The sequence below is a fragment of the Salvelinus fontinalis genome, chromosome 15 (genome assembly GCF_029448725.1).
Source record: "Salvelinus fontinalis isolate EN_2023a chromosome 15, ASM2944872v1, whole genome shotgun sequence".
Lineage (NCBI taxonomy): Eukaryota > Metazoa > Chordata > Actinopteri > Salmoniformes > Salmonidae > Salvelinus > Salvelinus fontinalis.
This window is the reverse complement of record NC_074679.1, coordinates 33,355,651-33,469,868: the sequence shown is the minus strand read 5'-3', so window position 1 is coordinate 33,469,868 and position 114,218 is coordinate 33,355,651. Positions and strand designations below refer to the sequence as shown.

The 114,218-nt window shown below is 42.9% G+C and overlaps 2 protein-coding genes across 9 annotated transcripts in view; one reads left to right on the top strand and one right to left on the bottom strand.

Annotated features, from left to right (window-relative positions):
• meis2a (Meis homeobox 2a) overlaps nt 1-9,242 on the top strand; it is a 94,578-nt gene extending 85,336 nt beyond the window's left edge. For 5 of the 7 annotated variants that reach the window (XM_055863507.1, XM_055863506.1, XM_055863508.1 and 2 more), the window contains 4 exons: nt 513-571; nt 3,351-3,461; nt 4,006-4,104; nt 7,472-7,563. In XM_055863507.1, the coding sequence (XP_055719482.1) occupies nt 513-571; nt 3,351-3,461; nt 4,006-4,064 (229 nt within the window). In that variant the 3' untranslated portion in view covers nt 4,065-4,104; nt 7,472-7,563. Of the gene's footprint in view, nt 1-512; nt 572-3,350; nt 3,462-4,005; nt 4,105-7,471 lie in introns of all 7 variants that reach the window. The other 2 variants (XM_055863510.1, XM_055863511.1) reach the window with 2 other exon arrangements.
• A 17,667-nt stretch (nt 9,243-26,909) lies between these two features.
• On the bottom strand, nt 26,910-99,863 carry cdin1 (CDAN1 interacting nuclease 1). Of its 2 annotated transcripts, none has more exons than XM_055863504.1 (12): nt 99,832-99,863; nt 99,412-99,530; nt 86,174-86,219; nt 85,122-85,186; nt 84,340-84,400; nt 80,739-80,811; nt 72,287-72,366; nt 71,989-72,038; nt 69,949-70,016; nt 68,027-68,092; nt 67,476-67,581; nt 26,910-28,272 (listed from the first exon to the last, which is right to left on the bottom strand). In XM_055863504.1, the coding sequence occupies exons 2-12, from the start codon at nt 99,510-99,512 to the stop codon at nt 28,116-28,118; spliced, it is 873 nt and encodes a 290-aa protein (XP_055719479.1). In that variant the 5' UTR covers nt 99,513-99,530; nt 99,832-99,863; the 3' UTR covers nt 26,910-28,115. The 2 variants fall into 2 exon arrangements, with proteins under 2 accessions (XP_055719479.1, XP_055719478.1); XM_055863503.1 differs by having other exon boundaries at nt 99,792-99,846.
• Between the last annotated feature and the right edge of the window lie 14,355 nt (nt 99,864-114,218).

The window sequence follows — 114,218 nt, the reverse complement described above, 5'->3', positions numbered from 1 at the left end:
AATGAAAGGAACCGATTGTATGTTGCCCCTTGCGAACTTGCACATTATTTTGAATTTCTAATGAACAATAACACGCTAGGAATAACATGTTTAAAGGGTCTATGTGAGTGTGTGCGCGCGTGTGTGTGTATGAGACAGAGATGTGACATACTGAGCGGTCTAGCTCCTCAGTTGCACCGCCGCCTCACCACAGCACACACACTTAATGCCTGTGGAATGGCTCCTCGGTCTCCATAGCAACCAAATGTAATCAAAAGCTTTATTAAACAAGGGGAATAGATCATAAGGACATTAAAAGAAAACCTTGTCGGGTTCCCAAGTCTGCTCACAATTGCCCTTTTGTTACTGCCGTGTCTCTGTTGTGATTAGCCAGTGGCTAATGTTGTTACTAAGTCATACAAAACAGTGTTGGTTTGGTTGCGTTAAAAAAAAAAATGAATACTGCTACTTGTATCGTGTGAACGCTGTGTGATTGAAAGGGTTTTTCTCTTTTCTTCTCTCTTCTCTCCCAGGTTCATTAATGCCAGGAGAAGAATAGTACAGCCCATGATTGACCAGTCAAATCGAGCAGGTAAGAAAGTCAACTCTACATATCTTTTCCACTTTTTCCAGAAACACCAGCTCTTCCAGTTAATGTACTGGCATACACACCGTGCCTACTAGCCTGGATTTGTAAGGGAGAATCCCCAGCCCCCCTACTACCACCACACACACACACACACACACACACACACACACACACACACACACACACACACACACACACACACACACACACACACACACACACACACACACACACACACACACACACACACACACACACACACACACACACACACACACACACACACACACACAGACACACACACACCACACCCTATCTTCTTATTTTCTTAATAGGGAAGTGTGTGGTGGTGGCGCTATCTGTTAGTTGATTGCCAGTAATTGGCGATATCCTAATCTAACACTGAGAGGTGCTTTAGCAACACATTCTCTCTCTGTGAATTGCTAATTGGGCACAAGAGAAGCTCCAGGAATGCTTGGAGCATTTTGGTATCTACTTTGTGTTTTTTAACTCACTCAATTCCCAAGTGTCAGTCCTCTGGCTGTTGCTGCTCGGTATTCACTTAGCCCAGATTTGAAATATCAAGGGTCCTATATGTGATTGTATTGAACGTCATCATTTCAATTTAGTAATTGTGGGGATTAATTCATTCTGGTCATGAAAAACTACCTAACAGATGAAAATGAGTTTAATATGATCCATTGATCTCTGATTTCTGTCTGGACGCCCTACGTCGGGAGAGATTATGGATCCCCCATTAGCTGCCAAGGCGCAGCTACTCTTCCTGGGGTCCGGCAAAATTAAGGCAGTTTATACAATTTTGAAAACATTACAATGCGTGCATTACAGTTTTCACAACACACTAAGTGTGTGCCCTCAGGCCCATACTCCACTACCACATATCTACAACGCAAAATCTATTTCCATTCCTCTGAAAAGGATTAAGGAAGGGTTCATATTGCAAATTGATCAGGCATTGATTTTCCATATCTACAATGGTCAGACGACAAAAAGCAGTGAAAGATTAAGTCATAAACATGCCACTCTAGAATCGAGCAAATAATCCAGACAGGAATTTATGTAGCCACCCTACGCCATATCGACTGTAACATTACTAAGGAAAAACGCCACATAATTTGTCTTTGAGGGAGAAAAGCTTTTTGTTGATTAGCTCGCTCCAAATCTAGAGAGAGCCCCACAAATTGGGGAGGAGATTGTGCAAATTAAGTTAACCAATTATTGAAATGAGACGCGCCTTTCCAAATCTCAGTACAATTATTGTGGTTTGTTGGGAATATTTGAGAGAGAGGAGAGAAGAGAGAGACAGAGAGCGTGTGTTTAGAGTGTGGCAATCAGTAATCTCTCTGAAGACAGCATGACTAAAAGCTTCCCCTAATCTTCAATTTGACAGATTACTCCAGATTAGGCTGTTTAGTCCAGGAATATGCTGTTTGCTACAGACTCCACAATAGTCTTACTGAATAGGGCTAATGATATGACACTATGACCTAATTTGATTACTACTGTGGACAGTATTATGTCATAATAATATTATGATATGAATCTCATTTGTAAATAATCATCATAATCAGTCCTTTCACCTTCTGTAATTTGGATATTTTAAGTCATTTAAATTTGCAGGGATAAATAATGACAGTTGCAGGGGGATAAATAGGGATATTTGTGCAAATTGTGTCCCATATTGTGTCCCTGTCCAATGATGTCCCATATTGTGTTCCTGTCCAGTGATGTCCCATATTGTGTCCCTGTCCAGTGATGTCCCATATTGTGTCCCTGTCCAGTGATGTTCTATATTGTGTCCCTGTCCAGTGATGTCCCATATTGTGTTCCTGTCCAATGATGTCCCATATTGTGTCCCTGTCCAGTATTGTTCCATATTGTGTCCCTGTCCAGTGATGTCCCATATTGTGTCCCTGTCCAGTATTGTTCCATATTGTGTCCCTGTCCAATGATGTCCCATATTGTGTCCCTGTCCAGTGATGTCCCATATTGTGTCCCTGTCCAGTGATGTCCCATATTGTGTTCCTGTCCAATGATGTCCCATATTGTGTCCCTGTCCAGTGATGTCCCATATTGTGTTCCTGTCCAATGATGTCCCATATTGTGTCCCATATTGTGTCCCATATTGTGTCCCTGTCCAGTGATGTCCCATATTGTGTTCCTGTCCAATGATGTCCCATATTGTGTCCCTGTCCAGTGATGTCCCATATTGTGTTCCTGTCCAATGATGTCCCATATTGTGTCCCTGTCCAGTGATGTTCTATATTGTGTCCCATATTGTGTCCCATATTGTGTCCCTGTCCAGTGATGTCCCATATTGTGTTCCTGTCCAATGATGTCCCATATTGTGTCCCTGTCCAGTGATGTCCCATATTGTGTCCCTGTCCAGTGATGTCCCATATTGTGTCCCTGTCCAGTGATGTCCCATATTGTGTCCCTGTCCATAACATCCCTGTTGCTTGGGGAATGGCTGGTGATGGTCTTGACAGAACACTCTGATCTCGTCAAACTGCATGCTTTCTTTTCTCTGTTAGAGAACAATGCTTCATCTCTTCTGTTCTCTACTGCTAAAGTGTGTGTGTGTGTGTGTCTCTGGTGTGTGTGTGTACTCACACTGTATGTGTTTGCATGTCATGCATCAGTCATCGGGGACACAATGTGTTGCAGTATGTTTGGGCCAGAGCTGGGACAATAAGCTGATTGTGTGGTGTGTCTTCTCTTTCTTTCCCTTCCTTTGTGTCCACGTTTTGACTACAATCAGGTTTTCTTCTTGATCCTTCAGTGAGTCAAGGAGCAGCGTACAGTCCGGAGGGCCAGCCCATGGGCAGCTTCGTGCTGGATGGCCAACAGCACATGGGGATCCGGCCAGCTGGTAAGCCCTCCTCCTCCTATCCTGCAAACTGTATACCAGTCACTGGACTGTGTATGTGTACAGGCACCAATGCAACCCATTTTACTTTGTGACTACTGTAGACTGACAGGGACACCCACCAACAACTCTAGCCATGAAAATATCACCCCAGCACTGACTATTGTACTGTACATGACAGACTCATCAACCCAAAACTAACCAATGTCACAACACTACTGATGATATCACTGCACCCTAGTAAAGTCATTCCACTCCACCCTCCAACTCCCCTGGGTATCACCCTTTGCCTGCTGCCTGCCTTGCTTGTCTCTCTTTTCACCCATCTGACTTTGTAACAAATGCAGAGATTTGTGGGGACTTAAACTATCTAACGGTTTTAGACTCTTTACTACGGAACCTTCTCTTCCTCCATTCTCTCCGCTGTTTTCTCTCCAGACTTAACCAATCATTACTTCTACCGGGGTGTCTGTCTGCTCTGACCCATCTGTGATTCGACCTTTGACCTTCTGCTGATCTTTTCTCTGGCGTGTTTCCCCTCTTCTAGGGCCTATGAGTGGAATGGGGATGAATATGGGCATGGATGGGCAATGGCACTACATGTAACCTCCATCTTGTAAAGTAAAACGCAAAGAAAAAGGGGGAAGTAAGTACAACTGGGCTCTTTTTTCCTTGGATGTATTTTCAAACCTCTGGGCTTGTGGTTTGTACCCACAATCCCCCTTACTCCACCACAATCCCTCTCCCATCCGCACCCTAATTTTACAACAACCTCCCCCACAGCAACCCCCACGACAACCAGTGAGTGTGATTGGTGTAGCATGGTGCTTTAAGGGGAGAAAGGGGGGTAAGCAAGGGGGGTTAGCTAGCTACTGAAGGATGAATGGAAGGACTGGGAATAGTCGCCATGTCGTGAGGCTTTCTCCTGTCGGTCCTTGGGAGAGAGGGGGGGACTTGTGGCGCCAGCCAAGACAACAGGAAAACATTCACCCCCAACAACAACCCTGGCCTAGCATGGCATGTACCGATGCCACACATTTATTTATCACAACAGGGCCATCGCTCTCCCCATCTCCGACAGCCAATGCAAATGTTGGACATTTAAGGAAAAAATAACATCTCCAGAGGCAGGGTCTGGCGGGGAGAAATTAAGCAGGCTCCAGTGAAGCAATAAAGAAGGAGACGTGAAACTGTCCTCCGAGTGACATAAATCTGTCTGGGGAACGATTGATGCCCAAATTATCTTATATGCAAAGACGGAGCGCAGCAGTACATTACGGTCCCCGGGTGAGATATACGGGCCGTGGGTGACATGGCCTATCCTTCAATGTGGGGTGGGGGTGGCGAGTAGGGGGGTGATGGGGGGAGGGCGTGTGTTTGGATGTTTTCTACTCGAGGGGGCATTGACTAGCCCCGACATGAGACACACACAGATCCATTTAAAGGACCAGAGACATTAAAGAATGGCTGTGTTATAAAGGAAGGAATCTCTCACTCGCTCACACACACACACACACACACACACACACACACACACACACACACACACACACACACACACACACACACACACACACACACACACACACACACACACACACACACACACACACACACACACACACACACACACACACACACACACTCTAAATGGCTGCCGTCTGATTAAGCCTGGCCATTCTGCCTCCCGCTAGCACCACATCGCTGACATTTGAGAAATCAAGACATATCACATCCCAAAGGCAGCAGTGCAGAAGAGATTTTATTGAACACCCAAACTCCTTTGCCCAATGAGGCACAATATAATAACACTTACCTTGATTAAAAGAACCCTTTATATGTAAATTGGGCCTGGATTTTCCATAGGGTCACCATAGCCAATTCTATCGACAGAGCCCATTTCACCCCTCTTTTTTTCCTCCCTCTCTCATCTCCTCTTCTCCTGTCTTTGTTAATGGCATCAGGATAAAAACCCTTCAGGAAGCAATGTTCCCTAAAACAGGCAGATAGAGACAACATTTGCTCAGCTTGGCTAATTCTTAATATAGGCTATATAATTTTTGGACTATTTAATTACATAACATATTTTATGCTTCATGACCAATAACATTAATAGCTTAATACAGAGGAATATTATCCTCTCTTGATATGATTAAGCTGCCACACAATATGGTATATTTGGTACTTAATTATCGCAAGCCATTGAGCAGGCCTGCTCTGCCAGAACAGGACAGAACAGAACAGGTAGAGAGAGAGAAAGAGGGAGAAAGAGGGAGAGAGGGAGAGAGACTGGTCACCATTATTGTCTTCAGATGGTTGTACCACTCCTGTTAATAAAGGGGGGCCCACAGATCTACTTAACAGAATGACTGCAGCTTACAAGACTGGAGATTACCAGCTTACAGTGTCAAAAACATCTGTTGGGCCTTTTAACAGGAGCCGCTCCAGGTTATATAGAGGTGAGAGCACCCCTCACATACCCCTCGCCTCACACCCCAGCCCGGCCCAGCCCAGCCCAACACAGCATGCCCAGATTGATTTACCTATTTTATGACCCCGATAGTGAGGTTTTAAGAGAGCGTTCTGACAAACATGTGCATTTCCAATGAACTGATGTGTATCGCGAGTATTAGAAAATGGCTGCCCGGCTTTCAGCCAATGAGATTGGTCATTAATCTCTGCCTCTGCTGTCCTTTTTCCTCTCCCTTCCCTCCCCACCTTCTCCCCCTCCCCTCACCAGGCCCTCTTGTGTAATTTCTTAATTGCGGTGTATTAAGGTGGAGGAATGTGGAGAGTGAGCATGCCTGGTGACCTTGCTGCTACCCCTCCCCCACCCCTTCTCCTCAGCAGGGTTAATTCCCCAGGGGTTCACATTACATAGCAGGCCGGGTTGGTCCAGGACCCACTGGCTCGAGCTCCAGAAGTACCCAACCTCAGGCTCAGGCCTGCGCTTCCCTGTCTGTTCCCTCCCGAGCGTCCAGGCCTCTGGACCAGGCCTGTTCCCATACTCCAGTCCCAGGCCCCAGGGCCCCCCTCCACCACCACTACTTCCCCTCTGGTCTGTTGACAACAAACCCCCCCCTGAATACCCAAACAGAGGCAACACTGAGCAGGTTCTGTCTCCACCACCCAGGCACAGTGTGAGGGAATGCCAACAGGCTGGGGTCTCCACACACATCAACACAGGGTCCTACTCTCCATACCAAGGGGTATCGCATCAGCATATTCCTTCCTCCCTCCCTCTTTCCTCCTCCTCCTCCCTCCCTCTGTCTTTCGCTCTACATTTCTCTCTCTCCCTCCTTTTATCTCTCTGTGCCTCCATCTCTTGCTGTCTCTGTGCTTTAGCAGTTGTTGTCATTATACTCCTAAACCCACACTCCCTCTATTTCAAGAGCAGCACTTTGTTTTGTTTAAAAGTGCCTCTTATTGGAGGGGAAAACGCAAAGCCTTGAACGCTATTCTTAGACTGGCATGTTGTGATAGTTAACTGAGCTCTAAATTATTTAATAACTTCTTTAAGGGGTTTTAAATCAAATATGTTCCCAGTAGCGCGTCCCCCTGAGAAAATGCCTCTTATTCGATTTGTCACTACATTCAGCGGGGGAATTGACTGTTCTGCCTGTAAAAGTATTAGTGCTGCTAACATCAATACGGCTGCTAGCTTCTCCATACGTAATCCAAAACGACAGTGTCTGGATGGTTGGAGATCACTTTCCAACCTGCGAACTGACCATGATTCTATTGACATTGTGAAGGACTCTCCATCACCTAAAATAGAGTGATACAATCGCTTGTTTAGCTCCTTGAACACAAATCTCTGAAGTAGCTTTTGGGATATGTGTAATCCTAAATGTAGCTAGTATGCTTTTTAAAACTTTATTTCTACACCGCAAGATGAGCTCACTTTACACAAAGTATAAATGAATGTATTGTTTTATGTCAAAGTCACGCTAATGGAATTTAGTATTAAGAAATGGTGAGTGCTTGTTTCTAAACCTCTCACTCTCTCTCAGGTCTGCAAGGCATGCCAGGGGAGTACGTACCTCAGACTGGCCCTATGGGCATGAGCATGGCCCCACCAAGTTACAACCCTACTCATCAGATGACCCCTCACCCCTCCCAGCTTCGACATGGACACCCCCTCCATCCCTACCTGCCCGGCCCCCACCACCCTCATCACCCCGCCATGCTGATGCACGGAGGACCCCCCTCTCACCCAGGAATCACCATGTCTGCAGAGAGCCCCCCCCCCTGCTGACCCCCATTGACCCCAGCGCTGGAGGACAAGGCTTGGACATCCATGCCCAATAGTATAAGCAAACTTTACTACCACAACATCAACAACAACAGTAGCTTCTAAGAGAAGAAAACAAACATCAACAACCCTAAAACAAAGATATCTTCAGACAATTTTTCTGAATAAAAGCAAAACCCTTTTGACCATTATTAGACAGTAAAAACAGAATTCCAGATGAGCTGTGATGATTCTTCTTCTTTTCTTTTTTTAAACTTTTCAATATTGTTACTTTCATCCAAATGGAGGACCAAGCTGACAAGAACACTTTGTAAAGTCTTGGGCTTTTGTTAAAGATCAACAGAAGATGTTTTGAGGACAGACACGTACGTGCGCAAACACGGACACACGCACACACTTAAGACACACGCATTCGCACACACACAGTGCACACTCTCTCCAGTGACACGTTCAACTCATTTTTCAAAACGGAATCACTCTGGAAGATTGAGAGAAAAAAGAAAAAGACAAAAAGACTCCAAGAGTTATAACTACTGTAGTATAAAAAGTATAGCAACTAAGTTAAAATGTTTGCATTTTTTGTTGATCACTCAATTTCCTGAGCTAGTTCTAGAATAAAAGGTGAACCCTTTCTCTCACACTGTGTGTGCTCCTTCCTGGAGGAGAAACTGTCTCGGCGGCGCAGCAGCCCTATTAAAAAGAAAAGATGGAACATCTCAACAACGGACGCCCACTTGCTCCCAACCACAGCGACAGGCAGAATAGGCCCTGTCCCCCATAAAGAACAGGGCATGATGGGAAAAGGCTGCTAAATGACACCTGATCTCTCCAGAAGATTCAGTTTGAACATGTTTAATGCCCCTCTTTTTTTGGTTCATGAATGAATGTTACCCTGTAGGTATATACAAAAAAAGTTCTTAGTTTGAATTGCCCAAGCACTGGATTGTGTTGGTTTTATACATTTTTATTTGACTATTATTTTATTTTTTTGTATCCTGGACTCTCATTGACAGAGCCTATTGAAGGAAACGTAATAGTGGAAAAGCAGCATCCTACTCTGCTTCTTTGCCTCTGGATCAACATACTTGCCATATGGACAATACTGACACAATGGTGAATTCTTTGGCACTGGGAGAAGCAATTGATGGTAGATGCACCCAAAAACCTAAAACTTCAAAAAAGAAGAAAAAAAAGAACTTAAATTATGAACTCAAAGCTTTGGGAAAAAGCTAAGAGAATATTGTAACAAACTTCGTACAGAGTTCAGTCTATTAATTGTTTCATGTTAGATATTCTATGTGTTTACCTCAATTGAAAAAGAATGTTTTTGCTAGTTTCAGATCTGCTGTGGCATTGATATTGTATGTCCATGAATTCCTTCCTTTTTCAGCACGTGTTCCTCACTAGATGATAAAATGCCGTCTCCCTTAAGCTTTGTCAAAAATACCTTAAATACTTGTATGAGGACTGTGACGTAATGTTTAAAAGGTGTTCAGTCACAAATGCTGTAATAAATATTTCATTTTTGATTTTTGTTAGATTTTTGTGTGCTGTGTGTTAAACATAACTTTAAGAGTAGGCTAATAGTAATTACGTAGTAGTGGGTTTACTTTTTATTATAGGTTGTATATTATTATTATTATTATTATTGCAAAGTTGTCATGGTGCTGACAGAAAATGTTTAACAATGTTTGGCTAAATAGCTAGGCAATATTAAGGTAATCCTACTAAGCTCAATTGTGCATTCAAAGACAGAGCATTTCCGCACCCTTTGGTTTCCTAACCTGTCAAGGCTTATAGTTGCAAAACACCCAAGGGAGTTGCGCCACTTTAGTCGAATGAAGCATAATGTCATTTTATGAATTTCACAATGCAACCTGTTGCAACCAAACAAATTAATAAGTTAATATTCATTTTAAATGTGTGTTTAAATTATATTTGCAATGGTTTGTTTTCTTTTCCCTTTTTTCAGTGGAAATTAGGAGGCGCAAAGACTTGTGGAGATGATTTGCATGCCTTTATGGTAGAGTTTTAAACAGATCATCGATTTAGATCAAGTTTAACATATGCCTATTTACAGTCACCTGAGTGTTATCACAGACAAATAATTGCATTAGCTCCAAACAATAGAACATTCATTTGTCCCTTCCCTTGTGCTGCAGCCGTTTCCAACTGAGAACAGATCCTCAGTAAACTATATGTGCTGCAAGTGGATATTTCCGCCGCTTTACAGCGACCCCTGGCGGCATAATCCGATTTGCTCACGGGTTCACTCACACTCTTTTGAGATCTCTTTGCCAGTGTTTGCCCGCGGCCATAGAAGTCATAGCCTTAAACTAGAAATGACAATCTCCCTGTCTCGCAGGAAGAAATCTTTCTGCACTTCAGATAGCGGCTTTAACTCCAACAGTGTTGTAATGGACTGGGCTTATTTTTACACTCCTGTCCATTAGGCTATTGTAAAACATAGTGGATTGTGTTATTCTTTTCCACACAGCGAAAGCAGTTGATAATAGGCATATAATACAAAATAATAATACATATGTTTTTAATTACAGGAAATATATTTAATACGTTCTGTCATATTTGAATGTCCCACTGTCACTACACCATACACGTGGTGTTTTATCATTCGAATAGTCTACAGTAGGAGAGAACCGTTAGGGCTGCAGGGCTTCCCTTTTATTTACCGCTCACCCGTTATTGTAGCCTAGGTGACTTCAAGACTATATAGGATATTGGGTTGTTGCGCCAGAACAAGCACAGGGCTGGTGGAAAAGGGAAATGTTGCTGTTAATTATGTTCACTTCCATTGCAACTTACAAACTTCGAAATGCCTTATGATCTTAAACATTAAGCAAAAACACAAATTAGTTCATGATTATCGATATTTTGTATCAGTTTTCCAATCCGCTGAATAATCATCGCTTGATATTAATGTATTTAATTTCTAATCATTCAACATCCTCGGGAGAAAAAAATAATTATAATCAAAAATGGTTTTGATAAGGTATATTATTATTTTGTTTTCAAATTGTTTGGTCAATCTATTTTATTCCACCAATTGTGCAACATCCAAGAGTTTCAGTTGAAAACGTGAAAATAAAAAAGCATTTACAAATGGAAGATTGCATTGGTAATAGAATACAAATAATTTCATGAGTATTTCAATATTACAGGAATAAAATATGCAGGCCTATATGTTGAAACATAAACCAAATAAAATAATGAAGTAAACATGCAAAAATATTCTACACATCAATGTTTAAAAACTGCGTAAAATTAAGATACAAAACACTTTTCTGGGCCTTCCTTCGACAGGTTGGGGAAACTGTTTATTTTTCCTCCACGTTCACAACGCATTTGATGATGTATCATTTGAATTGTTTAAAAGCTTATAGGATGTTTTATCATCCTCTATGTGGATAAAACGGAAGAAGCACCCCGTTTTGTGTGGAGATGATCTGATATAAAAGAGAGAAAACGCCTGGATTATTGTGGATGGTGGTAGTGGCTGTGGCGGTGGCGTGGGGTGGAGGAGGGATTTTAATATTAATAGTTTTTTTCTCCCTTTTTCCCTTTCTCCCTTTTCGAGGAGACAGAAGGTAGATTGCCTCTGCTGCTTCCCTTTGCCGATTCGGTGTGACAGGAATGATGGATGATCCAGCCGAGCTAAACAACTCCGCCCCTTCATCTCCTCCCTGTCAAAACTAGTTCGGGTACTGCTGCAGGAATAAAATAAGGAATAGTCCCGCTGCAATGCTTTCTCTGCACAACACACCACCACCCGGCCTCCATTGCACCTTCCATCTCCTCTCCCATTCTCAGACGATGATATTAAATGTCCACAATACCCTGCAGAACACGACGCCGTGGCTGGGTGCAGCCTATGTGTACATACGCAACATGTTAATAAAGCCCTAACCTTATGATAATATGGGCTCTTCTTCACCTGGAAAAGCACAGTAGGTTATTCGATCTGCAACACTGGCTCAGGCTTTGGGGGGGGGGGGGGGGCAGAGTTTGAGGCGCTTTGGAGTGAGTCAAGAAAAAGACAAATAATTAGGTATTTTAGAATCACAGTTGTGTGTCAAGTTAAACCCTCATTGCTCGAAGTTTGTAGCTTTCTTCTTTCGAAATGCTGCATTTGAAGTGGTGGGGCTTCGCGCGTCCTTCACTTTGCATCTGGCCTCCCAAAAATGCCTTTATTTAGTTTTTATTTAGGGCGGGTTTCTATCGCTCTGTTTTCGTTTTTTTGTTGCCCTCCTTTTTGGACATTTCAGCAGTTTTCTCTATTTTTGCCATAAGGTGTTTCTATGACTACGTTGTGTATGTGAGCGGGCCAGAGGCGGGGGTCCCCGGGAGAAAAGGCCGCATTTCGGTGATCATTTATCAATGTCAACCGCATAATGATTCTCCCTGCAGTCCCCTATTGATGAGGATAATTACATTAGCTCGGACTGACTGATCAATAAAGCAGGGGGAAAATGGTTTATTATAGCACACCAAAAAGGATTGTGGAGTCTAGGGGAGGTTTGTTGTTTTGTTTGATAAAACTGGGTTAGAGGGGAATAGGGAAGGATCTCGAGTTGGAGGAGGATTGGAAACAAACTTCACTTTGACAGAGGGAGCGTTTGAGATGTAGAGACGATATTGTTTGATTGCTTTGCTGTTCCTTGACTAGACTATGTGGAGATATTTTAATCGGCTCTGCTATTGGTTCGTTCCATGAGGATGGAAAAATGTCGATTTATCAATAATTGTCTCAAAAAATGAGATGCATACATTTTCAGTGGGTCTATTTCTCATACTAAACATTTCCCAACTGAATATAACATAGCACACATAGGTCGATCATTTTATTTGGATGAAAAACAGAAGCCTTCAGTGGCCTCAGAAATGCAGTTTTACAGCGTAGTGCAGGTTAGTGTATGTTAACTTTAATATGGACCAACCCACATTTCACACAGTGTTAGGATATGAAGGAAGAAAGGGATGTGTTTAAATACTCGTGTGTTTATCAGCATACATACAATGCATCTCTCTAGTCTCTCTCTCTCTGTGTGTGTGTGTGTGTGTGTGTGTGTGTGTGTGTGTGTGTGTGTGTGTGTGTGTGTGTGTGTGTGTGTGTGTGTGTGTGTGTGTGTGTGTGTTATAAAATTGTCAACAACTTATCCCCTGCAGGAATGTTGCTGACTCTTTCTCCTAATTCTCCGTAGTGCTCTGCCAACTTCCATTTACCCTTGATGAACGCGTCTACTGAAGACAGCTCCATAGGCTACAACCTATTTATCATTAATTATATTTTCACACAACTACTGTATCCGAATAGAAGCGTTTCTTTTTATTCAAACATTGCCTGCAGCAACCAAAAGAAAACTGCCCGCACATTTACTGGCCATTTTTACTTGAAAGAAATAGAGCTATAGCCCAAAGCTCAAATACAGCAATGTAGGCCAAACAATAATAACACTAACCTATAATACAATTGAAATAAAACATTTATTAAAACGTTGATCATAATACCTCATGATAATGACATGGCTAATAATAGGCCTACTAGTTTTGTTAATAATAGGCCTTTCTTTAGAAATGTGCTTAAAACCATTAAATTACTCTACAATAAATAAATAAATGTCACAAATCGTGCATTGAAATTCAGAAGCATGATTGTGATTGACCAGATGGACTAGTGAGATGCGTCAGACAGTCAAGTCTTCACCACTGCCACAACATCACAACCTGCATCCCACTGCACGCAGCCTAAATAGTAAATACTTACATATAAGGCCATTAATAATCTATGGGCGAGTGGAAACATGCATTCAAATTATGTTGTGGAAAAGGAGAGGAAACTAACGATGGGAATTCTGTTTCAGGGGGAAATCACATTAATAACTAGCAGGCTAATGTTGAGGACTTTTTGCGGTTGGTCGCTTTTTTGAATTAGAGACGATTTTTTTACACTCCAGTGGTGCTTGTCTATTTAAAAACGAATGACATATTTTGCCCTCCCCCTCTTCCTCCTCTCCCCTAAAACTCAATGATGTAAAATGTATAATTAGTTAAATCACGTAGCTAAAGGGGGAAGAATTGGCAATCGGAACTGCAGTGCAATGGTCAGTCGGTGCGTTGGGAAAATAGAAGGGACTTGCACGTGTGAGTGGAGAATAAATAAAGCGCAATAAAATGAAATAGCTGGGAGTTTCAAGCCGCTAGGTGCAGCTCGAGCCTTTATATTTGAATGAGTTAAGATTTAATTAAGGCAGCCTCGGGCAGGACGATCTGATATTTCCTCATTAGGTTGCCTTCCGTAATGCTGAGTGTTACATGGGCTTAAAGGTTTTCAACATTTGAACAGTTTTCCACTGAAATAATCGTGGTTCATAGCTCGAGGACTTCAAGATTCTGCAAATAAATCTTGCCTCATTCGGCGGAACTAACAGGCGGAAAAATATTGATAATTCGTCGTTGTGTACCTAACATGGATTTATGTATAATTATTACACCTATTTGAACAAAAACAAGGTTAAAAATATATTGCGGGGAGTTTAGGGCAGCAAAGTGAGACATTTCACGACAACTGTAAACAACAGAAGGGCTCTGGCAATGGAATGGCGCTTGTAGAGGAAGGAGAGACGGAGATACGGGGAGAGAGGGAGTGAGAACAGAGACAAGCAGCAAGAGAGAGAAAGAGAGAGATTCTTTCCCCCATCTTTACCGAGTACAAGCGGACCCCTGGGCACTGTGCAACATCATGGCGACCCCTTCTGGAAGAGAGAATAATGTGTTCATACTGCACTGAGCTGCGTTTCTCCTTCCTCTCCATACACGCATGTTATTATAATGTTTCCAATTAGGTTATCTTGATTCATTTAAATAATGTGTATCGAAAATTTGACAACATTTTGGAAAGTTATTTCCTCCAATGCTTGTGTATAGCTTATAAGCCTATTGAGAGTGCATACTTTGCTATAGCCTAGAATATTTTTGAAATCAGGTGCTTGCTTTCATATTTAGCATTTACTAGGAAAGTCAAATACCGTAGCCTACATATCAATCACATACCTCCCCGTGATTGATGATTGATCATTAATTTGCAAAGCATTTCGATGCATTTTTGTTGCACAATCCTTATCACATAGTATTTCTTGGTGGCCATGACGTTTTATGAAAACGTAAACAAAATTGTCCAAAACAATGGTCAATAGGCCTATAGGTTTATCTGAAGTCTCAGCGTCCACAGCCACGATGATCCTGTTTATATAGATGACCCCTAAAGACTCTTAACATCTATTTACTCACAGGTATAGACCTCCTTATGCGAGGCTTCTCATTCCACTGTGTAGTAGGCCAACCCTTTCCTTCGTGTATTCTAGTGAGGTTTCAAACACCATAACCAAACCAGGCAAGGAGCCATCTCTACTCAGGACTGTCAGGCTCAAGAGTAAACAGCATGGCTAAAGTCACACAGCAGTGAACCAGAAGCACCCTGCGCCGAGTAGCTAACGCGACTACCATTAATCTTAGCCCACTTTAAGATTATGACTGAAAGAATGGAATCAGTAACCATTATCTTCTCGGATGGCAGTACAAACCGCTCCTTATTTTCCAAAACATAGTAATGATGTACCCGAACAAGGCGAAAGATAAAGGGGGAGAGAGAAACCAGATAGGAAGAGGTAGAGTCGATGCCACTTGAACGTGGACATGCCCAATCTGATTTATACATTTCCTCTCCCATTGAGGAACATGTTGAAGAGGGAAATGTTAAAGGATATAGAGGGAATATATTGATTTCATTACTTTGTTAAATACACAGTATTGCAAGGGAAATAATAACACGTTTTTTAAATTATTATTAACCATATTATTATTCGTTATTATTATTTTCAAATATAGCAACATTTTAGGGTAAAGATGAATTGAATACGGTTATTGTGCACTTGGCTACTGAATGCATTTATTAAAGCCACTGAAATTTGTTTGAAAATATAAACAATTCTAAAGATAAACAGTGTAAACGCATATTACAATATTATTTTGGGTCTACTTTCATATCCAACATTTCTGCCTGCTCACTCGGAGGAAAAAAACGGTTATACTCAGAAAATGTAAAATCAGCAGTGAACTCCATAACGAGATTAAGCACACATTTTCGAGACAAATCTGGTCAAATTAGGAATGGCCATTTAGTTAACGACCGCACACAACCCCGGAAAATATTTAAGAAGATAATGCTTAAATAATCGAATGTCCAGTAAAAGGAATGCATATTTAAAAAACACTGAGCAGAAAATGTAAGATAGGCCAAAATTAGAAAGAAATTAAGATAACATTGAAATAGATGCATATAACACACTATATAAATTAGCCTCAATGTCTTAGAACTTCTTGCAGCTAAGCAATCTTAATGAGATTTGATTTAATATGTTTTATCATTTCGTTAAAATAAATGCTATGTCAATCAATTTATTTATTGACATTTCCCACCCTAAATCAAAATGTCGACGCTGTCATTCGACTTGGGTGAGCTGGTCGCTAATTTAGGACATCCACGTTCGTGCGTGTGAGACATGTCCACTCAAAACAATCCGTGATTGAATCGAAAATGCATTATGCCAGGGCAAGCATCCCCCCAGCCTGCCGGACTTTCTAATCTCAACGGAAATACTGTTACTTTGGGAGGTGGAAGAAGATACCAGCAGTAACCAGCAAAACCTCGGTGTATTTAAAAAAAATCCTGGCCTGCCCATTTCCATGAATTGAATCGACTTCTTTATAAATGTGCCATTATACTTCAGTCATTAATGATGAGCAGTTTATTTAGGCCAAATCCATTCAGCAGCAGGTTCTCTCAACTCAGTAGCCTACAAAGCACCTGAATAAAAAAATCAGATAGGGCATTTTTCCTGTTATGACTAGTACTGTTAGGTCTAATTACATCCTGTATGTATCTAGTCACTGAAACACTGTTGTAGAGGTGTGTTATCCTGCATGGCTAATGCTGCATAGACCAACAAAAAAAAACGAAATCTGCAACATCCATCCTGTGTGTGTGTGCGTGCGTGCGTGCGTGCGTGGACCCGAGTAGAGTGGGGTCCGAGGGAGGCAGGGAGGCCGAGGGCACAGATAGCAGGAGCCTGTTAGCAGTCGGAAGCTCCAGCGCTGAAAAGCAATGGCTGGTGTCAATAACTTTTTTTTAGCCCATCACCACAGCTGGTGGCAATAAATAGCAACGGGGGATGTCCAAACTCTGACTTAAGGCTATTTGGGTCTCCAGCCACTCCACAGGGGCGCAGCGGTTTGAACACACAGTCTTCCACAATGATAAAAAGCTGGATGAATGGCAAACAAGTCCGGCTTGTTTCTCAACAAGAGTATCAACTGCTGTCAATATCCAGATAGCCTTTCTTTGCCAATAATATGAGCTATCTTATCTGTGTCTAGGTAGAGCAATACCCGGGGGACTGGGCCATTGTGATAAAGAGTGGCTGGGCCAATAGAAAGCCTGTTGTCTGACTGTGGGGGAGGAAACGGAGGATGCCACTGGAGACAGGAAGTCTTCAGAAAGTGAAAAGCACTTTATTGCAGCACACCTGAATGGCCCGGCTAGGGTTTCTCTCTAACCCACTGGGAACAGACCATTACAACTCCTTTACAACAGGGCCATGGGGTTTAAGTGAGCTGTGACATCTGAATAAGATGCATCACATCTCATTATTCGTCCATTGTTTACGCTATCTGCATATGCAAACAAAACAAGATGTAGACAACAGTAATGGTGATTATTTTTAAGCGCAGCAACAAGTCTTTTTAGGCCCATAAACCTCCAACGCAATGTGACATCATTGCATCTTTAAAAATGAATGGCACAATTGATCCCTGTGCAAGGTGACCTCCCATAAGTCAACTGTAGTAGATACAGGATGTGTTGGTGTGGTGTTTTTTTACCTGTCACGGGGAACTCAAGGATATGGTGGCGAGGTTGGATCCAGCCCCAGAGTGGTGGTGGAGTGTTTTGGGTGAAAATGAGTTGTAAAAGTGACAAACTGCCCCCATTTCTCAGACGGAGAGCACAGGAGCCGACACGACGCTCGCAGCCAAACAGTTAATTGTTCGCTACAGCCAGACCCAACAAAATGCTCATAAAACATCACAAAAAGACAAGTCCAACCCCTCACCCCTCCCTCCATGTCTCCACTCCTCCGGCTAGCCTCCTGTCTAGCTCCATCGCTCCTCCATCCCTCCACCCTTGCCCTTCCACAATTTTCCAGCACAAAAATATTATGTTGCCACTGGCAACAATTTAATAAAATAACCAATCACATCTGCCTTTTCAAACAGTTCCAAAACGAAGCAGGGGCAGTACATAATGTCTCATCTCAGTGTTAGGATCTCAGGCCAGGATTTATCACACACTGATAAATGATCACTGGGCTGGTTTTGACAAAAGCTAGGCTATGTATTTATGAATGAGGGTGAGTGGGGTGAGTGGGGTGGTGCAGTACGCAGAGAGGCAGGCCCTGCTATCAACAGTATTAGCGGGTTCTGATTGGGCTCTGTCTCGGGTCCGAGGCTCGGCTCCCTGCTATCGTCACTAATCACAGCCTGTGGTTGAGACAGCCCATAATACTACTACCCCCCCCCCCCCCCATCTCCATGGCCACCATCGGCATCAGCATCACTCCCCCACCCCTCCGCCAGCTTCTAAGTATATTTATTTCATAATAACAAGCCAGTGACAGCTCTCATCAGGCTCTGGCGCTCACAATCGGAGGGCTAGTGGGAGGGTCTGCCCGCGTTTGTTTTTCCTGTATCAGATTCCACCGTCACCTCTTCACCCCCCCCCCCCCTCCACCTCCCAGAATCCCATTTTCCTACCTCAATTTTTTTTACATTTAAAATGTCAGAAAGACCTATAGCCCCCCACCCCCTAGTCGTCTTCCCTTCCCCCATGCATTGGTGTGGGCCGGTAGATGTCACCGGGTCTGGGCTGGACCCACACTGGGAAGGAGAGATGACACACTATCTGGGTCACCTCTGTCAGAGTCCAAATGCCACTCAGGGGGTCTGACCTTTCAGATGGGCAATGCTACTGCTGCAGCCTCCATGCAGGCTTTCTCTCTCTACCCCCCTTACCCTCTTTTCTCCACCACCACAGTAAACCAACCTTCACTCCTTCCACCTCTCCAATCAAAGGTCTCTTTCTCTCCTTCTCCTCCTCTTTATTCCTCCACGTCAATACAATTTACAGCAAAAGGAACAAATCAAAGCCGACAAACAAATACAGCCACTGTAAATATGGCGATGTACGGCTTATCAGCTTCAGCCTGAAAGAAACATCATGGCCCTTAACGATGCATACAGACACACAGTGTATGACACCGCACAAGGAGGAACTCCAAATATGTGCCTTGGATTTATTTGAAGTCATGGCTACACCTCAAGCTCACTGTTTTTACAAATGGTCACTCGAGTTAAAACTCAATACCTCACTTAGCAAGAAGCCCCAGTCAACACCTTTCAACGTTCTAACATAGTATCCCTATCCCAGATATTTGGGTTTCCACTAACTGGCAGTCACTTTTAACAGGAAGTGACTTGTGTTACCAGAAGGGCTTAAACCGATACTCCATGCGGCTCATTTAAGGCCATCACAGAAATGGGGATATTTTAGTGGCCAAACGTTGGCTAGTGTTGAGGTGCATGTGATCTCCTATCACATCTGGTCTCTCCCAAAGCTGAGGACTGTGTCCCTACTTGTCCCACATTGTCAGTGAGTCATTCTACCCCCTTTCATCCACTTGACCTGGATGTGTAACAGTTGTCCAGCTTCCCTTCAAACACACATGGAACCCCCTACCCTGTCAATAAGGCCTCTGCCAAACTGGCAATCAAACTGTCAATCTTGAAATCTCACTTTTCCCATGAGTCATTCTTGTTCTATGAATAATAAACTTTGATTAGTGGCACTGTTAACAAACAAAAATGTGAAATTTAAAAACTATTCCACTGGAGGCCTGTATAGAGAGTACCGATTCCCCTTGATGTTACTTGATTCATCTCCAAAACGTGCTTTTATTCTGGACCTGGCTTGGGCCAATCTGAAAGCTTATTTATTTCCAGCAATGGATCTCTTCCTGGTGGGGAGAGGCTGAGCAGGCAGGGAAACTCCCATGGAAGAGCATCTCGAAGCCTGGGGCAGATAGAGGCCAGAGCTCCTTCACCATAAATAACCAAGGACCGCTGAGGAAGTCTGTTTGGTGGTCCGAATGTCTGCTCTGCTGGAAGGATGGAACATAGGACTCTCTCTCTCTTTTTCGCCTGCTCCCTCTTTCTGTCTCAGCAGTCTATCTGGCAGCTTGGTTGGAGAGAGATAAAACAGCGGGAACGGCGGGGAGATTGGGCCAAGACGAGACGCAGCTCAGAGCGGATTGTAGACTTCCTTTGGCCTGTGGGCCCAAACTAAACAGACTGGGCAGCGGTGAGGGAAACCACACTGATCTGACACATGGGATTCTCAGTACAGGTTAATAAGGCTTGGAATTTGTGTTTTAATATCCAATAAAAAGTTAGCTTTTCACTATATACAGTAATGCAGAGCTAATGCAGAATTTGATATAATGTAAGGATCACTGCAGCCACCAAGTTGAAACCTTTTACAAAAAAGTCCCTGAACCTCGACTCTTTAGTTTTATAGATCACCAGTGTCAATGGATTGTATTTATAAACTGGATTGTATTGACATAGAGGCTTGTAATTACTTGTTTCAAAGTTCTTTACATTGTAAGAGGGGGGAACTCATCTCATCCACCAACAATACTACTTACCAAGAGACTTTATCTAGACTTTTTGGTAGCTGTTTAGTCACAACCACAAACCAATGCTGGCACTAAGAACGCACTCAACGAGCTGTGTAAGTCCATAAACAAACAAGAAAATTCTCACCCAGCAGGGCGCTCCTAGTGGCCAGGGATTTTAATACAGGGAAATTGAAATCCGTATTATCTCATTTCTACCAGCATGTCACCAGTGCAACTAGAGGCTAAAAAAACTACATCACCTTTACTCCACACACAGAAACACATACAAAGCTCTACCTCACCCTCAATTTGACAAATCTGATCATAACTCTATCCTTCTGATTCCTGCTTACAAGAAAAAAATAAAACAGGAAGTACCAGTGATGCGCCCAAAACAGAAGTGGTCCAATGAAGTGGATGCTAAGCTACAGGACTGTTTCGCACAGATTGTAATATGTTCCAGGATTCCTCTGATGGCATTGAGGAGTTGACCACATGCATCGACGACGTCGTCCTCACAGTGACTGTACATACAGTTGAAGTCGGAAGTTTACGTACACCTAAGCCAAATACATTTAAACTCAGTTTTTCACAATTCCCAGTAACAAATCCTTGTTTTAGGTCAGTTATGATTACCACTTGATTTTAAGAATGTGAAATGTCAAAATAATAGTAGAGAGAATGATTTATTTCAGCTTTGATTTCTTTCATCACATTCCCAGTGGGTCAGAAGTTTACATACACTCAATTAGTATTTGGTAGCATTGCCTTTAAATTGTTTAACTTGGGTCAAACATTTCGGGTAGCCTTCCACAAGCTTCCCACAGTAAGTTGGGTGAATTTTGTCCCATTCCTCCTGACAGAGCTGGTGTAATTGATTCAGGTTTGTAGGCCTCCTTGCTCGCACACACTTTTTCAGTTCTGCCCACAAATGTTCTATAGGATTGAGGGCAGGGCTTTGTGACGGCGACTCCAATACCTTGACTTTGTTGTCCTTAAGCCATTTTGCCACAACTTTGGAAGTATGCTTGGGGTCATTGTCCATTTGGAAGACCCATTTCCGACAAAGCTTTAACTTCCTGACTGATATCTTGAGATGTTGCTTCAATATATCCACATATTTTTCCATCCTCATGATACCATCTATTTTGTGAAGAGCACCAGTCCCTCCTGCAGCAAAGCACCCCCACAACATGATGCTGCTACTCCTGTGCTTCATGGTTGGGATGGTGTTCTTTGGGTTGCAAGCCTCCCCCTTTTTCAAACATAACGATGGTCATTATGGCCAAACAGTTATATTTTTGTTTCATCAGACCAGAGGACATTTATCCAAAAAGTACGATCTTTGTCCCAATGTGCAGCTGCAAACCGTAGGTTTTGGAGCAGTGGCTTCTTCCTTGCTGAGCAGCTTTTCAGGTTATGTTGATATAGGACTCGTTTTACTGTGGATATAGATACTTTTGTACCTGCCCCTAGGTGGTGAGGGTAGGCAACAATACATCCGCCACCCTAACCCTCAACAAGGGGGCTCCTCAGGGCTGCGTGCTTAGTCCCCTCCTGTACTCCCTGTTTACCCACAACTGCATGGCCACACACGACTCAAACACCATTATTACGTTTGCTTATGACACAGCTGTGGTAGGCCTGATCACTGACAATGATGAGGCAGCCTATAGAACCCCACAGCGGAGGTTCCATAATACCCATGAAACCTAGCGGTCAAACGGGGAAATGGTTCCAATAATTTTTCCCATAGGTACATTTGTAAACGCTTAAAATAAGGACTGTATTTCATGTAGGCTTACCCTGGCGTGATGTTCTGATAACCAAGTGAATCTCTCTCGGACAAGGTGACTTTTATCAATATCGCCCGGGCTGTAGTGGAGCGGGTTGAGAGCTTCAAGTTTCTCGGTGTCCACTTCATTAAGGATCTATCATGGTCCACACACAAAAAAGCCTCTTCCCCCTCAGGAGGCTGAAAATATTTGCCATGGGCCCTCAGATCCTCAAAAATTTCTACTGCTGCACCATTGAGAGCATCTTGACTGGCTGCATCACCGCTTGGTATGGCAACTGCTTGGAATCTGACCTCAAGGAGCTACAGAGGGTAGTGCATATGGCCCAGTACATCACCGGGGCCGAGCTCCCTGCCATCCAGGACCTCTATACCAGGCGGTGCCCTAAAAATTACCAAAGACTCCAGCCACCCAAGTCATAGACTGTTCTCTCTGCTACCGCACGGAAAGAGGTACCAATGCACCAAGTATGGAAACAACAGGAGCCTGAACAGCTTCTACCCCCAAGCCATAAGACTGCTAAATAGTTAGTTAAATAGTTAACCAAATAGCTACCCGGACTATCTGCATTGACCCTTTTTGCACAAATATTTTTTGACTCATCACATATGCTGCTGCTACTGCTATAATAAGTTGCATGGACTCGCTCTGTGTTCATTAATAGAGTTTAACATGATTTTTGAATGACTACCTAATCTATGTACCCCACACATACAGATAATTCTAAGGTCCCTCAGTCGAGCAGTGAATTTTAAACACAGATTCAACCACAAAGACCAGGAAGGATTTTCAATGTCTCGCAAAGGGCACCTATTGTTAGATGAGTAAAACACTTTAAAAGCAGACATTGAATATCCCTTTGAGCATGGTGAAGTTAGTAATTACACTGGATGATGTATCAATACACCCAGTCACTACAAAGATACAGACGTCCTTCCTAACTCAGTCGCCGGACAGGAAGGAAACCGCACAGGGATTTAATCGAGGCCAATGGCGACTTTAAAACAGTTACATAGTTTAATGGTTGTGATAGGAGAAAACTGAGGATGAATCAACAACATTGTAGTTACTCCACAATACTAACCTAAATGACAGAGTGAAAAGGAAGCCTGTACAGAATAAAAATATTCCAAAACACTCCTCCTGTTTGCAACAAGGCACTTAAGTAATATTGCAAATAATGTGGCAAAGAAACAAACTTTTTGTCCTGAAAACAAAACTTTATTTTTGGGGCAAATCCAACACAACACATCACTGTTCAAAAACCTTAGTACCTTAGTTCATATTTTCAAGCATGGTGGTTGCTGCATCATGTTATGGGTATACTTGTCATCGGCAAGTACTAAGGTTTTTTAAGATAAAAAGAAACGGAATACAGCTAAGCACAGGCAAAATTGTAGAGGAAAACCATGTTCAGTCTGCTTTCCAACAGATACTGGGAGACAAATTGACCTTTCACTAGGACAATAATCTAAAACACAAGGCCAAATATTGCTTACCAAGACGACGTTGAAGGTTCCTGAATGGCCTAGTTGCAGTTTTGACTTAAATCAGCTTGAACATCTATGCAATGACCAACAAATAACTTGACAAGAATAAAAATAATATGCAAATATTGTACAATCCAGGTGTACAAAGCTCTTAGAGATTTACCCAGAGAACCTCACAGCTATAATCGCTGCCAAAGGGGATTTGAACATGTATTGACTCAGGGGGTTGAATACTTATGTAATGAAGATGTATTAGTGCTTTATTTTCAGGATTTTTTTAATTAAATTTTTTAGAAATGTTAGAATTCTTCTTCCACTTTGGCATTAGAGTACTTTTTGTAGATCATTGACAAAAAATGACAATTAAATCAATTTTAATCCCACCTTGTAACAACTAAAAGTGGAAAAAGTCAAGGGTGTGAATACTTTCTGAAGACACTGTCCTCAGTTACCTTGTACTCCTGTACATGAACTCGGTACTGGTACCCTGCGTACATAGCCAAGTTATCCTTACTCGTGTATTTATTATTATGTGTTATTACTTTTCTATAATTTCTCCATTTTCTTTCTCTCTGCATTGTTGGGAAAGGCTTGTAAGTAAGCATTTCACTGTTAGTCTACACATGTTTACAAAGCATGTGACAAATAAAATTTGATTTGAACAAGACAGTTCTCGCTCCTCCATCCAGGCTTATAGAATGGAGCCAGGTGGTGTGATTCTGTTTCTCCAGGTTATCTGAGAACCAGGATCACATTACCAACAGAGCAGAGCACAGGGAGTCCTGGTCCCCCTTGGCCCCAGGAAGCCCTCCACTCCAGACCATCCATTTTTGGGGAGGTTTCACTGTCCCATTGTTGTGACAAGAACAATGAATCTAAAAAGAGACAGCAGTCAAGGAAAACACAAAATAAAGAATTGAACTTTCACAAAATCACCTGATGGAACCTTTTTCTAAATTTGCACTCACATCATGGAAATCTCTCTGGGTCGACCCAGAGCCTTAGAAGCAGGTTTTAAAAAGCCCTATTTGGTTTAGCATTGTGTGCAAAAACAAAATTATTGGGGTTGACCCCGGCTCCCCTTTTGTGTGACAGCCATCTTGGAAAACAATGGCAGGAAGGCTTGAAACCTGAGAGGAACTGAATCTGCCATTTAAAAAAATATATATATAAATATATTACTATTCTTTGCTCGCTGAAATGTTCCCTCTGTTTAGAAAAACCTTGTTTTTGTGTCCGAGAGAAGCCGTAAAGTGATGTCTAAGCATTCCACGGCCCCGGCAATAAGGCTGTGTTTAACTGGACACTTGGGGACAGTTGTTTTGTACCGGGGCTGGAGCAGGGGGCTTGCTGCTGGGGGCCTGACTGAGGAAGCCATGGCCGCCCAGCAAAACAGCCACGAACCTCCCGGCCTCCTCATGGTGGGACCTAGCCCTAAATGGAAGCCGGCTAAAGGTTAGAGGTTTAAGGCTAACAAATCATGCAACACTTTACTGGTATTTAAGCCCCCCCCTTTTGCCTCAACACACATAGCTGGATACACAGACATACACTATACTACCATGCTGTAGCCCCTGCAAGGCTATGTACGAGCATGCACACATACACACACAAGTATAGGAGTACAGGAGTGGGTGACTGCCCCACTGCTATACTGGGTGTGTGTATGTGTGCATAGTATAGTATATGTGCATGGTGCTTGTACATCTGCATTGCTTGCTGTTTGGGGTTTTAGGCTGGGTTTCTATTTAGCACTTTGTGTCATCGGCTGATGTAAAAAGGGCTTTATAAATACATTGGATTGAAATTTGATTGATATCTGTGTCGAGGATGTCCCCTAGTACTCTTCCCGAGTGGTTTGTGGTGTTTGATTTTAACTCTGTGTGTTTGGTATTAAAATCTCCCATGATGATGGTATGGCCGTTGTCTGTCAGAGCAGTGACCAATTTTTCAGAGGGTGTTGTTGAGGGTGGACAATATATAGTGGGTATCAGGTCAGGACTGGTCTGGGGGTGATTAGAAGGGGAGAAGAGAAAGAGAGCTTGATCTCAAGCTTACCCTGCTCCTCTGGGGCCTCATCTATAACCATTGTGTAGATTTTACACAAAATATCTGCTTGTGCCATTTCTGAAAAGACTGTGCACACACAAAAATAGAGATTTATAAACTTGGCGCACACCATACATACGCATATTTCCAGCTATAAATCAAACCTGTCGTAAAACTGTGCGTGCGTGAACAAGCAACAGCCTGAAAAACATCCACGATTCACCGTTAATGGTGACAGTAACGCCCTTATTTGCTGTATACTATGGAAGTATTGGAATTAGGCCAAGACAGTAGGCTATCTAAAGGAAATAGCATTGGCGAACTTGATCAAATATCTTTGGAGGTGTTGGCAGAATGTTTTCTTTTGCAGTGACATTTGCTGTACTCTATCTGACCGTTTCTGAAAGACAACAACAATAGCAAGTTGTTGTGGACCTGCACTGTAAACAGATTGAATTCATTTTGCATTTACTTTTTTCCTAACCTAAATATCCTGCACCGCCTGCGAATTCTAGTGATTTTGTTTTTACTACAGTAGGCTATACTTACAGTGGTAGCTTACACACATCCATGTAAAATATCTACCGTCTGTTCACCTGTTAAATTCTACTGTATGTTAGAAACCGCGTTTCCTTTCAGAGAGCGAAAGTTTTAAATTATAATAGCATATCTAATAGGCCCAATTAATGAGAGATGACCATGGTAATTTCTTGTATGGCTACTTAGGGAATATTTTCTCATCATGGCCATAAAAAGTGAAGAATTTATGATATATGTATTATGTTTCTAAATGAAATATTGTCTTCTTGAGAAATTTGACATTGACAATATACAGATGTAGCCTACAAACGTCAATGGAAAAGGTGAACCGTCTGTTCTACCGTTAAACTACGCTTCGGACCGGATAGGGCAAAATACTTGAAATAGCTTATCCATTTACTAGGCTGCTGTGAATTGGGTCCAATTAAATGAGCGATGGGACAAATGGTAGCCTATCCTAACAGTGTCACCGCCTAAGGAGCTTCTACAAAGTATTGACTCAGGGGTGTGAATACTTACGTAAATTAGATATTTATTTCATTTGTAATACATTTGCCAAAAAAAATTTAAAACCTTTTCACTTTGCCATTTATGAGTATTTTGTGTAGATGGGTGGGGAAAAAACATTTTATACATTTTTCATTTAGGCTGTAACAACAAAATGTGGAATAAGTCAAGGGATATAAATGCTTTCTGAAAGCCCTGTATATGCCTTTAAAAACATCATTCAACTTCCCGCTGCTCACGCCACTGCTCCAGGCTCAGCTGTGTGTCTTCCATTAAGAGCTGCTCATAAAAGGTACTATCTAAGGATGGAAAGATGAGCAACAGACAACTGCTGGGGAGACCACATGGACATCAGGTATGTACATAGAAGTCTACACTACGCTGCTGTGGCTAAGACCATCTGTGAACTTGTGTCTCGCACAGGACATATCGTACTGTGCTTTGTGCGAGTCCCTGTTCGTAAACTTGGATAATAACATTTCATAATTCATTTTAAATAATTACAGTGATGAGTGCATTCCATATGGTTGCAATTACAAACAGGACTGAACCCAAAGTCCATAAGTCAATAGCTAAATATTTAAGACAGATAGACATAAAAGACACAGATACAAATGTTTAGATTTATAAACCTGTTTGATCAGGACAATGTTTTCCTATTAACGTGACATATCATAACAAAGACAACATCCTCAATACCAGAGGGCATGAGGTCAGAGAAAAGTCCCAAGCCAATCAGAAGGGATCTGTTTGCCCCCTACAGAGTGACAGAGGGCAGTGAGTGACGTAGAAGGTAGATAGACATCCTCCCTCACCCCCATTTCCACCAAACCCCACCTCCCTTATCTGCCTATGGAGAGCAGAGGAACGAGTGACGAGGGCCAGGGCCCACTGTGTGATAAGGGCATGTCCTGTTCTCTTCCAGGGGCCACGGTGGGGGCCACAGGCTGACCAGCACCAGGACAAACTCCCAGCCTTGTTTTTGCACCAAGGTATGAGCCTGACCCTGGCTGGTTGGCTGACAAAGAGAGAGAATGGGAGAGGAGGGGATGGAGGGAGGTTCACCTAGAGTTCAGAGCAGATATTTGCCAGTAGTCTCGCGCCGCAGGAAAGCTAAATTGCTTCCGGATCCACGTATCCACCTCTGCGATACCCTTCCTTAACCCCACCACTCCCCCTGCCCTCTCCTCTCCCTCCCCTTGCTCAGGCCAGTGTCAGCCAGTCAGTGAGTCAGTCGTGGTGGGGCTGGTCCCGTGGCAGAGGGTCACAATGTCAGACGGGAAGCAGTCTTTGAGCAGTATGCCTCTGTCTCTCTGGCTGTCCAGCTCACCAATGAAACCATGCCAGTAGATGACCAGTCCTGGACCAAACCTATGGAGTGGGAGAAGACAGAAAGACATTAACGTTGATGTCATCAAACTGTCGAGCAAGGCATTCATCAACAGAACAGAGACAACATAGTGAGATACTGAAGAAGCTTCCAGATAGTTTCCCACATGCTTATGGCTGTTTACTTTGGATTTTGGTAGGATGACAGTGACAGTGAATTAGAGAGTGAGCGAGAGAGAAGGAGAGAAAGAAAGATTGATTGAGATATACAGAGGAGATAAGCTCTTTGAGGTGCACTCCTTTGATCCCTGTCCAGGAAACTTGTGCTGAATCAAACAAAAAGCTGCCGGTGCGATAAGATCCCACTGACACAGTGATATACACTCCGGATCACCGTACAATGGCACTGAAATAACAATAATCATAGTAGCAACAAAGCCCCAGCCAGCCCTAGAAACCTCTCTGTCATCAGAAGGCTCCTATACGGTGCACAGTGCCCAGAGAGAGTTCAACTAAGAGGCTAAGTGAACTGCCCCACTAAAACAGTGCATCGGTCTGTGATAGCTAGGCTAACTAGCTAAGCTAGTCCAGCAGCGTCCAGCTGTTTCATTCACATGCTTCACTCTCCAGGCCGACAGACAGACAGCCTCTTTGCCTAGGCTCACAGTGCTGTTCCAAAGCACAACGAATAATGACTCGCCAAGCAGCCGAGGAAAAGTCAAGTTCAGACAATATTCAAATGTACATTCCCCCCAACCCACCTCTTTCTGTCTAGCTCGTCGCAGCTTTGTGTTTTATTGGCCCCATCACATATCCTGAGCCCCATTGAAAAGGCTCGGAAGCAATTAAAATGGCAGTGTGGCTGGAGAAGCATTGCACTATTTCACTGCTTCTCCCTGACATGTGATAAATCATCTTCCAAGCTATTTATTACACCCCAAAGATCTGCCAGTGGCCTCCTATGTGTAGTGCAGATCATACCTATTCTTTGAACTCTAGCTGCCATGCATAAAGTCATGTCACAGTTGAACTTTCAGGTTCGGGAGAGCAGCCCCCTTTGCGCACTTAAACAGATTGGGAGCGAACAGTGAAGTAAGGCAATCTGGTTCCTGACACTCTATCCTCAGACAGTAAAGGGTGTTTTGGGGTCTCTGAAGACGTCTCTGAAGAGACAGACAGGAAGCTGCCCAAAGGGGCTGCAGAGAGTGAACCAGGAAGTTCAGCCCAAAGGCAGAGTTCATAAAACCTTCATAACCTTGGAAGGTTCTACGATCAATCATCAAATCACAGCCTATTAAAAGTAACAACCCCAGCCAACACCACAGAAGGATAGGAACACTAATGCTCAGAATAGTAGCGACTAAGTTATGTGCTTGGTGATACTGCATAGGTGTGATTATAAATAATCGTCTCGTTGACCTCTGACCTGTGTGTGACAAGACATCGTCGCAATGTAAATAACCACAACAGAGCTCTCCAGTGTGAACATTTTACACGAACATGTGCCTAAATATTTTTGCCGTGCGACCTGGACTTCACATTTTCTTTGTGGTCCTAAATTTCTTTACGTGCTCCTACATTTTTCAACTTAGGCACACACGTGCTCCTTGTAAAAAAGGTCAGCGTAAAGCCCTGCACAACCTGCAGAGGTAGTCAGGTGTCATGACATCAGCCTTTACATCACACTATAGTTACATTTACACTTTCAAGGAATGCATGTAAGATGTATTCCTGGTCAACCAACTGACACACATAAAGCATGTACACACATGTACATAGACACATACATGTACACACATGTAGGCCTACACACCCCCTCTTCCTGTACCAGACCCTAAAAGCAGTACACTCCTGCACCCCCGTCCTGCATTCCCTGTTTTACAGTGTGTGATTTACGGCCCTGTATCTGTGAGCAAACCAACGGGCCAAAGCTAACAGCCCCAGAGAAAGCCGACAGATGTAAACGGCAAGTTCACCGCAAAGTCACACACATAGCTCAGCCTATTCACTCTACACTCTGTCTGCACAGGGCAGGCTCAGACCTCCTTTCCCCCTCATATTCCAACCAGCCACGGCACGGGCAGCACCACAACTCTCTTTATGGAATTGTTATGGAATCAAAACCTAAACATTTACATTAGATTACTCTGAAGAAGGGGTTACGCTCCTCTTTCCTGTACTGTATGTACTCATCACTTGGGGAGGGGGCCAGGGAGAAGAGGAGAGGGGGGAACGGTTCATAGAGAGGGGAGAGGCAACCTTCTGAAAAGGTTAAAACTGTACGTCAACAGATAACGCGTACAGCGGTGTACGATATATCACAGCCATGGTTTGTCAGGGGAGGCCAGGCACAAATTGAAACAAGCTAAATTATAAGCACAGGGGAAAAAAATGGGTTTTTGACTCCTACTCAGAATTAATAAGAGTCAATACTAGTGGAAGACGTTAAAGTAAAATCCCAGAGCAAGGCCTAGCTTTAGGAGAATAATACTGGTGCTGACGGAGGATAGGTGGTGAGGTAAGCAAAGGGTCAAGGGTCGTAACATGGGTTCGAGGTTAAGCAAGTAAGGTTGTAGACCACAAACGATGGGGCCCAGGTATTTTCAATGGACAAAGTAAAAAGAAACAGAAACTCTTATAAAACTCAACGTATAAACTTCCTCTAAAGGAGTATGGTAATGAATTATAAACTTCCTCTAAAGGAGTATGGTAATGAATTATAAATCTCCTCTAAAGGAGCATGGTAATGAATTATAAATCTCCTCTAAAGGAGTATGGTAATGAATTATAAACCTCCTCTAAAGGAGTATGGTAATGAATTATAAACATCCTCTAAAGGAGTATGGTAATGAATTATAAATCTCCTCTAAAGGAGCATGGTAATGAATTATAAATCTCCTCTAAAGGAGTATGGTAATGAATTATAAACCTCCTCTAAAAGGAGTATGGTAATGAATTATAAATCTCCTCTAAAGGAGTATGGTAATGAATTATAAACATCCTCTAAAGGAGTATGGTAATGAATTATAAACCTCCTCTAAAGGAGCATGGTAATGAATTATAAACCTCCTCTAAAGGAGCATGGTAATGAATTATAAACCTCCTCTGAAGGAGCATGGTAATGAATTATAAACCTCCTCTGAAGGAGCATGGTAATGAATTATAAACCTCCTCTAAAGGAGCATGGTAATGAATTATAAATCTCATCTAAAGGAGTATGGTAATGAATTATAAACTTCCTCTGAAGGAATATGGTAATTAATTATAAACCTCCTCTGAAGGAGCATGGTAATGAATTATAAACCTCCTCTATAGGAGCATGGTAATGAATTATAAGCCTCCTCTAAAGGAGCATGGTAATGAATTATAAACCTCCTCTAAAGGAGTATGGTAATGAATTATAAGCCTCCTCTAAAGGAGCATGGTAATGAATTATAAACCTCCTCTAAAGGAGCATGGTAATGAACTATAAATCTCATCTAAAGGAGTATGGTAATGAATTATAAACTTCCTCTGAAGGAATATGGTAATTAATTATAAACCTCCTCTGAAGGAGCATGGTAATGAATTATAAACCTCCTCTAAAGGAGTATGGTAATGAATTATAAGCCTCCTCTAAAGGAGCATGGTAATGAATTATAAGCCTCCTCTAAAGGAGCATGGTAATGAATTATAAGCCTCCTCTAAAGGAGCATGGTAATGAATTATAAACTTCCTCTAAAGGAGCATGGTAATGAATTATAAGCCTCCTCTAAAGGAGCATGGTGATGAATTATAAACTTCCTCTGAAGGAGCATGGTAATGAATTATAAGCCTCCTCTAAAGGAGTATGGTAATGAATTATAAGCCTCCTCTAAAGGAGTATGGTAATGAATTATAAACCTCCTCTGAAGGAGCATGGTAATGAATTATAAGCCTCCTCTAAAGGAGTATGGTAATGAATTATAAGCCTCCTCTAAAGGAGTATGGTAATGAATTATAAACCGATTCGAGGCTCCAGTTTCTGTAATTGTGGCTTATTATGGGGGCTGCCTCTCTCCTTAACCTAGCGGGTGCGTATTATCCGCCGCTCAGGGGAAAGTCGGCGATCTACCAATAAACACCTAACTGCATAACGAGTTTGTGAAATTGTTTGTGAAATGTAGCTAATTTCAGCGAGTGGGGACACTTGGCTTGACAAGTCAGGATGGGCGGAGATTGGGACTGCCAGGCGCACTGTCTGTCGTTAGCGCTAACGAGCGGGTGGTGTTGGTTCTCTCTGAAAGCAGGTGCCATGCTGCTTAGAACGGCAGCTTAATGAGAGCACAGCACTTAGGAACAAAAAAAATGCAAATAGAGGTGTACAGAGAGTAGTATTAGTGCTGCTGCTGCCACACACACACACACTAGCATGTGCGCATATACAATTGTAGCGTAATTAATTGACTAATTGCAGTCCTCCACATGTCAGTTTCAACCTCTCCACAGTAGTTCTAATGGAAAGTTATAAAAATGTTTTATTTTATTTCTTAGTAGCCCCACAGTACACTCTGTGAATGTCCCTGGATGTCAGAGAGCAAGGCCTATATTTCAGCCTTTAACATTCCAAAAAGAAACAAAGATCAAGGTTCATTTGACGTGTCAAGAATAGTGAGGCGGTTCTCTGATAAATCTGCACAAGAAAACACGTTTATTCGACACTATTTGGCTTATAAATTACCACCGCAATGTAACTGAAGACAAAATTACACCGACTTTACCATACTTTCCCCTCATTCTACATTACCAACCAAACCGTTTCAACAAATGGCCCTGAAATGATTCAGATAGCATAAGTCCCTACATGACGGTGAACCTTACAGGGTTGAAGTCTCCACACAAAGACGTCTTTGTTGGCCGGTCCATACATCAGGTCGCAAGGTAAACTGGTAAAGGCCTAGCCAAACATGAGCTAAGTCAGCGGATTCTTCTCTTTTTCTCTCTCCCTTGAAATACAGGTCTGGAACCTGCTCAACCCCTTTAGGGAAGAAGTTGGAGAGTGACTAAGTAAAAGACAGAGAGAATGGGATGAATAGAGGTAGAGAAAGAGGGGGGAAAGAGAAGGGATGGGAGACAGACCGAGAGAGAGAGACAGAGAGAGAGTGTATGTGTGAGAGATGACCAAACCAGCTTTTACAGCCATGGTCAGTTGTTGCTGTGGGTGGCTGATTAATAGGTGTTTATTTATAGGGCTTGAATTGGGCGGTGGTGGTGGAGGGGGAACTCTAGGTCTGTAACCCAGCCGATATGGCCTCATTGAGAACCCTGCATTTGTCTGTACATACTGCCTGCACATTTCAATAGCCCAGTCTGGAGGCCTGCCTGCGTCAGTCAGCCCAATGATAACAGCACAGCGCTGATAATAAAGGCTCTTTCGCCAGCCTATCCACAAACAGGATATTTAAATGGCTGATTCGGCCCAAAGAGGTGGCCTCCAACGAAGCAGCCAGTAAATAAGCAACCCCCCCATGTGTTGCTGCCCGACTTTTCATAAATAACACAAGGTGAACAGAACAGTCAGCCAACCAACAGAACCCACATCACCACCTCTTCTCTCCTCCTCCTCCTCCCTCCTTCATGGTTCTGGAAACATTCAATTCTGCTCAGGTATGTCAAATAAAAATATCAGAGGGCCAGAGCCAACGATCAGCCTCCAAATCTCCGTAATTAAGGTGGAATAGAGGGCAATACACAGTTTTTATGCCTTTCTCCCCTCCTGTCGATGGGGTTTGGAAATGGGACGTGACGTCAGGGATTTTTGTTGTTGTTGGGATGCTTAAGTACAAACTGTAAAAAATGAATACAAAAAAACTCAAAGTAAGTGAAATGATAATGGACCTATATCTTTATTTATAATATTATCTTGATAACTAACAATCACCAAAATAAAAGCTAGACAGTCAGTGGAATTGAAAACAATCAATTTAATATGATTTATTTTGTTATTAAGTTTGAGCAAAAGAACACAGCTTTAGAATTGCATAGAATTTCAGGAAATTATCTTTAAAACAGCAACAGTTTCTCTCAGCTCCATGGCTAAATGTATAGAATTGCAGTACATTTACTTTAAAATTGCAAAAATGTATAATCTCGGCTCCATGGAGAACATCTGAGAATTGCAAAAAATTGGCCTGAAAATGCTCAAATTATTATATATAAGAAAAATGCAAACACACCAAGACTGGGGCGCCACACCCACCACCTAAGCCTCTTTTTGGTTCTTATTCCTCTATAACTGTTCGTGGTGGAGAGGGGGATGGAGGGAAGGGGAGTTTATGCCCACCGGCGTAGGATGCCAATAGGAGCGAGGGAGATTAGAGGCGATTATGGAGTTTTATCAGGAAACCTCTGTGACCCTGAGAGTAGGACTTGCCCTGGGCCCTCTGACCTTGCCGGTCATTGGTCAAGGCTCTGCTCATGTTGTATAGCCTGAAACACAAGAAACTGGCCAAGAAACAGTCGACCCAACCCCATAAGCAACCATGTACTGTTAAGCATGCTAATCATGACCTTAGAACCCCAAATCCCTTCCCATAATCCCATGCTCCGACAGCAAGGATCCCACTTCTGACAGCAAAAACAGTCATGACCTAATATTGCCCTACACAAATCTAGACCCACTATCTGCTTCAACTTTAGAACCCTTCTTTATCCTCTCACACCTCTACCACACTATCACCCTTCACAACCCTAACGCCTTCCTAAAAGGATCCCACTTCTGACACCAACTAGCGTCTTTTAATCTTATCACCCTCTACAACCCTATAAAGCCTATCAAGCAGCTGTACTGATAACCTGGTTAATACATGGAGGGTAGCGAGGCTCGTCTCCAGCCGAATCTGGATGTTATAATTGTATCAAACTACTAAAGCTCATTACCCTGCTCTGGTGTACTAATCACTTGGCCTCTATGGGTGAGAGTGGGACTGAGACATGTAATAAGCAGCAGGCCTGGCCTGTCTGTGATAACTGAGATGGAGGGCCAGATTTAGACTCATCTAATAAGGCTGACACGGTGCTAGCTGGGGAGAAGTGGACGATCATAATGATGATGATTCTATCAGGTTCATTAATGGATACAACAGGATATACGTCTGCCTGTGGATGAGAGCTTGAATGAACACTGTACGAAATATGTGCAAAACGAACACATATACAGTTGAAGTCGGAAGCTTACATACACTTAGGTCGGAGTCATTAAAACAAATTTTCAACCACTCCACAAATGTCTTGTTAACAAACAATAGTTTTGGGAAGTCGGTTAGGACATCTACTGTGTACATAACACAAGTAATTTTTCCAACAATTGTTTACAGACAGATTATTTCACTGTATCACAATTCCAGTGGGTCAGACGTTTACGTACACTAAGTTGACTGTGCATTTAAACAACTTGGAAAATTCCAGAAAATGATGTCATGGCTTTAGAAGCTTCGGAAAGTCTAATTTACATAATTTGAGTCAATTGGAGGTGTACCTGTGGATGTATTTCAAGGCCTACCTCCAAACTCAGTGCCTCTTTGCTTGACATCACAGGAAAATCAAAAGAAATCAGCCAAGACCCTAGAAAAAAAATTGTAGACCTCCACAAGTCTGGTTCATCCTTGGGAGCAATTTCCAAACGCCTGAAGATACCACGTTCATCTGTACAAAGATGCGCTCTGTCTCCTAGAGGTGAACGTACTTTGGTGCGTTAAGTGCAAATCAATCCCAGAACAACAGCAAAGGACCTTGTGAAGATGCTGGAGGAAACAGGTACAAATGTATCTATATCCACAGTAAAACGAGTCCTATATCGACATAACCTGAAAGGCCGCTCAGCAAGGACGAAACCACTGCTCCAAAACCACCATAAAAAAGCCAGACTACGGTTTGCAACTGCACATGGGGACAAAGATCCTACTTTTTGGAGAAATGTCGTCTGGTCTGATGAAACAAAAAGATAACTGTTTTGTCATAATGACCATCGTTATGTTTGGAGGAAAAAGGGGGAGGCTTGCAAGCCAAAGAACACCATCCCAACCGTGAAGCACGAGGGTGGCAGCATCATGTTGTGGGGGTGCTTTGTTGCAGGAAGGACTGGTGCACTTCACTGCACCTGACATCAGTCAGGAAGTTAACCTCTTTAAGCTATGGGGCACTATTTTTATGTTTGGAAAAATAACATTCCCAAGGTAAACGGACTATTTCTCAGGCCCAGATGCAAGAATATGCATATAATTGACAGATTAGGATAGAAAACACTCTAAAGTTTCCAAAACTGTCAAAATATTGTCTGTGAGTATAACAGAACTGATTTTGCAGGCGAAAACCTGAGGAAATCCAACCCGGAAGTGCCTTTTATTTGGAAAAATCCCTGTTCCATTGCCTGCCCATCCTCCATTTAAAGGGGTATCAACCAGATTCCTTTTCCAATGGCTTCCTCAGGATGTGACCAGGCCTTAGACATAGTTTCAAGCTTTTATTTTGAAAAATTAGCGAGATTTATCAAAACGCGTCAGGTGTCCTTTGATTAGTTCATACGCACGAGAGTTGTAGCTCGACATTTTCTTTCTCTGTAATATTGAATAGTTTACCGTCCGGTTGAAATATTATCGATTATGTATGTTAAAAACAACCTGAGGATTGAGTATAAAAAACGTTTGACATGTTTCTACGAACATTACGGATACTTTTTGGAATTTTCGTCTGCCCTTCAGGACCGGCACGAGCCTATGGTTTTCTGAACATAACGCACAAACCAAATGGAGGTTTTTGGTTATAAAAATAATCTTTATCGAACAAAAAGAACATTTCTTGTGTAACTGGGAGTCTCGCGAGTGCAAACATCCGAAGATCAAAGGTAAGCGATTAATTTTATTGCTTTTCTGACTTTCGTGACCAAGCTAATTTGCGGCTAGCTGTTCTTACTGTTTTGTCTAGTGATTGATAAACTCACAAACGCTTGGATTGCTTTCGGTGTAAAGCATATTTTCAAAATCTGACACGATAGGTGGATTAACAACAAGCTAAGCTGTGTTTTGGTATATTTCACTTGTGATTTCATGAAAATAAATATTTTTTGTTTTTTAAATTTATTTGGCGCTCTGCAATTCAGCGGTTGTTTACGAAAATGATTGCGTAAAAGGGATCCGTGCGCCAAGAGGTTAAAGCTTGGTTGCAAATGGGTCTTCCAAATAAACAATGACCCCAAGCATACTTCCAAAGTTGTGGCAAAATGGCTTAAGGACAACAAAGTCAAGGTATTGGAGTGGTCATCACAAAGCCCTGACCTCAATCGCATAGAAAATTTGTGGGCAGAACTGAAAAAGCATGTGCGAGCAAGGAGGCCTACAAACCTGAAATCAATTACACCAGCTCTGTTAGGAGGAATGGGACAAAATTCACCCAACTTATTGTGGGAAGCTTGTGGAACGCTACCCGAAACATTTGACCCAAGTTAAACAATTTAAAGGCAATGACACCAAATACTATTTTGAGTGTATGTGACAAAAGAAATACAAGCTGAAATAAATCACTCTACTATTATTCTGACATTTCACATTCTTAAAATAAAGTGGTGATCCTAACTAACCTAAGACAGGGAATTTTTACTAGGATTAAATATCAGGAATTGTGAAAAACTGAGTTTAAATGTATTTGGCTAAGGTGTATGTAAACTTATGACTTCAACTGTACCTACAGACACATATTCCGCAGTGGAAAACCACGCTACACTGTAGCTTCACTTTCCGGCCATTTGGTCTTTGTTAGGCACCAAACACAGTCAACCCTGAGAAGAACAAGTCTCAATGCATTGTTAATGCTTAGTGAGACCACTAACTCATCTTGTACCCAAGCAGAATCGCATATCAGGGTGACCTGTGTGTGTGCGTGTGTGTCGGGTTCCTTTCAGATCTGCTGCGTTATGGTCTGACGTGCTCTGACACACACTCCCCTGTTTTGGCTGCGGAGAAAAACCAAACAACCGGCGGTCTGGCCTTGGTCCTGTCTGCTTTGTGTTCGGAGCAGAGGGGCCGGCCCTAAAAACACTGTCATACAACAAGCTAACCTACCATGATGTCCTCATGAGAACATACCAGAGAGCGCACAGTACACAAGCTGGTGGTCTATGGCTACAGCACAGATCTTCATCCATCCACTGCGGATGCATTGAACTCTTCTTCCTCTTTCCATCTCTCGCTCTCACCCTCCATCTTTCAAGCTCTTCTTTCTCTCTGTCCCTCTCTTGCCCTTTCCAACTCTCTCACTTTTTACCTCGCTCTCTCCCCCTCTACCTCACTGGATCAAGTGTCATGTTATGGGGAGTTCACATGATCTTTCCCAGAGATGTGTTCCCCGTCACCCCGGAATGGCACTCTACATCACCAGAATGGACCAACCCCTTCCATTATGATATGCTGAGTAGGAATGTATGAGGAGATGATGTCTTTAGATTGCATTTTGTCTCTCATGTAACAAAGGAATAAAGAGTAGCACTTCCAACAACCAGGGATAGTTTTATCTTGTAACTCTGAGTCGTGTCGGAGTTGTTTTACTGAACACACACTTAAATCTTGTGTTGAGTGAAAGACCAGTATTTTACTAATTCACTAATTCTTCAAATCAAAGTTTATTGGTCGCGCACACAGTTTAGCAGATGTAGGGGGGTGCAGCAAAATGCTTACGTTACTAGCACCTAACAACGCAGTAAAATGTCAAATAGGAAATATAGTCAAGATGTTGACAAGGATATAAATACTGGTTTTTAATTGAAATAATAATTGTGTCTTTCAAACTTTGCTTTCGTCAAATAATCCTCCATTTGCAGCAATTACAGCCTTGCAGAACTTTGACATTCTAGTTGTCAATTTGTTGAGGTAATCTGAAGAGATTTCACCCCATGCTTCCTGAAGCACCTCCCACAAGTTAGAATGGCTTGATGGGCCCTTCTTACGTACCATACGGTCAAGCTGCTCCCACAACACCTCAATAGGGTTGAGATCCGGTGACTATAATGGAGTGGCCAGGACAGACAGAATTCCAGCTGACTGCTTCTTCCCTAAACAGTTATTGCATAGTTTGGAGCTGTGCTTTGGGTCATTGTCCTGTTGTAGGAGGAAATTGGCTCCAATTAAGCACCATCCACAGGGTATGGCATGGCATTGCAAAATGGAGTGACAGCCTTCCTTCTTCAAGATCCTTTTTACCATGTACAAATCTCCCACTTTACCACCACCAAAGCACCCATAGACCATCACATTGCCTCCACCATGCTTGACAGATGGCATCAAGCACTCCTCCAGCATCTTTTCATTTTTTCTGCCTCTCACAAATGTTCTTCTTTGTGATCCGAACACCTCAAACTTAGATTCGTCTGTCCATTACACTTTTTCCAATCTTCCTCTGTCGAGTGTAGGGGTTATTTTGCCCATCTTAATTTTTCTTTTTATTGGCCAGTCTGAGATATGGCTTTTTTTTGCAACTCTGCATAGAAGGCCACCATCCCAGAGTCACCTCTTCACTGTTGACGTTGAGACTGGTGTTTTGTGGGTACTATTTAATGAAGCTGCCAGTTGAAGACTTGTGAGGCATCTGTTTCTCAAACAGATGTCTCAGACACAAATATACTTGTCCTCTTGCTCAGTTGTGCACCGGGGCCTCCCACTCCTCTTTCTTTTCTGGTTAGAGCCAGTTTGCGCTGTTCTGTGAAGGGCGTAGTACACAGCGTTGTACGAGATCGTCAATTTCTTGGCAATTTCTTGCATGGAATAGCCTTCATTTCTCAGAACAAGAATAGACAGACGAGTTTCAGAAGAAAGTTTTGAGCCTGTAAATCAAGCTCACAAATGCTGAAGCTCAACTAGTCTAAAGAAGTCCAGTTTTATTGCTTCTTTAAGCAGGACAACAGTTTTCAGCTGTGCTAACATAATTGCAAAAGTGCATTCTAATGATCAATCAGCCTTTTAAATTCTAAACTTGGATTAGCTAACACAACGTGCCATTGGAACACAGGAGTGATGATTGCTGATAAATGGGCCTATGTACGCCTATGTAGATATTCCATTAAAATCAGACATTTCCAGCTACAATAGTAATTTACAACATTAACAATGTCTACCCTGTATTTCTGATCAATTTGATGTTATGTTAATAGACAGAAAATTTGCTTAACTTTCACAAACAAGGACATTTCTAAGTGACCACAAACTTTTTTTACGGTAGTGTGAGTGTATAATATACACTGCTCAAAAAAATAAAGGGAACACTTAAACAACACAATGTAACTCCAAGTCAATCACACTTCTGTGAAATCAAACTGTCCACTTAGGAAGCAACACTGATTGACAATAAATTTCACATGCTGTTGTGCAAATGGAATAGACAACAGGTGGAAATTATAGGCAATTAGCAAGAGACAGGAGACAGGAGACAGGCCAGTACATCAGGAGACATCAGCAGGCCACAAATGTGCATGTGTCTGCTCAAACGGTCAGAAACAGACTCCATGAGGGTGGTATGAGGGCCCGACGTCCACAGGTGGGGGTTGTGCTTACAGCCCAACACCGTGCAGGACATTTGGCATTTGCCAGAGAACACCAATATTGGCAAATTCGCCACTGGCGCCCTGTGCTCTTCACAGATGAAAGCAGGTTCACACTGAGCACATGTGACAGACGTGACAGAGTCTGGAGACGCCGTGGAGAACGTTCTGCTGCCTGCAACATCCTCCAGCATGACCGGTTTGGCGGTGGGTCAGTCATGGTGTGGGGTGGCATTTCTTTGTGGGGCCGCACAGCCCTCCACGTGCTCGCCAGAGATAGCCTGACTGCCATTAGGTACTGAGATGAGATCCTCAGACCCATTGTGAGACCAGATGCTGACACATGCACATTTGTGGCCTGCTGGAGGTCATTTTGCAGGGCTCTGGCAGTGCTACTCCTTGCACAAAGGCGGAGGTAGCGGTCCTGCTGCTGGGTTGTTGCCCTCCTACGGCCTCCTCCACGTCTCCTGATGTACTGGCCTGTCTCCTGGTAGCGCCTCCATGCTCTGGACACTACGCTGACAGACACAGCAAACCTTCTTGCCACAGCTCGCATTGATGTGCCATCCTGGATGAGCTGCACTACCTGAGCCACTTGTGTGGGTTGTAGACTCTGTCTCATGCTACCACTAGAGTGAGAGCACTGCCAGCATTCAAAAGTGACCAAAACATCAGCCAGGAAGCATAGGAACTGAGAAGTGGTCTGTGGTCACCACCTGCAGAATCACTCCTTTATTGGGGGTGTCTTGCTAATTGCCTATAATTTCCACCTTTTGTCTATTCCATTTGCACAACAGCATGTGCAATTTATTGTCAATCAGTGTTGCTTCCTAAGTGGACAGTTTGATTTCACAGAAGTGTGATTGACTTGGAGTTACATTGTGTTGTTTAAGTGTTCCCTTTATTTTTTTGAGCAGTATATATATATATATATATATATATATATATATATATATATATATATATATATATATATATATATATATATATACACACACACACATATACACAGTGGGGCAAAAAAGTATTTAGTCAGCCACCAATTGTGCAAGTTCTCCCACTTAAAAAAGATGAGGCCTGTAATTTTCATCATAGGTACACTTCAACTATGACAGACAAAATGAGAGAAAAAATCCAGAAAATCACATTGTAGGATTTTTAATGAATTTATTTGCAAATTATGGTGGAAAATAAGTATAAAATAAGTAATAAGTAGTTCAAGTAATAGAAATCTCAACATCAACAGTTCAGATGAGACTTTGTGAATCAGGCCTTCATGGTCGAATTGATGCAAAGAAACCACTACTAAAATGACGCAGAAGAAGATGGCAGACGTTTTACGTGCCCCCAGCCTATTGCGTTTTTCAAAAACGTATTTTGTACATAATGTTGCCGCTACCGTCTCACGTCCGAAAATAACTTATAGAAATCAGGACTGCAATTACTCACCACGGACTAGCAGAATCCTCTTCTTCCTTTCACGACTCTGACGAGCCCAATGCAAAGGATACGCTGCTTCCTCGGGAACAGGCCCTGATCCCCGTGATCTGCATGAAGAGGAGGCGGAGAAAGAGGGGCCGAAGGTCCGGATGCCTTCTGAGAATTCGCAGGCGATCAAATAAACCCCTACTTCCCTCCATTCTGCTAGCAAACGTACCATCTTTGGACAATAAAATCGACAAGTTACGCAGAAGATTAAAAACTACCAACGGGACATTAAAAACTTTAACATCTTATGCTTCACGGAGTCATGGCTGAACGACGACAACATCAACATACAGCTGGCTGGTTAGACGATGTACCGGCAGGATAGAACAGTGGTGTCTGGTAAGACAAGGGGCGGTGGTCTATATATTTTTGTAAACAACAGCTGGTGCAAGAACTATGAACTATTATAAAGTAGTCTGTGTCTGTAAAATAGGTATAAGATGTATAAATTGAAGGTAAAAGCAGAAGTGTTTATTAGTTTACTCCAATTGGGGGAGCGGTGGTAGGGTTGCGGGGAATAATAATAAAGGTATATTCTTTAAAAAAGTATGTATGTCTATATAGGTATGTGTATGTATATATGTATATATGTATGAATGCGTGTATGGATATATATATTTACCCCAAAAAATATGGGGGATTGGAAATGATGCAGACAATTACATTGGAAGCAACATTCTTTCCGCAATATTAAGCTGATCCACCCCCCCCAAAAAATAAAATAATAAAATAAATAAATTAAAAAAACAACAGCTGGTGCATGCTGTTCTATGCATGATATCTAAGGAAGTCTCGAGCTATTGCTCACCTGAGGTAGAGTTTCTCATGATATGCTGTAGACCACACTACCTACCAAGAGAGTTTTCATCTGTATTCTTTGTAGCTGTTTACATACCACCACAGTCAGAGGCTGGCACTAAGACAGCATTGAATGAGCTCTATTCCTTGATAAGCAAACAAGAAAACGCTCACCCAGAGGCAGTGCTCATAGTAGCCGGGGATTTTAATGCAGGGAAACTTAAATCCGTTTTACTAAATTCCTATCAGTATGTTAAATGTGCAACCAGAGGAAAAATAACTCTGGACCACCTATACTCCACACACAGAGACGCATACAAAGCTTTCCCTCGCCCTCCATTTGGCAGATCTGACCATAATTCTATCCTCCTGATTCCTGCTTACAAGTAAATATTAAAGCAGGAAGCACCAGTGACTAGATCAATAAAAAAAGTGGTCAGATGAAGCAGATGCTAAACTACAGGACTGTAGTCAGACAGACTGGAATATATTCCGGGATTCCTCAGATGGCATTGAGGACTACACCACATCAGTCATCGGCTTCATCATTAAGTGCATAGATGACATTGTCCCCACAGTGACCATATGTACATAACCCAACCAGAAGCCATGGATTACAGGCAGCATCCGCACTGAGCTAAAGCTGCCGCTTTCAAGGAGCGGGAACCCGGAAGCATATAAGAAATCCCGCTATGCCCTCCGACGAACCATCAAACAGGCAAAGCATCAATACAGGACTAAGATCGAATCGTACTACACCGGCTCTGACGCTCGTCGGATGTGGCAGGGCTTGCAAACCATTACAGACTACAAAGGGAAGCACAGCCGAGAGCTGCCCGGTGACACGAGCCTACCAGACAAGCTAAACTATGTTCGCGTCGAGGCAAATAACACTGAAACATGCATGAGAGCACTAGCTGTTCCGTAAGACTGTGTGATCACACTCTCCGTAGCTGATGTGAGTAAGACCTTTAAACATGTCAACACTCAAGGCCGCAGGGCCAGACAGATTACCAGGATGTGTACTGCGAGCATGCGCAGACCAACTGGCAGGTGTCTTCACCTACATTTTCAACCTCTCCCTGTCCGAGTCTGTAATACCAACATATTTTAAGCAGACCACCATAGTCCCTGTGTCCAAGAACACTAAGGTAACCTGCCTAAATGACTACCGACCCGTAACACTCACGTCTGTAGTCATGAAGTGCCTTGAAAGGCGGTCATGGCTCACATCAACACCATCATCCCAGAAACCCTAGACCCACTCCAATTTGCATATCGCCCAAACAGATCCACAGAAGATACAATCTCCATTGCACTCCACACTGCCCTTTCCCACCTGGACAAAACGAACACCTACGTGAGAATGCTATTCATTGACTACAGCTCAGCGTTCAACACCATAGTGCCCTCAAAGCTCATCAATAGGCTAAGGACCCTGGGACTAAACACCTCACTCTGCAACTGGATCCTGGACTTCCAGACGGGCCACCCCCCAGGTGGTAAGGGTAGGTAACAACACATCCGCCACGCTAATCCTCAACACAGGGGCCCCTCAGGGGTGCGTGCTCAGTCCCCTCTACTTCCTGTTCACATGACTGCACGGCCAGGCACGACTCCAACACCATCATTACATTTTCTGATGACACAACATTGACACAACAGCCTGATCACCGACAATTACGAAACAGCCTATAGGGAGGTCAGAGACCTGGCTGTGTGGTGCCAGGACAACAACCTCTCCCTCAACGTGATCAAGACAAAGGAGATGATTGTGGACTACAGGAAAAAGAGGACCGAGCACGCCCTCATTCTCATCGACGGGGCTGTAGTGGAGCAGGTTGAGAGCTTCAAGTTCCTTGGTGTCCACATCACCAACAAACTAACATGGTCCAAGCACACAAAGACAGTCGTGAAGAGGGCACAACAAAACCCATTCCTCCTCGGGAGACTGACAAGATTTGGCAAAAGGTTCTACAGCTGCACCATCGAGAGCATCCTGACTGGTTGCATCACTGCCTGGTATGGCAACTGCTCAGCCTCCGACCGCAAGGCATTACATAGGGTAGTGCGTACGGCCCAGTACATCACTGGGGCCAGGCTTTCCGCCATCCAGGACCTCTATACCAGATGGTGTTTGAGGAAGGCCCTAAAAATTGTCAAAGACTCCAGCCACCGTAGTCATAGACTGTTCTCTCTGCTACCACACGGCAAGCGGTACCAGAGCCCCAAGTCTAGGTCCATGAGGCTTCTAAACAGCTTCTACCCCCAAGCCATAAGACTCCTGAACATCTAGTCAAATGGCTACCCAGACTATTTGCAGTGTCCCCCCCCCCCCTCTTTACGCCACTGCTACTCTCAGTTGTCATCTATGCATAATAACTTTAATAACTCTACCTACATGTACATACTACCTCATATAACCGGTGCCCCCGCACATTGACTATGTATCGGTACCCCCCTGTATATAGTCTCGCTATTGTTATTTCACTGCTGCTCTTTAATTACTTGTTACTTTTATCTCTTATTCTTATCTGTATTTTTTTTTAACTGCATTGTTGGTTAGTGGCTCGTAAGTAAGCATTTCACTGTAAGGTCTACAACTGTTGTATTCGGCGCATGTGACTAATAAAATTTGATTTGATTTGATTTAAAGGACACCAATAATAAGAAGAGACTTTCTTGGGCCAAGATACACGAGCAATGGACATTAGACCGGTGGAAATCTGTCCTTTGGTCTGATGAGTCCAAATTTTAGATTTTTGGTTCCAACCGCCGTGTCTTTGTGAGACGCAGAGTAGGTGAACAGATGATCTCTGCATGTGTGGTTCCCACTGTGAAGCATTGAGGAGGTGGTGTGATGGTGTGGTGGTGCTTTGCTGGTGACACCGTCTGTGATTTATTTAGAATTCAAGGCACACTTAACCAGCATGGCTTCCACAGCATTCTACAGCAATACGTCATCCCATCTGGTTTGCGCTTAGTGGGACTATAATTTGTTTTTCAACAGGACAATAACCCAATACACCTTCAGGCTGTGTAAGGGCTATTTGACCAAGAAGGAGAGTGATGGAAGGCAGCATCAGATGATCTGGCCTCCACAATCACCCGACCTCAACCTAATTGAGATGGTTTGGGATGAGTTGGCTGCTTTTCCTTCACTCTGCGGTCCAACAACTGTTCAGCATGTGGGAACTCCTTCAAGACTGTTGGAAAAGCATTCCAGGTGAAGCTGGTTGAGAGAATGCCAAGAGTTTACAAAGCTGTCATCAAGGCAAAGGGTGGCTACTTTGAAGAATCTCAAATATAAAATATGTTTTGATTTGTTTAACACTTTTTTGGTTTCTACATGATACCATGTGTTAATTCATAGTTTTGACGTCTTCATTATTATTAGAAAATAGGAAAAATACTGAAAAACCCTTGAAATGAGTAGGTGTGTCCAAACGTTTGACTGGTACAGTATATATATATATACTATTTGACTGGTACAGTATATATATATATATATATACATACACACACACACACACATCAAGAAATGTCAGAATGAATCCAATTAAAAAGAAAAAATGTTTTTTCATTGTGTTCATACAAGGCCTATTAAGCGCCAAAACCAAACACTGGCCCTTGTGCTAATTGTGAGATGTATACAGTCCCCCCTCGGCTCTTTAATGAATCCCCATGTCTCTAAATCCTGCTCAGGGACAGGAAGTGTCCCGTGGTGCTGGGGGTGGGGGGGGTGCAGACGACAGTGTCAGGGGGATACACGTTCCTTTAACCAGTTATTGTGAACTCCCAGAAGCCCCGGCTAATAATTACCACCAGTCTCTGGGGAAACCCAGTCAAAGGGCGTCCATTTTGTGTCCGCACTGCTCCGGCATGGCACCAGGCCCAGGCCCTAATCCTGCCCTTAACCCTGCCTGCTAATGTGTTTTCAATTTGGGATGAGCCCCCTCTATAGCCACGGCCCTAATCAACAACAGTTTGGACTGTAACCCAATCTGGCCCTGCTGGGGCAGCCAGGCCACGCTGTGTGGGGTGCAAGGAGTATATACAAGTGTGTTTCAGAGGGTGTACAGGTCGTGTGTGTCTGAGGTCATATGACTGTGTGCGAACTTGCATGTGTGTGTGTCCTCTACCTCCCACTAATCTGCAGAGATAAACATCCAGCACACACACATAGCCTCCATGGTCTAGCCCTGGTCTGGTCTCAGAAGGCCTGACCTGACCTTATGTTGCTGATAGGCTTGTAGCACACTTTAGGAACTCAAAGACAAATCACACACATGGAATGGATCTATCCGACTCAGCCTCACCACGCCACTCACTCAGCTTACTCAGTTTGCTTTGGACGTTTGCATTTCCTGCCGGTGAAACAATATGCACAATACACAGAGCTTAAGCCCTCTGTCAGAGCAGGATCAAGGTAAGCGTGACACATATTCAATCCCCCTCTACTGCTTTAATGAAGGCTGAATCAATAGCAGGGCATACAGGGAGGTGTGAATGTTTGTTGTCTGGAGGCCCCGAGGCCTTTCCATCTCAGAGAAGGCCAACCCAAATTTAGAGTGCAGCCCTCCTAGATTCTCCCTGGGAGAAACCAGGCCTGGCTTTTGTCCAAGTCAGCACCTTTGGAAGTGCACAGTCGCGTTACCACTACTAAATCAACATGTCAGCACTCAGCCATCTGAACTTCTCCTTCCAGCCCCTATTGCTTCCAGCTACACACACACCTAATGAGCTGGTGCTGCGAGCAAGCCCCTTTCTACGACAAAAAAGAGAAGATAGAGAGAAAATAAAAAGTTGACTTTCTCTTCGACTGTTTCTTCGACAGATGTAGACTAGAGTGGTATCATCCCTCCACTGCTTGACAGTAAGCTTAGGAACGTGGTCTAGTCTGGAGTTAGCGGTTAGTATGACGGCTCTGTGCAGAATCTGGGACAAGCTCGGGTTGGGGTGCCTGGGTATTTAGAGCGGACGATGCAGGGCGAAATGTCCACAGAAAGTGGTCTGCTTACTCAGCACTTTGTTTACATTCCTGTAAGGTACTTGTAGCCCCAGGGAGAGGAGGCCAAGAAGGCTACACGTCGCTGGGTCTCTCCAGCGGCAGCACCTGGACATGTGGTTGGCGCACGCACACACACACACAACACAAAAAGTACTCCGATATCAGTGGCTTAGCTAAATCAACTATTTACCTTGAATGATAACATGATCCATATTATCTACAGTAACAAAAGTTGAAATATTACAAAGACGACATACTCCTAGAGTACATAACTTAATTACACTGAAGAAGAAAAGTAATAACGCAACATGTAAAGTGTTGGTCCGAAGTTTCATGAGCTGAGATAAAAGATCCCAGAAAATTTCCATACACAAAAATATTATTTCTCTAAACTTTTGTGCACACATTTGTTTACATTTTTGTTAGTGAGCATTTCTACTTTTCCAAGATAATCCATCCACCTGACAGGTGTGGCATATCAATAAACTGATTAAACAGCATGATCATTACAATCAAAAGCCTAAAATGTGCAGTTTTGTTACACAACACAATGCCACAGATGTCTCAAGTTGAGGGAGCTTGCAATTGGCATGCTGACTGCAGGAATGTACACCAGAGCTGTTGCCAGAAAAGTGGTTGTTCATTTCTCTATCATAAGCCGCCTCCAACATCATTTTAGAAAATTTAGCAGTACCTCCAACCGGCCTCACAACCACAGACTACATGTACGGCATCGTATGGGCAAGCGGCTTGCTGATGTCAACATTGTAAACAGAGTGCCCCATGGTGGTGGTGGGGTTATGGTATGGGCAGGCATAACCTACAGACAACAAACACAATTGCATTTTATCAATGGCAATTTGAATGCACAGAGATACTGTGACAACACCCTGAGGCCCATTTATTTTAAGGTATCTGTGACCAACAGATGCATATCTGTATTCCCAGTCATGTGGAATCCATAGATTAGGACCTGAATGTATGTATTCTAATTGACTGATTTCTTTACACGTATGAACTGTAACTTAGTTAAATCTTTCATGTTGCATGTTGCGTTTATAGTTTTGTTCAGTATAAATACATATATGTTCATGTCCACTTTGTAACCGGATGGTGGTCACTCCATGTGGGTTAACTTTGAGCCAGTTGGACTTGAGGTCATCAGTAGAGCAAGGAACTGCCAGGGACCTCACTATATGATATTATCACGATACTTAGGTACCAATACGATATGTATTGCATTTCTCACGATTCTATATGTATTAAGATATGATACTGTGATTTTACTACGATTTCATGTTCTAAACATGTTGCTCACCATATGTCTTCTGCAGAGGGACAAGAGAGAGACATGAGAAAACGCGCTTCGAACGGTCATTTTAACAAGTCTCGAAAACAAATTTGCTCCCCATTTAAAAAGCAGATGGAGAACAAGCTATGAAGGAAAAATACTGCCGTTTTGGTGCAGGTACAGCAAACTAGCACAAAAATAATATTGCGATATTGTCAAAACACTACATCATCAAAAATAATATCTCGATAAGATTGACTTTACCCCATCACTTGTCTTCAGTAGTGGTCATCAGTAAGCCTCCCAAAATGCAACACTATCCCAGAAGAGAGAGCAGGCCTGGGACTCGTCCAAGCACAACTCTCCATTAGCGATGGGCTACATGGGATACCGCCAGTGTTTTCTCTGATGATCTGGGGTGCAAATCAAATTTCATTGTAGTTTTAAACAATTTGCTAAGAAAACAAAACAAAGATCCCTGCTCAAGCCACTCCTGGGGTTTCTGTCTGTGCATCAGTGAGTGTGTGTGCGTCTGTCAGTGTGTGTGTGTGTGTGTGGGGATTTGCCCTTTTTATTATTCCCAGGCCTGTGTCCCTTCAAAGCGCCACAGAGAGAGAGACAGAGAGAGACAGAGAGAGACAGAGAGAGAGAGAGAGAGGAAAGGAGAGAAAGAAACTCCTCGACCTGGACCCAGCGAAACTAATTAGGCGAGGGATCAGGCTGGAAGTTAAACACACCACTATATGTAATGAAAGAACTGGAGAGAGAAAGAGGGGGGACATCCAGGGGTCAGGCAGACGCCAAAACAGTGGTCCTCGGGCAATCTGGTATTGATTTTCACTGGTTTGGGGATGAAGGGGGACAGGTGGAGGGAGGGACAGAGGAGGGCAGTGGAGAGTCTAGCGAGTTGTCAACCTGACAGTTTAACCCCTTTTGGAAAGAGGGAAAAACAAACAGGGGGATCTCCGGGGATGAGAGCGTTGATCTGTCGTAGCGATGACACCGCAAAGCAAATCCCCCCCACACACACATATAACGCTCACAGAGGGGGGCTAGTAGAGATATAGAGCAGCACATTCCCTGACAGGAAGAATAGAAAGCTCTCTGGCTAAGACCTGGCAACCCAAGCCTGCTGACAGTGGTGCATGTGTGGAAAGTCCCCCATTTCTATGGCAAAAAGACTAACATACCAATGCAGACCAAAAAGCAGTGGTATGGGCCAAAGTTGTCATCTTGAGGAAGTATCTACAGATATAGAGCTAAATACAGGCCTTGCATTGGAGCAGTGTTTAGACATTGACATATGTTGACGATAACTTACTAGCTGCAGCAAATGACAATTGTCAGTCCTGAGACAAAGATATTGCATCCTACATACTGCTCGGTGGTCACTGTATGCTATCACACACAGACCCACACCCATCTCCCTCCTCCGTCTGTCTCTCACCCTGTTAAGGCCACTGCCCCCGAATGGCTTCTCTCTCATGTCCCTAAACACTTGAAAACACTGGAGCCCCTTTGACTTTTCCCTTCAAATTGCCTCATCGGTCTGTCAGGATGCCAAAGGGGACTCCATTAGGCCAAACTAGCCCACAGACCCCACCCCTTCCACCGGCCGCAACGCGTGGTAGAGGCTGTCCACATCAAATTAGAGTGGCCCCTATTGTCCCCATTACCGCTTGGAAAGGCGCCATCATGACGGATGCTACGGGGTCCCTCACTTGTCACTAGTTGTCAGACGGATGGGGAGTTTGGATACACAAGGCTGACAGGTAATCTTAATGTCTTCAATTAGCCCAATTAAGCCTGTCATAAACAATTCAATAAGTGCTCAACCAACACAGATAAACGCAGAGCAGCACGTGCATGTGTGTGTGCGTGCGCCACACACACACACACACAGATCTGGGTGGTATTAATGACAAGTTTAATGCGTATATCAGCGAGAGAGAGGACTAATGGTTAGCTTGTCTTTTGTCTCACTGCCAGTGTGTCTGTATGCCCTATCCTTTTCCTGGTTCAGCTGTGCACTGCTAGCTCCTACCTGGTCACTTCAAATTGTACCATCTCCTTTCATTAGCACATAGCCGGGTGAGAATTTGAAGGGTCGTGACAACATTCATTTAAGAGGAGTGGGAGCAGATTGCCTGAAGCAGGTGCTATGAGGGGGATAAAACAAAAGCGGTGTGTGTGTGTGTGTGTGTGTGTGTGTGTGTGTGTGTGTGTGTGTGTGTGTGTGTGTGTGTGTCATGCGCTTGTGTATGCACAAGGGAGGCTTTTCTCATGGTCTTCACATACTGGGATTTCCTTAGCTGAGCTAAATGAGTAATGACAAAAAGGTGTTTTGTGAAAATAGAAAGAGAGAGAAACCCGCCCAGTGCACACTTGGAGCATTTACGAGGCTCGGGCAAAATCTAAATATTGTTTCTAGCATGACTAACCAGGCCAACACCTTTAGCCGTGGAGGACGTGTGATAGCTGACCCTGTTTATTTGGCCTGTCCTTCCTCCAGTACAGTATCTTATCACGACAACGTCAACACCATGTTTTTCCCTTCTAACTGTTCATCAATCATTTATTTGCACTTCCTATCAACTCTTTCCTATCTGTCACGTGACGTGTGGTGCACATTTAGTGAAGTGAGCAACAACGTTAGGTTTAGGACAATCAGCAGAGCCCACACAGTCCCAAGGTAAGGCCAACCTCACTATCTGAACAAGAAATCAGCAAAGACTGTGGTGAAGAAATGCACCAAATCAAACAAGAAATGGAAAATTCCTATACATTCCTTATACTCGTTAAAGGATGACTTTAATCGGCGTATAATTAAACGGGTCAGAAAATACAGTATTAGTTCTGGAGAATAAGAAGGAAGCTCAACCTAGAACGTGAAAATGAAAGCAGGTGAATGTATGATGAATAAATGGCTTTCCTTTCTTTAAGATCAGTGATGGACGTCCGTCTCAACCTTACTGACCTCTCACCTCCAGTGACGGTTGAAACGGCAGCACAAAAAGAGAGAAAGAGAGAGAGAGAGAGAGGAGGACCCGTCACCAGGAAGTTGTAATAGGAAATTGCTCTTGGCAACTATTTGTTCAAGAGCACCAGAATTATTTTTTTATGGCAACACAGTGAGCCCCCATTGGAAAACAGGGCAGGTCCCCCTAATGAGTAATCTATTTCAAAGCAGTCGTGTCTGGGCATGACAGTTTACTGAGAGGCTTGAAGAACTGGTAATTACCAGTGTTACGGGGCAATTAATGCATATTACACTGCGGCACTCATGGATGCGACTGTCAGCTCCCCAATAAAAATGAGCACTCTTCAGCTAAAGGGTGACATTAATTGGGCCTTTAATGACTATGCACAGGAACCAAGCCAAAGAGGAACAAAACAGGGGACTCGCTCTGACTTCAGGAGCGGGGTGGAAATTGGACAAAAAAATGAGATTAATTGCTGTTTAGAAAAGAAAAAAAAGAGGAGAGGGGAAGAGGGGGAGAAAAGGTTGGAATTATAGGGTGCGGAGTGCAACGGCTGGTCGTGGAGATGACAATTCAATTCATTATTTTATATCTTCTGTACATTGAGGAGGACGCTGTAGGCTCATTTAGTGCTTTGTGTGTCTTGGGTTTGGTCTGTGGTGAAGGGCAAGAACAGGCAATAAAGACATGAATATGGGTATCTCTGCTTTTAGAATCCTGCAGACACTATAGCAAAGATGGTGCACACTCCCAGAACCTATACGGAACTGATCTCTTTAAATCCATAGAAAACATGGAATAACAGGAAAAGGAGACCAGGGGGTTGGAATCTTTCTTAAATCTTGTCTGACTAAATAGATCAGGTGTGACCAGAGATATCAATGGTATTCTGAGTGAACCAAGGTGATGAGCATATATCCCAAAAGCAACAGTTATCTTCTTCTCAATATAGGCCTAATGTATAGCCTAAAGTGTGGCTTTCCAGTTAAAGCAGGCCATAAAAACATGAACCCTTTCATCAAAAGTAAATCTACCAAATTCTGGGCCCCCTCTCGAGAAATGTTTGTTTAGAAAGAGATCAAGCACACACAAATCACATTAACTAAATGAACGTTGTTGAAGCTTTGCACGTATTGTACGCCACCTGAATATGCAAGCCTCCAAATCACCAAAATATCAGCATGCAAAACATGCAGTCATTTGCATGCATTTTAGATTTTGTATTTCCTTGCCATTTAAATATGCGGTTAGAAATAGTATGGCTCTGCCTCTCGCGCTGTCAGGCTGCACACTCACACTGTCATTGGGCCTGATAGAACTTCCCTGCATCAAAGGGGCTCAGCGCTGGAGAGGAGAATGAGCAAATATTTGAATTGCAAAAACACATCATCTTCCGAAAGGGAGAAAATTCAAGACAACTTCCCAGAGTTAAAGACCTACATTTCCCCCCAGCCAACAAGCGAACCCTCAGCAAACTGGAGAAAAAAAGTATCCAGAAGATATTCAGCATAAGAACCCTCCTCGATAATTTAGCATATCCAAATTTGTGTAATGGGATGTGACACATTTTAGAGGGGCTTGAGGAGAGAATATAATATGAGTAGAGAACCATAAAACATTTTTAAGCTGCCCTTGTATTGAACGGAAATCCACCGTATAAATCCAGGGGTTTTCAAACTACTGGACACGGTTTTGATTAGACTGAAGTGTAATTACTTAAGGCATCTTCTGAAGGGAGAGAGTGAGTAGAGCAGCACCATAACATGTTGACTACAAAGACATTTTCCACAAAACCAACAAAGCCATTACCTTCTGCCTGGAGTACCATTCTCTAAAGCACTCAATACAGCTATTTCAAAACCTTCTAAAATCACTAAAAGTACCAAAGAAATACAATCACACTCCAGGACAGTCTTTGACAGCTTTACGACTTCTGCAGCAGTTGTGGAAAATAAAAGTGCAATAAATAACTTTCATGACAAATCAATATTACGAATCATAGCATATTTGAAAGTATGATTTCCTAAATCAACGCCAGAGTAAATACAACATTTAAGCCAAAAGTTACAAGTCTGGCCATGAACGACACTAACAGCAATAAATACCCATCTTGAGACGAGTGGGGAAAAATACCCCTGCTAAGAGAAAATACTGTTCTACAGAGTTTAAGAATAAGATTATTTATCATTGGGTACAAAATTATCATTTGCATTTAAATAGTGGAAAATCTGAACCTCTCAAATATCTCAAAAAGCAAATATCTATATGGGGTAGCCTACAGCTTTGGAGCCGTGGGGAAAAGGTGTGGAAAAAGCATTAGAATTTATAATTATGTCACATATCTGATAAAGAAATGCATTAGATGTAGCTTGTTGTGAGGTATGAATGATTAAGGTAATATTGGTCCACATCTGACAGGCCATTGTAGGGTGAGATAAATAGCCTATGGATCAGTCCAGTGTTTTAAATCCAACTAAACAAACAGGGCCTTCTCATGTTCAAATCACTCTTAATCACCCATTTAAAATACACAAGTCAACCGATAACCACATGTTCCTTTAAGTGATCACTACTTGTATGTCTTAAAACAGGCTGTTTGCGTAAACTCCACATTGCGCCACCCTCCCAACCCAACCCTCATGTCAAGCAGACTGTCTACATGTAGACAACCTGGAGACAGGCCTGAACAGAAATCAGACCTGGATGATTGATAGCTTTAGTGCACAGCGACCTCTGTCACAGGGGGCTTGCCCTAAATCAATGGGAGTGATAAGGCCCTGCTCCTACAATGGTCACCTTGGTATGTTCAGCATCAGGCCTTATCTGTGGAAGTCTGACTAATAACTAAAGACAAGCCACGACAAAACCACTAAACCCACATTGTCAAACACAATTTACAATGTATATTCCCTCTCCTCTTGTGCTGTTAAAACAGTAATTATGAGAGCCAAAGCGATAGAGGCCGCTGTGTAGTTAAAGGCTGAGCCGAGCCCGCTGGAGGGCATAGCAGGGAGTGCTCCCTCCGTGTTTAGCTATGGTGTGGAACGAGACCAGGGGTGATGTGGTGGCGAGCCAGCCAGGAGACTGACACGGACTGAGGACCGAGCCCTGAGGGACATCGTTGGTCCCCCTCCCACTCCAGTCCTGTCAGAGCAGTGTGGGAAGGGTGATACATGCAGGGAAGAGTTGGAGGTTGAAGTTGAGAAGAGGGCCGACAGGAAATAGCAGCATACACTTGGAGAAGATTACAGCGTTGAGCATGTTAAGACCTTTCAGTAGTTTTCCATTTGCTTGGCGTGTGTGTGTGTATATAAGAAATAGTGTGTGTGTGTGTGTGTATATAAGAAATAGTGTGTGTGTGTGTGTGTGTGTGTAAGAAATAGTGTGTGTGTGTATATAAGAAATAGTGTGTGTGTGTATATAAGAAATAGTGTGTGTGTGTGTATATAAGAAATAGTGTATGTGTGTGTGTATAAGAAATAGTGTATGTGTGTGTGTATAAGAAATAGTGTGTGTGTGTGTGTGTGTGTGTGTGTGTGTGTGTGTGTGTGTGTGTGTGTGTGTGTGTGTGTGTGTGTGTGTGTGTGTGTGTGTGTGTGTATAAGAAAGTGTGTGTGTGTGTATAAGAAATAGTGTGTGTGTGGTGTGTGTATGTGTGTGTGTGAGGAGGGGCGAGAGTATAACTTTCCACGCAGTGGCATCAAAATGGGGAGTGAGACCAAACATGACATCAAACGATGCAATTAGCTGACCCCTTTCTGCCGGAGTCAACGGTTTAAAAAGCCACGCTTCAAAAACGTTGATTAAAATATGTTTGCTTTCTCATTCAAAATGATATTTGACAAGGTTAGTAATATTTCAACTAACTACAAAAACATTCTCGTGGCCATGACAATTTTTTCCCCATCACTTTGCAAGGCCGCAGGTAACCTCAGGGCGAGTTTCCCATGAACTCTGCGCTACAATAGAAAAACGGAAGAGAGAAAATAAGAGCTGCTTAAAAGTTTTACACCAGCGTGTTTAGTTTCACCCAGGCAGCTGAGGCAAAATGTTTTGCGATCATTATTCAGAGAATTTTCCCCCTTTTCTAATTCAAACCACAACGATTACTCAAAACAGAGCTGGTAGTCTTTTCTCTGACCGCGACACCCTGCTTAGTGGGGACTCAGGAGGCTGTGGACTGTCAGCAACTCAGAGGATAGAGTTCCCCAAGCTGCTAAACCCCCTCATCACCAAATTAGGAGAGGTGTAGTGGACTGCCCTTTCCTATGCCAATGCAATCAAGAAACCTATTTTTCAAATGTGATTCAAATTAACAGTACAAGACAGTAAGAATTGAATAATACTCTCTGTGAAGTCAATGTTGTCATGGTTGACCTATGGTTTGTTCTTCATAACGAGATTATGACATTTTTGTCGACCCACACAGAAGGAAGAAAGTATTGAGCCGGTGAACTAAAAGCTAAACTATAAGTTTCTGAAACAGTATCTGAAAATTGAGTTCATGACAAAACTACAGTATGATAAAACTCACATTGACTGAGTGAGTGGGAGTTGCTGCTGGGATCAGAAATGGACGGGCCCAACTCTGTCTGAAGTTAATAGTTTTCACATTCATTCCAGTCTGAGGAGAAGAGAACGTGAACGGCCGGGCTGGACAGCGAGCCAGCCTTGGCTTAGCCGCAGCTGCGCTCAAATTGAAGTGGCACTTTTGATCAGAGTCCTTTCACCAGACAACTCTATTCTGCCCCCTCATTTCTAACCTCCCTGACACACAGACGGCCATAATAGAAATAAGACTGGTCACCTTAAAACATACAGCCGTCATTGAAGAGACAGACCCTGGGTTTAACATGGACCAAGATTCACAGCCCACACGCCAGCTGATAGAGATATCCCTCAAAATGAGAAATGGATTTCTTTGACGTCTCCGCAGCCGCCATTCCAAAGGGAGTGGCTCAAAGCCCCAAACTCGGACAGCGCTTGTGTTTCACTTGTGTAAAAAAAAAAAAATGTCTGCCTGTTCTCGGCATCGGTCCAAAGGAGAGGATGGGATATCTGCCTTGTCCGTTTCAACCTCCCGCATCTGATGAAACATTACAGTGGATCATACCATTCTGTTAACCCTTTCAAGCCCCGGCCACAAAGGTCTGCACTCTAGGCCTCATTTATGGCCCACAAAAAATAAAGAACATTACCAGGACATATCTGCAGTCAAGGACTTCTGGTTGGAGGGACCCATTTATCATAGGAGATTTAGATTAGTGCCCGACTGCCTTTCACCTAATCGTTTATATAATGTGCGAGGCTTCGGAGAGGCTAATCTGTTGACCTGATAGATATTGTACATTAGCCCTCCAGAATTGATGAGTGAAATCAGAATGTCAAAGCTTGGACGCTAGCTCCTCATGTGTCTTTGATTACACGCCACTCCCACCGATGGCTATGAGGGCAGGGATGTTAAAACTATCAGGCAATCAGGCCGGCGAGAGACGTGAAACTCAAACCAGAGACGGGAGAGGAGAGTGCTGGGAGCAGGGTCGGGGGGAAAACGTCAAGCCAGCGTAGAAATAAAGACAAGTACTAACGTGTATTACACGGGTTTATGTATTTATCTGAAAGCCCTGTTAATATCACTTTTAAGAAATAATACGGTAATATAACACAACCGCTTTTTATCAGTTTCTGAATATATTGCGTTATGGTACATCCATCAAACAATGTCAGGGTTACCGTTTAGATGTATTACTCAAGTGCAGAAAAGCTAAAAGAGCCTACGGTAGGTAAAGGAGGCAAAATAATGAAAAACTGCTCATCTTAACTGTATATTGACTCCTTTTTTGAAAAGCTTTACATTTGAACACTATTCTGATTAAAGGATACTGAACAATGGAGACAATATAACATGAACTTTAAAAAAATGATTGCAAAAATCTGAAATACATTTCTTCTCCTGACATTGTTGAATAGGTTGGAAATGAGGAGCGACTGGTGTTTGGTGACATTTATTTTCTCAGAGTTTTGTTTATAACCCTCCTATTAGTCAGAGAGGCTTCGCTAATTGTGATTTATTCAAGAAGACCTCTCGGCAACCGCAGGTTCCGTAAAAAAAAACACAAAAAAAATACCTTTTGGTTGACCCCGACTCGCCCTTTGAGTCTCAAAAGACTCTTTCCAGGTACAAATCAGCCAAGGACCTTCATGTGTGTGACTCTCTGAGGTCAGTACACACAGAGGTCACTGTAACAGAAAAGAGATCTAGGAAAACATCACAAGCTGAATTATTACACACTGTAGTGTGTGGGCGCACACGGCAGAGTGGTACGTACGACATTGTTCCACTTTGTACTAAATTTGTTCCAGATTAGGAAAAAGCTGTCGACAGCTTAATTTATCTGGTCCTTGATTACAACATCAAGATGTGGAACTGGGAAAACGTACGGCACGGGTGCCCAGAAAACCCAGAGAGGGGTGAAGGGAAATACACAGCAGAAAAAGTACAGGGTTGAGCAAGGTACAGTGGGTCTAGAAAGAGGAAGCAGTTATGTGGGTTATCTATAAAGAACTAAAATCACCAGCTCACAGCACCACACCACACTATGAGTGATGGGTCTAGGAAGACCATGAGTGACAACTGTGTTAGAGAGTTGCTATTTTAAAACAACAAAAAAGGAAAAACATCTGTTCTCTAGATTATCCCATTTATTCAACATGTGCATTTTTTGGGGACTCAAACTACTGTAAATACTTGCATTTAGTAGTCTGTCCTTATCAGATTAATATATAAGACCAAAGATGAATATATCAACAAATTATGTGAAAATTATGAACTTAATCATCACCACTTTATTACTATACTTTATACTGTAAAATCAGACTTACATGCAAGTGGCTATGAATATCAAAAATACCAGGGGGAAAAGTAATCCTCCCCAAAAAGATGTTAAACACTTGAAATGTCTTGAAGCTAGCACAACCAGAACTAAAATATGCATTCCTCTTCTCTCCATTTCAACCGGAGAGAGAGAAAGAGAAGGGGGAACCCTCTCCCTCTACACCTAATGCAATTCCTCAAATGTCACGGGAATGTTTCTAGATAGAAAAACAAAAGCCCAGATTGTTTCTGTTCAATTGGGCCCATTTTAGCTGTAAAGCCATGCCGTGGCAGAGAACGTGGAGCAGGCAGGGTATGGATCCCCTTCTTTCCGCCTCCTTCATTTCCTCTTGACAGCCATGAGGCTCATGGTCCAGTGCTCTCCTTAGCCCTCTGTGTACAATAGAGGGATATAGCTGATGACTTATGGGCCTTTTCTGCCCTCCTCTGCACGCTTAGCCCCACAATTAAGCCGTTTCAAAGTTTCTGACTTTGGGCTGCTATTAAAGCCCACTGTGGAGCTACATAAAATAAAACACTTATAGGGGTTTTATCTGAGGGCCCTTAGAAATACATTACATTATAACAACCCTCTCCTAACAGTATATGTGTGTATATAAAAATGTATTCAAGCCACCCTTGCCATTCCCTACAATGGCTTGAGTCAGCATGCTAGAATAGCACAGCCTTCATATGACAACACCCAGCCCACACACCCATAATTATCCTACTATCTTCAGCCATCTCTTTGTAGCTTTCTATACACGCAGACATTTCCGACAGCAACGTGTGCAATGTGTGTGTGGTGTGATATACAGTGGATTGAGTGGTCGTTCTGCTCGGCGTGCACACACCATTTTTCACAAGGCAATCTTTGTGTCAGGAAAATAACAGTGCACGTCTCCCGTCACGTCGGTTCTAACACGACCGGGCCCCAATGTCTTTGGGGGGTCAGGGGCCCGCGTCTGCTCAAAACCATTCCAGCCATCAGAATTCTCCTGTATAATTGGGTTTTACAAAAAGCCATTCTAATCCAGGCCCACTCCTCTCTGTGCTGCGCGCCCTAGACAGGATCTCACAGGGATGACAAATGCTGCTGACTTCTGCCCGAAATGAAACCCGGAAGGTCAACCATAGAAAAAAAAATATATATATACACTTTTTTTGTTTGTTAAATAACACACGTGGCTCTACAAGTCTTGATGACATAAATCTTGAAGGCTGACAAAACATATTTTTTGTTCATTTTCAGAGAGAGAGAGAAGCTCCGCAACCAAACAGAAATCTGTTGGTGAGGCATGAGGCTCGTTGCTCATGTTGCCTCTTCCATTTACTGAAGGCTTTCTTTTCTGTCTTAAACTAACTGTCACGCGGCAAGGCTGGGGATATCCCCCTAACGCTGGGGTGCCTCTTTGTGTCCCGCTCCTCGTTTCTACACACCGCCCGCCGTGTCAAAGCCACTCGCAGCCGCCCTCAACGTTAAACGACAAATTTGGATAATGCGCAGGCAGCCAGAGACAAACCCAGTCAAATAAATAGGTGACATGGAGGCTTAATGCCGAGCGGTTAAATCCCGAGGCTGCTGGAGACCTGAAGTGTTGAGGATTACACCCCAGACGCCTTAAACAATGCACCCAAATGTGCATCCTTAAAAGCATGAAATCCTTAAAGCATCAAGCCTACTTGTCATTTGCCATTAGTATTTCGGAGTTGCTCGTGTTATACAGGAGTCGATGTAGCTTTCCAGCTCGGTGTGATGTGTTACAGCTGTGGCCCGAAAGACACTCTCTCTGGAAGCCCCGGGGGACCTCCATTGTGGACTTGTTTTTCTAGCTGTGGTATATTCTCCAAGAGGATGTTGTAACAAAGGAAACAATAAAATGGAGCACGTTCCAACTCCACATGGGGTATCCACAACATTATGAATGGGAGGATAAGACGATGTCGGGAGGACTACGGACACTTCTCCCCAGAAAAGCTGATGTCAACACTTTCACAGTGAATGGGTCAAATTAACTCATCCACACCTGGACTTTGTATAAAAACATTGTCCTTAAAGAAGTAACACAAATCACTTCAGTATGTCCTCTTAACGTAGGACTATCGTCGCTGAAAATGACAGGAGTCCTTGTCAGAAAGGAACCACTACACTGTGAATCAACATCACTATCGCACAGTCCTGGAATGGCCCAACGATGCCTATTGTTCTCTTTGCACATGTTTCTCGTGGCGAGGTGAGGTGGCGAGGTGCAGTGTGGCACGACACAGGTCTTGTCCCTGTCACACTGTCACCCCAAAGGCACGGGGCCCTGTTCCTGAGGACGGCCCTGTAATGTCTGGCCTCATCGGATCAGCGCTGGCTGCGGCCCCCACTCAGGTGACAACCTCTATCTGCTCTGGCTCTATGATGGCCCCACTTTGCTTCTGCCACTGGGCCAAAAGCACACTCCCATTTACCCATAAACTGCCTACACACACACACACACACAACATCGTGCACCATACACAGCATTACACACATGTACACGCTCACACGGTACACTGTGTATTGTACACAGAAATGCACAAAGGATACTCTCCAAACCAAACATACCTTATACTGTATCTAATTCAGTGTCCAACCATAACACTTTCCTATAGAGACAAATACATAATCAACTGAACGCAACAAGGCTTGTCCACAAGAGAGCAAGTCATTACAATTTATTAATTAGACATTCCTGGCCTTGCTGCTTGAGGATGTACCACAAAATGATGGACATATCCATTAAAAATGAATACATTATAGCAATATCTTACATTAAAATTTTAATTTGATGTCAGAGCTATCAGATTGACCATGCTAAGACTATAACAGAATTACCATGCAATGTCTGCTGTAAAAACGGTAGCACACAGTTGTGTCTGAAATAATTGGAAAAAGTTCTGAAGTTAATCAAGATGTCCGATTGCAGCTGTGTCAACTAATATAAAATATAACATAAAACAGCTCTCTATCTGTTCGTTAGTCAAGGTGTCACGGAGCAGATTTACCACATTCTGTTCATTTATGGGCGAAAGATCTGTCATTCACAGTGAAAGCAAATCTAAGAAGCAGTAGGTCTGTTCTGTGTGTGCTATTTCTATGCTTTCCATTTTTCAGTTTCATTTTTTACTTTCGGTTTTGTACACCAGCTTCAAAACAGCTGAAAATACTATATTTGTGGTGATGGAAAATATATTTCTCAGTGGTTTAGATGATACAATGATTCTCTACACTATACTTGCTTGTTTTGTCAAATCAATTTAAATTAGGTGAACTATTAAAATTTTAGCAACCAGGAAACGGTGGAGACATTTCTGCATAGTGGATCTTTAACAATGAGCATTGACATGTGCTTTGAAAATGTGGAAACTATGCGTAATCTGTAGACATGTTATGGCAATAACAATATCATAATATGAAACAGTATCACATCATTAGAACAAAGAGGGCGGAAGAAAATATTACTGGGAGAGTGTGCGTTTCATCTACGTCAACAACATGCAAGTGGTCAACATGATGATGTATATGGCAAACCCAAAAGTCTTAACCCCTGTTTCATATGAGGGAGAAATGAGCCATATTGTCCCATTATAATGCCATAAATCATTTTTTGTGGAAGTCTGACAGCTTTTTATCAGATGTAACCTTTTCAAGCCTCCATTAGGAGCGATAACATTTTCAACTCTGACACATTTGCAGTTTACGAACTGCACAGCTGATTAACTTTGGGTAGAAGCGAGAGAGTGGGCCGGCGATCACGCTCATTTCCACAAAGGCCGTTCATCGTCCTGTATGGTGTGGTGGTGGTGGTGGAGGGGTGGTGGTGGGGGGGATGAAGTCAGAATCTAATTATTTAGTTCTACACTTGCCCTTTTAATCTGTACCAATATCATATCACAATGACTGAAAAAGGCTTTTGTTGTGGAAAATGAGATTTTGGGGGTTTGTTTAGCCGATGCATTATCATTTAGAGATAAAGTGAGATGTGTTGGTAAAACCAAGGCTACATTATGATTTACTTGAGTGTCTGGGAAATTATTGAAAAATGTGAACTTGGCGATCATGATTTCATTGTGGTCATTAAACAGACAGGCCTAAAGAATAATTGAACATCAAGCATCAGATAGATGGAGAGAGAACGTGTATCAGCACTTTGTATCACCCCTGTCAGAAATGCTGCTTTTAAGTAACACCAATGGCCAGATCAGAGGAGAGACTCTGGCATCCCAGACGGACATTCACCACTCAGCCCAGTCCCATGTCCCCTCTCAAAGACACGATACACACATCATTCATTCAGAAGAGACCCAACAAGATGGCACAAGCCTAAATCAATGAGTCAAACAAAACCATTACAACCCGTATCATACAGCATTGTAAATCATGACAAACCGCCAGAGCACATTCAGATACACAAAGGCTAATTGCCAACCAACGTCTGCATAATAAATGACTATACGTCTAGAACAAACACATTGACTACACAACAGAGACATCCCCACCACCCAGCATTTATTAGAATACCTTTGCCAACAATTGATTTACATTATCATCGAGGAACGACGGGGGCAGTTCCTTGGGAAACCTTACCCACTTCTCCTAAAACACACAGGAGGCTCATTATTTGTGTAATATTCAATGGCAGGTGAATAATTTTTATGCAACTCTGATAGTTGGGGGAGATTGATAACTCAATTACTTGCCCATTCAGTAGGCTGCCTCTGTCTCTCTCTGCCTGGCTCGGAGTCTGGAACGCCAGTAGCAAAAGATTGATGGGTAGAGGAGACCAATGGCTGCCGTGACGATGCCGTGCCATCTCATCCAGGCACTGGGCCTGAACACGCTAGTGCTTTTTTTATTCGCAGGCAGTTTCTTCCTTCGTTCGTCTCGCGGAGCCTCATAGCGAGGCTCAGCGTCATTACCCTTCACTCCGCTGAAGAGGGGTTTATTATGAGGTTAGTGTGTTGGCAACACTATTGTTTGGATGATGAATGCTGTTGGTGAGGGCTTTGGAGGGAAAATTAGTTATGTTGTGTTTTCGTTTCGAGGAAATACACAGCCGTTGCTCACTTTTTAAGGCTGGAGGGCAAACAAAGAACAATTAAAGCGAGCCCTGTGTGCTGAAGTTCGGTTAAAAGGCAGGGAGGGAAATACATGAAAAAATAAGCAAATCACTGGAAACGTCAGTCAGGAGTAGTGAAGTCATTCCACAATGTGGCGGTGGTATTACAAGGTCATGTAGAAGGGAAACCAAAGGGCTGGGACTGCCTCCACTGGAACCTGTCTTTGAAGAATGGGTGAATGAAGGAATGGACAAACACAAAGGCCCTCAGCCCTCTAGGACCCGCCACATGAAATGATACAGTTAATGAGAAGAGAAGGGAGGATGATGTCACCCCATCATTCTCTCTCCCTCCCTCGCTCCCCTTCTCTTGTTCGCTCTCTCGCTCTCTGGCTTGACATGGTTGTGACTGCAAACAATGCAGTGACCCAAAATTCATTGCCTTCCTCCCTTCGACACACACACACTAAGTGCAGGGGCAGCTCATGCCTCTCAGACTCTGCCATGCAGGCCTAACAACACGAGGGAACGCATTCAAAATGTCAGCAGTAAATGTCAATTAAAAATTACAAGGGTGCTGGGAAAGGTGGGGTCTGAAGAAACTGACATTTTTTTGACACGGAAGCGTTTATCTGACCAGGCTGTTGGCTGACATGATGGGATCTACACTGTCAGTTCCTTAACGCACCCCGACAAGGCCACTGCACTGAATACCAATGAAGACAGGAATGGACAGATATCTTAGGTTCTTAGGCTTAGAGATGCCATCTTCCAATCAGTTTATCCGTTTGTATTCCATAACTCTAGTTTAATACCAAGAGCTTCTGTTAAAGCAGGTAGACGTATCACAACCGGCTGTGATTGGGAGTCCCACAGGGCGACGCACAATTGGCCCAGTGTCGTCCGGGTTAGGGTTTGGCCCAGGGTAGGCCGTCATTGTAATAAAGGATAAATAAAAAATAAATAAAAAAAGATGGATAAGTGCTATTGTCCTCTCAATATAACAGACTAGACTACATGTACTTGGGCTGGGCACAGAGGCAAAGTCTCAGTCGTCTGCTGTTACTGCTGCCGTGTCGTGCTGCCTGTGGTACTAATCATAGGACCTAATAGGAATAAAAGACCAGTCTCTCAAACTTTGACTCGTATATCATGTCAGATTTGATTGACTGAGACAGTTTTCATTCAAGTGTTTTCTCATTAAAACGCCATTCATCCCCTCATGGTCTAGGAATGTTCTGGAACCCGGGCCAAACATTTTTCCTGGTCAACAACTTTCTTAAAGGGGCTTTAATGAGGCCCACTAAAAATGGCAGCCATCAAAGATGGTCCTTCGAGTGTCACACTCCAGTGACATTGGGTTCTTGGGGTCGCCAACATTATCAAATGCCACAGAGCTCAGAACATTTCTATCCCCCTGCCTTTGGGAAGCATGCCATTTCCAAATAAAACTATATTAGACTGAGAAAATAAAACACATTGTTGATTATGACCTTGGCATCCTGCTAGTCGCTTTCATTTCACTGCTCAGTATATTGTTGAATCATCCTCCCTGGAAGGCAGATGTTTTGTTAGATGGCATCTGTTAAGTCAATCAGGAAGTAATTTGTCTATAAACATGCTTAACGCTCTCCTGCTGTAAAACTATTCCATCTCAGTTTCCTAATTTACCTTTTAATATAAATATCTGTAATATCATCAAAAGAATCCAAGTAATTATATTTGTGACATACGAGACTGACAAATTGCTGTCAATTAGAACTGTCATTAGCGCACTGCTGGAAAACGGATTAAATCATATCACTTCGCCATTATGACCTTTTAGACAAAGTGACAACTATCAGTTAACCAAACAAACTAAGGCTGTTCTCTCTGCTGCAGCCTCTTCACACAGCCTGGCTCTGCCTGGTCTCTGGACACAGCATGGGGTGGCTGGCCGTCATATCACTGTGTGTCAGCGGGCCGTCACAGCTGAGTGGGGCCAGGGTTGGGGCTGTAGTGGCCAAGTTGTGAGGGGGGGGGGGGGGGAGTAGGAGCGCTGGGTGGGACCTTTCAGGCTCGGTGCATTTGGAAGCCATGGTTGAGGCAAGGAGGGATAGGCCACGCGCGAGCGTTTTCATCTCTCAATTCTATTCCGCCGTGTCCTGACACAAAACACACTTGGGTTGTTGTGTCGGTCACTTGGTTACTAAACCTGTAAGGTGAGGTCTCCATGGCGCCTGGCACTATGGAAGCCGTCAACACGGTGAGTGAGTAAGAGAAGCCCTACTGGCCAGGCAGGCGGGCGGTCTGGGTGCTCAGAGGGACGATATGGGTTTATTTGAGCCACAACGGTGTGAATGATGCTCTGGTACACATCATAGATCATTTCACCAGTACAACGGATTTCTGCTTGAGCACTATTTGTACATTTGCTGTACAGAATAAAAAATATATACTTATCTTCTGAGAAAGCAGAATTCACAAACAGCTGTTTACAACCCCTCATTCCTCACTTCCCCTCCACTGTCGCTAAAGTTTGTTTTAAAACGAAACTTTGTTAACTCCTCAAGGGAGACGTCGTGGGCCTGGCTTCCCTCTCTGAGACTCCCTGGCAGATGCCTGGAGTGTGAGTACTACTCGGAGACAATGACAAGAGGTCCTGTGTGTTGTATGCATGGGCCTCTACATGAGGCCGGCAGCACGCCTCCGTTCCTCCCCCGGGGTGGGACTCTCCAGCCCCCCCTCCCTCGTTCCTGTCCAGGGGTTCTCATGACAACAGAATCGAAGGGATTAATCACCCTTCCGTTTCACCGCGTTTCCCTTAAAACAATGTGTTGTGTAGTCTGGAAAACAATCTAGCACCAGAGAGATTTGATAATGGAAGTGAGTCGTGTTGTAATTTAGTCCTACTACACGTACGTCCATGCAGTGACCCTCTTCGGGAGGAAGTGGGTAATGTTACACGGTGGGGATGTTTGGAGTGGATATGACCTGCATTTGAAGGAAGTTGTTTTACACACAGCTATATGACCTACGCGTGACCTACCTTCAACAGACAAAGAAAAGGTGGGAGCGGCTAATGATGTGATAAGGGGTTTGATTGGGAGATGTTAGAAAGTGTACTGCAAGCGTAGTATACTGCAGGTCTGGGTGGTTTTGCCATGCAGTGTGGAAATCAACGAGAAGACGTACCTGTTCCAGTAGCTCCAGAACTGCTCGTTCAGGTAGGTCCGATGGCTGTGGTCGTCCCCAAACGAGGCCTTGCTCTCAATCCAGTGGACAATATGGCCTTCCACAGCTGAACCAAGAAAACACAAAGGTGATAGATCTGTTCATTTACCCTGGTCTAACCCTGCATTTACATTCATTCCTAAGATGTTTTCCAAATGAGAACAGTCCTTAAGAATGACCTGATCCACCCACTATAATAAAAAAAAACAAGTGAATTGTTTAAACTAGAATCATATTATATGCAGCTATAGTCAGCCAGTATAATCAAGCAAGCCATAGAACTAGCATTTGGATGGGGACATGTGACATTTTCTTGCTAAATAGACCTTGAAGCTTTTCAGTGACATCAACTAGAATGGAAGGGGAATGTGTATTGTTATTACAAAGGCTTGACACTTGTAATCATATCCAAAAGAGCTGTAAAGGCTAGCTATTTTAGCTAACTGACCATAGCAGTTACAAGTGAAAATGAAATAAAACCGCTGACATTTATCGTGTAAATAAATACGTACCGATTGGCACCTCCAGAATAATGTCAGGCGTCTTGTCATAACCTTTGGTTCGCAGTTGGTTTTCATCTGCAGAAATCACAGTAATTTTAGCATTTTGACATTTCCCCATATTATAGTCCTGAAAGACCTAAAGAAAAGCTGACACTTATTTGGTGACAGCATGCAGTGATACAGTGCAACATTCATAATGTTGTATCCACTCAAAAGCATTGGCTTGGTTTCTATCTTCCCTAGATTGACCTTTCACAAATCCAGTAGGTTTTTCACACCAACCAGCATATTTTACCCAAGATGCCTTTCTTTACCACCGCAGCACACTGATAACAAAAGCTCAGTGTTGGAAAAGCACCAAGACACAGCCGAGGACAGCAGAAAACAGGGAAACCATTAGCTACATCTGACACTTGTACTGCCACTGCACAAAATGTATAAAGCCTGGTAGTTACTCCACTCTCCACAGCTCCACTAGCAGCAGCAGTAGATGGGATGGTGGAGCGTCATAAAGCATAAAGAAAGGGACAGAGACTTGGCATTATAGCCGCTGTGAGCCTGACCCCTTCCTGCACGGGCCGCAGCCATTGTCCTTGACTCCTGGCGCGCTTCGCCCATTATCCGCCCAACACCTGATTTAAAACTCAGTCTGACCAGGTCATTCAATTCCGGGGGCCTGCCTCTTCGTCACCAGCCAAGCTCGACTAATGGGCCAGAAAGGGGGACAGAGCGGAGAGTGGTGTCGAGGTGGAGGGTTGAGAGAGGAGAGGCGAAGGTCTGTGGCAGGCAGCCTACTGCCAGAGGCCCATAGTGGTGGTGGAGGGGCGGTGTGGTCTCTCTCCTAACACCTACAGGGCTGTTGACATTGTCATGCAGCGCCAATCCCCTTTTTACATCACCTTTGATTAAAATGAATGGCCCGTCCCTACTGTAGGGGAGCTTATTTCCAATCCATTTATCAGGCTAGGTGTCGTGAGGCAGAACTGCCTCTGTGGCCCCTAACGCCATGCTGAGGCCCCTAAACTCGTGACAGTTTTAGAACAGTCATCCACGCAGGCCTGGAGGAAGGTCAACACTCCAGGCCCAAATAAATGATATCGTCTTAATGACAGAGGGAATTACTTTTTTCCCCTTCATCACTCATCTGACCGAGGGGAGTGGATGGGGGAAATTTCCCTCTAACAATTTCACACCTGGACACTCACTAACCTAGACTCTCTGGACAAGACAATAGTGGATGGGAGGGAAGGCCACAATAAAGTAGAAAACACATTTGAAAAGCGTTGCTTGAGGGGAAATTACCAATTGTTATGGTCAACCGTGTGATTATGGCTAAATACGGACTAAGCGTGATAGCTATTACAACATTAAAACCAGGGCATTTGTTTGGTTACTTGCATTACATGAGTATTTCGTCCGGACTCAGAAACATGTTACTCAACATGAATTCAGCTATGTGGGTTGTGTTGTATAAGCAAAACACTTTCCTAGAATAATCTATTCATGAGACGACAACACTGAAGATGAACACTTAAACAGCATTAATATTAAAGGAACAGATACTACTTCATGTCTCTCCACCGCATTCAGGAGGAGGTGTAAAATACATCTGGGCAGAAACGGAGCATTTTGGAAAATGTTCTAAATGAAACCATTTGAGTGGGGAAACCTGAGTATCAAACATTAGGTCAGTATCTTTGAAGCTCTTATTTCATCAAATATTCATACTGGGCTAGTGCATGAATTAAACATACAGGGTATTAGATAACACAGCTCCTGGTTGTTAGTAAATCAATGGGAGATAACACCCACTACATCAATCATGTCCACATTTCCTTTTTTAATAACTCTCCTCCTGTGAAAAAACAGAACGCATGGCAAGATTACTTTAGCTAACTGTTGTGGTGTGTGAGAGAGAGCTGTAGTCTTACCTAAGAAGGACAGGTTTCTCTCCTTCAGTTTGTCACGTAGGAGCACCTCGGCCTCCTGGCCAATAGCACTAGGGGTGAATGGTTAAGGACATACACCCACCAGTCACTTTTACTCACTTTTCAAAGGATAAACACTGATGTCTCTCGAGAGTCTAGATCAAATCTAGCACAGTGGTTGTGACTCATAGCCTGAAAACACATTGTAATGGCACAGCATTTACCACTCATTAATGATAAGTCCAACTGCATTCGAGAGTGAATAACAGTTTCCCTACAAATCCATCAAATTAAATTCCACTGCAAAAAAATACTTATTTTTTCCCCCTGGGAGGTGGGTTGCCATGGAAATGGCAAGCCTCCCTTAAAAGGGTTGCTGTGGCAACAACGTGAGAGTGTGCGTGAATTAAGAGTATGTAAGGGTGTGCGTATGTGTTAGTACAGGGACTGAAGTTACCCATCAACCTGACATCAGATGAGACAGCTACTAAGCTCTCATGCTAAGCTATGTGCTGTATATGCGTATCATATGCCCCTACCCAACATAATCTGAGCAGGGGTTTTATGGCCATCCTTCAAATTTCAACTTGAACAACAAATCTGCAGATTACAAAAACTCACTTTTCTGAGGAAACAAAATGTTGAGCAAGTGCCAATTTGACCGTACTGCTAATAAAAAATCAATCAATCAAAAACAAACAATAAATGTGCCTTTAGAATAAATGCCATTGTGAATGAAGGGAAACTGTGCATTCTGCATTCATGAAGGGGCAGATATATGCATAATTAGCTTTTTTGGCAAAATGCTAAAACTCCTTCAGGCATTACACCGCCCCAGACACACACACACACATCACTCAGACACTGGCGATTAATACATGCATGCCCTGAGTGACACACGCAGCAGAGCCAATCTTCTGATGTCCACATGGAGCCGTTCCAAAAGCACATAGGAGTGGGGCGGTTATCATGAACTGGCCATGGTGGAGTGAGTGAATGTGAGTTGACGCTGGAGGGAGGAGGGTGAATGGAAGGTGAAGAGGGGGGGATGAGGACAGAGGGCAGGATGGGACAGGGTTGACCGCCCCTGAACAGAGAACAATCCCCCGCCACACCGCACCCAGATCCTTGCCCCACGCAAACATAGCAGTCCCCAGCTGCTTGCCCCTAAATATTCAAATAGACCCCCCCATTGCGCCCTCTTGCTGCCCCAACCCACGCCTTCCTATCTGGGAGAGGGAAAGAGAGAGGAGGTAGTGGTGGTGACCTGGCATTGACAGCCCATGACTGCCCATCTCCCACTCTCTGATCACTGGGCCTGCACTGCTGCACTGATAGGGAGGGAGGGAGAGACAATGATCAAGTGAGAAAGAGAGAGAATGAACAAGAGTGTGATAGAATAAGACAGAGAAAGAGAGAGACAGAGAGACCGAGAGACAGAGAGAGAGGTAGTAACTAGGAGGGCTATATTTCATGTGGCAGTGACATGCCAAGAACTCTCCATGGTGCTGATAACTCGGACTGCTCTCTTTACTGAGCAGGCAGGTGAACAGGCAAACAGGGAAAAGGTCAACGTAGCATAACGGCAGTAGAAGAAAGTCATATTTGCCTAAACCACATTCAATGCACTCTATTGCTGATAAGTCATACAATTATTTTCAGGGGCCCAAAATAACTCCAACTTTGCTTAATTTCTTGACTTGACAGTATCCCCCTTCCTGGTCCATTTGTTCTACTGGACTTGTCACATTTCAAGAGCCACTTCACCCACAGGAAGTAAATAGAAAATGGCTGTGAATACGCATGCCTACCTCCTTCCTGTGGCATAGAAGATTGGGCCTGATTCACTCCGTGAACAAGAGAGATGCATTTACATCAGCCGCCTCCTCCTCTCCTCCACCCCTGCAACGGGGACGGTGGGGAGTCAGGATGAAACACTTCCCCTCTGAAGCAGAACTTTTATGTCAGGTGAAGCCAGACACATCTCATCCCCTTCAATAGCTCCTCGTCAATTTCAGGCTTAACATTTATGGGTAAGGATACTGTTTGATGCAGTCTACCAGTGGTCCATAACAGCAGTCATTTATTGTGCACTGAAAAGAGGGGGAAGAAATATTACAGCATCCAGGCTGGGGGAAGGAAGCCAATACACCGGTAAAAAAGGGTTGGGAATCATGTTTAATATTTCTCAATTTTTAGTCACACACGCAAGACTTGCTACAGGAAATTAAACATGAGGTAGATACAGTACAGATTCATTTAGAACAAATAACACATTCACTATTAAATTACGGTGTGAGATTATGTTATTTGCTACAGTATAAACGTATAATTCAAATACCTGGTAGACGTGATTGGCTAAAGCCTGGTCTGGAATCAAAGATGGCTCCCGTAGCATGTTGTTGACGACTTGCTTGGAGGCTGCAAGTAGTACAGAGAGAAAGCCAGCACACAAACTATCGTTAGTCATCCCAGTCCCAACAATGCTCCAATCCAAATATCACAAACCTTTTAGAAATGTAACAGTGACTGAGGAGATACAAAGGTGGAGGATCAACAGAGTATATCAACACCAAGGCCAGGTTTACCATAATGTACCCTGCTGCTGCCAGTGTTACTGCAGTATTTCTAGCCTAGTCCATCGACCTGCCTGGCTGCTTGGAGCCTATTGAGATTTTCCATAGATAAAAGTTTCACTCCAGAGCACAGGAGCCCCATGTAGTTTATCTACGTTATGAATGATGACTATTTTGCCTCTCTCATCCCCATTCAAGCTCTACTAACATTATAAATCAGTGCGCTGCAAGCCGTTGGATTGATTCCCTATTACTGCAACAGCAAAAATTCCTTAAATCATTTTTTAAAAGATTGGGATTAAATGGATTGTATCATTGTGTGACGAAATGGTTGAGGCGCGCCATTCTAATGATATATACATATGGTCGTGACAGACTCACTGCATTACTGACAATATCAGGAATGTTTCTATTCATATTTCAGACGTGAATGGTTCCTGTCCAAAAACCCAGCTAGCTAGGGAATCTCTACCTGAGATGTGTAGGTAGATAGGTAGATAGGGCTGAAGACAGGGAGGCTAATTTGAGGGGTTTATAGAAAGGGGAGGAAGAGGAGTGAGCAGCATCCAGTGAAATAAAATCGACTTAAAAGGACTGTGGTTTATAAGACCTGACATACTATATAAGCCTCTATTAAAACAGAACCTTCATTATGACGAGATCTTTGCTAGAACACATAAAACGCTCAGAACCTCACTTCTCCTCCTCTCTCTCTTTCCTTCATAGATGCTAGTCTTCTTGTGTACTAGCACACCCCCGGCAGAGGAAGAACAAATATGATCCCTCGTCTGCTCTTCCCAGCTGAAAGAGAAACGAGTGGAGGGAGAACAAAGCCCAGTCAGCACTCCCCTCTCTCTCAGGGCTGTGCTTTATTTCTCTGCTCATTTTTCTCAGAGATTGGTACCTTCACACGCAGATCCATACCATGCTCCTGCGCAGGCAGCGCCGGCAATGAAGAAAGAGGGTTATATTTTCCCCTCGAGTTAGGACACCTCATGACAAATGATAATGGATAATCAATACAGTGGGAAATATGAGGCAGCAAACTTTATGAAGCCGAGAGACATATTACTCGCCAGCAACACTCGTTTCTCTTAACAAAGTCACTACTCGACTGTGCCTAATAATCTGAAGGAAAATCAAAGGACCCACAACCACATCAGCAATATTGGCAACTTATTCCACTTTAATGGCATTTTGATTGATCCCCCCCCCCCCCCCGCTAATGGTAGTTTTATAGATTTGACGCTGCTTCTGCGAAACAGTCATGTGTAATAAACGTTCCCGAAGGCAAACAGCCACCACTAAAGCTCTTCTTACTAGCACTCATAATAGGAGGTTGACCATCACCACATTCTAGTCTCTCACATACAGTAATACGACACTAACACGTATACAGTTTAGCAATCCGCTAACATGCTCCCTTTCCCTCCATCTTGTTATTAATTCGCTATTTTTTCGAGTAGCCATGATAAGTGTTTGTTTCTTTTCGTGGTCTTTTGGTTGTTGTTGAGAGATAGGGTTATAAATAGCCATAAAGAGGGTGACCTTGGAGCTGACATTGTGGAGTTTCAAGCCAAGCAATGACCTGATGAAAATGGAAGACCAGGCCGCTAATAAATCAGGCTGCCTTTAAAATGACTTTACCCTAATGCTCATTCATCACAGGCCGGCCTTAATGCCATTTGCAGGCCGGGAATCGCCCGCCATGCGCCGTGCACAAACACGGCAGTAAATAACAACAGGGCCCAGCCCAGCATCCCCGTCTCCCTCGCATCGCTGCAGCCTCCGTCGAATATCAGCATACATTTATTCAAAGACACCCCCGCCTCGCACAGCACTGCACACCACGCTGCCGTGAGCTGCACCACCACACACAGAAAGAGACACATACACAAAGAGAGAGACGCACAGACATGCACACATAAGTACATACACTAGATCATCACAAACAACACACACACAAAATGTTCCAGCCACACATGCAGAGAACAAAGCCTGCAGCATGACTTTACACCTTGTAAATATACACAGAATTTATTGTAATTGTCCCATGTTGGCATCAATTCTGACTGAGGTATCATATCATAAACATCTAAGGAGCAGGAGTGGGGAGGAGAACATTAGAAAGAACCACTTCACCTCCCAGTGGGGTTTGCTAAAGAAAACAGCTAGCGTAAAAGAAACACACCACAACATCCCGTTTAGTAGAGCTTCCAACGCACAAAACAAAAAGCTCAATGCTACAAGGTAGGTAGCGCAGTACTGTAACCACAAGAACGTAACTAGTAACCTTGCTTGATTTCTCTTTCCTTACTCATTTAATTTGTATCATCTCTCCCCCTTGTTTCCAGTAGGGTGAAAAAGTCATTATGCGAATGAAAAAAAAAAAAAGCTCATTAGAAGGCAACATTTGTTGAGGGAGGACCGTTATAAACAATAATGGATGGCGGTCGTTATTGCCCTCGACACTGATGAGCTCCTCGGCAAGTTTGTTTATTAATTAAAAAACAGAGTTCTTTTTTTTTCCCCTCATAGGGGACCAAGCCCTGCATATCCCCCCACCCGAACCCAACCACCCCCTCATCGTTCCCATGCACAAGCCATTGAGCTGCGGAAGGACACTCGTTCATCAAACGTCTCGGAGCAGGAAAGAGACGGCTCCTGATAATGCGCGCTGTTAAAGCTGATTTTCCATGATGAATCTCGGAGCATATAAATTGGCTAATATCTGAAAACATTTACAGATACTGGAGGAATTGACTACTTGTGGGACATGATAGATGAACCCCAGACACCGGCGGACAGCTCGGCAAATCTCCACGGCTACCTAAAGCCCTCATTTGATTTTCCAATTTACTCCTTTTAAATGTATCCTCCCGCTTTAAAAAATAGAAGACGAGAGAGAAAATGTGCGTTGTTCCTCCTGCTATGTGTATGATGGTGCTGGGTGGTATCGACAGCGCAGGAGGAGCACCAGAAGGGGTTGCTGGGGCAGAACTGATCTACTTCCACCTGATTTTCCCTGATAGCACTGAAATGAAAGCGTGCGTGGGGTTGGGCTGGGGTGGCTCTACCATACAGAGCTCTTCCTGGGTCAGGCCATAAGACTGCAGCAGGGGCTGACTTCAGTTCCTCTGATGAAAAGGAGTAATTAGTATACTTGTCAAGTGAGGTGCCACACGCCTGCTTACCTTGCCCACAACCCCCTCCTCCTTTACCTCCTACTCTTTTTCTTGCTTCCTCCTTGCTAATGAAGTGCCCTGGCTCTCATTATTCAAAACAAAACAGATGTATGAATGATTCTTGCTCCAGCACCAATCTTGGTCCTATCTTGTGCAAACAGGAGGGAGAGAGAAGCCCTTAGTGACAAATAGGGGAGAAACCATAAAAGTCATAACAGTGGATCTAAAGCTACATCCATTTTGTGATCAACAAATTAAATCAATGAAACATGAAATATGTTGAAAACCATGGACATTTTTCAGAAATGTTAACATCTAATGTAGGCGACATAACCTTGCCTACATGGTTCTCTGGTACATGGTTATCTGGTGAGCGAACATGACAATAAATCTTGCAGCGGTCCAATTGCATAGTTAGAAAACATGGGGCAGGAATTTAATCTGCTGGAAGGCCTTGGGAAAAAGGAAAAGGTCAAATAGCTAGCAAAATTGCCTCCTCAAAAAAGTGTATCTAAATCTAGAGGCAGTTCAACTCACGTCAGTGGGGAGAATGGAGAGAGGGATGGAGGGAGAGAAGGGATGACAAGATGGAGTGTGGGTGAGATCCCTCAGTGTCCCTCTCTAATCTCCTAGTTAGTGACTGCTAAGAGTATGATCATCATCATCATCATCACCATCATCATTATCCATTGGCAAGCCTCAATACATTTAAGTCATGAGGTCAACTAAGAGGCGGCAGGTAGCCTGGTGGTTAGAGCGTTGGGACAGTACCAGAAAGGTTGCTGGTTCGAATCCCTGAGCTGACAAGGTAAAAATCTGTCGTTCTGCCCCTGAACAAGGCAGTTAACCCACTGTTCCCCGGTAGGCCGTCATTGAAAATAAGAATTGACTTGCCTAACTAAAGACAAAAAATAAGAACATTTTAAAAAGTGACCATTTAACTTCAAAACACTGTCTAGTCTTCATCATATAATGGATTAGAGTGCATGGATGTAGGTTTATATATTCTACCTAAACACACAAAGCGTCCCGATAGTATGAAGAAAATTCTTGAGAACAATTGTAGATTATGTGGACCTAGAATGGCAATAGTGTCCTCTCTGTATAGTGCCGTTGTCTCTCTAGGAGTAAAGGAGAGTTTTCCTCAGTACTACCTGCCCCTCCCCTCTAGCCAGTCTGTCTTCATGAGACGAGGAACATTATGGATGTTGATATCATATTCAATACGTGACGAAACTGCTTTGAATCTATTGATTTATTTACATGCGCCACCAAATAGCCGCGCTATCGTCCTGCCTGAGTGATGCTCCCTTTAATCCTTTAGCAGGAAGAGGAGGAGGAGAGAGGGGAGACAAACCACCAGCAAAACAAAACAAGGAAAAGACAGAAAACAATTTAAAAGTCTGTATTGATCTGGCTGTAGTGATTGTACATATATTCCACAGTCCCAAAGGCCCCATTTCTGTGTCTCTTAAATGCAAAGGAAAGAGGAGAATAAAAAAAGGATGGCGCTAGTCCAAGGAGTCGCTCGCCCAGTTGGGGGTAGATCCCATATATAGGAGAAGTCTATTGATCTCTGCAGACTGCTCGCTCTCCTGCGACACACACACCACACAGTGTGTCCGGCGGGGGGGAGGGGACAAATGATTGATACGCCTGCCAATAGCCCTGAACAAACCTGTTAGCTAATTGCCAGCAAATACAATTATCCTAGCATTGTTTCATAATGGAAACACATTACATAAGTCTAATATACACACAGGGAGGTTCCAGATTTGACCGCGGAGCCTGTGTGTGCGCAGTGCTTCATTGTCAAAGGCCAGGCAGGTCACCACTGCGAGGGGAGGCGATAGAGAGAGGCTGTGTCAATTTCTAAGTCACACTCACACAGGCTGGCTAGCAGCAGAGAACCAGCTCTCCGTGTGGGGAAGCTGCATGGATGACACAGACTGACTATGTCATGTTTGAAGACGGGCTATATTTGTATTCATGAATGTATCTATTTTGTACAGCCTATACATCATTTGGCATTTTATTGTCAAGAGATTGAGAATATAGACATTTTTCATTTTCAAATGATTTGTCTTAGTCATTACAATTTGGATGCTTGTCGTCACCACAAAGCTACATGTTGCATTACAGAAACCTTACTAATAAGTATGCAAGCACATACGTGTGCAAATAAATATTGAAAGTCTGTTTTTACATCAAATGCATATCCCTCGTCGCAAAGGTTCCTCTCACCTTCGTGTGTGATCCCAACATCTATACTGTACTGTAGGGATGGGCACTCTTATTTAAACAGTCCAATATCCCATCACTTGTCTGAGTATAGAACTTGGACTATGCGGATATCTGAAAAAAAATGTCATGATACTATTTGAATAGAGAAATCATTTCAAATGCCCATCCCTACCGTACAGCCTTCAAGGAGCTAATCTCACCTAGTTCCAGTGTTTGGGTTCTGTGTGGGCTGCAGGTTGACTCTCCCAGGCAGCGTCTCAGACAGAGAATGCCTCGGTCTGCCTTGTTCTACACACTACTCCGACTACTATTTTGACAGGCAGTGGATAACGGTGGTCCAAAGCAATCACAGACTTGACTTTGACAAATGGCTGTGCTGTGGAGAAGTTGAAAATAACACACATCCACTTTAATCTCTTTCTTGATTAAATCGAAGGCGCTGTGTTTTGACACTATGTGAGTCACTCATAAAGCACCCACTGGCACACACTTTCCAGGATGTGTCTGTTGAAATGATGTGGGATCTTTGTGTGTGTGTGGGATGTGTATGAGTGACAGAGAGGAAGAAAGCGACAGTGAATGAGAGGAATTAGAAGGAAATGAACACAGAACACTCATCTGAATGAATTAGGTGAGGTAAAGGATCACAGAATCAAATGGTGACAACGTGAAGTCTCAGGGCTGAAAAGTACCAACAAACCACACAAGAAAGTAGAGATACTAGAAAAAGAACCCTGCCAAACAAGCAGGCTACAGTATGTCCTCCTGAATGTTTTGCATATCAGGTCGTGTTTTCCACTGCATCAACGAAGGGGAGAATTTATGCTGCAACCTAGAATAGTCCAGAGACCTAGACTGTCAGCCAGCAAAGGCAAACATTACACAGGGGGTGAAGTGGTGAAGGACTATGAAATACCAAAAGCCAATATTCTGTCCTTTCCCCTCCTCTCTTCTCCTCAGAATAAGCAACAAGACAAATATACAGAGGCCCGACCGGTTGGGTTGATGTGCTGCGCTTGGTGGAGCAGAGATGGACAGAGAGCAATTACCCTGGTGTTCACGGCTCACTTTGAATATGGCGGTGAATATTACTCATAAACCTTTTACAGGCAAGTCCCCCGAGCTCACTTAACAGCCCGTTTTAATCATCCAGTTGACACTTGGAAAATAACTAAATGTTTTTTCTTCACCCAGTGGCAAATTAACTCCTGGTTCACCATCCTGTCGCTCTTTGTAATGTTAGCATGTTATTGTGGGTTTACAAGGTATGTGGTAACTGTGACTGTATGGATGGGCGAAGGAGGAGTATTGTTGACTGTGATAATCAAAATAAATCACACAGTTTGCTATTATGTATATTGGGGTGATGATTTGTGCAACTTTTCATAGAATATTTGTTTAATTGGTATATATACACTTTAGTAATAATAATATATTTTCCTGAAGTCTTCAAGACTATCAAAAGGTTTAAAGGTGTTGAATATTTCATGAATATTAAGGTTTTAAATATGAATAACATTAGATATCAAAAAGACATGAACGGTTAAAAAAAAAAACTACAATATCTATACACATTCCATGACTCCAGTAATGTCAAGCCATGAAAGAAAACAGACTAACCAGAATGCACCGTGACTGGTTTTCTAACGGTTTATCTTTGGGACACTTTCAAGAAAGATAGTGTCTGGATTTTCACTCTCGCCTCATGTGTCCATCAGCGCAATGTAGCAACCGTTTGCTTTTTCTGCCACACTTTCCCCTCAATTCCATTTCCTTAGTGGAGCCCAATTGGGATGGAGGGAGGAAGAAAAGGAGGGAGGGTGGGGGGAGTAGGAGGGGGAGATCAGGGGGGTTATAAATAACACTGATGAAATGAACTAGCATTGATCTAAACAGCAGTTAAGTGGTGGGTGGTCTTCCGAGTGCTTAATTGTCAGTCATCTGCCCCAGGTAGTAGCAGTGGCCTGTCTCTCATTAAGACTGTGTGGGCTGAACATCAGCAGCAGCACTGCTGCTACAGCTTCCCTTTGGAAGGGAATTAAGACAGAGAGAACCAATGAGAGAAGCAGAGAGAGAGAGAGAAGCAGAGAGAGAGAGAGAAGCAGAGAGAGAGAGAGAAGCAGAGAGAGAAAAAACAAGAGAGAGAGAACCAGAGAGAGAGAACCAGAGAGAGAGAAGCAGAGAGAGAAAAAACAAGAGAGAGAGAACCAGAGAGAGAGAACCAGAGAGAGAGAACCAGAGAGAGAGAACCAGAGAGAGAGAACCAGAGAGAGAGAACCAGAGAGAGAGAACCAGAGAGAGAGAACCAGAGAGAGAGAACCAGAGAGAGAGAACCAGAGAGAGAGAACCAGAGAGAGTGAACCAGAGAGAGTGAGCCAGAGAGAGTGAGCCAGAGAGAGTGAGCCAGAGAGAGTGAGCCAGAGAGAGTGAGCCAGAGAGAGTGAGCCAGAGAGAGTGAGCCAGAGAGAGTGAGCCAGAGAGAGTGAGCCAGAGAGAGTGAGCCATAGAGAGTGAGCCAGAGAGAGTGAGCCAGAGAGAGTGAACCAGAGAGAGTGAGCCAGAGAGAGAGAACCAGAGAGAGAACCAGACGGAGAGGGAGAACCAGAGGGAGAGGGAGAACCAGAGAGAGAGGGAGAGGGAGAGGGAGAGGGAGAGAGAGAACCAGAGAGAGAGAGAGAACCAGAGAGAGAACTAAAGAGAAAGAGAGAGAACCAGAGAGAGCGAGAGAGAACCAGAGAGAAAACTAAAGAGAGAGAACTAGAGAGAGAGAGAGAAAGACCCTACTCACACACACCGCCCTCCTGATCCTGAAGGAACCTGTCCACAATGACGCGAGCCATGAGCGCAGGGGAGAGGTCCACCTGTGATGGGGTTAAAACAACAACGGGGAAGAGTGGGTGAGTATTATGTTGTTAAGGGATCTAGATAGTTCAAATCAAAACAGAGCAGGGGAGGGGACTTTGCTTTTCTCCCTCCACAGAGAATGGCACAATTGTGAGACATTCAAGGACATTCCCACAATTTTGGATCATTTGGGTGCAAGTTTTTTTTTTAAGAAGTAAGAATGACTCCATTGGAAAAACATTGGCTGTCCGTGTTGGGTTGACATCACAGACATAATGACATTTCTAATGGGGCCAAATTACAGTAGGCCTATATTGTGCTGTTTTACAACCTTGACCCAACTGTCGACAGCAGCCCTAACTTAAATTTCGTTTTTGGGAGTCTTCCTTCACACTAATGTTTCCTTCTGGAACAAAAGGGCTCTTAATATAGCCAAGCTACCAGCTTGAAATGCCTTCACCTCTATCGAGAGAGACATGGAAGGTGCAAGTCACATCATCTGAAATGAAAAGGGCAACAACAAACCCATCCAACCTAGAGACACAATCAGAGCTTTAACCATATGAAGATTACTAAGGCAGAAACAAAGGACAGACCAGAGGGACGGGAGCTGGTAACTACAGTACAATGCCTAATATCACAGGCCCTGGAAGAGGAAGAGGAGAGGACCTATGGCAGAGCCAGTCTTTGAAGGGAAGGAAGGCAAGACACCTTGAGAAGTGAGAGGGCTGCAGTCAGATGGAGATCAAGGGTAAGCCTGACAGGTAGAGGAACACTAATGACTGATTTGGGGGCCTGATTAGCAGTGTGAATCTGACAACAAGGTATCTGGTATACAACCTCCCAGCCCACTCTCATTTAATTTCTCTACTCATTCTGCACTGTTGCCCCATATACTGTACAGCTCAGAGTGTCAAGACAGGCAAGACATAATGATATGTACACCAATTGTGGAGGCTAAAAACAAAACATCTATAAAACAAGAACTCTGAAGAGCAACAATTTGAGCAAAAAAGTTGTATTTTCTTATTTCTTTGGAAACAAATTTGCTAGCTTCTGAAATGTAACAAACCGTTTGGGAAATAACACAAAAACATGCAATTTGGACAGAGTTAATATAGCACAATATAAAAATGGAAAACACATGAAATGACAAATGACCTAATAACACCATTGCCTTAGTAATACACAAGCGTGACTAGTAAAATGTGTGCAATTTCCAGCGACTTTAAGAAACCGACTGTTCTAACAGCCAGGGAACATTTTTCTCTTGTTAGCATAATTGGGCCCCAAAGTGAATTTGCTCTTAGCTTGTTTAGAGATTGTAGTGTTTCATCTCCTCTGTGATCCTTCCTGCTGGTGCTGGAAGCAGAGCTCTCCACTCCACACAAAGACTTTAAGACAACGCCGGTAGTATTTGTTAACCATCTCCATAATTCTGAATACAAAGGCAGCTAGCTAAAGACCAAACATGTCTATAATTATTACAGAGGTTAGGAGACAATCTTCATCTTCATTAGGGAGGGAGCTCAGACAGCGTCTGTGTAGCCTACAGGGCTCTACCTCTCTCCATCTCTCCCCCTCATCCAAGACGCATCTCCCTCTTCTATTCACATCAACCCTTTAGATAACGAGAGAGCATCCTATCCCGAGTAACCCACATCAGCTCTGACACATGAGAAATGGCGACATTACCCACGCTGGCCCAGCCTGCATAAGGACCACCTGATTAGTTCAGGTACTTGCGTCTCCCTAATTTTCATATTAATCATCAGTCCATCTCATAGCTTCTCAAATCGCACCACTTCATGAGTTTAACATGTGACTAAGATTCACAGGCCCTTGAATGCCTGCTGAAAATAATTACCGTTAAAAAGAAAAACTCTGCAGCTTTGGTTTTATCAGCCCCTGATGCTAAAAGGTGTCACACTCACAGACAGTCTAATGCCGTCTAATGCCTGTTGCCTTAAGCATATGTGTTTAACTGACCTTCACGAAGCACCATAAAAAAGGTATGAAAATCAAAAACTTTTATATAAAAACATATAAGCATAGCAGAACATTTCAGGGGGAAAAAAGATGATTAACATTGATGAAAACTATTTCCCCCTGTTGGAGATAGTGTATATTGTCACATAAAGGGCTAAAACTAGATCAATTAGCTGTCTGCGAGAGCGTGAGTGCTTGGTTTAAATGTTAAGTAGCGTATTAAAATGACAGTTAAATGGTTCATAGACAGTTATCTCCGACCTGAGTTTAATCCTTTGAAAAAAAATCATATGTCTATTAAATGGAGAATGAATAATGACAGTTAGCTTTGAGGTGCCACTGATGCATGTGAACTATTCAGATTTAGAAAGGGAAGCATGGAATCTCATTGCTTGGTTTGAAGCATCTGCAATAAAAATGTTGATTGCCATTTAAAAGAAGTTTTAATGGGACAAACAAATATGCTTTGAAATTGCAAGTCATGAACTGAGCAACATTGTTGATGTTTTTTGATCGAGAGGTGACTACATTTCATGTTTTTCTCCATTACCTAAATACCTGCGGCAGAAGCAACACATGTGAACAAACATGATCATTATTGGAAGGGGATATTAAATCCTCATCTCTGCTATTATCTGGGTAAACATCTCATTCCAGGCTTCTTGTTTCATCAAGCCTTTCGCCACATTTTCCCATGGTACTGAGGATGTGGCGGGGGTGAGAAGAGCTACCATAATAGCATGGCATCTTAGGGCTCCTGTACCAAGCACCTTCTCACTACCCATTAAACCGTGAGACTAACGCAATGTTAATTGTTCATTTGCTGACTGGCTGCAATGCACAGGAGACACCAGATAGCGCAGAGCACATTGATTCTTGTGATATGTTGGAGCTTGGCCGTGTGTACCCCTTTAATACTCACAGCACCAAGACTGTTTTTAAAACAAACACCAAGTGCTTTCACACACCATTTCTGAAGTGAATAAATCCCTCATTGTAACCTATGATCGCCCAAAACATAATTCATACTCTGACGTTCGACCTAACTGGTACATGTTCAATTAGCATTACATATTTTGAGATGTAAGAAAATGTATATTATTGCAAACCCCAAACATGTAGGCTTAAGTGGGGTTGTATCTTTCTTGGGTATCTTTCTTTCTTTGGTGTGATTGGAAAATGTGCTGCCCGATTAAAACAATATTGTGATGACGGTGACCTGCCTGCACCTCACCTGTCTGCAGTTTGAAGCAACTGTGGCAGTTTTGAATGTCAATTATAAAAATGACATAATAAAGCACAAACTATTTTCACATCTGCGTTAAAGGGGATAAAGGACTAATTACATTAAATAATTGGTTAATAGACCGGACCATTTGTCCAATTTTCATAATCGCTAACAGACAGGGAAAAACGATTATTTGAAACGCATTCAGGGGTATTCAGGGGATAATTATGTTTGTACCAAGATTTGCTTGTGTGCACTTCAAATGGAAAATAAAATAGTAGAACATCAAGTGGGGAGGGGGGGAGACATATAGGTTATATGACATTACCTCATTGGCCAGCTCCAAAAGGACAGGGACAGAGGGACGTGCCTTGGCTTCGCTCAGGTACCTTCATTATAAAAAAGAGACAACAGACAGCGGTGAAAAGAATAACAGCCCACAAAGGCAGACAGAAGGGGAGAGGTGACGAGACCAGGCCAACCAAAACATGTCAATGTCCCTGATGACTCCGGCCTCAGTGGCATTTGGCAGGCTTGCTGTGGTTAAAACGGCAGTGCTTAGAAGACTCAGACTTCCTTTAAGCCAGCCAAGCGTGATAGTTAGTTAGTCAACTCCCCTCTCTTTGCCTGCCCAAAACTGCTTTTTCCCCCCTTGCTAACTGAAACCACCAAAGCTCCCTCAGATCTTTCCCAGATCATCTCTGAGGTTTGTTGTTATATAAGTGGATTAGAAGTGCATTATCCAGGCCTCGTTTCCAACAGAACAATGGCTTAATAAGCTAGAAAAAAGGCTGATTGTGATATGCGAAGACGCTTTCTCAGACATCCCCTTAAAGCCTGTACAAAAAAACCGACGGATTTATTAGTTTAACAGTTAACAGAATTAGGGATAATCAGCCCATCACAAGCCTGTGTAAGCCAAATGTCCAACTGCTGTTCTCTCTTTTCAGCAGGTGCATGTGGAGGTCTGGAATGAATCCTAAAGGTGGTGATTTGTTTGGAGGAGATTATATCTGTCATGGAGGCCCACCTACTCTCAGCCCTGTCCACTTCCTATCATGCAACATGAATGATTCCCTTCCTGGGCGGGGGTGGGGGGGGAGACCGTACCTTTGGTAGTAGCTTTCAATGCAATCTGGGGCTTGAAGCCTTGACATGGTTCTTTTGGTCCTTTTCTGGAACAAAGAGTACATATAGTGTTACTAAAACTAAACGCATTTAATTTTAACACAAAATACAACATATTATAATGGTGTAATTATTAATAGCAAATTATAAATAAATACGCTTGCTAGACATTATACACATGCTATAGCTGATATCCATATGGTAAACTTGCTATCCATGCAATACAGTACAAAGACAAAGCTTTTCTTTCCCCTGAATCACTCCGCCTTGGGTGCTCTATGGTATCGTGTATGAACAGGCTGTGAGAGAGGGGTCATAGTAATTGAATCTCAATAAGTTTGCCCAGGGTTTCACAGCGAGTCAAGGCAACCTTGTTCAACCCCCTACTCAAAACCTTGTATTCATTTCCCGCCTCGCTCAAACAGCGACCTATTCCGCCGCCTGCCACCCCAACGTAACGTATTTCCATCATGCAATTCAATTTGAACCCATCTTAACCAGAGGGATAGGAGAGAAAGAGCATTGCTTAAAAAACGACTTATTTAAAAACTACTACACAAAAAAATGTAATTCCGTGGAGACGTGCGGCGTGACTGACACCTGTCAGGGGGATGATAAATGACTCCATTTTCTGCCTGTGCTGCCTTCTGCCACTCGTGGCAGCGGTCATTTATCATCATCCGCTGTCAGACGTGGAAAGCGGCAGTGACAGTGCGAGTCAGCAAACATTTAGCACACGCAGCCGCACTACACGGGGAAATGATTATTGTCAGAATAATAATGGTTTAGCATAATTTATTACAGGTCCACCAAATAAGCAGCGGCTAGATGTTATTAGACAGATGGATGGGAAGGCTTGGCAGACATCCACATAGACTCATGCAAGCAGGGCCCTCCACGTGAAAGAGAGGAGAGGAGGGGGGGGATCCTCCAAACCAATCAGAGAGCTGGCAGTTCAATTACAAAGAAATAAAAGGACATTCATCATTCAATTAGGCACCTGTCAGGGATCACAAAGGAAGAAAAATTCTAACCTGGTACTCCAGGGAGAAGATGCTCAGAAGAGTGGACTGCGAGTGACTGGAACAAATAAAAGAAGGACAAAGTTAATTACCAGAGTGCATTGCACAGAGACAAAGGGAGAGAGAGAACAGCTTCAAAGCCAGGGCCGGCTCGGCTGCCCTGTAATCTAAAAGAACATGAAAACAAGTGTGGCAAAGTTGTTCCAGATGAACACCTCGGACAAAGGATTCCTGCCGCGATGGTCCGGCAGCAGGGGGAGTGGAGAAGGGGGAGGTTGGCGTGAGCGCTATGAGAATAGAGAAAATATAGTCTAGCTGGAGATTTCTTTCTTCTCTTGCTCACACCAAATACCCCCCCCCCCCCCCCCAAACACAGTAGAACGGAACATCGTCAATTCATTGTCGTTATTTTGAGTGCATCCTGGTGTAGAAAACCACAGAGACGATATCGTTACCTTGTAGCCGGGCTAAAAAGGCACAAACATGAGGGAGAAACAAAGCAAATCCATGTAAATAATTGATGGGGTTCATTTCCATTAGCAGTACAGGGAACACAGTGCTCAGTAGCAACATATTGAAATACATTTTGTTAGCGATGAGTGAGCCTTCTAGAAAGAAGGCTCACTCATCACTAACAAAATGTATTTCTAGGAGTGTGTGTATGTGAGGGGGGGGGGGGGGGGGGGGTTGCCTCACTATCAGTGCTGGCCTATGGGACGCTCTAGAACATTCCCAGTGCATCTGATGGGCTTTGAAAATATTAACTTTCACGGCAGGAAGCTGAGACTCCCAGGAGTCGGTCAATTCCACTGGTTGCCATAAGCTACATTCATCTCCAGCTCTAGTCAATGTTAAACACCTGGCAGTGGGGGGAAACAGGCAGCTCCGTCAGGGATTCTCCCCCCCACCCACCTAAATCTCCCTCCTTTCAATCAAAAATATTTAAAGCAGTGACAGATTTTTTTCTCTCTAATTGGACAGTACAAACATTCGCCCACACATCAACACATCGTGCTCGTATAGTACAAACAAAACCACACACACACACACACACACACACACACACACACACACACACACACACACACACACACACACACACACACACACACACACACACACACACAGAGAGAACGATGGTCTCCTGTGGTTTTGTGTCTCCATATACCACTCTCAGTACATTTGATTGTTAAATTTAATAGACTTTTCTTTACAAGTCACCTGAGAATGGTATGTAAATACTGACTAGGAGCCCTAGCTTCCTATAAGCATTGAAATATTGAGTCCATATAGGCCATCACTGCAAACCAGGAAATTACCATGTGACATGTAAACAACGCCAGAGGAATCTGAAGCATTGACTTGGGTCTATATCTTAATAAAAAAGGACTACAGCACTGGAATAGTTTAGTAGTTTATAATGACTATAGGCCTAAACCCCGCAAAAACCTCAATGTTAACTTCTCCAGATGTCAGTGGTAAACAGTTTTACTGCTGTGACTGTGGAAGGACTAGGAGTAATGCTCAACAATGCAAGTCTCTAGCGCTGGTCCCCGTCATGTGGACAACCATCAAAACCACAAACTACTACTTTTCAAAAAGTTAAGACAAGGAGAAAAAAAAAAGTTACATATGACAAAATTAAAAAGGGTCTCAGAGAACGAAAACATGGAGGCTGCCCCAGCCTTAATTTACAACGATACGTAGGGACCACTGCAAATAAATGAGCCATTCAAATCAGTCAACATGTGGACACTTAGGGGAGAGAAAAAAAAGATATATAAAATCTTCACCACTTCAACCTTGCACCTGAGCATTTGAACAACATTACAGCACTATTCTCTGAGTGGGACCACCTCCTTCCCTCTGCTGAAACAGACATCTGTTAGGTTTTAAATGGATTACTCTGTATAATGAGCGTGATTACTCCCTAATTGCTAAATCTTTACCCTGTTAAGTTTAAAGGGACACAAACTGCTTTTAATATCTGTGAAAACATATCGGTTTCAAACAGCACGGTTACCATTTTTTTGGAAACAGGGTTATGTTTTTCTTTTTCGCTTCTGTCTGCGATGCTTTTCTCCCACCTGGAAACCGAGTGAAAACACTGAATCGAAAGAATGAAAACATCTTGTTCCAACTTCCAAGTTTACAAAAGATAGACATGGAGAGCCAAATTACGAGACGAGGGAGGTGGAAGGGCAGGGCTCTCGATAACTGGACACAAACCAAGGCTTGTCCTGAGTTTATAGAATCTGCCAAGGTGTTACAATGAGGCAATATTCTATGTTGCCTTTCCACATGAATAATAAAGTTATTGCAGGCTTTACATTAATGTGTAGGCCTATTCAACCTGTGCTCTCCTGGTGAACTACGCTCACTTCATGGTAAAGAAATGGAGCCACGCGCAGAGCCTTACAATAGTGGTCTGATCTCCCAGCCTGCTCAACAGCAGAATTACATTTACCCACACTCACCGCTCGCTCTGCTTCATAAGAGGATTTTTGACCCTTCGGTGGCAGCGATAACACACACATTGATGTAAAAACAGAGGCATTTCACAACAAAGGAGGAGCTCAACCAGATTCTATTACCTTGTCGTTAGCTATGACTCCAAAATGTGTGTGTACCCATTCAATGTATCCTAACAAGAAGGACCCTATTGCAGAGAAGGGGTGTATGGTGACGGGAGATAACAGTAACAAGGCACATTGGTTTATTATACTATCTAATTTCATGCATCAGTATGTATCTAGTAAACAAACCAACAAAAGCCAACAAACAGGATAAGGTAAATAAGAGGAGGAGGAGGAGGAGGGGGCGAGCAGCTTCATTACCGGCACCATCTTTCTTTCTGAGTTTCTTTCCCATGGAAAGCTGGGGTCAATAACAATGTCCAGTGTCTAGGCTGACCTACAAAACCCGACCCCTGATTACATCTGTAAATACGCAGGCTGATGAAGCCGTGTTTCTTAATAGAGATTGAAGCGGACTCGTCATTGCCTCTTCTCAGTTGACCATGTCATGATGAACCTCTGGAGTGAATACAGCGACGGTTTTGACATCACCAACACAGTCTGCCTAACAGATACTATGGACTGGGATATCACCCTGATGCTGATGATATGTCAATCTGAAGAGGTAACGATTGCATTGTGTGAGGTGAGGGAGGCAGTGACCCAGACACTGACCCACTGGGAGTCAACATTTGGTCCGACTAGCTGCAGCTATATTATGACTGTAGTGTTGTTTAGCCAATAGGATAACACTCATTAAATAGATCATGCATAGTGTATATATTAAGGCGTGGCTGTAATTGGATGAGTTATATGGTATAGTTGGCTTATTCAGAACCATCTAAATCATCATCAGCAACTTGAGTGTCGAAGAAAAACATTTAATTAAGAAGTTGCAAGGGTCAAAAACATAATTGGAGACTGACACAATGACCTCTCCGGAAAAATAGGGAAACAGAATCCATCCCAGCGGCCTTGAATTGTGAACATAGAAAGACAGAAGGTTAGGAAACAGAAGAGTGGTTAGGGAATCATTGTCTCTCTGTGTAATTACCCTTCCCCAGCCCCACAACCCTAGACAGACACATTAATATGCACAGAGCCCAAAATAGTAGGGCTCCGGATTTGATTAAAACAATTAGGACGTTCACTTTGTTACTACGCTGCTAGGACTGTCTAGAATTCACCATGGGATATATATTATTCATCCCCATGTGTTGAACACTTAAGGCCTATACGTTGTAGGACACTGAAGAGTGTATTAGATTGTAAATAACAAAATTGGGTCTGCGTATGCTGGTTGGGATATGTTGTCAATGCTTCAGGGTCCCCCAACGCCCTCGAGGATGAAACTAGTCTGGTATTCCTTTTTTACGCCATTATTTTTCTCTAGTATGACATCACATATAGTTCTGAAAAAAATGCACCATCATAATACAACCATTGAAGAGGCAAACTGCTTTTAATCAAAAACAATCAAAAACGTTTAACAGAAAAACCAGCGGTGAAGAGATTACCACCAGATTGCCTCGCTAGCTAATTAATTGAGGGCATATACTACAAGCTATCAATTATTTTCAGAATCTTCCTATTTACAAATAATTAATTATAAACGATAGCAGTCATTCCCCTAATGAAAGCCACCTGGCTAATGGCGTGGGTATCATATGCTGTGACAGTACTTAGCATTTGGAGCATCTAGCCTATATGTAGAGAGCGGTGCGTGTCGTGACTCTTCAGGGCATGAAGCTCACCGAGGCAGGGCACATTTTTTACTAATGACTCCAAGGACATTTGGGGGGGGGGGGGTGATAATGAAAAGGAAAGTCTGTATGAGTGTCGGTGTCAGCGTTTCAATGGTTGACAGTAGTCTGATTAAGTTCCTGTACCTTCATGGTGTTGATATTATGAACTATTCTCAGTGACATGGCCGACAGTGGAATGGCTAGAAACAATGAAAGAGGCATTATCCGATACATGGATATTATATTTTGTTATGATCTCTGTGAAAAGATATCTCACAAACACATTCTCTTTCCCTTAAATTATACATTGTGTAGTGAAAGAAATATAGCTGGATGTGCTTTTTGTTAAATACTCTGCATATGCAAATCCCTCTAATTACACATGCTGATAAGAGGGGCCAACATCTGTTTGTCACCAAAGTCTACCATCATCAGCAAGACGGAATCAAGAGGGAAAATCCTTAACGTACAACTGTGATACATTTCCACAAACCACATAAACAAACAGGCATCTCAGAGTCATGGCGTTCCAAACAAATACTTGTTTATGAACAAAAATGTTTACCATTAAAGTTGTTTTCCTTCATTACAATTGCCTATCTAGAATGGAAAATGTTCATGTCAAAACTCATGACATCAAATTTAGCAAAATGTCATCTTGATGTTAAACAGAAATGTTTTCATTTTCTTGTGAAGATATCTTTAAATGTTACCACATACAAACATAAATCACCACTGTGGTTACATTATGACAAATGCTCCTTAAAAGAAATGAAGAGATGTGATGAACACCAACCAGACGCATATTGAAAACCAACCTAGAGACAAGTCAAATATTTCATTGACAGGAGAACAATCCAATTCTACTCTGTGGCTTCAGAGTGATTGAAACCCCCAGGAATGAACCACAACTCCCATCAGCACCAGGGAGCATCAATACTACAGACAGGATGGGAACTCTCCTTCTCACTCAGAGGAAGCCCTAGCCTACTGGAGCTCCCTGTGGGGGAATTTCACTGTGTGGACAGAGCCAGAGACTGATTTAACAGAAGCTCAAAAACATGGTGTCCCGCTAGAGCTCTCCTGAGTGTCCAGGATCTCAGGACTTTCATGTAAATGTGGTTAAAATATTGTGGCCCATAACACCATCACAGACCTAATTATGATTTGTCATGAAAGGTAGTGGCCTTTCCATATGTGATTCGTGACAAACTAAGTTCTAGCTATTAAAAAAGGCACGTTACTATTGTTATAGCGCAACTATTGTCATCATGGCAGTCTCTGCAAACTCTTGTGGAAAATTGAAAATGAGGCCTTGGTTATCCATCATGCAGCAAGTTTGGTCTGGCAAGAAAACACATAACGCTGACCAACAGCCTGCCTACTCTCTCAAGCACAACTACACCACTTGTACCATTCTGGGCAATTTGTTCCATTCTTCTCTTTGCAATTGATCCCAGTATGCAAACAGATCCCGGGGCTACAGTCTCCAGCATAGCTGCGTGTGTGTGTTGTTTATCATTTTTGAAAAGGCACATTTTTTATTGGAGTAGTTTGTCAGTCTGCTATGGAAAACCGTGAATGTTGTCCACTTTCATTTAGTTTTCCTCTCCTGATGTTGCCGTCAAAAAAGTTACTTATACATGCACTAAATTACGGAAAATGAAGTAGCCTCCTGCCATCATTGACAACACTGTCTTGCGATTGGCAGCAGTTTATTGGAGTACTTTTTAGCACAATGAGCCAATGCATTACAATTTGGGAAGCTTCCCGAGGCCAGAGCAACACATCCCAGAGAGGAAGCATATTACTTCTCCGCTTCCTAATCAACTAATTGATCACATCTATTATTCATGAGTTCCTCAACCTGACATCAAACTGTAAACTCAGCATAGTCTCACTCCTCCTCTCTCTATCCCCTCTTTTCCTCCAATCTCAGCAGTCTCACTATTTCCTCATCTCTCTCCTCCCTCCATTCTTCCTGACCACATAAACTCGTTCAGTTCTGTGATTAGTCTCCCCGGCCAGCGGCCGCATCCCAGCCTGCTCCAGACAGCACTCCTATTGGCTAGGGGGTTTTCACCAACAAGCCCCAGCTGCCAGCTTGTGTTTTGGTCTGAGCCGAGAGCCAGAGGCGTGTGCTGTGGTCATCCAGACCAGGGGAGGCGGAGGCTGCTGCTGAAGCACTAGGTGGGCTGCTAGGCTAGACCTCACTACTGGCCCATCTGGCAGCCTCAGAGACAGACCCAGACCAAGCCCTGGCTAATGTCATCACCACATCCAGGTTGAGACACCCTCAGTTAAAATGGCCATGCTAGGACACATTCTTAGGATAGAATGAAAAGACTATACAGAGAAACAAAATAATGGAACAATGGAATCTAGCCAAAATATACTATATTTTACAGTAAAAAATGTAAAGTTATTATGTGATTCTACACTGAGCAGAAATATAAAAACGCAACACGTAAAGTGTTGGTCCCATGTTTCATGAGCTGAAATAAAAGATCACCGAATTTTCCCCTACGCACAAAAAGCTTATTTCTCTCAAATTTTGTGCACAAATTAGTTTACATCCCTTTTAGTGAGCATTTCTCCTTTGCCTAGATAATCCATCCACCTGACAGGTGTGGCAAATCAAAAAGCTGATTAAACAGCATGGTCATTACACAGGTGCACCTTGTGCTGGGGACAATAAAGGGCCACTAAAATGTGCAGTTTTGTCACAACACAATGCCACAAATATCTCAAGTTTTAAGGGAGCATGCAAATGGCCTGCTGACTGCAGGAAGTTCCACCAGAGCTGTTGCCAAATAATTGAAGGTTAATTTCTCTACCATTGAAGGTGCCTCCAACATCATTTTATAGAATTTGGCAGTAGGTTCAACCAGCCTCACAACCACATGTAACCACGCCAGCCCAGGCCCTCCACATACAGCTTCTTCACCTGCGGGATCTTTTGAGACCAGCCACCCAGACAACTGATGAAACTGAGGAGTATTTGTCTGTAATACTGCCCTTTTGTGGGGAAAAACTCATTCTGATTGGCTGGGCCTGGCTCCGAAGTGGGCAGGCCTATGCCCTCCCAGGGCCAACCATAGCTGTGCCCCTGCACAGTCATGCGAAATCAATAGATCAGGGCCTAAAGAATTTATTTCAATTGACTGATTTCCTCATATGAACTGTAACTCAGTAAAATCCTTGCATGTTGCGTTTATATTTTTGTTCAGTATACGATCACCCAAGTGTTAGAGTTTTCAGAGCTATTTAGCAAGGAATGTTTTCATTGTGTGTTGCCATGTGTGAACAATCCTCTTCCAAGATATGCAGTAGTTTAATTAGCTAGCCTCGTCTCAAGAGTCTCAAAGTAAAAATCTCCCACAGAGCTCTCAACAATGGCTTCAAAAACAGTATAAGGACAAAGTATTTATTTAGCAAAATGTGTGCCAACTGAAAATAGGGCAAAACACAGAAACTAGAAATAAAGAAGACAGCGTTTGTCAACAATGTGACCAAAATCAACATGATTTTCTATCCTCTTTGTGTAAAGCTGAGCATGTTAAAGCAGAGCGAGCGCAGAAGTTAATTAATGAATAATACCACATCCTTTATTAACTGGCATGTAATAGAGAAACCATAGACCTAATAAATAATCAATGAGCAAAGTCCTCCCCAGCCTGAATACTACCATCAAAAACAAAGTGACTCTAGCCAAGAAATCACCATATCAATGACACATGCCACAACAACGCTGGCCTCTGATTCCTCCCCAGATCACGCTAGATAAACCCCAAATAACAGAGAAATTAACAAATGCTTGACATTTGCTCAACATCCATTATTCTGACACGTTTTCAGAATTTCAAAAGGCTGAACGCATGTTTAATCAACATTCATATTCCCCCAGCGAGCCCCCGGCACCATATTGCAGCCCGCCTCACTGCTGATGAAAACGGCACATTAGGGCCCGATTCGAAAACGTTCAGGGACTCCACACTAGGGAACTGCTGTGTGTGTGTGTTAGTCCCATTATTTCCCCCCACTTCCACACCCTTTCTCTCTAACTCAGAAAAGCCATATGCAGAATAAGCTGAAAGGTGTTTTAAAGAGGGGAGTAACATTAAATCCAAATTCATTCATAAAGTAGTGCAGAAGGCCAGAAAAGTCTCTCTCTCGACAAAGAGAGCGGAGGGCCTGTGGTCCCCTCTGGACCGGGGGAAGCCAGGCGAGGCCTCAGAGCAGCAGCCCATCATTTCCAATTCTAATACGTGGTCGAAAGAAAGGCCTGATGGGACTGTTGTCACATTGGCCGTGTTGAGCAATTTCCCGCCCCCACGCTGCTGCTACACTGCCTCCCTGGTTCTCATTGTAGCCGGGGCCCAGGCAGCCAGACACTAGGCAGGAACAGGGACATCCCCGGCCGGGCAGGAGGAGGGGGGGAAGATTTGCATGTCCCTCCATTGTGAGCGGGGGTAAGAAGTGACAGCACCGTGTCCAATTCTTTTCCCCTCAGAACAGCCCGGGCTCGGTAGGAGAGGCCAGGCTGACAGATGACTCCCAACATCTGTGTTATGCAGGCGACACAGCCGAGGGACCACGGCCGGCACATCCCTCCCTTTCTCCATCTTTTCTCCCTCCCCCTTTTCTCCCGCTATCCCTACTCATATCCCAACAGAAAGACTGACAGACACCCCGTGGAAATGACCTTGAAATGGCCTATCACAATCATTATCGTTTGGGATTTTGATCCTCTTCCTATTGACTCTCCTATCAAAAGCAGTGAATGCTAAATGCTATTGTGAAATATAATTTCCAATTAGTTGATGTATTACAACTCAAATTCAGGGCAAACAACGTGCATATTCTGCATTTATTTTTGTGACATAGGCCTACATCACCAGTTCCATATTAAGAGTAAAGAACAGGCCTATAAGAATTCAGTCAACAGATCCTGCATCTAGCTTGTCATCCATCTGCAGTGAGACAGTTGTTATTAACATGACAGTCATGAAAGCACTGACTAGAAAGTAGCCAGGTCATTATACTACTTCTATCTCCATAGTGACCAGAACCACGCAGTATTGTGATACGGGTTTGACAGTGATACCTCTCCCTGCCTGCCCCCTCTCCCTGGCACACCCCCATGTGGGTCAGTCCACTCCTTTACCCCCCTGCCCATAGTCAGGCTGGCCAGTATTTACACAGTGGCAGGGCTCCCACACAGTCAGACTGGGGGGGGGGGGGGGGGGGATTGCCTGCCTGCCTGCCGTGCCTGAGCGCATGCTAAGAGATGATGGATGGCCTAGTCGATATGTTATGTCTTAAGAGCCTGATTTCCTGCCAGTCCAATCACTAACCCTCCAGAGCCCGGCTCAGCTGATTGGACAAGCAGAATAATTTTGCAGGCTGTGAAAACACTGCTGCCGTGCCTGTCTGTCAGGCCCGATGACAAGACTCAGGGTTTTTAAAGAGCAGGGGCCTCTCCGAGAAAGAAATAATAACAATAACAGCTAAGACTAAACAAAAGAGTCGGCACCGCTGAGAGGAGCGCTATACAGTTATCACCCCCGAAAAACAGTTCTTACTGGAGGGATAGTGATAGTTAGAGGTTTTGGTTGAGAAACAGAAACACTGTGGGGTAAAAGATCACATTCAGAACCTAAACAAACATTACAATGATGTATACTAATATGGACAAAAAGGTGGTACATATGTAGCTGAAACACACTTTTCACATAACACATTCTGTAAAATGCTGACACTAAGAACAAAGGCCTGCTCAAAGTAGGCTGTGTCCCCCTTGGGGACCCCAGTGCCTTCTTCTATCGGTGATTAGGGCACAATGCTAGTAGGAAGCTCCAAATCCATTCGACTTTGTAAGTGACCTCGGCAGGATCTAGCGGTGTCCTGGTGGCCTTGGGGGATTACACGTGTTACATTCAATAAAGAGCGGCCCCTCAGTGTCATGGAGAAACGCAACACAGCCATTAACCCCCGCTTATATTTCTGAACATGCAGCCAGCTACATAGTGGACCAGAGGAGAGGCTGGCTCGCTAATGTAATGAAATTCAATGCAGAGACATTGAAAAGTACTGTCTATGGATTATTTTTGCCCTTAATATAACAGCCTACATAACTGAAGATGTATCTATTGCTAATTAATTACAACAACCAGTGCAATAAATATTAATTTAAACTTACTGACACGTAACACAATGAATGCATGAAAATGTACAGTTTTCATTGTATTGATATTTTCTTTAATAAAATATTGGCTATTGACCTTGACTGGACAGACAGTACTATGCCTACTGGTGTGGGAGTCAACAGCATGCTATGTTGCAGAGGCAGAACCTCTACTGTAATTTAAAGGCCCAGTGCAGTCAAAAATGTTCCCTATGTTTTCTATTGCCACACTATGAAGTTGGAATAATACTGTGAAATTGTACAAATTATTCCCTTATAGTGTAAGAGCTGTTTGAAAAGACCGCCTGAAATTTCAGCCTGTTTTGATGGGAGGAGTTTTGGCCTGCCTGGTGACAGCACCAGGTGTTAAATTAGTTAATAGACCAATAAAACAAATTTTTTGAATTGAGTTAAAAACCTCTCTGCCAATAACAGCTAGTTCAGGTTTCCCCTTCCCACTCAGACAGGGCTCCAGACTAACATTTTCCCCTGGTGGCACTAGTGCCACAACGTTTTTCAGTTCGTGGCACCAGCCCATGATTTGGTCGCACAATTTTTGTTTCTCTCGCTGCGTCACGCAACATAAAAATGTTGTATTGTCTTAAGTCATTTAATAAAGTGCTTTATTAAAAAGTATAATAGACTACTGAGATGGTATTCAACAAATAAGTTGTTTTATCTTGTGATTAAAAATATTTTTATTTGCAACCTAATACAGTGATTTCATGCATTTTCAGTTGACAATCAGCAATGTGTCCAATGTCAGAAATGTCCCATACGCACAAAAAGCTTATTTCTCTCAAATTTTGGGCACACATTTGTTTACCTATTAGTGAGCATTTCTCCTTTGCCTAGATAATCCATCCTCCTGACAGGTGTGGTAAAACAAGAAGCTGATTAAACAGCATGATCATTACACAGGTGCACCTTATGCTGGGAACATTAAAAGGCCACTCTAAAATGAGCAGTTGTCACAACACAATGCCACAAATGTAACAAGTTGAGGGAGCGTGCAATTGACATGCTGACTGCAGGAATGTACACCAGAGCTGTTGCAAGAGCGTTCAATATTCAATTCCCTACCATAAGCTGCCTCAAATGTTGTTTTAGAAAATTTGGCAGTACATCCAACCAGCCTCACCACCACAGACCACATGTATGGCGTTGTGTGGGCGAGCGGTTTGCTGATGTCAACATTGTTAACAGATTGCCCCATGGTGGCGGTGGGGTTATGGTATGGGCAGGCATAAGCTACGGACAACAAACACAATTTCATTTTTTCAATGGCAATTTGGATGCACAGAGACACCGTGAACGAGATCCTGAGGCCCATTGTCGTGCCATTTATCCGCCGCCATCACTTCATGTTTCAGCATGATAATGCACAGCCCCATGTCACAAGGATATGTACACAATTCCTGGAAGCTGGAAATGTCCCAGTTCTTCCATGGCCTACATACGCAACAGACATGTCACCTACTGGGTATGTTTGGGATCCTCTGGATCAACGTGTACGACAGCATGTTCCAGTTCCCGCCCATATCCAGGAACTTCACACAGCCATTGAAGAGGAGTGGGACAACGTTCTACAGGCCACAATCAACAGTCTGATCAACTCTATGTGAAGAAGATGTGTCACGCTGCATGAGGCAAATGGTGGTCACGCTAGATACTAACTGGTTTTCTGATTCATGCCCCCACCTTTTTTTAAGGTATCTGTGACCAACAGATGCATATCTATATTTCAAGTCCTGTGAAATCCATAGATTAGGCCCAAAGAATTTATTTCAATTCACTGATTTCCTTATTTGAACTGTAACTCAGTAAAATATTTTAAATTGTTGCATTTATATTTTTGTTCAGTGTAGTAAGGTATGTCATATTTTGTATAGTATGTATTAACTGTTGGATGTTCAGCATTCATTTCATATGATATGTTAATTACAATTTGTTTTAATGTTATGAATTTCCAAAATGTATGATGTGTTACAAATTCCAATTTATTGTGGGTAATGTTAGCTAGGTGGCTAACGTTAGCTACCACTAGGGGTTAAGGTTAGGGTGCAGGCCTGGGCAACTCCAGTCCTCAGGGGCCTGATAGGTGTCCCACTTTCCCCAGCCCCAACTAACACCCCGCCCCAACTAACACACCTTACTCCAATAATCAACTAATCATGATCTTAAGTTAAAAATGCAATTAGTTTAAATCAGGTGTATTTGCTAGGGATGGGGGGGAAATGTGACACCAATCAGGCCCCCAATGACTGGAATTGTCCAGGCCTGGTTAACTAAAAAGGTTAAGTTTAGGGGAAGGGTTAGTTAACATGCTACTGTAAGTAGTTGCTAATTAACTATAATTGTATCATTATCAGTGATGGGATTTGAACACACAACCTTTAGGGTGGCTAGACGTTCGCGTTATACGCTCACCCAAACACCCTCTTTCTTTTGTCTTAAGTAACTCTTCTTATGTAAACATACCAAACGTAACATCTAATTAATTTGAGGTTCCTGTTTTACTATGTTACGTCCAGTCTATGAGACCCGTCTGTAGCACTACCCAGCCTGCTTGCTAACACTCACATGAGGGCGAAGCTAGCACGGCTATCCGAATTATCGTGTTATGTGGAAATCCCATTAGCTATGGAATGTGCCGAAAAGCTCGTAACAGCTTCGAGCTACAAAATGATGCAGGGATAGGCTCATACAGCAGGACAACAGGCATCAACGACATAGCAAGAGTATGACAAATATCAATAGGGTAAACTATATTGAAACTATATTGAAACATGCATCACTTACTTTGGAAATCTTTGCCTCAGTATTGTCATACACTGACGCGTGGGTCTCAAATGTTCGGTGCATTTCACTATCTCCTTGTATTCAGCTCGAGACAGCTTCATTTTTAATCATCTGCGTGGCTAAACAAATACAAGACAACAATCAAAAACGTGCAAGTTCTGATATCAGCTCGCAGTGGCAAAATCAGCTATGAAATTGCTTGCTAACTAACGTTAGCTGTTTAGCTACCAATGTTGTTCAGCGTATCAAACTCTTTCAAATCGGTCACATAAACGATAGTAAATAGTCCGCTAGTTTAATAATAGCTACTGCATGCAATGCTAAGTCAATATAATACAGGAAAAAAACAATGCTATTTTCCAGTAAAATAATGTTATTACAATAAATGCAAGGAGCACAATACACTTCCTGGTTTCTTACCGCGAGAAAGTTAAAACATACACGTCAGTATGAAAAGCCCTCCTATTGGTCTATATTGCAGGAGCTGAGTATACCGGCAAGGGATAGGCTCGCTACGGTCTTCGCTTCAGTGATTCAATACCAACAACAGCACTATCAAACCTAAAATACTTGGTTAACTTTCTTTGACAGATTTGGAAAATATCACCTGTAATATCATAGCAATACATTCGCATAGGTAGGAAATGCATACAGAGGGACAAATTATGCTCCATTCAAGACCAATGCATGGTACTCTTTCATTATAATGAATTATATATAGTATGAGCCTAAACAATAAATGGAACCCTACAGCAAAATAAAAAACACATTTTTATAATTCTGATAGCCTAAAATAGCTGAATTGAAAGGGAAAGCATACTTTAAAAAAAATGTTTTGAATAAAATACATTCACTTGGAACGTTTTTCACAATGACAACCTGAATATTTTTTATATTTTTATGATTATCTGGAAATTAAACTATCGATTACAAAACTGCCTATTATAAACTGATGTCCTCTAAGTAGTAGAGTTGTACACCCCCCTCAAGCATAGCCATGTATCAACACCTTCCAAAACCCTGTAATCCTCTTTTTCTGCCAAAGGGTGATTTAAAGGGATTTGGAATTAAAGACAGGAGATCTGGATTTTTAGACATGAATACAAAGTGGATTCCTTTTAACTCCAAAACCCCAGCGACATCTCAAGCTGTCCTTCCCCACTGACTCCAGATCAGGTTCCATATGGAGTAGTTTAGAAAACTTTAGTCTTTAAAAGTAGTCTTTGGTTGGGGCACACTTTGGCTCTTATGAAGTCTGGAGGGAAAGTGTAACAAGTTAGAGTAGGGGCAGGCAGGCATCATTTATTGATGTGTTATATCTTCTTTCATTTGAGCTCTTCATAGTTTATACTCCGAGTGTCCGTGACAGGAACACTTAGCTGGGATTGTGAATAATGATATACTAGACAACACTAAGAAGATTTGTAAAAGCAGGGCATTGAGCTTAGTGCAGAAGTGTGTGCCTGAAGTGAATTGCCCTCTTTATTTTGGGACACAAGCCTACACAAATAATAAAGTATTCAGCCTATTATTATACTGCAAATATCATTCTCAAAATGTAATATCATATGAGTACAGACATGATCTATGGCTAAAATATAATATAAGTATTTAAAACCAGTGGTACTCTGGTTTTAGAGAAGTTGTGGGTAGGCCTAATTGTATTTGACTATGTTATATAATGCAGGTATTGAGTGCTCTCTTTTTAAGGTCTACTTTGTCAGATCAATATCTTATTTATTTTTTACAATGGTCTTATTGTGTAATTAATCTCTGAGCAGTGCTAAATCATAATCTGGCCTAATATAATCTCTCTCACACACAAACACACACACACTTCATTTACAGGTACCTGATAGAAGGAAAGCTGGCTACAGCAATATAACCGAGTCATTTCTATGGTGACTATTTATTACATTTTGTACAATAGGCAAACGCTAGATTTCTTTTGTTACCCTAGAATGGTCTGGAGCTTAAATTATTATAAAACATTTCATAACTTGAATTACATCTCTAAATCACAACAAATGATAAAAGAAAAACAAATTGATCCACCTATTTTTCTTTCAAATTTTATTGTGTCCCGAATCATAGGATTATATCAATACTTTTGTCATGATATGTCACATTTTATCATAACATCACTACACCTCCAGCACATGGCATTAGTACATTGTATGAATGAACGTGGTTTTCCCTTTATGGCGAACACAAAGGTGTCACGGGCCAGCCAGACTCACTCTGACCTGACCTGTGGTGTATCAAAATAAAGCTGTATTGTTGTGGGGCAGTGTAGTATGATGGCTGTGATGAGCCCCGTTCTGGGGGTTGTGTGAACCAGCCTGGACTCGGGGACAAAAAGGGCTCAGTGCACCGTGATGTGCTACAAAAGGGAGCAGTGTACTGGGATTAGTATGAGGAGATAAAATCAGGGCCTCTGAGGCAGTCTCGTCTGATTGCCATAAAAGGCTGAGGTCAGGGGCGGCTGGAGCAGTTTACCCGTCTAGGTATCAAAGGATCAGGGGTTTTTGGTGGGGAGCAGCATGTGTAATAGGTAGTATAAAAGAGCAATGTAATGTGATGGTATAAAAAGATCCAAATCTGGAAGAGGTTGGGAAGGCAGTGTACTGTAATGGCTCCAAAGGCTGGGATCAGAGCAGTTCGGTGTTCTTGGATGTACCGTATGTACAGTGTGTGTGTGTGCGTGTGTTAGTTTGTGTGCTCGTGTGTGTGTATGTCTCACACAGTGAGAGCCACAGCAGGCTGTGACGGGAGCTGGAAGTGGAGCAAGATAGAGGAGCGAGGGATAGAGAGAAGAGCGAGGGGATGCAGGGAAGAGAGGAGAGGAGTGCTTTGGAGGCAGTGTGTAAACAGGGCAGTGGTACACACAGTGCCGTTAACCAGCTGTGAAGCCTGCTCACAGTGGGAGATGAATTTATAAAGGATGTTTCCCTCTGATATCCAGGAGACGCTGCACTGATCTCTGCTCCACAGCTCTCGGCACACCATTGTAGTGCTAGTAATGGCAATTAGCTATACACCGTAATGCCTGGGAAACATTTACATTCTGCTAGCAGCGGACAGAGAGCTTGTTTCTGTGTATGTGTGTGTGTGTGTGTGTGTGTGTGTGTGTGTGTGTGTGTGTGTGTGTGTGTACGTGTTCGTGTGAGATAAAGATCATGCTTCTTTATTGATTTTATCAATGCATAACTGTTTAATGCTGAGGAGGATTTGTGAGCTTCTTTAATTTCCCTTACACATCATGCTATGTTTAAGGAAATTGCACTCTCCCCCTGTCTCCTCACACATTGGACCTTACCATCTTCAATGATATTATATCATTCGCCATACGAGGTACAATTTCGTAATAGAACACCAGCAGCCATATTGTTATAATCTTTCATTTTTTCCCACTGTTTGCACAGTCAGTGACTTCACCTCTCCACCACAGAAATTCTCTCCAATCATCAGGAAGTCTAGGTTTCTTAGCTCTAAAAAAAATCACAGTTTAAATGTGAGGCAAGCCATAACCAGGAAATGCCTGTAGTATTAGCAAGGTATCATATTCGTGCGTTTGGAAAAAACATCCCCCCCTAACAGCATGAGTGCCCCTGAAAATCCCATATCCATATTTTACATCAAGGAAGACAAGACATGTGTTTTGCTGGTGCTTTCAAAACTGCTTCTTTCATTTGTTTTATTATCCTTTAATGAATTTAATTAGGGTGCAAGTAATTAAATGCAATTGTGCTCACAACACTCTCCCCCTCAGTCTCCTTGTAAATTGCTCTAAACAACATGTGCGGTTTGAACACATTTAGTGCATTAATAGGGGATAGATAATATTTGGGGATTGTATTTCACACTAAACGGCTGCACTAGGACACAAAGGTTCTTGTAGCCTAGGCTCATTAATCATAGTCAACGGGCTGCCCGGGTGCAATTTGCATGACGGAGGTGGCGGCACATGCTGCAGTTGCGCCCAGGTTGCTGGATCTGCCTTGATTTGGCCAAACCGTTAAAGTCACGTCAATCACGGATAACCCAGTAATACCCTGTCTGAGGAAAGGGATAGTGGACCCTGCAACAAACACACACAAGCACACACACAACATACACAAACACACACACCCCGGCCCCCCAACTACTGATTTCAGCTAAACTCTAATTAAACTGACACCGATAAGTTTAGAGATGAAAGCAAGTATGGATTTATTATCAGCTGAGAAACCAAAATATATATGGCTACTGAGTCTTTTTATATAAGGAATAATGGTCTCTGTTCTAGACGTCAACTAACAGCACAGTGAGATTTTAAGTATATTGAAATGGGAGTTTATTTGTACAAATATCTACGCCGATTTGTGGGTGTATTGTGTTCAATAGATACCATCCTGTATGTATAGTCAGCTCAGTAAAATATGAATACAACTCAAGCCTGTAGCCATGCATATACCATAGAAAAATAAGAAATATTATGTTTTTTACTCTGGGAAAATAAATCTTAATTTTTACTTTTTTGTCAATAAAAACTTCCTATTTTATCTACCTTGTATTTTTGTCAGTGTGAGTTTTATTGTTCTGGCCCTCACAAAGCCATTTTAACTGCAGATAATTGGGTTCAATTGTGATGCAGTGAGGTTCAAAATGAAGCACATTTCCACAAAGCTCTAATCTCACCACTGGCTCCACTCGCTGAATTCTAATTATCTCGTCATGAACTTAAAAAAAGAGACAATGTTTTAATGGCTTTTTAACTCCATGAGAATCGTAGGTGTGTGTGTGTGTGTGCTTTTTGTCCCCGCTTAGAGAAAGTGTGTGTGGGGTGGGTGGGGTGGGAGTGGGGGGTGTGATGGGCTTGCGAATGCGGCTTGTGTCTGTGTGGCTGGTGTGCCTCTCTACCTCTGCAGCTGACCGAGGCTCATGCTGTGTTCTCTCTCCCCCATTCCTAATATCCTGGAGGCATTTTTCTCATTATCAAGTATTGTTTGATGTCTTTGTTTCTTGATGATTAACCGTGGTCACCACACTGGTCTGGATTGTTTAAAATGCAATTTTCGGCTCTGAAGTGTCCGCAGAGCAGCTGACTAGTGGGGACACCTATATTTTATGGAGGCTATTTTTCATTGCTAAAATGCAAAAGGACCCATTTTAAACACTGTGATTTCTCCTGTGGTGCTAATATGTTTTTACTAGCGGCATTACTATGTACAGTTGCATGGTGGTGGTGTGGTAAATGAGTATATCACTGTGTTGTATACCATTAAAGATAGATGCAGGACGATTCTTCAACGCTAATTATTTTTTCTCGTAAAAGGTTTTCTACTGCATACAATGCCATGCAAATGTTATTCATACTACCGATGGACTATAAAAATATACAATTATTCCTTGTAGTTTGATTATGATGAGTTATGTCCCCTGTTTTGTGTCAAAATATGCTATTAGACCTTGAACATGTCCACAGTAGAATTTGAATGAATACATACACATACAGTGGTAATTTGAAAATGCGAGGGGGACAGATAGCTTGCTTAAAGGAATATACGATTTATGATATTGTTTACATTGTAACCAAACAAATAGGGAAACAACACTCTGCTCTAATGTCAGCATGTCAAAACTATATTGTATAGTTGAAATATCTCTGTATCCGGGGCTGAATAGCGGCTATTGTATCTGTCTAATGACATTAGCCTCTGAAATTTGGAATGAAAGAGAAATGGCAGAAATGAACAGTACCATTGTCTGCCATCTTATTTAAACAAATCGCAAGAGCAAGAAGAGAGAAGAGAGAAAAGAGAGAGAGACAGAGAGAAGGAGGAGAGAGAGAGAGAGAGAAAGAGAGGGCTCTGTAAATTAAAGGTTATGCTTTGCCCCGTGTGTTTGTATTGTCAATAACTGAAGAAGGCTGTCAAGAAAGTGGAGAGATAAAGGTCAATAACTCTGACAAATGTGTTTGTATTTGTACACTCCCGCTGATAGCACGCTAGGCAAACGTCTGGGGCCGCTGCTGACACTCCACAACAATAACACAAATACTCCGTCTAACACAAGAATAGTCATTATTCCTGCTGAAAAGGAGAGGGAATGAGAGGGAACCCGAGCACATGGTTTAAACACCAGCCACAATGTCAGTCAAACTTGTCACATGAAAATTAAACACCATAGGAGGATATTTGAAAAGGCGACAATGAAGTGCAAGCAGCAGAAGTATTATGCTGCTGGATGTTTTTCATATTTGTATTTCCATCCTTGAATAAATATGGTTGTTAATGTGTTCCTCTGAGAGGAAATGTAAATGTTCTGATGGTTTTTAAACTCTCATTTAGGTAGAAATGATGGACTAAATCTATACACTTTTTTTCATGGACTGTTTTCTCTGTATTTTCATGCGTACACAGTAGTTGAATGCTATATTTCCTGTAGCCGAAGTTTCCTATTTATGAGTCTAATAACAAATACGTTAAATGGTCAGGTGGGGGGAGATGATACTTTCTTGGTGCTAAGAAGTGAAAGTACACACTGTATAAAGCATATTTATTAGCTTAATTTTTGCTTTGCCAAGGGTTAAGTTCAAATGTGTTAATTTATTCATAACTCTCTTATTGGAGTTAAAGGTTTTTTTCTTCTCAGCCATTTAGTGCATCTCTCCGTGGTCTTGAGTGCAATAAATGTGCAATTAACAGACGTTACTAATTCATGAGGAGCGTTGTGGAAGTAACGAAGGCTATAACTATGGACGTCACCGGTGAATATTGCTCTGTGTTTAATTGTTGGAGGAGGAGGTATGTTTAGAGTATGTGCTTGGTTGCCATAGCAAAGGCGAAACACTGGCCCTTTCTTGACAGTTTTATCTGGTGATGGAGGTAAACGGAGGTGTTAACGCTCGTAGTTAACCCAGTTACAAACAGGACAACTTTTCCTTTTTAAGACACACAAAAAATGGAGAACACAGACAGTGTGTTTTCTGCCTGTAGCTTGTCTGCTTGTGAGACTGTGTGTACAGTATAAATGTGGAGGATTGTATGGGGTGCATTTATAATAGTCCATTTATATAGTGCAGGAGTATGTATTTCAGTGTCACGTTCACTTTCCTTCCTATGCCAGTCACGAGTTTGCACCATAAGTTAGAAGGATACTTTTTTACATTATAGAATTAAATGGAAATCTTTGTGGGATATGTGTATTACATCAAGATGGATCTGTTTCTAGAGGAAGTTGTATTAATTAAAGTTATAAATCATTCCTGTAGCAAGTTTCTCATCTACACTACAGTGTAACATAAGGCTTGTATAGAGTATTCATTACAGCAAGCTAAGAAGCTGTTTTCTGGGGAATAACAGACAGAGCAAATGTTTTCCCTATTGTTGTGAGCAGGTACATAATGTAAAAATGTACTTTTAGTGGGTATATTAATTCCACGGGGGAAAGTGGATCATTTTCCCTCTCTCTCGTCTGTTTGTTTGTTGGCCATAGTGCTGTGGTTTACATTTCATGTGATTATGCAAATGTGGAGCTGTTCCTGTGCATTACGGGCCAACGCATTGTCAAGATCTTTTGTAAAGCAGTCAAGTAGCTATTTCTGAATTCTTTTATTATCTGAGAGTGCAACAAAGAAAGTCTTTTGTTCACGGTGTTGCCTGCTGCACACACCACTCCTCCCGTTCGTGACTTACTAGTGTCCCCTAGTGGTGGTGGACTCCTTCTCTCCTTCTTCCTCTCCCTCTCTCCTTCTTCCTCTCCCTCTCTCGCCCTCCAGTTCTTTTAGTCCTCCACTCTCTGTTCACCTGCTTCTCTCTCTCCCTGTGTGTGTATTCTCCATGGCTTATCATACTCAAACATTTAAAGCGCTTACTTGTTGTATTGTATGACAGAGGGCTCCAATTATGCATGGCTGTGTCCACAATGGTTTGGTTTTCAATGGCAGGCTTAAACAGTGTCAACAAAAACAGGAACCTGATGTTTTGTGGCCATTGTGAGGCTGGAACTCGTGTCAATAAGGCATTGTTTCCCCTGAGTGCCACACCGAAACTGCGGTGAGAATGTTATCAGACCTGTAGAATAGGGTGTGCTGATAATTGTGCTAAAATGTATGTATGATTGTTTGGACAAGCCCAGTGCAAATGTATACATGGGGAACGGCCCAAGAAACCACCTCGCTCACCTCCTTAGGTGGAAACATACAAGAGTTTAAAAAAGAATGAATCAATTGCGCAATGTTATTGCAGTTGTATAGTGTTTGCTGTAGTAAGGCTTCTCTGATTATTGTGATTATTTGGAAAATCCAAGATAGCCATTTCTTTATTAAGTATATGTGTGGTTGTACTCTATTCTCCCTATCAGAAATGTCGGCTAACATACCCCCACTGTCTACACTAATAGTATGCATTATTATAGTCTTTGTTTTGTTTCTTTGATCACTGTTATTTTACCCTTAATTGGAGTGATTACCTGGGATTGGTGTAGTAAATGGTGGGGTTAAAGGGTCAATCTCCACTGTCAGGACGGCATGGCCACGGTCCCACAGAGTGAAGTCGCTCATGTCAAATGACCAATTATACAGGTTATAGTGGATGGCATCCTTGTCTCCAGTGCCCCGTGCCTCCAGGGACGGCCCTCCAACCAGAGGCCTATCACTCAAACCCCAACCACATTCATTCATTAGCTAGCTAAGACGCCGTTCAATTATTCATTACGGTGGGCGCTGGATTATTTCTCTTAGTATTTTGGATTTATGTATCAAAGTGTAATTATGTTCTCTGTGATCTGGTGTGTTTTATTGATAAAGTGTAAATTGTGGCGCAGGTAAACAAAAACGATTTATAGCTGAAAATATTAGGAGATTTTATTTGTATTTACAGTACTTGACTTGGATTTAATTAAATTAGTAAGGAAGATATTAGTAGTGTTATTACTCAAAGTATATTAGCTAGATTTGAATAGAAACAATTTCAAGAGGATACTTTTTGAAAAGTGTTGTTTTTACTCACCCTCTATTTCTAAACCACATCTGAAGTACAGTAGAGCACAGAGGCTGTAAACTGTATCTCAGGGATTTATGGGTAAAATATGCTCATCACCTTTACTGTATTTTCCCTGCTACTCATTCACACTCAGGCCTGTGTTTGTAACAATGTTGTACTCACCTCTTTTCTCTCGCCTGGCCAGCAACACCTCCGAAATCCACACACACCACTCTGTAAAATCCTTTTATTGGAATGTTAAAAATCCCTCAAGGGATTTTTTGAGAATTTTTTTGTATCACAGCTAAACGGAGGGACTGGCTGGCTACCCTTTGCTGAGGTAGTGAACACAAACCCATACCAACCTGTTGGAAGCTACACAAACCCATACCAACCTGGTGGTAGCTACACAAACCCATACCAACCTGGTGGTAGTTACACAAACCCATACCAAGCTGGTGGTAGTTACACAAACCCATACCAACCTGGTGGTAGTTACACAAACCCATACCAACCTGGTGGTAGTTACACAAACCCATACCAACCTGGTGGTAGTTACACAAACCCATACCAACCTGGTGGTAGTTACACAAACCCATACCAACCTGGTGGTAGTTACACAAACCCATACCAACCTGGTGGTAACAACACAAACCCATACCAACCTGGTGGTAGCAACACAAACCCATACCAACCTGGTGGTAGCTACACAAACCCATACCAACCTGGTGGTGGCAACACAAACCCATACCAACCTGGTGGTAGCTACACAAACCCATACCAACCTGGTGGTAACAACATAAACCCATACCAACCTGGGGGTAGCAACACAAACCCATACCAACCTGGTGGTAACAACACAAACCCATACCAACCTGGTGGTAGTTACACAAACCCATACCAACCTGGTGGTAGTTACACAAACCCATACCAACCTGGTGGTAACAACACAAACCCATACCAACCTGGTGGTAGTTACACAAACCCATACCAACCTGGTGGTAACAACACAAACCCATACCAACCTGGTGGTAGTTACACAAACCCACACCAACCTGGTGGTAGCTACACAAACCCATACCAACCTGGTGGTAACAACACAAACCCATACCAACCTGGTGGTAACAACACAAACCCATACCAACCTGGTGGTAGCAACACAAACCCATACCAACCTGGTGGTAGCAACACAAACCCATACCAACCTGGTGGTAGCTACACAAACCCATACCAACCTGGTGGTAACAACACAAACCCATACCAACCTGGTGGTAACAACACAAACCCATACCAACCTAGTGGTAGCAACACAAACCCATACCAACCTGGTGGTAGCAACACAAACCCATACCCACCTGGTGGTAGCTACACAAACCCATACCAACCTGGTGGTAACAACATAAACCCATACCAACCTGGGGGTAGCAACACAAACCCATACCAACCTGGTGGTAGTTACACAAACCCATACCAACCTGGTGGTAACAACACAAACCCATACCAACCTGGTGGTAGTTACACAAACCCATACCAACCTAGTGGTAACAACACAAACCCATACCAACCTGGTGGTAAAAACACAAACCCATACCAACCTGGTGGTAGCAACACAAACCCATACCAACCTGGTGGTAGCTACACAAACCCATACCAACCTGGTGGTAACAACATAAACCCATACCAACCTGGTGGTAGTTACACAAACCCATACCAACCTGGTGGTAGCTACACAAACCCATACCAACCTGGTGGTAGCTACACAAACCCATACCAAGCTGTTATTTTTCTCACCTATTGGATCTCTACACACGCAATTTTTCTAGAATTTTAGGCAATTAACACCTGCTACACCTTTGTGATGCCTTTGATTGATAAACTTTATGTAATGATGTAATTGTATTTCCTGTTTTCTGAATTTGTGGAGCTTTCAGGGTCATATGTGCGTTGGTGTTTACCTAGCTAAACTCTTGTCATTATTCAGATTAAATAATGTTGTGTCCAGATCATCTGGCAGACACCATAATATCTGATGACAGCTACCTAGGAAAGAAACAAAAAAGTATATCATTGAATTTGTGTGAAGCTCAGAAATGTAGATATAAGCCTTATTGTCATGAATAGCTGGAGGTGATGGTACTGACCTATTTAATATGTTGATAGGCTCTTCATAGAAAGAGGATATCCAGCAATTATATAAATAATGATTACTACATAATGCATCAGATCTGACCCCCGTGTCAGTCACCTGTTACTGTCTGAAGGGCTGGGGGAGTCTGAGAGGACTAAGGCTATGCATTAGCAAATACAGATTGATTGTTGTTAAGGAGATTAGCACTCTATTTCAACGCACACCCAGACACACATACACGGAGAGAGAGCTCACCTTCAACCTCAAAGTGCTGTTCAAAGCCACATGTATCATTCAGCCACGTAGATACGTAAATACCTCCAGTAAACAAGAACATTTGAAGTACTTTAAAATGCATAAAAGTGTGTGTGAGTGAGTGTGTGTGGTGTGTGTGTGTGGTGTGAGTGTGTGTGTGTGTGGTGTGAGTGTGAGTGTGTGTGTGTGTGTGTGTGTGTGTGTGTGTGTGTGTGTGTGTGTGTGTGTGTGTGTGTGTGTGTGTGTGTGTGTGTGTGAGTGTGTGTGGTGTGTGTGTGTGTGTGTGTGTGTGGTGTGAGTGTGTGTGTGGTGTGAGTGTGAGTGTGTGTGTGTGTGTGTGTGTGTGTGTGTGTGTGTGTGTGTGTGTGTGTGTGTGTGTGTGTGTGTGTGTGTGTGTGTGTGTGTGTGTGTGTGCACATGCATGCATTTATCACAGGACCCCTTATTTTATACTTCTATTTACATGTATTTATATTTCCATCATACAAGCCTCTACAAGATGTTTTTTACATCTATATATTCTATAGCTCTGCTGTGTTTAAAACGCTGCCCTTCACAAGGAAGTGTCACACATCCCTATAGGATGCACATAACACAGTAATCAGAGATCTGATTGGCGCAAACCTTACCATCTCCCTCTTTATGTAAACCAACACCTGCAGGTGTAAGAGCAATATGCAAGTGTTGCCAAGTGTTGTCACACATCGTCACCCGTTCACAGGTTATAGAGTTTCATTGAAAATATTGACACGCCCATAACTTTTTTTCTCCAAAGTCATATTGAAGGATAAATATTATGACGGGTTGGCAGAAACCAGGCCTTAGTCAAGCCCTTCACCTTTGAGTCAAAGCAGGCAGTCACACATGATGCAATGACAGCTTTCAGAGATGCTTAGGGGAAAATGTATAAATTCAACATGTGAAGGGTCTATTCATTCGGTAACATGTTTGTATTGGAAAATCCTCACATATTTGTTTTGGATCAAAGTAACCTACGTTTAGTCAAATCCTCCAATAGTAATTCATGGAAACAGTCTGTACTCTTCATTTCACAATTCTGCACACACCTTGTTAATTCTAACAGATTACATTTATTTTGTGAATCCCTCTTTTTTTCCCTCGGGTGTATGATGCATTTGCAGAGCAAACTCTACCAAGAATGTGCCTAATTTATTAGAGTAAGGAGGAGATTCATATCTGTGCTAGTTATGGAGATGTCGGGTCCTTTGGGAGGCCAAAATTACTGTTTATGGTCGGCCTGAGAATGCCTGAGCAGATGATGAAGCACTAGCCCCAATGTTTCCCCCTGTCTGTTACATTCTGTTCTGTCTGTCTGCTTTCCTCCCTTTGTTCTCTCTCTCTCTCTCCTTTCTCCCTCTCCTCTCTCTGCTCCCTCTCACCAGTGTCACATCTCCAGTCACCGTGATGCTCAGCGTTTAACAACCATTCCAACTCCTCTCCCCCGAGTGTATCTATCTACTTATTCTATCTACCACTGAGCGCCATGGTTTTTCTGCAGGCCGGATAGACGAGCATACGGTGCACTGGAGAACAGAACTGTGGTCAGGTTTTGTTTATGATCGGGAAAGGCAATATCGAGATTGTTTCGGAGTAGTGTTATCACATGAAATGTATTGCTGTCACTGGAATGTTTTATGTCTGGGCCCTGAGCTGAAGCCATATTAGGAAACAGAAAATATCATATCGTATGACCTCTACTGATATAAAAGTAAACTATGGGTTGTAAATCCAATGCACAGCCACATCTCAGTGTACTGCTGGGAGATAGAAGACACCACCAGGCAGGATTCGAGCAGCAGGACCAGTAAAATCCAGAAACACTGATTCTTACACTTTAGTCGTTACTGTCTGACACTGCTTTTAGAAAATATAAATGCAGTGTAGGCCATAATGCAAGAGTCCTTGTAATTAGTTGTGATCCTACATTTTTGTGTGAAAATTAAGGCAAATTACTAAACATGAAATGTTGGTAGAGCAACATCTAATGTATCTGATATGCGTTATCATATACTGTCTATATTAATGTCAGCAGCTGATCCTGTTTTCAGATGCTGGCATTATGAGATAGTTCCCAACATGGCTGACCTGGAAAAAGGAAGGCACCTGTGCTGGCACCTGGCACCTGGCACCTGGCACCTGGCACCTGGCACCTGGCACCTGGCACCTGACTGAAAAAGATATTAGAGAGGACAACCTAAGCATCGTCTAAAAAATATGTGAACTTAGTCTAACTTTACTTTGAACAAAACCATGTTAACCATATTCTCTTCTGCATAGTGTGTGTAGTTTAGTGTAGATGTAAGGCAAACTACAAATATTTCATTTTCTTTCTTAAGGTAGTTGGGCTACAAGTTAAGAACAAGTCCACCACTGAGAGCTGGTGCGTATGGAAAGAAAGGAGCAGCTACTACTAACTTCAGCCAGTTCCTGTATTTCAACTTTCAAAGGATAGAATTTCATTTATCTGCGCAACAGGAAGCACATCTAAATTTGGGGGGGGACTTGTGATTTATTTTCCGACTGTAAAACATGACAAAAAAAAGTTTGAAAAAAGTTAGATAAATCTCCTGTGACACTGGTTATTATTTGTTATGACGTTTGATATTTAAATCAAATGCTGACTGATCCTTCGTCCCATGCACTATTTCCACTCCACAATCACTCATATTACTAACAGAGCTGATGTGCTCTCTAGTCAATGGGACGCATGTCCTATTATTTTGAATCTCCCATGAATCTGCACCTGTTACTAAATGTCAGTTGATAAACACACAAACACTAATAACACCAAGAGCAGAGTTTTTCCGGGTGAGCCTAGTTGTGGCACCACCTAATCCATCAATGTTCCTAATGAGAGTTAGCACTGACAAGTCAGCTGAGGTATCCTGGCTGGCATTGTCTTATTTCTCATGCTCACCATGCTAACCAAGAACAGTGGTCTCAGTTAAAGTGGGTGGGACATTAGTGTGTGTGTGCTCATGTGTGTGTGTGTGTGTGTGTGTGTGTGTAAGGGGTCCCGTTCAATGTCCCCATTAGCCTAACGGAACATGCATAGCATTACTGTCATTTTAGTGTTGGAGGCGTTAATCAAAACCAACACCATTAAGTGGAGGGTTGGTTAATCTGTGTGCTGTTTTCAATGTCCTCATTAATAATGTGACGAACAGACCAGGGAAAGTTGACAAACTAATGAGGTGTCACAGGTCATTTAGACCAATCAGACTCCACCACAGGACATTAACCAAACAATGACTGCACAGCCACTACACTAGAGCACCATTGCTTCAGCATGTGTCAGACAACAACAACGGCAACGACAACACTTACATGAACTAAACACCAGGCACTGACAGTAACAGTAACAGGGAGGTCCTGCTCTTTAGGATCCCTCTCCATAGCCCTCGGAGCACATGTTTATTTACTCTCTTAACCAAGTT

Bases quoted from the DNA above. Each gene is read 5' to 3' on its own strand.
- cdin1 (XM_055863504.1), bottom strand. From the start codon at position 99,512: ATGAAGCTGTCTCGAGCTGAATACAAGGAGATAGTGAAATGCACCGAA. The intron at 80,812-84,339 runs GTAATGTCATAT...ACCCCATCACAG, and splicing joins TTTTGGAGCTGGCCAATGAG to GTGGACCTCTCCCCTGCGCT. The intron at 70,017-71,988 runs GTATCCTTACCC...ATTCACCCCTAG, and splicing joins CTGGTAGACTGCATCAAACA to TGCTATTGGCCAGGAGGCCG.